Consider the following 121,860-nt stretch of genomic DNA (forward strand, 5'->3'; position numbering starts at 1 on the left):
TTATGGCATGAGGATAGATTAAACGTAGCTCTTGGCTTGGAACTGGAGCGGCAGCTGGGAATATCTGGGAGAAGAGGCCAGTCAACTGGGTGATGTTTCTTCGGATTGTTGCTGTAGGACCTGCCACTACTACTGATAGTTCCTGGAATCTTACTCCAAGACTAATACTGTTATTGGCTGGATTATGTGATACAACTGGGCTCAATAGAGAGGTCAATCAACCTTATCAAGTTGCACATTGTGAAGATAAAGCTCTCCAGTTTCTCATTTGTGAGGCGCCTCCGGATATATCTTTGGTCTTGTAGAACAGGCGTAAGGACTTGTGCATTTAGTTTCCCCCCAGTACATGGGCCAATAAGCTGCCAACTCCATCTGGAGGGACCTGGTATACAGAAAATATAAGCTTTTTATGGGCCCAATAGTTTTTTCCTTGTCTGTCCCTTTCAGATGGACCAACTTGAACCCAAGCAGACTTATCCACAGGGGTTTCATGAATTTCCCTCTATTTCAATTTTGCTTAATCACCACCTTAATGTGCGGCCCCCGAGGGAGGACTTAGTGCCATTTCTGCTGGAACATCTCAGTTCATTTCTGGGCCTGTCTCTACCAGTAAGGGGCCAGTCATTTGTTTTCAAGTGCAATTTTCTCTACATTTCATGTTTCCCTGTAATGTGCTCGACAACTGGGCACTTTTTCTCTCATTTTTCACTATTTGCAATAAAATAAAAACTCAGCCCGATGCTAAAAGCAGAACTTCTCTATCACACAAGTTGCACAGCACTTCTCATTCTACTACTGAACGGATTGTACATTATGTGTGTGTGTCAAAGAGAGACGAGTTTGTGTTATTCACTCATAAACCCCAAATGATCACGTTTGACTAGAAATTACAGTTCATTACTGGTTCATTAAGGAAACAAATGTGCCATTAATGTGTGCGCAACACCATTGTGTAGTATTGACTGAATTCAGCAAACACCTCATTTATTTTCTATGTCAAACTCTGCTGGTCCCTCTGTGCTCTTCTTATTGTGACTCGTGGTATCAACTTCCTTCCTGTTAGTTATTTATTGTATCAACTTCCTTCCTGTTAGTTATTTATTGTATCAACTTCCTTCCTGTTTGCTATTCATTGTACCAACTTCCTTCCTGTTAATTATTTATTGTATCAACTTCTTTCCTGTTTGCTATTCATTGTACCAACTTCCTTCCTGTTAGTTATTCATTGTATCAACTTCCTTCCTGTTAGACATTTATTGTATCAATTTCTTTCCTCTTAGTTATTCATTGTACCAACTTCCTTCCTGTTAGTTATTCATTGTATCAACTTCCTTCCTGTTAGGTTTTCATTGGACCAACTTCCTTCCTGTTTGTTATTCATTGTACCAACTTCCTTCCTGTTAGTTATTCATTGTATCAACTTCCTTCCTGTTAGAAATTTATTGTATCAATTTCTTTCCTGTTAGTTATTGATTATACCAATGTCCTTCCTGTTAGACATTTATTGTATCAATTTCTTTCCTGTTAGTTATTCATTGTACCAACTTCCTTCCTGTTAATTATTCATTGTATCAACTTCCTTCCTGTTAGACATTGATTGTATCAATTTCTTTCCTGTTAGTTATTCATTGTACCAACGCCCTTCCTGTTAGTTATTGATTGTATCAACTTCCTTCCTGTTTGTTATTCATTGTACCAACTTCCTTCCTGTTAGTTATTCATTGTATCAACTTCCTTCCTGTTAGAAATTTATTGTATCAATTTCTTTCCTGTTAGTTATTGATTATACCAATGTCCTTCCTGTTAGACATTTATTGTATCAATTTCTTTCCTGTTAGTTATTCATTGTACCAACTTCCTTCCTGTTAATTATTCATTGTATCAACTTCCTTCCTGTTAGACATTGATTGTATCAATTTCTTTCCTGTTAGTTATTCATTGTACCAACGCCCTTCCTGTTAGTTATTGATTGTATCAACTTCCTTCCTATTAGTCATTTATTGCATCAGATTCCTTCCTGTCATTCATAGTATCGACTTCCTTCATGTTAGTTATTAATTATATCAACTTCCTTCCTGTTAGACATTTATTGTATCAATTTCTTTCCTGTTAGTTATTCATTGTACCAACTTCCTTCCTGTTAGTTATTCATTGTATCAACTTCCTTCCTATTAGTCATTTATTGCATCAAATTCCTTCCTGTCATTCATAGTATCGACTTCCTTCATGTTAGTTATTGATTATATCAACTTCCTTCTTGTTGGTTATTCATTGTATCATCTACTTTGCTGTTTTTAATTCATGTTATCAACTGCTTTCTTGTTGTTTATTCATTGTATCAACTTCCTTCCCATTAGTCATTCATTGTACCAACTTCCTTACTTAAGCGTAGTAGTTGCCATGGTTTTGGGGGGCTGTAGGTCAGTGGATTAGCTACTAATATACTAATGGGCTTTAGCCTCAATTTAGCCACTGCTTACTTAAGTCTACCTTGTGGCATTGCACTGAAAACTTGTTAAGAATATAATAATGTAAAATAAATAGAAATAAAGGGGGCACTCCCCACATACCCTCTGAGATAAACTGGAGCAATATTTTCTGGTGACACCTTAAGATGATGGCAATGGGTTTGGAAGTATTTGCTCTTGAATCTTATTTAGCCACAAGGCATCCACTTGTTAATCCTGGTGCTCCAGACAAGCTCAGGACATAGAGATGTTCAGTTCTCCATCTATTGCTGACGACTTTATAAGTGCTAATTAATGGAACCTGAGAACCTAATGAAGCCCCAGAATTCCGATTCACGTCCCTTCCCTGGGAAATGATTTTCTGTGATTAATTACCGGCTGGTAAATAAACATTCCAATATTTTCATAAAAAGTCCAATTGTGAAAGGAAAGTCAGGAGAAGTTTTCCTTGTGACATAACAGATCGGGGAGGAAATTACATATTGACGGAATCGCTTAAAGCAACAGACATTTTTCAGTCTGAAGTGTTTTGCTGAAAGACGATATTAAATCACACGTTTGCACTTGGCGCAGGAAAATATACTTAAGCTTCAAACGCTTTGCACCCCTTCTTTTGGAATTGGAGCCACTTGCACAGACATAAAGCATGCGCCATGCCCGGCTATTCCCGCTGCCAGGAACTCGGCGCAGGAGGGATTAACGGTTTGAGCGGGCCAAGTCTCTCCCCTGCAGCTGACAGTTTGCTTGCGGGTCACCACACAGAAGTGCAGACAAAATACAAATCGGAGCCAGTAGCCGGGTGACCAGTTATGCTTGGCCCCCAGAGACTGAAGGTGACACTTATTGTGGCTGCAGATTTCAGACTTAGAACTTTGGTTACATTTTATTCTGTTGGTGCAACACTTTGTGGAGTTGCAAGAGCCACTTATGGCCTTTTATTGCCTCTCAGGTCTTCTTCTAGAAGCAGTGGGGCACCAATCAGGTGCTGAGTGAACCAACATATAGACAAGTGGAGCTACTTTAGCCATATAAAAACCACCTAGTGCAGGTCCCCCCCCCTTTTATTTGTGACGTGGAATTACTGAATCACCAAAGGTTGAATCCACCTAGATAGAAGTATGTCATATAAACAAGTTTTTAGTGGTGAAAGCGCCCCTCTATTCTATGCAGTGAATATATAAAGTTATATAAAGTTTCCCAGAGAGAATCTAACTGGTTTTGGAATTCCTTCTCCTGCACAAAGCTCCTTTATGTGTGTGAAGTCTTCCTACGGCCTGGAAGCCTGATATTCTCCTACATGGGCCTTTGTTATTTTAATGCACATTCCTGGGGTCTCTTCCTGAAGAAGGAAAGTGTCTTGACTTGGAGCCAAAGAACCATCTTACTCCCAAGCAGACCATCCTGTGGCCTGACCCAGCACTGAAAGCTCTCACGGCCCATCAAATGCTTCTTCTCCTCTCCTGGTGTTTGGATTTTCTCCTACGAGGCCTTGATTCACCGCTCACCAATGTCACTTTGTTTACACCGGAAAATATGCAAAGAGGAAAGTTTCTCCAGTAAGTTTGACATTCAGCCTGAAAAAGAGCAGCCCTGGCTTTGGGAATCGCATGTTTCCTGCTGAGCCAGTGAGTACGGCTCGAGGATAAGCCGGCGAAATAATGAAATAGGTGAGTGGCTTGTTTTCTCAAGGGGGAACATATAATCTGTCAAACTTACACCATTTTTCAGCTCTGGAAAGGAGACAAAGGGCGCCCTATGTATGAGATGGTGTTTTGTTGAATAGGAGCCAGTGTCAACAGTTTGGGAGCACCGAGGGTTAAACCAGCCTTTTTCGCTTTTGGGAAGGAATAAAAACGGTAATTCATGTTGGCTCCCCAAAGTAGAAACACAAATAAAAAGCAGAGAGTCGAAGGAAACAGGGGTTCCATTGTCTGTGGCGACGAGGAGAAGATATGCGAAATTTCAGTTTTCTAAAAAAAATTCTCCAAAGTGATGAAATGAGAAAAAAAGGGAATAAATAGATTCCTGGTACAGGATGACAATATCAGGAATCATTCATGAACCTTCCCCAACAGGAAGAGCCTGAGGAAGAACCTGAGGAAGAGCCCAGCTACCGGCCAGAAACGTTGGCACATCTCAACTGCACCACAGGGGCTGCATCTAAATATTTCAATTCTCGCAGTCGCAGACTACAGAGTGTCCCCATGGGGGGCAAACGTCAGACAAAAGTGCAAATCATTTGCCCACTCTCTAGGTCAGGGATCCCCAACCTTTCGAACCCGTGAGCAAAATTCAGAAGAAAAAGGAGTTGGGGAGCAACACAAGCATGAAAAATTTTCTTGGGGTGCCAAATAAGGACTGTGATTGGCCATTTAGCAGCCCCGATGTGAATTGTCAACCTAGAATGAGGCTCTGTTTGGCAGTACTCCTGGTTTTTATTCAACCAAAACTTGCCTCCAAGCCAGAAACTCAAAACTAAGCTCCTGCTTTGAGGCCACTGGGAGCAACATCCAAGGGGTTGGGGAGCAACATGTTACTCACGAGCTACTGGTTGGGGACCACTGCTCTAGGTTGTGCCTAGGGATGCACCGAATCCAGGATTCGGTTCAGGATTCGGCCAGGATTCGGTCTTTTTCAGCAGGATTCGGCCGAATCCTTCTGCCAGGCCGAACCAAATGCGAACCCTAATTTGCATATGCAAATTAGGGGCGGGGAGAGAAATCGCGTGACTTTTTGTCAGAAAACAAGGAAGTAAAAAATGTTTCCCCCTTCCCACCCCTAATTTGCATATGCAAATTAGGGTTCAGATTCGGTTCGGTATTCGGTCGAATCTTTCGCAAAGGATTCGGGGGTTCGGCCTAATCCAAAATAGTGGATTCGGTGCATCCCTAGTTGTGCCAAGTCCCCTCTAAATACTGACCCCGATACACAGTAACACAGTGACGCTAGCGATTGAACTGCAGTGAAACCTCTACCCTAAAGTTTTCCAAAATTTTCCATAAGTTTTTTTTTATTCTCCCAACAATTTATAATGCATTTTAATGGGTTTTATATTATGTTTCCCTGGATTTTACAGCAACAATTAAAGGGTTTCCAATAGTAGACCCATGAGCTGTACTTCATAGCAGGAGATGAATTTGGTTTCTGTGCCGCTATGGCTGTGACTCTTCATTTCCATTTCCAGGACTCATTCCCTTAAAGCTTCCTCCTTCCTCCGGGCCCCAAAGTGCTTCCCAGCCAAGAGCAATATTAGGCTTCTCGCAGAGTCCCATTACTGGGGCAGCTTATTGGCCCTTCACCGTTTCCTAGAAATAATATCATTTTAATGAATTGTGTTCTCAACAATTAAAATTAGGTTTAATGTGAAATTGCTGTTTATCTTTCAGCAACTTGTTCTGTCTTGTTTGATTAAAAACATTTCGAGGCACTTGTATCCCGTAACACCCAGTCTGAAACATACCCTGTCTTACCCCCCAAATAATTCTTCTCTTGCAGTTTTTCATTAATAACATATATACAACTGTGGCTGTGTTTTCTCTTCATTTGCTTGACTTGCTTATCTCAACCCAAACCTGCCCAACTCTACCCAACTGCCAACAACTAATAACTGCAAATGACTTCCTTTTCCCAACCAATATCTGCCAGTCTACCCAACTGCCGACACAAAATAACTGTCAATGACTTCCTTTTCCTTAGTCAAACCTGACACTCTACTCAACTGAGAACAACAAATAAATGTCAATAACTTGCTTTTCTCTGCCCAAACCTGTGATGCTACCCAACTGCCAACACCAAATAACTGCCAATGACTTGCTTTTCTCTACCCAAACTTGCACAACTCTACCCAACTGCCAACACCAAATAACTGCCAATTACTTGCTTTTCTCTACCCAAACTTGCCCAACTCTACCCAACTGCCAACACCAAATAACTGCCTATGACTTGCTTTTTACTGCCCAAACCTGTCACTCTATCCAACTGCCAACACCAAATAATTGCCAATGACTTACTTTTCTCTGTCTAAATCTGTTACTCTACCCAACTTCCAACACCAAATAACTGGCATTGATTTTATTCTCTCTAACCAAACCTGTTGCACTATCCAACTGCCAACACAAACTAACTGCCAATGACTTTCTTTTCTCCACCCAAACCTGCTACTGAAACTCTTGGGACTGCACTTTCTTCTAAAAATAAAGAGTTGGTGAAGTTATCAGATGTCAGGTCAGATCTTGTGTAGGTTTTGCTGAAGCTCAGCCAATGGTGGGAAAGAGAGGGCAGTTACCCCAGGGTCATTTTAGCAGGGTAGAGGTTTAACCCCATTTTCTTGGGCAAAATGTATATAAGTCCCACTTAGATGATAATAAAGTTCAAGAGGTATGGATGCACAATAATCTAACATCAGTAGGGAACGTCACCCTAATTGGCCTTCAGCCCAGGGCAGATACACACTATAGAGAGGATCGAATGGGAGTTCATCCTTCAGCCGAGTAAATCATCTCTGCACTCCAGGTATGGAACATTCATTGTCATGTGGGGCCAGAAGATCTCAATCCAGAGTTAAATGTTAAGGGTCTCTTTCCTCTAAAGGGGAAATTTGCAGGTGAAACAAAGCTTTGGCGCTGATAGACTGGCACTGCTACTTTTTAGCATCTCATTGGCCACCTGACATGGGCCTCCAGCTGACAAAGCGTTAAATTGTTGTCACTGCTACTGTGGATGTTAATTGATGGTCTCTTTTGTCTAATTACATTTCATGCTTCAGCCTATAATGGGAGCCTGAGGGTTGTTGTTGGTCATACTCTTCACTATTGTCCTCCTGCTGTCACATGTTTCTTCTACAGAGAGGTCCCCTAAATCTTCCACGTTCTCCACACTCTTATTTGCATGTCTCACGGCCGGCAGTTGTGTTCCATAATGATGTAACCCCGGATCACTGATGTAAGATGCTCAGACCAGTCTTGTCCGCAATATTTATTTCACCTTCACTGGACGTATGAGTGGAATCAGCAATGGTCTACCCCACATCCCTCTGAAACTTGCCCCCTCCTACAATACACAAGGCTAATTCATATGGGAAGGCTTAGGCCAACTCTAATGGGTCAGTACAACCAACAAATGAACCGGATTTACTTACAGAACCACATTTTAATGGCACCGAAGAAGTTGGAGGATCTTCAGTTCTTTAAGAAGCAGCCAACTGTGAGAGTGATCTCTCTATAGGGCCTATATATCTTATTGTCATTAGCCTTTACATTCCCTTGGGTTTTATAAATACCCGTTTTAAATGATTCTGCTCAGAGACATCACGTGGGTGGAAGCTGCCATATTATTCATCATGAAAGGATCCCATTATATTTCCTCATGGGCTCAAGCAGAAGCTTCTTGTGGCTAAATATATATAACGGGAACCTTCTCTGAAGGCCGTTGATCTCCCCCGATGGCCACCCAAGAGTTGGGGTTAGGGTTGTTATTCATTTAAATAGAAGAGCCCTGAACAAAATGTCAGAGTTGTTCTTCTTGCTATGGAATGGCTATGATGGTAATGGTGTGGCCAAGCTTGAAAATAATCATTTGGACCAAAGAGCTCATTTACAGTGAGATGGGGCAATGCGTTCATAATTGTGCCCGTTAAATCCTACCCCAATTCCAAATTCAGATAATAGAAATATATTCTAGAATCCATTAATAGTTCAATATGTACAGAGAACTGGAGAAATAAGCCAGTTCTGGTTTGGCACCATAAATTTCTGATGAAGGATCAGAGCGAGTCCACTTCCCTAAAAAGCAGAAATGGGAGCAATGAAGGAGACATCTGGCTTTGCCTGTTTGTGACTCATTATGCCCAGAGTCCTGCTGGCAGAGGAGCTGGGTGCGGCGGTGGAGGGGTTAAAGAGATTACAGTCTGATTGAGTGCAGATTTGGGGGCTTTCTGGAGGGATTAAGAGACAATTAGAGTGAGATGTTTATGGTTTGGTGATTGCTTCTCGTACAGACGGACATGACATGAGTGTTGCCTGAATGAATTTCAAACTTTGCTGCAGCTGAAATATAACAAACTGTCATTCATTTTAACTCCCCTCTTAGCTCAAAGGTAAAATATCCCTCAAATTTAAAGTAGGGCCTAATGCCCGTTTATTTTCCCTTAAAAGGCTATTTTCATTATGAAGCCATTTACTTTCTCACGCAGGTTGAATGACTCTAAAACAAAGCTCTTCATATGGAGACTCAAGGGCTAAAACTGGACCTGAAATTCATGTTTCTGGCTTCCAGTACCAGAGGTGCCCGGCAGAGTAGAGATGTGGATCCCCTCAAATCAGCACTTGTAGGAGTAGTGGAGGGATCCACGTGTGGTAAAGCACGATGGAGACAGTAGGCAGAAGTAAATGCTAAATGTCCTTGTACAGGATGGAGACAGTAGGGCAAGATGACAGTAGGATGATGGAGGATGGAGACAGTAGGACAAGATGGAAACAGTAGGACAAGATGGAGACAGTAGCGCAACATGGAGACAGTAGGACAAGATGGAGACAGTAGGACAAGATGGAGACAGTAGGACAAGATGGAGACAGTAGGACAAGATGGAGACAGTAGGACAAGATGGAGACAGTAGGACAAGATGGAGACAGTAGGACAAGATGGAGACAGTAGGACAAGATGGAGACAGTAGGACAAGATGGAGACAGTAGGACAAGATGGAGACAGTATGGCAGCCTGGACCCAAAAGGGCATTTGGGAAGAGCAGTACCAGCAGGGGTCTCCTGTTCACAAATGTGTTGGTTCATCTGTCTCATAAGGTCCTATTGCAACTGGTCCAAAGATTGTGTGACAGCTGTAAGCACTTGGGACAAGAAAACTCTTGCTCTGATTTCTTACTCGTATTTATACTTGCGCATAGAATTCCCAGAAACCCTGTATCAGTTCACTGAGTGTAACATACGGTTTAGGGACTGGACAATAATGAGTATTGAGTTCTTTCATTGTAACGTCATGAAGCTGTTGGGAAGAGTCAAACTAATAAACCTGCTGGACCCATTGAGAGGACACTGGGTCTATTTATACTCACGACTCTATAATTCGGCTAAATTTGCCCAAACACCGGCCAACAGTGATACTGAACATTGTATTAGGCTAATCAGCCTCTAACTGGCAAATGCAGCACAAATGGCCCATGATGAATTCCACAATTCCACTAATAATAACAATATATTTATTTAGTGTCGCTTGTGTTAGTCACCGCTCTACTGGGAACTCATTAACCCCTTTTATACACAACAAATAGATCCACTTGTTTCAAGCTCTGGGTTAGGAAATTTCCAGGAATGGAGCCTCCATTCTCCATCACTTCTCCAGAGATGACATTTCTATGGGGTCACCCAACACCTGAGGGCTCAGTCCCTATCCAAAGCTTTGGACTGAAATATGAGCTGCAGCATATATAGTAATATCGACTGTATGTTTGGACAACATTTGTATTGTATTTCCTGGTACTTGTGTGACTGTCTCTACTTCCTTTGCACGGGGGAGTGTATTTCCTGGCACTCGTGTGACTTTCTCTACTTCCTTTGCACGGGGGAGTGTATTTCCTGGTACTCGTGTGAGTGTCTCTACTTCCTTTGCACAGGGGAGTGTATTTCCTGGTACTCGTGTGACTGTCTCTACTTCCTTTGCACGGGGGAGTGTATTTCCTGGTACTCGTGTGACTGTCTCTACTTCCTTTGCACGGGGGAGTGTATTTCCTGGTACTCGTGTGACTGTCTCTACTTCCTTTTGCACGGGGGAGTGTATTTCCTGGTACTCGTGTGACTGTCTCTACTTCCTTTGCACAGGGGAGTGTATTCCTGGTACTCGTGTGACTGTCTCTACTTCCTTTGCACGGGGGAATGTATTTCCTGGTACTCGTGTGACTGTCTCTACTTCCTTTGCACAGGGGAGTGTATTTCCTGGTACTCGTGTGACTGTCTCTACTTCCTTTGCACGGGGGGAATGTATTTCCTGGTACTCGTGTGACTGTCTCTACTTCCTTTGCACAGGGGAGTGTATTTCCTGGTACTCGTGTGACTGTCTCTACTTCCTTTGCACGGGGGAATGTATTTCCTGGTACTCGTGTGACTGTCTCTACTTCCTTTGCACAGGGGAGTGTATTTCCTGGTACTCGTGTGACTGTCTCTACTTCCTTTGCACAGGGGAGTGTATTTCCTGGTACTTGTGAGACTGTCTCTACTTCCTTTCCACGGGGGAGCGTATTTCCTGGTACTCGTGTGACTGTCTCTATTTCCTTTGCACGGGGGAGAGTATTTCCTGGTACATGTGTGAGTGTCTCTACTTCCTTTGCACGGGGGAGTGTATTTCCTGATACTCATGTGACTGTCTCTAATTCCTTTGCACGGGGGGAGTGTATTTCCTGGTACTCATGTGACTGTCTCTACTTCCTATGCACGGGGGAGTGTATTTCCTGGTACTCGTGTGACTGTCTCTACTTCCTTTGCACAGGGGAGTGTATTTCCTGGTACTCGTGTGACTGTCTCTACTTCCTTTGCACGGGGGAGTGTATTTCCTGATACTCGTGTGACTGTCTCTACTTCCTTTGCATGGGGGAGAGTATTTCCTGATACTCGTGTGACTGTCTCTACTTCCTTTGCACGGGGGAGTGTATTTCCTGGTACTCGTGTGACTGTCTCTAATTCCTTTGCATGGGGGAGTGTATTTCCTGGTACTCGTGTGACTGTCTCTACTTCCTTTGCACGAGGAGTGTATTTCCCGGTACTCGTGTGACTGTCTCTACTTCCTTTGCACGGGGAGTGTATTTCCTGGTACTTTTCTGACTGTCTCTACTTCCTTTGCACGGGCAAGTGTATTTCCTGGTACTTGTGTGACTGTCTCTACTTCCTTTGCACGGGGGAGTGTATTTCCCGGTACTCGTGTGACTGTCTCTACTTCCTTTGCACGGGGGGAGTGTATTTCCTGGTGCTCGTGTCACTGTCTCTACTTCCTTTGCACGGGGGAGTGTATTTCCTGGTACTCGTGTGACTGTCTCTACTTCCTTTGCACGGGGGAGTGTATTTCCTGGTACTCGTGCGACTGTCTCTACTTCCTTTGCATGGGGGAGTGTATTTCCTGGTACTTGTGTGACTGTCTCTACTTCCTTTGCACGGTGGAGTGTATTTCCTTGTACTCATGTGACTGTCTCTACTTCCTTTGCACGGGGGAGTGTATTTCCTGGTACTCGTGCGACTGTCTCTACTTCCTTTGCATGGGGGAGTGTATTTCCTGGTACTTGTGTGACTGTCTCTACTTCCTTTGCACGGGGGGAGTGTATTTCCTGGTACTCGTGTGACTGTCTCTACTTCCTTCGCACGGGGGGAGTGTATTTCCTGGTACTCATGTGACTGTCTCTACTTCCTATGCACGGGGGAGTGTATTTCCTGGTACTCGTGTGACTGTCTCTACTTCCTTTGCACGGGGGAGTGTATTTCCTGGTACTCATGTGACTGTCTCTACTTCCTTTGCACGGGGGAGTGTATTTCCTGATACTCGTGTGACTGTCTCTACTTCCTTTCATTCATTGTCCTGGACCCTAAGTTCAAAAAGGGAAAGGATCAGTTGCAGAGTATTTGTATCACAATATCCAGGTATCCCCTGGATACGATTTGACTTGCCAGATGCCTCATCAACTTGCCCAAATCACTTGCTCCTTGATGTCCCCGGACTGGATAGTTCGTTCTCTATTGGGGCCCCATGCAGGGTAGCTTCCCCCCTGCACCCACAGTGTTACACACACACTGAGTAACACACACAGAGTAACACAGGCTGTCAGTGTATCGCATACAGTTACACAATGATAGTAAGACATAGCTAGTAAGACACAGTAACACAAAGTAGTAAGACACAGATAGTAAGACACAGCAACACAAAGTAGTTAGTAAGACACGACTAGTAAGACACATTAACACAAAGTAGTAAAACATGGATAGTAAGACCCAGCTACACAAAGTAGTTAGTAAGACACGGCTAGTAAGACACATTAACACAAAGTAGTAAGACACTGTAACACAAAGTAGTAAGTAAAACTTGGCTAGTAAGACACAGTAAAACAAAGTACTAAGCAACAGTAAGACAAAGTAGTAAGACACCATAACAAAAAGTATTAAGACAATAGAACACAAAGTAGTAAGTAAGACAAAGATAATAAGATACAATAAGAAAACATAGTAAGACACAGAAATAGAAAGTAGTAAGACACGGTAACATAAAGTAGTAAGACACGGCTATTAAGACAAAGTAACACAAAGTAATAAGTAAGTAAGACACAGTAGCACTAAGTAGTAAGTAATACACGGCTAGTAAAACACAAGAAGACAAAGTAGTTAAACACAGTTAGACAATATAGTAAGACACAGTAAGACAAAGTAGTAAGTAAGACAAATTAGAATGACACAGTAAGAAAAAGTAGTGAGTAAGACATGGCTAGTAAGACACAGTAAGACAAAGTAGCAAGACATAGTAAGACAAAGTAGTAATAAGACACGGGTAGTAAGACACAGTAAGTCAAAGTAGTAACACACAGTAAGACAAAGTAGTAAGTAAGACACGGCTAGTAAGACACAGTAAGACAAAGTAGTAAGACATAGTATGCCAAAGTAGTAAGACACATTAAGACATAGTAATAAGACACAGTAAGACAAAGTAGTAAGTAAGACATGGCTAGTAAGACACAGTAAGACAAATTAGTAAAACACAGTAAGACAAATTAGTAAGACACAGCAAGACAAAGTAGTAATAAGACATGGCTAGTAAGGCATAGTAAGACAAAGAAGTAAGACACAGTAAGACAAAGTAGTAAGTAAGACACAGTAAGACAAAGTAGTAAGACACAGTAAGACAAAGTAGTAATAAGACATGAATAGTAAGGCACAGTAAGACAAAGAAGTAAGACACAATAAAACAAAGTAGTAAGACACAATACGACAAAGTAGTAAGTAAGACACAGCTAGTAAGACACAGTAAGACAAAGTAGTAAGTAAGACACGGCTAGTAAGACACAGTAAGACAAAGTAGTATTAATTAACAGTAACATTAAGTAGTAAGTAAGACATGGCTGGTAAGACAAAGTAAGACAAATTAGTAAGTAAGACACGGCTAGTAAGACACAGTAAGACAAAGTAGTATTAAGTTTCAGTAACATTAAGTAGTAAGTAAGACACAGCTAGTAAGACACAGTAAGACAAAGTAGTAAGTAAGACACGGCTAATAAGACACAGTAGGACAAAGTAGTATTAAGTAACAGTAACATTAAGTAGTAAGTAAGACATAGCTAGTAAGACACAGTAAGACAAAGTAGAAATAAGTAAATGTAACATTAAGTTGTAAGTAAGACACAGCTAGTAAGACACAGTAACACAAAGTAGTAAGTAAGACACAGCTAGTAAGACACAGTAACACAAAGTAGTAAGATACAGTAACATTAAGTAGTAAGTAAGACACGGCTAGTAAGACACAGTAAGGCAAAGTAGTAAGACACAGTAACATAAAGTAGTAAGTCAGACACGGCTAGTAAGACACGGTAAAACAAAGTATTAATAAGACACGGCTAGTAAGACAAAGTAACACAAAGTAGTAAGTAAGACATTGCTAGTAAGACACGGATAGTAGGAGGACACACAGTGAGTGGGAAGAAAGAGGTTTTAAGAGACACAGAGCGAGAGAGAGAGAGAGTGTAAGAGAGAGAGGGTAGTAGAGAGAGATAGTGTAACAGAGTGTGTGAGAGAGAGAGTGTAAGAGAGAGAGAGTGTAGTAGAGAGAGAGTGTAAGAGTTAGAGTGTAAGAGACAGAGAGAGAGAGTGTAAGAGTGAGAGTGAGTAAGAGACAGAGAGAGAGAGTGTGTGTAGTAGAGAGAGAATGTAAGAGTGAGAGTTTGTAAGATAGAGAGTGTAGTAGAGAGAGTGTGTAAGAGAGAGATAGTGTAGTAGAGAGAGAATGTGTGAAAGAGTGTGTAAGAGAGAGAGAGAGAGAGAGAGTATAAGAGAGTGTGTAGTAGAGAGAGAGAGAGAGTAAGAGAGTGTGTAAGAGAGAGAGTGTGTAAGAGAGAGAGTGTAGTAGAGAGAGTGTTTAAGAGAGAGTGTAGTAGAGAGAGTGTGTAAGAGAGAGAGAGATAGTTTAGTAAAGAGTGTGTGTAAGAAAGAGAGAGAGTGTGTAAGAGTGTGTGTAAGAGTTTGTAAGAGAGAGAGTGTGTGTGTAAGAGAGAGAGTAAGAAAGTGTGTAAGAGAGAGAGAGAGAGAGAGCGCTAGTGAGACGCAGTTGGAAGGCAGGAGTGTAAGAGCGAGAGAGAGTGTGTAAGAGAGAGCAAGAGAGTGTCAGAGAGATTGTAAGAGAGAGTGAGAGAGTGTAAGAGAGTGAGAGAGAGAGTGTGTAAGAGAGAGCAAGAGAGTGTCAGAGAGATTGTAAGAGAGAGTGAGAGAGTGTAAGAGAGTGAGAGAGAGAGTGTGTAATAAGAGAGAGAGTGTAAGAGAGAGAGTGAGAGTGTAAGAGTGAGTGTATAATAGAGAGAGGGGGTAGTAGAGAGAGGGAAGTAGAGAGCGTGAAAGAGAGAGAGAGAGAGAGAGAGAGAGAGAGAGAGAGAGAGACTGTAGGAGAGAGTGTAAGAGAGAGTAAGAAAGTGTGTAAGAGAGAGAGAGTCTGTGTGTGTGTAGTAGACAGAGTGTAAGAGAGAGAGAGAGTGTAAAAGAGAGTGAGTAAGTAGAGAGAGCACTAGTGCGAGCAGTGGGAAGACAGGAGACAGTGTCGGGGTAGAAGGAGAGGAGAGACAGTGTAAGAGAGGGGAGGGGGTAGTGAAAGTATAAGAGACACAGAAAGAGAGAGAGAGGGAAGTAGAGAGAGAGTGTAAAAGTGAGAGAGGGGTGAGTAGAGAGAGCGCTAGTGAGAGACAGCTGGGAGGCAGGAGAGAGAGAGAGAGAGAGAAAGAGAGAGAGTCGGGTGAGAGAGAGCTGAGGGAGGAGGTTTGGGGAGGGAGAGAGAAGTGAGGGAGGAGGAGGGAGAGGAGGGAGCGCAGAGCGGGGAGGGGAGAGTCAGTGCGGGAGAAACATCGGCCGTTACTGGGGGGGCAGCAGAGGGGTTTGGGGGCAAATAAGGAGCCGAGGACTATACTGGGGGGCACCGGACTGTACTGGGGGGGCAACAGCACTCGGGATCTGAACTCAGTGGGGGACAAGGAGCCCAAGTGCCCCCCACTCTGCGCCTATGTCCTACCGACCCCCATCATGTCCCACCGGAGAACTTCCCTGCCCTGTATCCCCCGAGATCAGGTAATGACTAATTATTATATTAATATTCATACTAATAATAATAACTACCCCCCCCCACTGACTTACTCACCTGTCTCTTTATTTATAGTTATTTATATTTATTTATTTGTCTCTTCTCCTCTGTCTGTATTTATATTTATATGTGTGTCTGTGTTATATTATATGATATATGTCTGTGTATTATATTATATTATATGTGTGTGTCTGTGTATTATATTATATGTGTGTGGCCCTCCAGCTGGGGCCCTGTCTCACTCTCAGTGTCTGGGACTTTATCATTGGCCACTGGGCACATTCGACTCTCTATGGAATGACTTTGGCACCCGGAAACTTTTGCACCCCCCCAAACCTGTCTGACACCCCAGTAACTCAATCAAGTGTTGCTCCCTGACACCCTCCCTGGGGGCAATTGTTGGAGATCATTTGTGGGGTTCAACCTCTCAGTCTCTACATGAGAAACTTATTTCTCTTTATTCCACTGAATAGTGGGGCCCTGGGACCCCTTGTACAGCACCTACACCCCCTCCCCTAATATCATCAGCTGCCCCCATTATTATTATTATTATTATGGTTATTTATTAATTATTACTATTATTATTATTATGATTATTATTATTTATTATTATTATATTATTATTATTATTTTTTTTATTATTATTAAAGTGTGCAGGGAGACACTTTCCCAATAAATCACATTTATGGTTCTACTTAATATTCTTCTTAATTACCCCCTTAATTACCTTGTTTTATTGGCCAATTAAATTCAACTTCATTTCAGGATAAAAAAAAACCAGAGAAAATGGGGTGCACTGAACTATAACTCACCCCCACACTACATCTCCCTTTATATTCACTTCCAATATCTCAATAATAATATTCCCCTTATTTGTCGTATTCCTGATCTCATATCTGATCCTGGGGGGGGGGGAAGGGGCAATTATTGGGGAACCCACTGGATCCTGCTGAGTTTTTTATTCTGCTGGAGGTGAAACCCCAGAAATCCCAGAAAGGTTTAAAGTGTCAGACTGTTCCATGTGGGAAGAGTAAATAGGGGCAGGGAATATTGAGACTGGTCCAACTGAGGTTCTGGGGGGAGAGGAATGGCCGGAGCTTGGGAATGTTCCTAGAGAATTTTAGGGAGAAGTTACTAAATGCAGAACATTTCCCCGTGTCGAGAGTCTGTCGCTCCCCTGAGACGGCCGGGGCCGTGGGTAAATGCTGCTCTTTGGGCGGAACTTGGGACCCAGCAGATTTTCCACCAAAAATAAATACAACTCTCTGCACAAAACGCGGAGGTTCTTCTTGTCGCCATTCCTGGGCCTACAAAGTGTTTGGGGGTGTCTGAGCAGCGCAGAATAGGGGGATTATTAGTAAATGTATCTTCATCCTTATCCACAAATAACTCCTCCAATAACTGATCTGCCTGCACTGCTGGCTCTGACTCCTGCAACAATGTAGCTGAGAACTTTCATTAACACAACTATCTTCCTCATTTCATCTACATTCTGCAACTTCAGTTTAACCACTTCAGGTCCTACATTGTGATTGGCTGAAATGCACAATGACATCACATAATAAGATGGCTTGCCTCCCCTAAAATCTTGGCTCCCCTAATATCTTGCTACCCCTAAAATCTTGCCTCCCCTAAACCCTGCCTCCCCTAAAATCTTGCGTCCCCTTAAATCTTGCCTCCCCTAAAATCTTGCCACCCCTACAATCTTTATCCCCTAAAATCTTGATCCCCTAAAATCTTGCCTCCGCTAAAATATTTATCCCCTAAAATCTTTCCTCCCCTAAAATCTTGCTGCCCTAGGTCCTTTAACCCTTCACAAAGCCAATGTAGCAACCTTTCCAGTCTTTATTCCCTCTCCAGTGATTGGCTGATGGGCAGCTTGTTATCTATATTTCTCTTTCGCTTGTTTTACTTGCCCTTTTGTCTGTCAGTGGGAAACCTGGGTGGGCCGGGTGCTTGTGCTTCATGTTTGGGGCTGCTTTAGAGTGCACGTCCCCAATAGCCAAGCTGTATTATAGGCTATATATCTTCTTTTTGTATTATCGGCCTTTAACTGCAACTCCCAGCACCCTCCATTGGTGACAATAGGCTTCTTTATACAAGACACAGAGTTTATGGGTTGTTTATAGAGATAGAAGCGCAGGCTGAATTATTCCAATAACCCCAAAACAGTAAATTGCCCCCAGAGTTAATGGCAAGGCATAGAATGGGAATTAGGGTCATTTCCCCTTTAAATTAAAGCGGAAACTGAACATGTGTTCCCTGCAGATGAAATTAATGAGTGTTAGTGCTGACCACCCCAGATGCGTGCACACACACTCACACACACTCACACACATATACACACACACTCATTTTATTTCATGGTGAGGTCACAATGGATGAGGTCACAATGGAGGAGGCTGCAATTTCACTTGCACTTGGAGAATCTGCTGAATCAGGAGGTTGCGCTGTAGGGGAAAGAGAAATATTGTCCTGCCAAACCAGGGGCCCCACAGATGCCTCATGCTAATTAGACCTGTGGCCCCCGACATTCATATGGTCTGTAAGTGACCTGGGAAGGTGCAAGTGGGGGGACAGTTCTGCTTAATAAATGGGGGGCAGTACGGAATAAACAAGCAGTCGATGGGCTCTACAGGGGAATGTTATTAGGGGACTTGCACCTTCTGGGATATCTTCTTTTCTGGTATTGGTGCTGCTGTGTGGTTGCTAGGATCACTGCCCTTAGCAACCCGAAAGTGGTTCTTTTATTTTCTTTGAATGAGTTTTACAGTTGTACATGTACCTTTATAGTCACAGAGGGAAAGTGTCCCGACTCCTCCCACTCACATAGCCCAGAGGCATGGCCTTTACTGGCCCGGTGACTCGCTCCTCTCATTAACCCTTTCAGTGTCAGTTCTAGCATTAACTCTCTGCCAGCCCTGCAAACAGGGAAAGATGGACTAAGTGGTGCTGCAGGGCTCGGCCACGTGTGCTCAATGCATTGCCAGATGTGATCCCTTGGGAATTGTTACTCTGGGCCTGTCTGGACATTCCTTCCCAGTGTGTTTGGACATATGGGTGGGAGCTGCCATATTGACGTGTTGTTAAAGAGACAGTAACATAGGGAGCATTGTTGTACAACACAAATGTGCAGTAGCTGAATACAAAGTGCCCATAAAGCTTTTATAGTGTTTCATGCGACTCCTGAATAGTATTTAGTGGAAATGTCGAGCTGGAATGTCTTACAACCAGTTACAGACCTGACGCTGGGACCATTTCCAGTACAAACAGGGGCACAAATTACTGGGAGACCGGCGCATATTGTGCTGGAACCCACAGTTTTCTGGGCACATTGATTTGGATCAGAGAAGTCAGAGGAACGGCCCAACTTCTTCTCAACTCAGTACAATGTGTTCCTCATCTGCCCACAGCATGTCAGCTCCACTCACTGGCCTCTTATTGGTCATTCTGGGTCCCTTCTACTTGTGTCTCTTTAGCCTTTACACCCCAAATATGTCTGCACCTTAATATACACACACCTGGGGTATTTGTCATGTCAGCGTTCCTGCTGAATTGTGCTTAGTACAGGGGATACCTATGCTGCCATAGTTTTATGGGATCTCTCTGTACAGACTATGAGCAAACTTAGGGACTGTTCCTGCTGAATTGTGCTTAGTACAGGGAATACCTATACTGCCATAGTTTTATGGGATCTCTCTGTACAGACTATGAGCAAACTTAGGGACTGTTCCTGCTGAATTGTGCTTAGTACAGGGAATACCTATGTACCATAGTTTTATGGGATCTCTCTGTACAGACTATGAGCAAACTTAGGGGGCTGATCCTGCTGAATTGTGCTTAGTACAGGGAATACCTATGCTGCCATAGTTTTATGGGATTTCTCTGTACAGACTATGAGCAAACTTAGGGACTGTTCCTGCTGAATTGTGCTTAGTACAGGGAACACCTATGTACCATAGTTTTATGGGATCTCTCTGTACAGACTATGAGCAAACTTAGGGGGCTGATCCTGCTGAATTGTGCTTAGTACAGGGAATACCTATGCTGCCATAGTTTTATGGGATCTCTCTGTACAGACTATGAGCAAACTTAGGGACTGTTCCTGCTGAATTGTGCTTAGTACAGAGGAATACCTATGTTGCCATAGTTTTATGGGATCTCTCTCTGTACAGACTATGAGCAAACTTAGGGACTGTTCCTGCTGAATTGTGCTTAGTACAAGGAATACCTATGTGCCATAGTTTTATGGGATCTCTCTGTACAGACTATGAGCAAACTTAGGGACTGTTCCTGCTGAATTGTGCTTAGTACAGGGGAATACCTATGCTGCCATAGTTTTATGGGATCTCTCTGTACAGACTATGAGCAAACTTAGGGACTGTTCCTGCTGAATTGTGCTTAGTACAGGGAATACCTATACTGCCATAGGTTTATGGGATCTCTCTGTACAGACTATGAGCAAACTTAGGGACTGTTCCTGCTGAATTGTGCTTAGTACAGGGGAATACCTATGCTGCCATAGTTTTATGGGATCTCTCTGTACAGACTATGAGCAAACTTAGGGGACTGTTCCTGCTGAATTGTGCTTAGTACAGGGAATACCTATGTACCATAGTTTTATGGGATCTCTCTGTACAGACTATCCAGGCAGAGCTGCTCTGCTTCATTCCCCCAGTACTGAAATGGTTAATGGCGAGAGTCGGAACAGACAGTTATTATAAACAGAGAGAAGCAGTGCATGTGCAACTAGAGCCCCAGATGCATCGCTAAAGTAAACTGCTCCGCACAGAGGGACGGGAGGGAAACAGGCGCAAGAAGGAGGGCGCAGAACCTTCCAACTCACACAGATTTTAGCAATAATTATAAAGAAATGCTGCTGAGCTCTGGGGAACCTGAGTTGTACCTCTCATGAGTCTGTAGGCCCTGAATGGGCTGGTTTTATGCAGGAAAACATTCCAGAAATTAGGAAGCAGGCTCGGACATATACAGGGGAGTGCCGGCTGGTGGGTCTGACCTCATTATGTAGCTCAATAAAGTCATTATCAATTATATTGTCACATCTCATTGCGGAGTTTGTTTAGCTGCAACCTGCCTGACTGAGCTTACAATCTAAATTCCCTATCACAATCCCATCAGTCTCTGCCCCAGTGAGTTTACAATCTAAGGTCCCTATCATATTCCCATCAGTTCCTCTCCCAGTGATTTTACAATCTATGGTCCCTATCACATTCCCATCAGTCTCTGCCCCAGTGAGCTTACAATCTAAGGTCTCTATTACATTCTCATCAGTCCCTGTCCCAGTGAGCTTACAATCTATGGTCCCTATCACATTCCCATCAGTCTCTGCCCCAGTGAGCTTACAATCTAAGGTCTCTATTACATTCTCATCAGTCCCTGCCCCAGTGAGTTTACAATCTAAGGCCCTTATCACAATCCCATCACTCTCTGCCCCAGTGAGCTTACAATCTATGGTCTCTAATATATACTCATCAGTCCCTGCCCCAGTGAGCTTACAATCTAAGGTCTCTATCACATTCTCATCAGTCTCTGCCCCAGTGAGCTTACAATCTAAGGTCCCTATCACATTCCCATCAGTCCCTGCCCCAGTGAGTTTATAATCTAATGTCCCTATTACACTCCCATCAGTCCCTCTCCCAGTGATCTTACAATCTATGGTCTCTATCACATTCCCATCAGTCCCTACCCCAGTGAGCTTACAATCTAAGATCCCTATCTCATTCCTAGCAGTCTCTGCTCCAGTGGAACTTACACTCTATGGTCCCTACCACATTGAGTACAGTAAGGTAAAATAGATACAGTGGGGCGAGGTGGTGACAGCAGGGCCAATAGGGTGACATGGAGACAATAGGGTGACATGGAGACAGTAGGGTGACATAGAGACAGTAGGGTGACATAGAGACAATAGGGTGACATGGAGACAGTAGGGTGACATGGAGACAGTAGGGTGACATAGAGACAATAGGGTGACATGGAGACAGTAGGGTGACATGGAGACAGTAGGGTGACATAGAGACAGTAGGGTGACATAGAGACAGTAGGGTGACATAGAGACAATAGGGTGACATGGAGACAATATGAAGTTATATTAATGCTGTTCCACCTGCAGCAGTTCCCACCCATAGTCTTGACAGTCTCGTGGCCCTATGAGCAGTAAATGTGGCCCCTGCTGCTGCTATTTCTGGGCCAGACTTGGATCAGAACTGTAATTGGGTTTGTCTGGGCTCCTCCTGCTTTGGGTAATGACTTATTAATCCCAGAAATAAAACTGCAATTGAGTCAGAGGTCCATAAAGCTGTGACTGATGTTCTGAGAGGGGAGAGATGATTAGATTGTCAGAGCCAATGCTGCCACCCCTTTATGAGTCCCCTCCTGTCTCAGAGTTTGTGTGAATCAATGAATGGGGGTACGAGTAGGGTGCAACCAACCCAGGGGCTCCCCCCAATACCTGCCCCCCTGATCAGATTGGACCACCCTGTACATTAATGTAAGTGGGGTTATTGGAGAAAGTTGGGCACAATGTGATGGTACCTGTAGCAATTATTTAGCAGATGAATTCAGTTTTAATGGCAGATACAAAAGATAGTTTTAAGGAAGGGCCGGATGCCTTTTTGCAAGGGAGGAAATACAGGGTTACTGGGGGCAGCTACAGGTTTCTCAGGGTCAGCTGATGTGTGTGCGGTGCATTTGGGGGGCCCTCGGCTCACACGTGACAGGGTCTGGCTCTAGATCCACATGGCCAAGGTGCTGGCTGGAGTTAGCGGGTCACAGTGAGTCGGTCGGACCTGAGGTTCAGTATAAAAGAAACAAATAGAGTTGAGAATCCTGGGGCCACACGGCGTCTTCAAAGTATTTTCCTTTTCATTTTATGGTGTTTGTGCTCCACTTGTGACACATTGAACTGAGCGAGTGGGAAAATGGCACAACCACTGGGTGATCCCTGAGCCGCTGACTGGGACCTCTTCCTTCTGAGACATGAGATACCCCAAGAGCTTACACTCACTCTAATCTGTGTGCGCTGTATGATGGCTATGCTGTTGGTGTTTATGCTTAGGGTAGATCCACAGCGGGGGGGGGACTGTTAATTAGTAGAGTTCATGCAGTGTGGGGGGCAGTGGGCAACTATATTGGGACTGACCCCTCAGCACCTTCCAGCACTCAGTCCACCTTTGCCCATTTCTCACACAAGCAAATTTCCCTCTATGCGCCAACTAATGAGCTTTAATGTTCCATTCTGCCAACTATGTGCCAACTAATGAGCTTTAATGGTTCCATTCTGCCCCCCACATGCCAACTAATGGGCTTTAATGTTCCATTCTGCCAACTATGTGCCAACTAATGAGCTTTAATGTTCCATTCTGCCAACTATGTGCCAACTAATGAGCTTTAATGGTTCCATTCTGCCCCCCACATGCCAACTAATGAGCTTTAATGTTCCATTCTGCCCCCCATGTGCCAACTAATGAGCTTTAATGTTCCATTCTGACCCCCATGTGCCAACTAATGAGCTTTAATGTTCCATTCTGCCCCCCATGTGCCAACTAATGAGATGTAATGGTTCCATTCTGCCCCCTATGTGCCAACTAATGAGCTTTAATGTTCCATTCTGCCCCCCATGTGCCAACTAATGAGCTTTAATGTTCCATTCTGCCAACTATGTGCCAACTAATGAGCTTTAATGGTTCCATTCTGCCCCCCACATGCCAACTAATGAGCTTTAATGTTCCATTCTGCCCCCCATGTGCCAACTAATGAGATGTAATGGTTCCATTTTGCCCCCTATGTGCCAACTAATGAGCTTTAATGTTCCATTCTGCCCCCCATGTGCCAACTAATGAGCTTTAATGTTCCATTCTGCCAACTATGTGCCAACTAATGAGCTTTAATGGTTCCATTCTGCCCCCCACATGCCAACTAATGAGCTTTAATGTTCCATTTTGCCCCCTATGTGCCAACTAATGAGCTTTAATGTTCCATTCTGCCCCCTATGTGCCAACTAATGAGCTTTAATGTTCCATTCTGCCCCCACGTGCCAACTAATGAGCTTTAATGTTCCATTCTGCCCCCCATGTGCCAACTAATGAGCTTTAATGTTCCATTCTGCCCCCCACATGCCAACTAATGAGCTTCAATGGTTCCATTCTGCCCCCTATGTGCCAACTAATGAGCTTTAATGTTTCATTCTGCCTCCTATGTGCGAACTAATGAGCTTTAATGTTCCATTCTGCCCCCCATGTGCCAACTAATGAGCTTTAATGTTCCATTCTGCCCCCCATGTGCCAACTAATGAGCTTTAATGTTCCATTCTGCCCCCCATGTGCCAACTAATGAGCTTTAATGTTCCATTCTGCCAACTATGTGCCAACTAATGAGCTTTAATGGTTCCATTCTGCCCCCCACATGCCAACTAATGAGCTTTAATGTTCCATTCTGCCCCCCATGTGCCAACTAATGAGATGTAATGGTTCCATTTTGCCCCCTATGTGCCAACTAATGAGCTTTAATGTTCCATTCTGCCCCCCATGTGCCAACTAATGAGCTTTAATGTTCCATTCTGCCCCCTATGTGCCAACTAATGAGCTTTAATGTTCCATTCTGCCCCCCATGTGCCAACTAATGAGCTTTAATGTTCCATTTTGCCCCCTATGTGCCAACTAATGAGCTTTAATGTTCCATTCTGCCCCCACGTGCCAACTAATGAGCTTTAATGTTCCATTCTGCCCCCCATGTGCCAACTAATGAGCTTCAATGGTTCCATTCTGCCCCCTATGTGCCAACTAATGAGCTTTAATGTTCCATTCTGCCTCCTATGTGCCAACTAATGAGCTTTAATGTTCCATTCTGCCCCCCATGTGCCAACTAATGAGCTTTAATGTTCCATTCTGCCCCCCATGTGCCAACTAATGAGCTTTAATGTTCCATTCTGCCAACTATGTGCCAACTAATGATCTTCAATGGTTCCATTCTGCCCCCCACATGCCAACTAATGAGCTTTAATGTTCCATTCTGCCCACCATGTGCCAACTAATGAGATGTAATGGTTCCATTTTGCCCCCTATGTGCCAACTAATGAGCTTTAATGTTCCATTCTGCCCCCCATGTGCCAACTAATGAGCTTTAATGTTCCATTCTGCCCCCTATGTGCCAACTAATGAGCTTTAATGTTCCATTCTGCCCCCACGTGCCAACTAATGAGCTTTAAAGTTCCATTCTGCCCCCCATGTGCCAACTAATGAGCTTTAATGTTCCATTCTGCCCCCCACATGCCAACTAATGAGCTTCAATGGTTCCATTCTGCCCCCTATGTGCCAACTAATGAGCTTTAATGTTCCATTCTGCCTCCTATGTGCCAACTAATGAGCTTTAATGTTCCATTCTGCCCCCCATGTGCCAACTAATGAGCTTTAATGTTCCATTCTGTCCCCCATGTGCCAACTAATGAGCTTTAATGTTCCATTCTGCCAACTATGCGCCAACTAATGAGCTTTAATGGTTCCATTCTGCCCCCCATGTGCCAACTAATGAGATGTAATGGTTCCATTTTGCCCCCTATGTGCCAACTAATGAGCTTTAATGTTGCATTCTGCCCCCTATGTGCCAACTAATGAGCTTTAATGTTCCATTCTGCCCCCACGTGCCAACTAATGAGCTTTAATGTTCCATTCTGCCCCCCATGTGCCAACTAATGAGCTTTAATGTTCCATTCTGCCCCCCACATGCCAACTAATGAGCTTCAATGGTTCCATTCTGCCCCCTATGTGCCAACTAATGAGCTTTAATGTTCCATTCTGCCTCCTATGTGCCAACTAATGAGCTTTAATGTTCCATTTTGCCCCCTATGTGCCAACTAATGAGCTTTAATGTTCCATTCTGCCCCCACGTGCCAACTAATGAGCTTTAATGTTCCATTCTGCCCCCCATGTGCCAACTAATGAGCTTTAATGTTCCATTCTGCCAACTATGTGCCAACTAATGATCTTCAATGGTTCCATTTTGCCCTCTATGTGCCAACTAATGAGCTTTAATGTTCCATTCTGCCTCCTATGTGCCAACTAATGAGCTTTAATGTTCCATTCTGCCCCCCATGTGCCAACTAATGAGCTTTAATGTTCCATTCTGCCCCCCATGTGCCAACTAATGAGCTTTAATGTTCCATTCTGCCCCCCACGTGCCAACTAATGAGCTTTAATGTTCCATTCTGCCAACTATGTGCCAACTAATGATCTTCAATGGTTCCATTCTGCCCCCACATGCCAACTAATGAGCTTCAATGGTTCCATTCTGCCCCCTATGTGCCAACTAATGAGCTTTAATGTTCCATTCTGCCTCCTATGTGCCAACTAATGAGCTTTAATGTTCCATTTTGCCCCCTATGTGCCAACTAATGAGCTTTAATGTTCCATTCTGCCCACCATGTGCCAACTAATGAGATGTAATGGTTCCATTTTGCCCCCTATGTGCCAACTAATGAGCTTTAATGTTCCATTCTGCCCCCCATGTGCCAACTAATGAGCTTTAATGTTCCATTTTGCCCCCTATGTGCCAACTAATGAGCTTTAATGTTCCATTCTGCCCCCACGTGCCAACTAATGAGCTTTAATGTTCCATTCTGCCCCCCACATGCCAACTAATGAGCTTCAATGGTTCCATTCTGCCCCCTATGTGCCAACTAATGAGCTTTAATGTTCCATTCTGCCTCCTATGTGCCAACTAATGAGCTTTAATGTTCCATTTTGCCCCCTATGTGCCAACTAATGAGCTTTAATGTTCCATTCTGCCCCCCATGTGCCAACTAATGAGCTTTAATGTTCCATTCTGCCTCCTATGTGCCAACTAATGAGCTTTAATGTTCCATTTTGCCCCCTATGTGCCAACTAATGAGCTTTAATGTTCCATTCTGCCCCCCATGTGCCAACTAATGAGCTTTAATGTTCCATTTGTCCCCAACGTGCCAACTAATGAGCTTTAATGTTCCATTTTGCCCCCTATGTGCCAATTAATAAGCTTTAATGTTCCATTCTGCCCCTGAGCAGTTGTCTCGGACAAGGGGAAGGGGTTAAACTATGGTGTCATTACATAATGCACTTGATTGGTTGTGTTGCCTTTGGGAATAATGAGACTGGTGCTTATGAGACGATGTGCCTGGGTGTTTGGGAGTCGTTCCCAGCAGTGCAGCTACTAGGAAGGGAATGAGCCGTGGGAGTGCAGCACCTTCCTGGGATTTAATGGAGCTGCTATAGGGGAACATCTGTGCCATGTGTTTATGTTTGTGAGTGTGCGGAATTCCCAGCAATCCTGGCACCCGGCCTGTTCCACCCGCTCCCAATCCTGCACTTCTGCACCATTCACATTCCACTCAATCCAATCCAACCCGTAGGGTCATGTGACTGTCCGGACAACTGCATCAGTTTATTCTTTCCTCTCACATCTGAATATGCAAATTAGGGATTGGATTTGGTCCAGTGTTTTGTGCAGGATTGGGTAATGGGAGGAGCTTTGTTTGGTGGCACCTCATTAGTTAATTAAAGAGACAGGCACAGGTAACTGTTACATTGTCCCACATGAGTAGGAGCCAGTGATGAGGATTCTGCCCCCCACCCCTGTTAGTTAAAGGGCACATTTATTAGTAAAACATTTCCACCAGAGTGGGGGTATAACTGGAGCCTAATGAGCAGAGGCCCCAAGCCTTTTACAGTATGTAGAGCGTAAGCCCTGTGGGCTCAGAATCTCACTCCAGTGCTGAGTCACTCTCTTTTCCTGCCTGGACACGATCAGACATGCTGCCCCCTCTGATTGGGGTATAAATGCTGGAATTCCCCCTGGGGGTATGAACCACAGCAAAACTGCTTTGGGTTAAATACCGATCCCTCGCACACCACAGGGTGGCAGTTGCTGGGTGGCAGTTGCCGGGCAGCATTGGTTTCATGCGACGTGTCAGGATGGAGTTTGTGGTCCTGAGAGTGTCCAGCTGTGGGGTCCTTATTGGTTTATCTGACAGCGTCACGGTGGGTTCAAACATGACAAACTGCAGAATCGTCAATTAGTAAATCAGCCTCTCAGGTTGAGGGGGAACAGCCTGGTGCAGCCCCCCAGCTCCTTTCAAACGGCTGCAGGTGGTTTCGTGTAATTAGATTGTGAGCATCTGTTTCTTCTCTTTCTCTCTCTTCCCTAATTGCTCTGCCTGGGCCGCCGCTCGTCAGGGATTTGGCCAAATTCGGCATTTTCAGAGAACATCGAGAGGGCAAATCAGCACAATCCATCCTCTTCTATCTACCCACAATGCAGCATTCCTTCCCAGAACTCCAGTGTAACTGCACTCAACGTAATGGGAGGTGCAAACATCAATACCAGTTGATACATTGTGATCAAACACCGGCAATTTGTCCATGTACTTACCTCTACATCAGTTGCAGGTTGGTGCAGCATTGCTGCAGTCATGTAAAGTGGTTTCTTGACCATAATATAGGTATTTGTGGTTGTGCAACCCTAGATTGTAAGCTCTGCGGGCACAGTGACCTATGAATAATCATGCACATGTGTGCACTGTCTCCGTCCTGCCTGTCTCCATCTTGTCCTACTGTCTCCATCTTGTCCTACTGTCTCCATCTTGTCCTACTGTCTCCATCTTGTCCTACTGTCTCCATCTTGTCCTACTGTCTCAATCTTGTTCTACTGTCTTCATCTTGCCCTACTGTCTCTATCTTGCCATAATGTTTCCATCTTGTCCTACTGTCTCCATCTTGCCCTACTGTCTCCATCTTGCCCTACTGTCTCTATCTTGCCATAATGTTTCCATCTTGTCCTACTGTCTCTATCTTGCCATAATGTTTCCATCTTGTCCTACTGTCTCCATCTTGCCCTACTGTCTCCATCTTGTCCTACTGTCTCAATCTTGTTCTACTGTCTCCATCTTGTCCTACTGTCTCCACCTTGTCCTACTGTCTCAATCTTGTTCTACTGTCTCCATCTTGTCCTACTGTCTCTATCTTGCCATAATGTTTCCATCTTGTCCTACTGTCTCCATCTTGTCCTACTGTCTCCATCTTGTCCTACTGTCTCCATCTTGTCCTACTATCTCCATCTTGTCCTACTGTTTCCATCTTGTCCTACTTTCTCCATCCTGCCTGTCTCCATCTTGCCCTACTGTTTCCATCTTGTTCTACTGTCTCCATCTTGCCCTACTGTCTCCATCTTGCTCAACTGTCTATATTTTGTGCTACTGTCTCCATCTTTTCTTATTGTCTTCATGTTGCTCTACTATGTCCATCTTGTTGTACTGTCTCCATTTTGTCCTACTGTCTCCATCTCACCCTACTGTTTCCATCTTGTCTTATTGTCTCCATCTTGCCCTACTGTCTGCATCTTGTCCTACTGTCTCCATCTTGTTCTACTGTCTCCATCTTGTCCTACTGTCTCCATCTTGTCCTACTGTCTCAATCTTGTCCTACTGTCTCAATCTTGTTCTACTGTCTCCATCTTGTCCTACTGTCTCCACCTTGTCCTACTGTCTCAATCTTGTTCTACTGTCTCCATCTTGTCCTACTGTCTCTATCTTGCCATAATGTTTCCATCTTGTCCTACTGTCTCCATCTTGTCCTACTGTCTCCATCTTGTCCTACTGTCTCCATCTTGTCCTACTGTCTCAATCTTGTTCTACTGTCTTCATCTTGCCCTACTGTCTCTATCTTGCCATAATGTTTCCATCTTGTCCTACTGTCTCCATCTTGCCCTACTGTCTCCATCTTGCCCTACTGTCTCTATCTTGCCATAATGTTTCCATCTTGTCCTACTGTCTCTATCTTGCCATAATGTTTCCATCTTGTCCTACTGTCTCCATCTTGCCCTACTGTCTCCATCTTGTCCTACTGTCTCAATCTTGTTCTACTGTCTCCATCTTGTCCTACTGTCTCCACCTTGTCCTACTGTCTCAATCTTGTTCTACTGTCTCCATCTTGTCCTACTGTCTCTATCTTGCCATAATGTTTCCATCTTGTCCTACTGTCTCCATCTTGTCCTACTGTCTCCATCTTGTCCTACTGTCTCCATCTTGTCCTACTATCTCCATCTTGTCCTACTGTTTCCATCTTGTCCTACTTTCTCCATCCTGCCTGTCTCCATCTTGCCCTACTGTTTCCATCTTGTTCTACTGTCTCCATCTTGCCCTACTGTCTCCATCTTGCTCAACTGTCTATATTTTGTGCTACTGTCTCCATCTTTTCTTATTGTCTTCATGTTGCTCTACTATGTCCATCTTGTTGTACTGTCTCCATTTTGTCCTACTGTCTCCATCTCACCCTACTGTTTCCATCTTGTCTTATTGTCTCCATCTTGCCCTACTGTCTGCATCTTGTCCTACTGTCTCCATCTTGTTCTACTGTCTCCATCTTGTCCTACTGTCTCCATCTTGCCCTACTGTCTCCATCTTGTTCTACTGTCTCCATCTTGCCCTACTGTCTCCATCTTGTCCTACTGTCTCCATCTTGTCACACTGTCTCCATCTTGTCCTACTGTCTCCATCTTGTCCTACTGTCTCCATCTTATCCTACTGTTTCCATCTTGTCCTACTGTCTCCATCTTGTCCTACTGTCTCCATCTTGTCCTACTGTCTCCATCTTGTCACACTGTCTCCATCTTGTCCTACTGTCTCCATCTTGTCCTACTGTCTCCATCTTATCCTACTGTTTCCATCTTGTCCTACTGTCTCCATCTTGTCCTACTGTCTCCATCTTGTCCTACTGTCTCCATTTTGTCCTACTGTCTCCATCTTGTCCTACTGTCTCCATCTTGTTCTACTGTCTCCATCTTGCCCTACTTTCTCCATCTTGCTCAACTGTCTATATTTTGTGGTACTGTCTCCATCTTTTCTTATTGTCTTCATGTTGCTCTACTAAGTCCATCTTGTTGTACTGTCTCCATTTTGTCCTACTTTCTCCATCTCCCCCTACTGTCTCTATCTTGTCTTATTGTCTCCATCTTGCCCTACTGTCTGCATCTTGTCCTACTGTCTCCATCTTGTCCTACTGTCTCCATCTTGTCTTACTGTCTCTATCTTGTCCTACTGTCTCCATCTTGTACTACTGTCTCCCTCTTGCCGTACTGTCTCCATCTTGTCCTACTGTCTCCATCTTGCCCTACTGTTTCCACCTTGTCCTACTGTCTCCATCTTTCCCTACTGTCTCCATCTTGCCCTACTGTCTCCATCTTGTTCTACTGTCTCCATCTTGCTCAACTGTCTATATTTTGTGCTACTGTCTCCATCTTTGTCTCCATGTTGCTCTACTATGTCCATCTTGTTGTACTGTCTCCATCTTGTCCTACTGTCTCCATCTTGTCCTACTGTCTCCATCTTGTCCCACTGTCTCAGGATTCTGGGCAGACACCTCTGTTTGCACCCAGTACAATTAATAACCTACGAAGGTTCCCGGTGAGATTCGTCGGTAACTGGGTTAGTGGAGGCAGAATTCCCAGTGTTGCTCCCATCTCTCCATATTGATTGGGCGCCGGGGGAAGCGGTTGCTAGGGATCACACACACGGCTATTATTCAGGGTTGTGTTACAGACTCAGCTCATTTTGTTCCCAATCGCTGCCCGAGGCAAGAGCTTTGGTGGATAAATCCCAGTGAAAATATTTATCCATAAACATGACCTTTCCCTCGATCCTGCTGCCAAGGGGAAAGAGCTCCGCCATTGATTAGTGAGTCTGGGATCGGCTGCCAATGTCTGGGCGCACAGGGACCTCACTTTAACCAGTGGATCATGGGATTGACTCACAAACGCAAAAATGATGGGATTAAGGGATTGACTTTTGCATAAATGAGATTATTCAGTGAAGGGAACGCAGTTCACTAGGGGCCAGTGACTGGGAATGTGGGGAATGATCTGATTGGCTGATCAGTGCACCCTTGTGCAGCAATGTCTGAGTATTTGTTTGTATTTTAAACCACAGCTCCTACAACTCCCAGCATCCTCTGCCAGCCAGAAGGAAATGGGTTGTTTCTTATTGGCCCACAAATAATTTCACTTATTGGCTGAAATCATTTTATTTTCTACCCAGAAAATTAATAGTTAAAGACCTGATGTGGGGCTAATTGTGGGGCTAATTGGTTCCTAGAGACTGGGGGTAATTAACTGCTAGAGAGCGAAAGTCCCCCCAGTGCAGGGGGCAATTATGTGGAGGCCGGGGTAATGTATTTATAGCGGAATCTCCTTTTTATTGAAGGGAAATAATACCAATTTTCCCATATGTGCTGCCCAACCAACTGTCAGCTCCCTGGCCAAGTGTCAGTTCTGTGCCAGTCTTACCCCGGGTGGGGGTGCCAGCAGGCTGGGGGGGGGTAGAGGGAGCGGTGGGATTCCTGCAGGCGACTTGTGTCCTGGGAATCCGGGAGGAGAATGGGGTTTGTCTGCAACGCAACTGTCAGCGGAATGTTGTCAGGAGGCGGCAGTTGGGACACTGGGATTGACGTCACGACTCAGCCTGATAATTAGAAAGTGATTAATATTATTGTGGAAATGAGGGGAGGGTTCTGGCTCTCCCCCCCCCCCGTCTAATAAAAACACCGAGATATTGAGAGGATTTTGGGAAAGTTCCAAGTGCCGATGTGTCTCATTCACCCGGGATTATTGATCCGACAAACAATTCCTATAAACAGCAACTGTCATGTGCTTTTGTTTCTTCCTTATTGGCCCCTCTCTCATGCCCATAGGGCCCCTTCCTTTTTGTGTAACAAGAGGTGAATCATGTAGATCTGACACATTCAGCTTTGCTCAGGAACTCCTTTGTCCCTGGATACAGTCCAACACCCACACCGTGGATTCTTAAAGCAACGGTACGCAATAAAAGTGATGCAAAAGTGTCTGTTTGCCTTGGACCCTCTGCTTGCGGATTCTTACTTTTCCAAGACTTTAATTCTATCTTTGGGTATTCATTTGATTTAATGTAGCCAATGAGCTCTGTATAAACAAACTCCTCTCATCTCCCCTCCCCCCAGCTCATTTCACAGAGGGACTGGTTATTGTTTTACTACCCCCCCCTCCTCAAACAGCAGCAGCAATTCAGGAATCAGAAAACACAGGCCCATTCAGCGCTGCTCTTAGTAGGGGGCTCTGTATTTATTTCTCATTTGTCCCCCAGGGGATGCTGGGAAGGCTGGATATTTAAAACGTAGACACAAAAAATATCGACTTTTTAATTTAAAAAAAACTGTTTTGGTTAAAGCCTCAGGTTCCCCTTTAAAGCATCAGAATTCGGAAAAGCAAAACCAAGTTACCCCATAAAATGATTTTTGATTTGACCGGTAATTTGGGTTTTGGACTTGAGGCTGGAGGGAGGGGGGGGATGTGTCGTTTTTTTTTTTCACAGAAGTCTGTGGTTTTTTTTTTCAAACACTCGTAAAAGATATTTTAAACCTTTCGTTTTTATTTATTGGTGGATTTTATTATTAGGGGAAGTGAAATAGGGAAGGGATCCGGCTTTTCTCTGTTTCATTTGGACTCAATAATAATCCCCCCTCTGTGTTTCCTGCTGAATCAGCAACTGCCAGTCTGGGGGGGGGGCGGGGAGAACTTTGTGTCCAGCTGACAGTAACGTACCCCCCCCCCCATGTCTGAGTGAGTGCAGATACTTGTTTTAACCTTATAGAGTGCAAGCTCTGTGGGACAGGAAGTATCTTTAGCCCAGTCGATACTTGTTTTAACCTTATAGAGTGCAAGCTCTGTGGGACAGGAAGTATCTTTAGCACCAGCCGATACTTGTTTTAACCTTATAGAGTGCAAGCTCTGTGGGACAGGAAGTATCTTTAGCCGAGCCGATACTTGTTTGAACCTTATAGAGTGCAAGCTCTGTGGCACAGGAAGTATCTTTAACCCAACCGATACTTGTTTTACCCTTATAGAGTGCAAGCTCTGTGGGACAGGAAGTATCTTTAGCTGAGCCGATACTTGTTTGAACCTTATAGAGTGCAAGCTCTGTGGCACAGGAAGTATCTTTAGCCCAACCGATACTTGTTTTACCCTTATGGAGTGCAAGCTCTGTGGGACAGGAAGTATCTTTAGCCCAGCCGATACTTGTTTGAACCTTATAGAGTGCAAGCTCTGTGGGACAGGAAGTATCTTTAGCCCAGCCGATACTTGTTTTAACCTTATAGAGTGCAAGCTCTGTGGGACAGGAAGTATCTTTAGCCCAACCGATACTTGTTTGAACCTTATAGAGTGCAAGCTCTGTTGGACAGGAAGTATCTTTAGCCCAGCCGATACTTGTTTTACCCTTATAGAGTGCAAGCTCTGTGGGACAGGAAGTATCTTTAGCACCAGCCGATACTTGTTTTAACCTTATAGAGTGCAAGCTCTGTGGGACAGGAAGTATCTTTAGCCCAGCCGATACTTGTTTTAACCTTATAGAGTGCAAGCTCTGTGGGACAGGAAGTATCTTTAGCCCAGCCGATACTTGTTTTAACCTTATAGAGTGCAAGCTCTGTGGAACAGGAAGTATCTTTAGCCCAGCCAGCTGATGTTGGACTCCCAGCACCCTTTGCCAACTAGTAAATGCCAGAGGCTGCTGGGAATTGTAGTTTAGCCAATATAATAATCCTTGTTTTCTCAAGCTTTACTATAAATTTGAGGGGCCCCTCATGTGACCCTAAAACTGCCGAATGCTCAATGGCAGAGTGTGAGTGGCCGGTAAGTTTCAGGGAGTTGTAATGCGGCTGGCGGCACTCGCACTGAGTGGCAGCAACACAATGTGGCAGTTTCTCATGTATGAAAATTCCAAGTGAGAAATCAATTGATTTGCGTCTCACATGTCTCTGGCCCTTCTGTGTCTCCTCATTGAACAAACTATTAGTTGCCCTTGAAATAAGTCCAACGCAAATGTCACAAAGGATCTAATGTAGGGTCTGTCTTTTTTATTACTAGTGTAGTAATGGTCTGTCTCACTGTTCTGTTATATACACTGTATGGGACCGACAGTCTCACGGTTCTGTTATATACACTGTATGGGACCGACAGTCTCACGCTTCTGTTATATACACTGTATGGGACTGACAGTTTCACGGTTCTGTTATATACACTGTATGGGACCGACAGTCTCACGGTTCTGTTATATACACTGTATGGGACCGACGGTCTGTTCTGTTATATACACTGTATGGGACCGACAGTCTCACGGTTCTGTTATATACGCTGTATGGGACCGACAGTCTCACGGTTCTGTTATATACACTGTATGGGACCGACGGTCTGTTCTGTTATATACGCTGTATGGGCCCGACAGTCTCACGGTTCTGTTATATACACTGTATGGGACCGACAGTCTCACGGTTCTGTTATATACACTGTATGGGACCGACAGTCTCACGGCTCTGTTATATACACTGTATGGGACCGACTTCTGTTATATACACTGTATGGGACTGACAGTCTCACTGTTCTGTTATATACACTGTATGGGACCGACAGTCTCACGGTTCTGTTATATACACTGTATGGGACCGACAGTCTCACGGTTCTGTTATATTCGCTGTATGGGGCCGACAGTCTCACGGTTCTGTTATATACGCCATATTCCTTTTAACTCCCAGTATCCCTCTGACTCCCAGCAGTTCTCCTCTTTTGAAATTTGTAGGATCTTTATACGGAGACACAGCCTGAGACACGTCCATATGATATCTCTACAGATAAAGCAGTATGGCAGCTCCACCTCAGCCCTTTACAAACAACTCAGGGCTGGGGCCCCACATATCCCACATTGGCCCTCAATACAAGCAGTGAGCACAGGCCCATGGATACAGATCATTTGCGGCTGATTTATGGTGTATTTGCTTTGGAATCAGATGGATTTATTGGGGCTGTTTGGCCAAACTCTGCGCCCCAGGAGCAGTCGGCTGATGGTTGTTGTGATTTATAGTTATACTACCACTCCCCGTGTATAAAACATTCCCCATGGATTGTTTATAACCTTTCATTGGCTGAGATAAAGCAGAGGAACCACTTCCCAAGGATCAGGGGTTATTTTACTCTGAAAACTGCTCCTGCTCCCCTACTGTAAGGCTACTGTAACTCCCAGCAGGCCTTTATTGTAAGAGATCATACACAGATATAATGTGCTCCTGCTCCCCTACTGTAAGGCTACTGTAACTCCCAGCAGGCCTTTATTGTAAGAGATCATACACAGATATAATGTGCTCCTGCTCCTCTACTGTAAGGCTACTGTAACTCCCAGCAGGCCTTTATTGTAAGAGATCATACACAGATATAATGTGCTCCTGCTCCCCTACTGTAAGGCTACTGTAACTCCCAGCAGGCCTTTATTGTAAGAGATCATACACAGATATAATGTGCTCCTGCTCCCCTACTGTAAGGCTACTGTAACTCCCAGCAGGGCTTTATTGTAAGAGATCATACACAGATATAATGTGCTCCTGCTCCCCTACTGTAAGGCTACTGTAACTCCCAGCAGGGCTTTATTGTAAGAGATCATACACAGATATAATGTGCTCCTGCTCCCCTACTGTAAGGCTACTGTAACTCCCAGCAGGGCTTTATTGTAAGAGATCATACACAGATATAATGTGCTCCTGCTCCCCTACTGTAAGGCTACTGTAACTCCCAGCAGGGCTTTATTGTAAGAGATCATACACAGATATAATGTGCTCCTGCTCCCCTACTGTAAGGCTACTGTAACTCCCAGCAGGGCTTTATTGTAAGAGATCATACACAGATATAATGTGCTCCTGCTCCCCTACTGTAAGGCTACTGTAACTCCCAGCAGGGCTTTACTATAAGAGATCATACACAGATATAATGTGCTCCTGCTCCCCTACTGTAAGGCTACTGTAACTCCCAGCAGGCCTTTATTGTAAGAGATCATACACAGATATAATGTGCTCCTGCTCCCCTACTGTAAGGCTACTGTAACTCCCAGCAGGGCTTTATTGTAAGAGATCATACACAGATATAATGTGCTCCTGCTCCCCTACTGTAAGGCTACTGTAACTCCCAGCAGGGCTTTATTGTAAGAGATCATACACAGATATAATGTGCTCCTGCTCCCCTACTGTAAGGCTACTGTAACTCCCAGCAGGGCTTTATTGTAAGAGATCATACACAGATATAATGTGCTCCTGCTCCCCTACTGTAAGGCTACTGTAACTCCCAGCAGGGCTTTATTGTAAGAGATCATACACAGATATAATGTGCTCCTGCTCCCCTACTGTAAGGCTACTGTAACTCCCAGCAGGGCTTTATTGTAAGAGATCATACACAGATATAATGTGCTCCTGCTCCCCTACTGTAAGGCTACTGTAACTCCCAGCAGGGCTTTATTGTAAGAGATCATACACAGATATAATGTGCTCCTGCTCCCCTACTGTAAGGCTACTGTAACTCCCAGCAGGGCTTTATTGTAAGAGATCATACACAGATATAATGTGCTCCTGCTCCTCTACTTTAAAGCTACTGTAACTCCCAGCAGGCCTTTATTGTAAGAGATCATACACGAAGGGAAACTGCTCCTGCTCCTCTACTGTAAGGCTACTGTAACTCCCAGCAGGGCTTTACTATAAGAGATCATACACAGATATAATGTGCTCCTGCTCCCCTACTGTAAGGCTACTGTAACTCCCAGCAGGCCTTTATTGTAAGAGATCATACACAGATATAATGTGCTCCTGCTCCCCTACTGTAAGGCTACAGTAACTCCCAGCAGGGCTTTATTGTAAGAGATCATACACAGATATAATGTGCTCCTGCTCCCCTACTGTAAGGCTACTGTAACTCCCAGCAGGGCTTTATTGTAAGAGATCATACACAAAGGGAAACTGCTCCTGCTCCCCTACTGTAAGGCTACTGTAACTCCCAGCAGGGCTTTATTGTAAGAGATCATACACAGATACAATGTGCTCCTGCTTCTCTACTGTTAGGCTACTGTAACTCCCAGCAGGGCTTTATTGTAAGAGATCATACACAGATATAATGTGCTCCTGCTCCCCTACTGTAAGGCTACTGTAACTCCCAGCAGGGCTTTATTGTAAGAGATCATACACAGATACAATGTGCTCCTGCTTCTCTACTGTAAGGCTACTGTAACTCCCAGCAGGGCTTTATTGTAAGAGATCATACACAGATATAATGTGCTCCTGCTCCTCTACTGTAAGGCTACTGTAACTCCCAGCAGGCCTTTATTGTAAGAGATCATACACAGATACAATGTGCTCCTGCTTCTCTACTGTAAGGCTACTGTAACTCCCAGCAGGGCTTTACTATAAGAGATCATACACAGATATAATGTGCTCCTGCTCCCCTACTGTAAGGCTACTGTAACTCCCAGCAGGGCTTTATTGTAAGAGATCATACACAGATATAATGTGCTCCTGCTCCCCTACTGTAAGGCTACTGTAACTCCCAGCAGGGCTTTATTGTAAGAGATCATACACAGATATAATGTGCTCCTGCTCCACTACTGTAAGGCTACTGTAACTCCCAGCAGGCCTTTATTGTAAGAGATCATACACAGATATAATGTGCTCCTGCTCCCCTACTGTAAGGCTACTGTAACTCCCAGCAGGGCTTTATTGTAAGAGATCATACACAGATATAATGTGCTCCTGCTCCCCTACTGTAAGGCTACTGTAACTCCCAGCAGGGCTTTATTGTAAGAGATCATACACAGATATAATGTGCTCCTGCTCCCCTACTGTAAGGCTACTGTAACTCCCAGCAGGCCTTTATTGTAAGAGATCATACACAGATATAATGTGCTCCTGCTCCCCTATTGTAAGGCTACTGTAACTCCCAGCAGGGCTTTATTGTAAGAGATTATACACAGATATAATGTGCTCCTGCTCCTCTACTGTAAGGCTACTGTAACTCCCAGCAGGGCTTTATTGTAAGAGATCATACACAGATATAATGTGCTCCTGCTCCCCTATTGTAAGGCTACTGTAACTCCCAGCAGGGCTTTATTGTAAGAGATTATACACAGATATAATGTGCTCCTGCTCCTCTACTGTAAGGCTACTGTAACTCCCAGCAGGGCTTTATTGTAAGAGATCATACACAGATATAATGTGCTCCTGCTCCCCTACTGTAAGGCTACTGTAACTCCCAGCAAGACTGTAAGAGATGATACAACATTAAGCAGGTGAAACCAGAGGGGGATATTAACCATAGAAAGACTGACATATGATATAATGGGGAGGCTTAGCCTGTGGCCCTCCAGCTGTTCTTCTGTATTTATATTAACATTAACCCTGCGGTTATGGGCCCCTCATGTCTGACTGGGGCCCCGTGATGTGACTGTGTGACTGGCAGCAGTGCAGGGAAACCAGTAACACCACCGGCAGGGAGTTGATATCTTGTTTTTTATGTGAGTGACGAAAACGTTGCTAATCAGCTCAGAGCAGGCGACGTCTCCCCTAATCTCCCCCCAACCCACATGTTCCCCTTATAGACGGGGCGGGGGCAGAAGGGCAGAGAAACGGCCTCAGTGTTTTCTTAACCATTTCTACTGCACTGTTAAAGGGACAGTGTCCTGAGCTGGAATTTTATTGCTGCACCTGAGCCTTCCTCTAATCTACCAGAACCACTGCTTTAAATCTTAATGTGCCGTATATTGTACAACCAACTGGATCCTGTTTATTCACTAATTGTTGGTCAAAAATAAACTGCCACTCGAAAAGTTAGAGATCAAGAGAACTGACCAATGAGAAAGCTGCTGGTCAAAAACACATGCAAGACGATTGACCAATGAGCAGAACCAGGCCAAGTACTATAGGCACCCAAGAGAGTGTTGTTTAGCCCAGCCCCCTGCCTGCTCACTATTCAGCACCCCACAACCCCGGCCACATGTGACTTGCACAGTGCAGAGTATTCCTGGTACTCATGTGACTGTCTCTACTTCCTTTGCACGGGGGAGTGTATTTCCTGGTACTCATGTGACTGTCTCTACTTCCTTTGCACGGGGGAGTGTATTTCCTGGTACTCGTGTGACTGTCTCTACTTCCTTTGCACGGGGGAGTGTATTTCCTGGTACTCATGTGACTGTCTCTACTTCCTTTGCACGGGGGAGTGTATTTCCTGGTACTCGTGTGACTGTCTCTACTTCCTTTGCACGGGGGAGTGTATTTCCTGCTACTCGTGTCACTGTCTCTACTTCCTTTGCACGGGGGAGTGTATTTCCTGGTACTCGTGTGACTGTCTCTACTTCCTTTGCACGGGGGAGTGTATTTCCTGGTACTCGTGTGACTGTCTCTACTTCCTTTGCACGGGGGAGTGTATTTCCTGGTACTCGTGTGACTGTCTCTACTTCCTTTGCACGGGGGAGTGTATTTCCTGGTACTCGTGTGACTGTCTCTACTTCCTTTGCACGGGGGAGTGTATTTCCTGGTACTCGTGTCACTGTCTCTACTTCCTTTGCACGGGGGAGTGTATTTCCTGGTACTCATGTGACTGTCTCTACTTCCTTTGCACGGGGGAGTGTATTTCCTGGTACTCATGTGACTGTCTCTACTTCCTTTGCACGGGGGAGTGTATTTCCTGGTACTCGTGTGACTGTCTCTACTTCCTTTGCACGGGGGAGTGTATTTCCTGGTACTCGTGTCACTGTCTCTACTTCCTTTGCACGGGGGAGTGTATTTCCTGGTACTCGTGTGACTGTCTCTACTTCCTTTGTACGGGGGAGTGTATTTCCTGGTACTCGTGTGACTGTCTCTACTTCCTTTGCACGGGGGAGTGTATTTCCTGGTACTCGTGTCACTGTCTCTACTTCCTTTGCACGGGGGAGTGTATTTCCTGGTACTCATGTGACTGTCTCTACTTCCTTTGCATGGGGGAGTGTATTTCCTGGTACTCGTGTGACTGTCTCTACTTCCTTTGCATGGGGGAGTATATTTCTTGGTTCCCGTGTGACTGTCTCTACTTCCTTTGCACGGGGGAGTGTATTTCCTGGTACTCGTGTGACTGTCTCTACTTCCTTTGCATGGGGGAGTATATTTCTTGGTTCCCGTGTGACCGTCTCTACTTCCTTTGCACGGGGGAGTGTATTTCCTGGTACTTGTGTGACTGTCTCTACTTCCTTTGCATGGGGGAGTATATTTCTTGGTTCCCGTGTGACTGTCTCTACTTCCTTTGCACGCGGGAGTGTATTTCCTGGTACTCGTGTGACTGTCTCTACTTCCTTTGCATGGGGGAGTATATTTCTTGGTTCCCGTGTGACCGTCTCTACTTCCTTTGCACGGGGGAGTGTATTTCCTGGTACTCGTGTGACTGTCTCTACTTCCTTTGCATGGGGGAGTATAATTCTTGGTTCCCGTGTGACTGTCTCTACTTCCTTTACATGGGGGAGTGTATTTCCTGGTACTCATGTGACTGTCTCTACTTCCTTTGCACGAGGTGTGTATTTCCTGGTACTCGTGTGATTGTCTCTACTTCCTTTGCACGGGGGAGTATATTTCCTGGTACTCATGTGACTGTCTCTACTTCCTTTGCACGGGGGAGTGTATTTCCTGGTACTCATGTGACTGTCTCTACTTCCTTTGCACGGGGGAGTGTATTTCCTGGTACTTGTGTGTCTGTCTCTACTTCCTTTGCACGGGGGAGTGTATTTCCTGGTACTCGTGTGACTGTCTCTACTTCCTTTGCACGGGGGAGTATATTTCCTGGTACTCGTGTGACTGTCTCTACTTCCTTTGCACGGGGGAGTGTATTTCCTGGTACTCATGTGACTGTCTCTACTTCCTTTGCACGGTGGAGTGTATTTCCTGGTACTCATGTGACTGTCTCTACTTCCTTTGCACGGGGAGTGTATTTCCTGGTACTCGTGTGATTGTCTCTACTTCCTTTGCACGGGGGAGTATATTTCCTGGTACTCGTGTGATTGTCTCTACTTCCTTTGCACGGGGGAGTATATTTCCTGGTACTCGTGTGATTGTCTCTACTTCCTTTGCACGGGGGAGTGTATTTCCTGGTACTCGTGTGACTGTCTCTACTTCCTTTGCACGGGGGTGAAACCCACATGTCTCTATACTTTGTCAGAGCTGGATCCATGTGACACAATCTGAGTGCTAGCTCTGTGAGCAAGGACCTTTGCAGCAATACCTACAGCACTGTGCAATATGTCGGTGCTCTATAAATACATGTTAATGATAATAATAATAATAATAATAATAAAATACCCTGAGTTTGAATAAGGGAAGTGCCAGAGGCAGTTTTATGGGCGACATAATGAACTGAACGTGATTAACCTTCGCTCGTTGCATTGGCCGCTAGTCGTATTCTCGCCGCTGTCGCTTATTGCCGCCTCCCCCTCCCCCTCCCAACAGCATGAGTCACATTTTCCATGTTCTTCCTACATCAGGATATTGCTGAAGTAAAGAAGAGGAAATAATAAAGAACAATTCATTAGCACAACAATTAACCTTATTCCCCTTAACATGTTCCTTTAAGAGGCAAGTGCAATGGCCCTGGGAAAGCTGATTTGCTGCTGAGAGTTGCAGTTTAATAATACGCAGAACTGGCCTATCGAGATCAGGAAGCCAGTCAGATAACAGTGGGGGGTTCCCTCAGAGCTTAAAGGGTTATAGTTCTGTGTAACTGTCATTGTGTCTGTCCCTTTCTCTGCACTGCTGCTTCTGACTCCTGATACAACTTCCCAATATCCATTCATTCCTCATTCTCACTGGGTTTATAGTTCTGTGTAACTGTCATTGTGTCTGTCCCTTTCTCTTCTCTGCACTGCTGCCTCTGACTCCTGATACAACTTCCCAATATCCATTCATTCCTCATTCTCACTGGGTTTATAGTTCTGTGTAACTGTCATTGTGTCTGTCCCTTTCTCTGCACTGCTGCTTCTGACTCCTGATACAACTTCCCAATATCCATTCATTCCTCATTCTCACTGGGTTTATAGTTCTGTGTAACTGTCATTGTGTCTGTCCCTTTCTCTGCACTGCTGCTTCTGACTCCTGATACAACTTCCCAATATCCATTCATTCCTCATTCTCACTGGGTTTATAGTTCTGTGTAACTGTCATTGTGTCTGTCTGTCCTGTTTTCTGGGTCTGACTCTGTGAACCAGTGGTTTGTGCTATATTATGTCATGATTCAGAACCAGCAGTGCAGGAGAGAATAAATAGGCATACTACTTGTTTGCAGTTGGAGTCTGTGTGCTGCTCGGGCTGTGACTATGGTATCGGGAAACTGTTTCTGTACAATTTGCGGACACCGCAGAAATCACACCGAGGGGATTAATATCAGCTCTTCACTCTCACCGGGCAGATATTTGTTCAACAAACAGAGTGTCAGCGAGAAGGAAAATTAATCCCCAAGTGCGGGCCGGGAGTTGTTTGCACTTTGTTTCATGTCAGGATCATTTGTGGCTTCATTTAGAGAAGGGCTGGAGATGTCGTTGTTGCACTGGAGTGACAAGCTAAATATTGGTATGGCAGCTCCCACCCATGTACAGAATTACAAAGTCAGGAATGTTCTGGGCCCTCAGAAGGGGGACTAAAGCCTAATAATGAATCAGTAAATATAAAAACATGACGTGTATCATTTATGGACATTTTTGTTAAGCTTTATGACTGATCCTGGCGTGGAGCTATTTGTGTTGGGGAGTCGGAACTTTCAGTGCTCATTCCAAGTGTTTGTGCAGAGACGTTTTTCTTATTAAATGTCGCCCATTTGGTGCTGGGCACAATAATGACAGTAGGGGGGTAAATAAGGACAGGGGGTAACTGCAGAGCAAGTTGGGGTATTAGGGGGAATAAGACGGGGTAAGATGGTCGTGTTTTGGGCAAGATAATAAAATCAGGACATTGTCATTATTAGTTATTTTTCCCTCCCCAAATTCTGAGCGAAATTCCTTAGATTTAGACATTGATTAATTCAAACGATTTGAAACAATTCCCAGATGGAATCAAACTGTCCCGAAAATGTGGGTTATTGGGAGGAGAGGCAGAAAGGAGGGAAAGTTCTGTTGAAAACCCCCCTCACCCCCGGGAATATTATCTGGGGAACCAATTAGTGATGCGGCAAATGAGACTTTCCCTCTTTATTCACATTCAGCAATTATCTCTGCAGCTTGGCACAGAGAGGGCAATCTCTTAAAGAGACACTGCCACCCCATATTGTCACCATCTCATTGGCACAGCCTCCCCATATTCATATCATCTCATTGGCACTGCTGTCCCATAATGTCACCATCTCATTGGCACTGCCACCCCATAATGTCACCATCTCATTGGTACTGCCATCCCATATTGTCAATATCGCATCGGCACTGCCATTCCATAATTTCACCATCTCATTGGCACAGCCATCCCATATTCTGATCATCTCATTGGATTTGTCACCCCAAATTCATATCATCTCAGTGGTACTGCCACCCCATAATGTCACCATCTCATTGGCACTGCCACCCCATATTCATATCATCTCATTGGCACTGCCTCCCCATAATGTCACCATCTCATTGGCACTGCCACCCAATAATGTCACCATCTCATTGGATTTGCCACCCCATAATGTCACCATCTCATTGGCACTGCCACCCCATAATGTCACCATCTCATTGGCACTGCCATCCCATATTCATATCATCTCATTGGCACTGCCACCCCTTAATGTCACCATCTCATTGGCACTGCCACCCCATATTGTCACCATCTCATTGGCACTGCCACTCCATATTGTCACCATCTCATTGGCACTGCCACCCCATATTGTCACCATCTCATTGGCACTGCCACCCCATATTGTCACCATCTCATTGGCACTGCCACCCCATATTGTCACCATCTCGTTGGCACTGCCATCCCATATTCATATCATCTCATTGGCACTGCCATCCCATATTGTCACCATCTCATTGGCACTGCCACCCCATATTGTCACCATCTCGTTGGCACTGCCATCCCATATTCATATCATCTCATTGGCACTGCCATCCCATATTGTCACCATCTCATTGGCACTGCCACCCCATATTGTCACCATCTCATTGGATTTGTCACCCCAAATTCATATCATCTCATTGGTACTGCCACCCCATATTCATATCATCTCATTGGTACTGCCACCCCATATTCATATCATCTCATTGGCACTGCCACCCCATAATGTCACCATCTCATTGGCACTGCCATCCCATAATGTCACCATCTCATTGGCACTGCCACCCCATAATGTCACCATCTCATTGCCACTGCCACCCCATAATGTCACCATCTCATTGGCACTGCCTCCCCATATTGTCACCATCTCATTGCCACTGCCACCCCATATTGTCACCATCTCGTTGGCACTGCCATCCCATATTCATATCATCTCATTGGATTTGTCACCCCAAATTCATATCATCTCATTGGTACTGCCACCCCATAGTGTCACTATCTCATTGGCACAGCCTCCCCATATTCATATCATCTCATTGGCACTGCCACCCCATAATGTCACCATCTAATTGGTACTGCCACCCCATATTGTAAATATCACATCGGCAGCCACTGCCATTGCAAAATGTCACCATCTCATTGGCACTGCCATCCCATATTCATTTCATTGGTACTGCCACCAAATATTGTCAATATCTTATTGGCACTGCCATCCCATATTCTTATCATCTCATTGGCACTGCCACCCCATAATGTCTCCATCTCATTGGCAAATGTAACGTTCCTTTTCTGGTTATTGGTTTCTATACAAATGTGTGGGTGCTGGTTTTATCTAGTGATCTGCTGCTGGGTCCAGTACTGGTTCTGCTCCCTAATAATAAACATCATTGGTTGGTCCCAGCACCCAGTACTTTTCTCTGTCACCCCCAGTCTCACTTGGTCTCTCCCAATGTAACTGATCCAAAGAAAAATTAACATCAATATAGAAACTGAACTGAACTGAATGTGCCCAAATCATTCAGACCAATGGAAATAATCAAATTAAAGCAAAATAACAAATAAAGCATCAGGAAATCAAATACATTTATATACAATGAACATAAATAAAAAAAATAAAAACTCAATAAAAAAACTAAAATAATAAAAAAGATAAAAAATTATGAAAAGATATAGAGATAGAGATAGTCACATGAGTACCAGGAAATACACTCCCCCGTGCAAAGGAAGTAGAGACAGTCACACAAGTACCAGGAAATACACTCCCCCATGCAAAGGAAGTAGAGACAGTCACATGAGTACCAGGAAATACACTCCCCCGTGCAAAGGAAGTAGAGACAGTCACACGAGTACCAGGAAATACACTCCCCTGTGCAAAGGAAGTAGAGACAGTCGCATGAATACCAGGAAATACACTCCCCCATGCAAAGGAAGTAGAGACAGTCACACGAGTACCAGGAAATACACTCCCTGTGCAAAGGAAGTAGAGACAGTCACACGAGTACCAGGAAATACTCTCCCCCGTGCAAAGGAAGTAGAGACAGTCACACGAGTACCAGGAAATACACTCCCCCGTGCAAAGGAAGTAGAGACAGTCACACGAGTACCAGGAAATACACTCCCCTGTGCAAAGGAGGTAGAGACAGTCACACGAGTACCAGGAAATACACTCCCCCGTGCAAAGGAAGTAGAGACAGTCACACGAGTACCAGGAAATACACTCCCTGTGCAAAGGAAGTAGAGACAGTCACACAAGTACCAGGAAATACACTCCCCCGTGCAAAGGAAGTAGAGACAGTCACACGAGTACCAGGTAATACACTCCCTGTGCAAAGGAAGTAAGAGACAGTCACACAAGTACCAGGAAATACACTCCCCTGTGCAAAGGAAGTAGAGACAGTCACATGAGTACCAGGAAATACACTCCCCCGTGCAAAGGAAGTAGAGACAGTCACACGAGTACCAGGAAATACACTCCCCTGTGCAAAGGAAGTAGAGACAGTCACATGAATACCAGGAAATACACTCCCCCATGCAAAGGAAGTAGAGACAGTCACACGAGTACCAGGAAATACACTCCCTGTGCAAAGGAAGTAAGAGAGAGTCACACAAGTACCAGGAAATACACTCCCCTGTGCAAAGGAAGTAGAGACAGTCACACGAGTACCAGGAAATACACTCCCCTGTGCAAAGGAGGTAGAGACAGTCACACGAGTACCAGGAAATACACTCCCCCGTGCAAAGGAAGTAGAGACAGTCACACGAGTACCAGGAAATACACTCCCCCGTGCAAAGGAAGTAGAGACAGTCACACGAGTACCAGGAAATACACTCCCCCGTGCAAAGGAAGTAGAGACAGTCACACGAGTACCAGGAAATACACTCCTCTGTGCAAAGGAAGTAGAGACAGTCACATGAATACCAGGAAATACACTCCCCCATGCAAAGGAAGTAGAGACAGTCACACGAGTACCAGGAAATACACTCCCTGTGCAAAGGAAGTAGAGACAGTCACACAAGTACTAGGAAATACACTCCCCCGTGCAAAGGAAGTAGAGACAGTCACACGAGTACCAGGAAATACACTCCCCCGTGCAAAGGAAGTAGAGACAGTCACACGAGTACCAGGAAATACACTCCCCCGTGCAAAGAAAGTAGAGACAGTCACATGAGTACCAGGAAATACACTCCCCCGTGCAAAGGAAGTAGAGACAGTCACACAAGTACCAGGAAATACACTCCCCCGTGCAAAGGAAGTAGAGACAGTCACACGAGTACCAGGAAATACACTCCCCCGTGCAAAGGAAGTAAGAGACAGTCACACAAGTACCAGGAAATACACTCCCCTGTGCAAAGGAAGTAGAGACAGTCACATGAATACCAGGAAATACACTCCCCCATGCAAAGGAAGTAGAGACAGTCACACAAGTACCAGGAAATACACTCCCTGTGCAAAGGAAGTAAGAGACAGTCACACAAGTACCAGGAAATACACTCCCCCGTGCAAAGGAAGTAGAGACAGTCACACGAGTACCAGGAAATACACTCCCCTGTGCAAAGGAGGTAGAGACAGTCACACAAGTACCAGGAAATACACTCCCCCGTGCAAAGGAAGTAGAGACAGTCACACGAGTACCAGGAAATACACTCCCTGTGCAAAGGAAGTAAGAGACAGTCACACAAGTACCAGGAAATACACTCCCCTGTGCAAAGGAAGTAGAGACAGTCACACGAGTACCAGGAAATACACTCCCCTGTGCAAAGGAGGTAGAGACAGTCACACGAGTACCAGGAAATACACTCCCCCGTGCAAAGGAAGTAGAGACAGTCACACGAGTACCAGGAAATACACTCCCCCGTGCAAAGGAAGTAGAGACAGTCACACGAGTACCAGGAAATACACTTCCCCATGCAAAGGAAGTAGAGACAGTCACACGAGTACCAGGAAATACACTCCCTGTGCAAAGGAAGTAAGAGACAGTCACACAAGTACCAGGAAATACACTCCCCCGTGCAAAGGAAGTAGAGACACATGAGTGAAATTCTCAGAAATACAACTGGCGCCTGGTTTATCAAACATTTTCGACAGAATTTAGTATAATTATTTATTTGCATTAGCCGCACCTCCCAACAAATCATCACTTTCGATTAGAGTCCAGAAATGTGAATGTCCTGACAACTCCAAAATATACTGAAAGGTTATTTGTCCTTAAGGTTGGTTTTGCCTTAGACAGAAGCTACAAATTATATTTTGTGATCTGATGTTTCATTGTGTGACTATATGAAGCATGTTTGTGATTGGAAGAAGAATTTATCTGCACAGAATGGATTGTGTAAATATATGAAGCAATTTTGTGATTGGAAGAAGAATGTATCTGCACAGAATGGATTGTGTGAATATACAAAGCAGGTTTGTGATTGGAAGAAGAATGTATCTGCACAGAATGGATTGTGTGACTACTATATGAAGCATGTTTGTGATTGGAAGAACAATGTATCTACACAGAATGGATTGTGTGACTATACAAGGCAAGTTTGTGATTGGAAGAAGAATGTATCTGCACAGAATGGATTGTGTGAATATACAAAGCAATTTTGTGATGAGAAGAAGAATGTATCTGCACAGAATGGATTGTGTGACTATACGAAGCAAGTTTGTTATTGGAAGAATAATGTATCTGCACAGAATGGATTGTGTGACTATACAAGGCAAGTTTGTGATTGGAAGAAGAATGTATCTGCACAGAATGGATTGTGTGAATATACAAAGCAATTTTGTGATTAGAAGAATAATGTATCTGCACAGAATGGATTGTGTGACTATATGAAGCAAGTTTGTGATTGGAAGAAGAATGTATCTGCACAGAATGGATTGTGTGACTATATGAAGCAAGTTTGTGATTGGAAGAAGAATGTATTGGCACAGAATGAATTATGTGAATATATGAAGCAATTTTGTGATTGGAAGAAGAATGTATCTGCACAGAATGGATTGTGTGACTATATGAAGCAAGTTTGTGATTGGAAGAAGAATTTATCTGCACAGAATGGATTGTGTGGCTATACAAGGCAATTTTGTGATTGGAAGAAGAATGTATCTGCACAGAATGGATTGTGTGGATAGAAAAGGAAACCTATTTTGTGCATTATCAGGGAGGGAGGGAGGAAATAGATGAATTTGCTGGGGGAAGTGTATTTTGTGGCACAGAAGTAAAACAGGAACAGGACATAATGTAGAAAGGCGCCAGTTGTTTAGAAATGAAACAAGACTTTCCCAGTTGTCTGGCAGAAGAGCTGGAGGGGTCACACAGCCAACACCCCCCCCCCCCCGGTGGATATTTAATATATTCCTGGGTCTCCCCCATGCGCTTCCCTTTCCTCCGTGCAATTACCCCCTTGGCTCTTCGCTGACACAAGAGAACATGGAAACTCCAGGGATTTGAGCCCAGAGTCGTGCGTCACTGAGGCCTAATCTCTTCCAGCTGCTGAGACTTGGGGGGGGGGAAGGGGCCCCTCTGAACTCTCACTGCCGACACAACGGGCCCCTCTCTGCTCCTCTCACTTCCCTTTCCCAGGCTCAACCCCCCCCCCCGCCTCAATGTGCAAAGTGTCACATAAAGTGACAAACACACAAAGATCCCACACTGGCACCCCTACATCTCTCTATAGGAAACTGCTCCCCGATACTGGAACTCATCTGCTCTTAACCCTTTCCCTGCCACACCCCTGGCCTCTTGCCAAGAATCCAGGGCACAGAAACATTCGTTGGCAGCTGAGGGGTTAAATAGCATGGGTGCAGTGCCAGGGAAATACCCACAGGAACGGGGGCCCAGAGCCCAATGTAACGGGAAGTTCAGCAGCTGACGATTCATTGGTTCCACTTTATGTTCTGCAGCATTGGCTTCAATACAGTGTAACAGGAAATACACTCCCCCTCTACAAAGGAAGTACAGAGAATCAGAGCTCTGTACCTGGGTAAGTACTGGGGGAGATTCACTTACCCAGGGGGAGGTTCCTGTCTGACCATGGGAAAGAGAACAGCCCAGGAGCAGGAAGTACAGAGAATCAGAGCTCTGTACCTGGGTAAGTACTGGGGGAGATTGGATTCACTTACCCAGGGGGAGGTTCCTGTCTGACCATGGGAAAGAGAACAGCCCAGGAGCAGGAAGTACAGAGAATCAGAGCTCTGTACCTGGGTCTGTTGGTCTTTATTATTTATTTTTTTATCGTTTTTTTTTTTAATGACTTCTTCTGAATCTTTCCGGCTTTCAAATTGGGGGTCACCGACCCCATTTAAAAACAAACGCTCTGTAAGGCTACAAATGTATTGTTATTGTTACTTTTTATTCCTCATCTTTCTATTCAGGCCTCTCCTATTCATATTCCAGTCTCTTATTCAAATCAATGCATGGTTGCTGGGGGAATTTGGACCCTAGCAACCAGACGGCTGAAATGACAAACTGGAGAGCTGCTGAATAAAAAGCTAAATAAGTCAAAAACCACAAATAATAAAAAATGAAAACCAATTACAAATTGTCTCACAATATCCTTCTCTACATCATACTAACAGTTAATTTAAAGGGGAACAACCCCTTTAATAATTGGGTAGATTATCCATGTCTGTCTTATTGAATGGACAGCTACACTCATACTCATACTCACACTCACAATATAATTCCCCTTTAGTCTGGCACTGGCCCTACAGATGCGTGTGAACTCACCCCTTTGCATTATTAGATGGTACAAACGTCCCGACTGCCCCCCAGTTCTGACCACTGTTCTGTTACTTTCTTCCCTCTTGTACCTGACAGTTGCACCACCTTAATGACAGTTGCACTCACAGGATCCAGAGCTGCACTGGGAGAGGGTTAGTAAGTGGCAGTTAGAGAAACACCTGAGAGGGGACATTAATCCATCAGAAATTTCCCGTTGGGGGAATTAAAGGGGAAGTAAACAGAATGAGCAGCAGGATTTTGTATGTTCCCAATGTGGCACAGCGGTGGCTCCTCACAGTACTGACTGGGCCTTTGCCTGGGTCTCCCCATTACTATGAGCAGGAGGGCAGGAAGAATTGGGGGAAGTCATTTGGGCCCCTGTTGGAATGAGAAGTGGGAGCCGGGGGATCTGGGGCTCCTTCTACAGAATAACATTGTGTTTATTTGGTTTGGGCTTGAGCTGTCGATTGATTCTGATTGGAGGAACCCAAAAACTCTACTTGGGGCCCCACATATTATTAATAAGGGTGTCGGGAGTTGTCCCTGCCTGCAGGGCTTTCTACTTCACTAGTTCTGTCTTGCTTGTGCCCCCAATCATTACTGGGGATCCCACGGCTGAAACATGAACTGGGGCTTCCGGCTGCCCAGATGGCGCTGTTCTCCTCCCGCTGGCACTCGGGACTGAACTCTCTCTCACACCCGAGCGCCAGATGGGAAAAACAGCAGCTCAGATAAATGTGGGGTTTGTGTCATTTCCAGTAGGTGTGAGTGTCCTGTTATATGAGAGCAATGAAATGAGAGAGTGCAGGAGTCGGAGCAGCCAGTGCAGTGTCTGTTATTCCAATCAGGATGGGAACTAATTAAATGCACTTGTAATAATTCTGCACAACGACCCCATTCATTCCCACGGCTGGGGAAATACTCCAGGCAAAACAGTGAGGGGCCCCCAAATTACTCCATCAATTCACTCTGCTGCCTGCAAGACATTAACCCTGTAGCGGCACTGCTATTATTAACCCTCGAATGCACAGGCCGCATTAAGGTACAGCAGAGAGAAGGGCGTTAACCCTATCAGGACAAGGATCAAATCTGTAAAGTGCAGTAGAGAGACAGAATATTAACTGAGCAACGACAAGGAGAATTAACTCTATACACTACAACTGACAGCTAGGCATTAACCCTATTAGGCACAGCTGAAAGAATTGCAGATGATAGACATGCTTTGTCCTATAATATGTATTATAAGGGATAATGTACCCCCTACTGTAAATGATAAGGATATTAGAAGTCACTGAGGGGTTGTTCTGTGACCATATAAAGGCACAAGGCTGCAGGCTGAGTTATACAGGGAACTCTGAGTATCACTCATGTATTATAAGGGATAATGTACCCCCTACTGTAAATGATAAGGATATTAGAAGTCACTGAGGGGTTGTTCTGTGACCATATAAAGGCACAAGGCTGCAGGCTGAGTTATACAGGGAACTCTGAGTATCACTCATGTATTATAAGGGATAATGTACCCCCTACTGTAAATGATAAGGATATTAGAAGTCACTGAGGGGTTGTTCTGTGACCATATAAAGGCACAAGGCTGCAGGCTGAGTTATAAACAGTGCAATTTAGAAATGAAATGAAGATGGGGGTATATCTGTGCTGATATATTATACTGTTACATTATGTGCATATATGATATTGGGGTGACAGTAGAAAGGGATTTATTGGGGGTATCAGTGATATTTGGTGACACTTGGCCCTGAGTCGAAGGTTTGTGGGCGACTGTTTATACCGGGGAGAGATGGATGTGGCAGAGGAGAAACCATAACAAAGTCGGTGCAGTTTACTTTAGAAATCTCAGTAAATTCTCAATAATCTAAACATCGGCCGCTGCCCATAAATCACTGGGTGACGTCACATGTTCACTGCGCTGCTTCTCTATGTGCGGAACTGACTGGGCTGGACTCAGTTATGATTGGCTCAGAGATACAGGAGGAGGAGGAGTCTCGGCATACTATCCTTATTTCTGGGGAGTTATTATATTAATAAAAGTCATTATTATTAACAGGCAGATGTGTTGCAGATACATTACTGTAGGCACTGCCATGTTGTTTGGTATTTTTCACTGCAATGACTAGAGCTGGCCATTAGGTGGCGCTGCTGTTCTACACTGGTCTAACTCAATGGACAAGGGGCAGTTTTAACCCTACATGGGGCAGATCTCAGGGCAGAGGCAAGTTGGGCTAAGGAGAGTGATTTTGGGGCAAAAGCACTGGTTCTGGTGGAGTTAGGAGCTCAAGCAGAACAAATCAGTGACCACCATTTAGAATGTCCCCTAGAATGTCACGTCAACACATACTGCCACTGTCTGCCCTTAATGTATGGTATTCGACAAAAATCGAGTTTTAGGGAAGACATTTGTCTGTCCTTCTATCTCTCCCAGCTATTGGATAAATATCACACAGCTCCTCGGGGGCGGGCACAGTCATTTCCAGTTTACTTTCTACCTGAATTCCCACTGCAAACTGATATCCAAAAATTATAAATATGCCAGTGTCTCATATATAGGAAGTAGAGACAGTCACACGAGTACCAGGAAATACACTCCCCCGTGCAAAGGAAGTAGAGACAGTCACACGAGTACCAGGAAATACACTCCCCCGTGCAAAGGAAGTAGAGACAGTCACACGAGTACCAGGAAATACACTCCCCCGTGCAAAGGAAGTAGAGACAGTCACACGAGTACCAGGAAATACACTCCCCCGTGCAAAGGAAGTAGAGACAGTCACACGAGTACCAGGAAATACACTCCCCCGTGCAAAGGAAGTAGAGACAGTCACACAAGTACCAGGAAATACACTCCCCTGTGCAAAGGAAGTAGAGACAGTCACACGAGTACCAGGAAATACACTCCCCCGTGCAAAGGAAGTAGAGACAGTCACACGAGTACCAGGAAATACACTCCCCCGTGCAAAGGAAGTAGAGACAGTCAGACGAGTACCAGGAAATACACTCCCCCGTACAAAGGAAGTAGAGACAGTCACACGAGTACCAGGAAATACACTCCCGCATGCAAAGGAAGTAGAGACAGTCACACGAGTACCAGGAAATACACTCCCCCGTACAAAGGAAGTAGAGACAGTCACACGAGTACCAGGAAATACACTCCCCCGTGCAAAGGAAGTAGAGACAGTCACACGAGTACCAGGAAATACACTCCCCCGTACAAAGGAAGTAGAGACAGTCACACGAGTACCAGGAAATACACTCCCCCGTACAAAGGAAGTAGAGACAGTCACACGAGTACCAGGAAATACACTCCCCCGTACAAAGGAAGTAGAGACAGACACACGAGTACCTGGAAATACACTCCCCTGTGCAAAGGAAGTAGAGACAGTCACACGAGTACCAGGAAATACACTCCCCCGTACAAAGGAAGTAGAGACAGTCACACGAGTACCAGGAAATACACTCCCCCGTACAAAGGAAGTAGAGACAGTCACACGAGTACCAGGAAATACACTCCCGCATGCAAAGGAAGTAGAGACAGTCACACGAGTACCAGGAAATACACTCCCCCGTACAAAGGAAGTAGAGACAGTCACACGAGTACCAGGAAATACACTCCCCCGTACAAAGGAAGTAGTGACAGACACACGAGTACCTGGAAATACACTTCCCTGTGCAAAGGAAGTAGAGATAGTCACACGAGTACCAGGAAATACACTCCCCCGTACAAAGGAAGTAGAGACAGACACACGAGTACCAGGAAATACACTCCCCCGTACAAAGGAAGTAGAGACAGACACACGAGTACCCAGAAATACACTCCCCCGTGCAAAGGAAGTAGAGACAGTCACACGAGTACCAGGAAATACACTCCCCCGTGCAAAGGAAGTAGAAACAGTCACACGAGTACCAGGAAATACACTCCCCCGTACAAAGGAAGTAGAGACAGACACACGAGTACCAGGAAATACACTCCCCCGTACAAAGGAAGTAGAGACAGTCACACGAGTACCAGGAAATACACTCCCGCATGCAAAGGAAGTAGAGACAGTCACACGAGTACCAGGAAATACACTCCCCCGTACAAAGGAAGTAGAGACAGTCACACGAGTACCAGGAAATACACTCCCCCGTACAAAGGAAGTAGTGACAGACACACGAGTACCTGGAAATACACTTCCCTGTGCAAAGGAAGTAGAGATAGTCACACGAGTACCAGGAAATACACTCCCCCGTACAAAGGAAGTAGAGACAGACACACGAGTACCAGGAAATACACTCCCCCGTACAAAGGAAGTAGAGACAGACACACGAGTACCCGGAAATACACTCCCCCGTGCAAAGGAAGTAGAGACAGTCACACGAGTACCAGGAAATACACTCCCCCGTGCAAAGGAAGTAGAAACAGTCACACGAGTACCAGGAAATACACTCCCCCGTACAAAGGAAGTAGAGACAGACACACGAGTACCCGGAAATACACTCCCCCGTGCAAAGGAAGTAGAGACAGTCACACGAGTACCATGAAATACACTCCCCCGTGCAAAGGAAGTAGAGACAGTCAGACGAGTACCAGGAAATACAAAGGAAGTAGAGACAGTCAGATGAGTACCAGGAAATAGAAAGGAAGAAGAGACATGTGCTGCCAAAAGCATTCGGATATCCCCAGGTCAATGTGCTGTGAATGAGAATACAGAGCCCAAGTCAATGTCTGAAATAGGAAAGGCCGCCGTGTTGCTGGTACTGAGTATCTGTGGCCATTGTGAGTAATAGTTTCGCTGTGTCATTTACACACAATAGCAAATACTCCTAATTGTTTGGGAAGAGAACATTAATATGATTGGGGGTTGGTGAGAAAGGGAACAGGTTTATTGACTCTGGATTGGATACAATGTCGCGTTTGTCTGATTGTACCAACATGGCAATTTCTGCCCATTAACCCTGTAATATCCCCGTCATCCCACATCTCTGTGTAAATTCTGTGCAGAACTACAAGTCCCACAATTCCCTCTGCACAACAGTTTGGACCTTTCCTATGTAAGGGGAATGTTTCCCATGAAGCAACACTGGATATACTGGAGGCAAGATTACTCTCTCCTTCTACACCTGAATCTAAACCTTAGGGTTGCTATGGTCCCTAGCAACCATCTACAAGGATTGGATATCAGTAGCCTAGTTTTCAGGTGAATTTCCCCTTTAATGTATATTTTTCAATGTCGTGTCGCATTTACTGAGCCCCCCATGAAGGGAAAAAAAGGGAGTTTTTGTGTATCAGACATTAAACAAAAGTCGTATGTAAAGTTTCGTACAGCCGGGGACTGGAGGTTTTATGAATGGGCCCTTCTGGGTGGGCTGCTTGCCCCATTACCTTAGTGGCCAGGAATGTGGGGAAAGGCGGCCAATGTGTTTAACATGACTGTGGTTATTGGGAGATACTGCGCCGCTGCTGCTGCTGCTGCTCCTCACCCCAATACTTTCTATAGAATACTGGGGATCATTCACTCTTATACTATTCATTTCCTTCCACTGAAGCCCAATTATTAATTAAAGTCATTGGTGAATCACACCTGTCTCTTTAAGCAGAAATATGTGCGGATTGGCTCGGACTTTCCTTTAAAGGGGAAATGTTTTGTTGTTGGAAAGGAGCCAGTAAAGCTTCTTCTCTCTCCCAGTGGCCTCTCCAGGCAGCAGTGCTGTAAATCAAAATACACCGCTCCTATAAAGGGGAAAATGAGCCTGCCCTGTAAGGCTTTTGCTCTGTTCCACTGTTAAATCTCTGCCATAAAGCAACACCGCGTTGCAGTAAATAAGGAGAACACTGTTGGTGACCTGTGCATAAAGGTGGGGACATTCTTTGTCTTTAGTTTCTAAATCAGCAAGAAATAGTTGCACATTATTCCAAGGGGTTCAGCAAGCCAACGGGGTGCAGAGGCGAAGGAACCAAACCTGGGTACCCCAAGGTACATCAATCCCTTTGGATGCTGAGCAATTCTGTGGGACAGTCTGATTGGTCAGGTGTAGATTGGTCAGTATTCAATGGGGTAAATGCAACACAGCAGGCCCAGCGGCAGCTCTAGTGTCGCCCCTTCCCTACTCAGCTTAGGATAATAGAAATTAGGCAAGTGGTGGGCGTGTGGCCATCCAGGGTTGGGGAGATGTTGGACCAGTGTGAATCTAGTCCATATGAAGATTTTTTTCAGGGGGCCCAGTCATGTATAGTTACACTACTGATTATTTCCACGTTACCCACCCCAGTCAGTAAAAGCCTTGCCCTACTGTCTCTATCTTGCCCTACTGTCTCCATCTACTAGTACGTTCTCCATCTTGTCCTACTGTCTCCATATTGCCCTATTGTCTACACATTTTGTCCTACTGTCTCCATCGTGCCCTACTGTCTCCATCTTGCCCTACTGTCTCCATCTTGCCCTACTGTCTCCATCTACTAGTACGTTCTCCATCTTGTCCCACTGTCTCCATCTTGCCCTACTGTCTCCATCTTGTCCTACTGTCTCCATCTTGCCCTACTGTCTCCATCTTGTCCTACTGTCTCCATCTTGCCCTGCTGTCTCCCTCTTGCCCTACTGTCTCCATCTTGTCCTACTGTCTCCATCTTGCCCTACTGTCTCCATCTTGCCCTACTGTCTCTTATGTTGCCCTACTGTCTCCATCTTGCCCTACTGTCTTTATCTTGCCATATTGTCTCCATCTTGTCCTACTGTCTTCATCTTCTACTACTGTCTCCATCTTGTCCTACTGTCTCCATCTTGTCCTACTGTCTCCATCTTGTCCTACTGTCTCCATCTTGTCCTACTGTCTCCATCTTGCCCTACTGTCTCCATCTTGTCCTACTGTCTCCATCTTGTCCTACTGTCTCCATCTTGCCCTACTGTCTCCATCTTGCACTACTGTCTCCATCTTGTCCTACTGTCTCCATCTTGCCCTACTGTCTCCATCTTGTCCTACTGTCTCCATCTTGCACTACTGTCTCCATCTTGTCCTACTGTCTCCATCTTGCCCTACTGTCTCCATCTTGTCCTACTGTCTCCATCTTGTCCTACTGTCTCCATCTTGCCCTACTGTCTCCATCTTGCACTACTGTCTCCATCTTGTCCTACTGTCTCCATCTTGCCCTACTGTCTCCATCTTGTCCTACTGTCTCCATCTTGTCCTACTGTCTCCATCTTGTCCTACTGTCTCTATCTTGTCCTACTGTCTCCATCTTGTCCTATTGTCTCCATCTTGCCCTACTGTCTCCATCTTGTCCTACTGTCTCCATCTTGTCCTACTGTCTCCATCTTGTCCTACTGTCTCCATCTTGCCCTACTGTCTCCATCTTGTCCTACTGTCTCCATCTTGTCTTACTGTCTCCATCTTGTCCTACTGTCTCCATCTTGCCCTACTGTCTCCATCTCTGTACCTGCTGCAGCTATTGTGAGAAGGAGTCTCGCACTATATGTGGGGTCCTTGGCAGTTGCCCGTGATCCCCCAGAGACCACCCCACATGTCAGTGAGGATTCCTCCTGTGAATGGAAAGAATGTATCTGCTAAATATTATTCTCTGGGCCGAGTGTTTTGTTATCAGACGTGTCACAGACCCTGGCGCACTCAGGTTCCCCCCATCTCAGCCCTGGGGTGGGGGGGAGCATTTCTATAACGAGTCACCTATAAATATTTTCCACTTGAGTGATGGGTGCCGGGAGCTGCCATGTGGATGTGAAGTGTCAGTGCTGTGGGATGGCAGTTTGGTTTATATCTCACCCTCTGTGCATATACTAACTGTCAGCTGGCGTGAGACAAGCCTTGCCATCCTGCCAGAGGGAGCTGGGAGTTACATTCTGCCAGAGGGGGCTGGGAGTTATGTGGGGAGGGTGTCCAACTGCACATAATTAACCCCTCCTGAGCCAGGTGGAGATTCAATTGCTGCTAAGTACTGCCCGTTATTTTAACCTTTGTATGAATTCTTAGTAATGAATGAACTCATTTGCATAAATCCCCCAGACTGCCTTCTGTCTGTTTCCTGTGAGCCGCATTTGCCCCTTATAAAGCCAAGTGCAAGTCCCTCACTGTCCAGCAGGTGGCAGAGTTTAGGTCTCAGGGGCCACAGAATTAGAGCGTGAGTGACTGGGAGTTTTGTGCAGGGAGTTGGGGGTGTTTATCCCCTGTATTGGGCAGATAATAAGTCCAGAGCAGTTCACCTGCGGTTCATGTGGGAGCAGTTCAGTTCTCATGTCGTTTAGTCAATGATTTCCTCTGGATATTAATTAGACCTTCCTTCCTCTTTCTAGGAACTTAATTACCCAGCAATTCATTAAGGGTGCACTGAGCTGTGCGTCCCTTTAACTCATGCTGTGCATCTGTCCTCACACGTCTACAGGCAAACAACATGGCAGCTCCTTCCCTTCTGTATCAGATCCACAGAGGAGCTCCCTGTATCAATATTTCTTCTTATATTTGGGATCTGGGATTGGAATATTTTCCTATGGATCTTGTGAGTCAATTGCAGAGCTTGTTCCTGGGGGAATATTTATTGCGCTCTTTCCTGGCTGCTTGATAAACGTAGATAAAGCGACTGTCTCTTAACTCTATAAGTGCCCCCGCGGCCTCCTCTAGGCCCTTCCTCAGACTTTGGAGGTATAAACCCTAAATGACTGGAGGACATGAAGTCCTGATTATTATTAAAGGGGAAGTTTGTCCTGTATATAACATATTTATACAAGTTTTAACTACCGGTTGCTATGGTGACAGGAGGTGATTTATTGGCATTGAATACCAACCAATCATATAATTGCTTTTAGGTTCTACATACTCACTGCTCATTGGGCGTGTCACATTTGGGACTTCCCATTCTGTCCCACTTTGTTTCTGATGTGAGTGTTTGGGGGGAACCATCCGAGCCCACAATTAAATGTCTCCTTCTCTTTCTCTCTGTAGTTAATGGGCCATTCGGAATGGGAACACAAGCGCGGATCCAGAGGCTCCCAGGTTAGTCCCTTCATTCTCTTTCACTATTGGTCTTGAGTGTGGCCCCCAGGATCCTGATAACCACAGGGGCCCTAGCCACTGAAGTAAGGATGATGCCCACATTTGAGAAGAAGTCTTTGGCTATTAGTAAACTACAAATCCATCATGGATTCTTGGACTTTCATAAATGACATTTGGTAACTAAAGTTGACAGAAAGGAATGATTTCTAATCGTAATTCCCAGCATGCAGTTCAACTAGTTCTTTGCATCTCTTGACCTGGTCCCTGAACCTTCTTTTCTAACCTGGACATTATATTAATGAGACTTCTACTACTGCCCCATGCAGAAAAGTTGCAGTAGATGGAGACAGTAGGACAAAATGGAGATAGTAGGACAAGATGGAGACAGTAGGACTAGATGGAGACAGTAGGGCAAGATGGAGGCAGTAGGACAAGATGGAGACAGTAGGACAAGATGGAGACAGTAGGACAAGATGAAGACAGTAGGATAAGATGGAGACAGTAGGACAAGATGGAGACAGTAGGACCAGATGGAGACAGTAGGACAAGATGGAGACATAGGACAAGATGGAGACATAGGACAAGATGGAGACATAGGACAAGATGGAGACAGTAGGGCAAGATGGAGACAGTAGGACAAGATGGAGACAGTAGGACAAGATGTTGACAGTAGGACAAGATGGAGACAGTAGGACAAGATGGAGACAGTAGGACAAGATGGAGACAGTAGGACAAGATGGAGATAGTAGGACAAGATGGAGACAGTAGGACAAGATGGAGATAGTAGGACAAGATGGACATTGTAGATAGCAGGTATAGTAGGGAGAGATGGTGTCTACAGTAACAGTGGGATAAAGGAATAAGCAAGTAGATGGAGACAGTAGAGCAAGATGGAGACAGTAGGACAAGATGAAGACAGTAGGGCAAGATGGAGACAGTAGGGCAAGATGGAGACAGTAGGGCAAGATGGAGACAGTAGGGCAAGATGGAGACAGTAGGGCAAGATGGAGACAGTAGGACAAGATGGAGACAGTAGGACAAGATGGAGACAGTAGGACAAGATGGAGACAGTAGGGCAAGATGGAGACAGTAGGGCAAGATACATTACTAGAGCAAGATTCAGAGTGTTGAGTAATATGTGTAGAGTGACACTTGTTCAGTTGTAGGTAAATATAACTCCCTGCACCCGCTGACAGACAAAGAGTGCACATGGGCAAGCAGTGAGTTGATTGTAGCACGGATCATTAGAATGATTAATTGGAACAGGTCATGGGACTGTACCCCCTAATTAGATAAATTCAGTTATTTATCCAGCAGAAACTTGAACTGTGCCCAATTGCAGCTCAGAATAATAAATAATGTTGATAAATTCCCCTGTGCCCTGCCGAGACCTCGGCTTCCCTGGGATCCTGTTGTTTGGCACCATGAGATATTAAGTAATAGACAGCGGGCAGGGGCGCATAATGTCCTTGGCAAGGGGACAGCTTGTACCTTACTGATTTGGGTATAAGTTTAGCTTTTCTCTACTGTGTAGGGACCTCCAGCCACAGGTTCTTGGGGCCTTCAGTTGCTGGGAGTTGGGGTTAGACATACTTGGCCTATTGAGTGCAGGAGTGAGACAGTGATGTCTGAAGATGGTACTACAGGAATTTTATTGTTGTTGAATTGTGACTTCTAGTGATATTTTAGCACTTTAGCTGCTCCGTGTTTCCCATCCCCAGGCCTCTCCTGATTGGACACTGACTTTGCAATTCTTAGCCCCCTTGTTTTTGGCCCCTTTCTCAGCCCCATGTGTGTGACATTCCAGGACAGTGGGATCACGTCTGACTCATTGCACCTCATTGCTTGGTGACAGCGCTGAAAACTCACTTTCCCATGGTTTGTGCCGACCCCAAAGGAAGGGGGGGATCTAAGAGCCGGGCGTCCCGTTTATCTATCCCAAATGTCTGACTGCACAACCAGGGGCCACATGTGGCCCTCCAAGCCTGTCCTCTATGACATCATCATTTGTACATTCTTTGATACAGGAGGATGTGATGTAACCCCCAACATGGAAACCAATGGAGTGCAGGGAGTTTCTGCCCCTAAAGTCGCCTGGGAATGATATACTGTGTCTGTACATATATATATATATATCTCCCTCCTGTGATCTATCTGGGGGCATATCTGGGCCTATATATTAGTTGTGGATCAGGGAGGGATAGTGTAGGGATAAATGTAGAGAGAGGAGCACATGGCCATTGTTATGTTTCATTCATTAGAATAATTGAGGGAGTGGGGCCTCCTGTTCCCATTCAGGGCCAGAACTCTGCACTTTACCCCCTAGTTCCTAAGCAACACTTACTCCAAGATTAAACGCTTCCTGCGCTGCACCTCTCTATGCGACTCACTGACAGTCCCGGAGCTTCTGCTCTGCACTTTCATTTGCCCTTCTTGTCTCTGGGCTCCGAACAAGCTGATCTGCAGGGAATGTTCTGTGGGGATGAGACTGAATCCCTAGAAAATCCCTGGGATAGAGAGAAGGATGAAGAGAAGGAGAGAAACTTTCCCTTTTATTGATGAGGTAACATTCTATCTCTATCATTCTACCCCAATGGGAATAATGTCTGTGTGACTGTGGGATAGTAGGTATAGTAGGGAGAGATGTGTCTATAGTAACAGTGGATAATAGTCTCTGGGAAGGGAGTGTGACTGTGGGATAGCAGGTATAGTAGGGAGAGATGGTGTCTATAGTAACAGTGGATAATAGTCTCTGGGAAGGGAGTGTGACTGTGGGATAGCAGGTATAGTAGGGAGAGATGGTGTCTATAGTAACAGTGGATAATAGTCTCTGGGAAGGGAGTGTGACTGTGGGATAGCAGGTATAGTAGGGAGAGATGTGTCTATAGTAACAGTGGATAATAGTCTCTGGGAAGGGAGTGTGACTGTGGGATAGCAGGTATAGTAGGGAGAGATGTGTCTATAGTAACAGTGGATAATAGTCTCTGGGAAGGGAGTGTGACTGTAGGATAACAGGTATAGTAGGGAGAGATGGTGCCTATAGTAACAGTGGATAATAGTCTCTGGGAAGGGAGTGTGACTGTGGGATAGCAGGTATAGTAGGGAGAGATGTGTCTATAGTAACAGTGGATAATAGTCTCTGGGAAGGGAGTGTGACTGTGGGATAGCAGGTATAGTAGGGAGAGATGTGTCTATAGTAACAGTGGATAATAGTCTCTGGGAAGGGAGTGTGACTGTAGGATAACAGGTATAGTAGGGAGAGATGGTGCCTATAGTAACAGTGGATAATAGTCTCTGGGAAGGGAGTGTGACTGTGGGATAGCAGGTATAGTAGGGAGAGATGTGTCTATAGTAACAGTGGATAATAGTCTCTGGGAAGGGAGTGTGACTGTAGGATAACAGGTATAGTAGGGAGAGATGGTGCCTATAGTAACAGTGGATAATAGTCTCTGGGAAGGGAGTGTGACTGTGGGATAGCAGGTATAGTAGGGAGAGATGTGTCTATAGTAACAGTGGGATAATAGTCTCTGGGAAGGGAGTGTGACTGTGGGATAGCAGGTATAGTAGGGAGAGATGGTGCCTATAGTAACAGTGGGATAATAGTCTCTGGGAAGGGAGTGTGACTGTGGGATAGCAGGTATAGTAGGGAGAGATGTGTCTATAGTAACAGTGGATAATAGTCTCTGGGAAGGGAGTGTGACTGTAGGATAACAGGTATAGTAGGGAGAGATGGTGCCTATAGTAACAGTGGATAATAGTCTCTGGGAAGGGAGTGTGACTGTGGGATAGCAGGTATAGTAGGGAGAGATGTGTCTATAGTAACAGTGGGATAATAGTCTCTGGGAAGGGAGTGTGACTGTGGGATAGCAGGTATAGTAGGGAGAGATGGTGCCTATAGTAACAGTGGGATAATAGTCTCTGGGAAGGGAGTGTGACTGTGGGATAGCAGGTATAGTAGGGAGAGATGTGTCTATAGTAACAGTGGATAATAGTCCTCTGGGAAGGGAGTGTGACTGTGGGATAGCAGGTATAGTAGGGAGAGATGTGTCTATAGTAACAGTGGATAATAGTCTCTGGGAAGGGAGTGTGACTGTGGGATAGCAGGTATAGTAGGGAGAGATGTGTCTATAGTAACAGTGGATAATAGTCTCTGGGAAGGGAGTGTGACTGTGGATAGCAGGTATAGTAGGGAGAGATGTGTCTATAGTAACAGTGGGATAATAGTCTCTGGGAAGGGAGTGTGACTGTGGGATAGCAGGTATAGTAGGGAGAGATGTGTCTATAGTAACAGTGGGATAATAGTCTCTGGGAAGGGAGTGTGACTGTGGGATAGCAGGTATAGTAGGGAGAGATGGTGTCTATAGTAACAGTGGATAATAGTCTCTGGGAAGGGAGTGTGACTGTGGGATAGCAGGTATAGTAGGGAGAGATGTGTCTATAGTAACAGTGGGATAATAGTCTCTGGGAAGGGAGTGTGACTGTGGGATAGCAGGTATAGTAGGGAGAGATGTGTCTATAGTAACAGTGGGATAATAGTCTCTGGGAAGGGAGTGTGACTGTGGGATAGCAGGTATAGTAGGGAGAGATGTGTCCTATAGTAACAGTGGATAATAGTCTCTGGGAAGGGAGTGTGACTATGGGATAGCAGGTATAGTAGGGAGAGATGTGTCTATAGTAACAGTGGATAATAGTCTCTGGGAAGGGAGTGTGACTGTGGGATAGCAGGTATAGTAGGGAGAGATGGTGCCTATAGTAACAGTGGGATAATAGTCTCTGGGAAGGGAGTGTGGCTGTGGGATAGCAGGTATAGTAGGGAGAGATGTGTCTATAGTAACAGTGGATAATAGTCTCTGGGAAGGGAGTGTGACTGTGGGATAGCAGGTATAGTAGGGAGAGATGTGTCTATAGTAACAGTGGATAATAGTCTCTGGGAAGGGAGTGTGACTGTGGGATAGCAGGTATAGTAGGGAGAGATGTGTCTATAGTAACAGTGGATAATAGTCTCTGGGAAGGGAGTGTGACTGTGGGATAGCAGGTATAGTAGGGAGAGATGGTGTCTATAGTAACAGTGGATAATAGTCTCTGGGAAGGGAGTGTGACTGTGGGATAGCAGGTATAGTAGGGAGAGATGTGTCTATAGTAACAGTGGGATAATAGTCTCTGGGAAGGGACGTGTGACTGTGGGATAGCAGGTATAGTAGGGAGAGATGTGTCTATAGTAACAGTGGATAATAGTCTCTGGGAAGGGAGTGTGACTGTGGGATAGCAGGTATAGTAGGGAGAGATGTGTCTATAGTAACAGTGGATAATAGTCTCTGGGAAGGGAGTGTGACTGTGGATAGCAGGTATAGTAGGGAGAGATGTGTCTATAGTAACAGTGGATAATAGTCTCTGGGAAGGGAGTGTGACTGTAGGATAGCAGGTATAGTAGGGAGAGATGGTGCCTATAGTAACAGTGGATAATAGTCTCTGGGAAGGGAGTGTGACTGTGGATAGCAGGTATAGTAGGGAGAGATGTGTCTATAGATACAGTGGGATAATAGTCTCTGGGAAGGGAGTTGACTGTGGGATAGCAGGTATATAGGAGAGATGGTGCCTATAGTAACAGTGGGATAAACAGTCTCTGGAAGGGAGTGTGACTGTGGGATAGCAGGTATAGTAGGGAGAGATGTGTCTATAGTAACAGTGGATAATAGTCTCTGGGAAGGGAGTGTGACTGTGGGATAGCAGGTATAGTAGGGAGAGATGTGTCTATAGTAACAGTGGATAATAGTCTCTGGGAAGGGAGTGTGACTGTGGGATAGCAGGTATAGTAGGGAGAGATGTGTCTATAGTAACAGTGGGATAATAGTCTCTGGGAAGGGAGTGTGACTGTGGGATAGCAGGTATAGTAGGGAGAGATGTGTCTATAGTAACAGTGGGATAATAGTCTCTGGGAAGGGAGTGTGACTGTGGGATAGCAGGTATAGTAGGGAGAGATGGTGTCTATAGTAACAGTGGATAATAGTCTCTGGGAAGGGAGTGTGACTGTGGGATAGCAGGTATAGTAGGGAGAGATGTGTCTATAGTAACAGTGGGGATAATAGTCTCTGGGAAGGGAGTGTGACTGTGGGATAGCAGGTATAGTAGGGAGAGATGTGTCTATAGTAACAGTGGGATAATAGTCTCTGGGAAGGGAGTGTGACTGTGGGATAGCAGGTATAGTAGGGAGAGATGTGTCTATAGTAACAGTGGGATAATAGTCTCTGGGAAGGGAGTGTGACTGTGGGATAGCAGGTATAGTAGGGAGAGATGTGTCTATAGTAACAGTGGATAATAGTCTCTGGGAAGGGAGTGTGACTGTGGGATAGCAGGTATAGTAGGGAGAGATGTGTCTATAGTAACAGTGGATAATAGTCTCTGGGAAGGGAGTGTGACTGTGGGATAGCAGGTATAGTAGGGAGAGATGGTGCCTATAGTAACAGTGGGATAATAGTCTCTGGGAAGGGAGTGTGGCTGTGGGATAGCAGGTATAGTAGGGAGAGATGTGTCTATAGTAACAGTGGATAATAGTCTCTGGGAAGGAGTGTGACTGTGGGATAGCAGGTATAGTAGGGAGAGATGTGTCTATAGTAACAGTGGATAATAGTCTCTGGGAAGGGAGTGTGACTGTGGGATAGCAGGTATAGTAGGGGGAGATGTGTCTATAGTAACAGTGGATAATAGTCTCTGGGAAGGGAGTGTGACTGTGGGATAGCAGGTATAGTAGGGAGAGATGGTGTCTATAGTAACAGTGGATAATAGTCTCTGGGAAGGGAGTGTGACTGTGGGATAGCAGGTATAGTAGGGAGAGATGGTGCCTATAGTAACAGTGGATAATAGTCTCTGGGAAGGGAGTGTGACTGTGGGATAGCAGGTATAGTAGGGAGAGATGGTGCCTATAGTAACAGTGGATAATAGTCTCTGGGAAGGGAGTGTGACTGTGGGATAGCAGGTATAGTAGGGAGAGATGGTGTCTATAGTAACAGTGGATAATAGTCTCTGGGAAGGGAGTGTGACTGTGGGATAGCAGGTATAGTAGGGAGAGATGTGTCTATAGTAACAGTGGATAATAGTCTCTGGGAAGGGAGTGTGACTGTGGGATAGCAGGTATAGTAGGGAGAGATGTGTCTATAGTAACAGTGGATAATAGTCTCTGGGAAGGGAGTGTGACTGTGGGATAGCAGGTATAGTAGGGAGAGATGGTGCCTATAGTAACAGTGGATAATAGTCTCTGGGAAGGGAGTGTGACTGTGGGATAGCAGGTATAGTAGGGAGAGATGGTGCCTATAGTAACAGTGGATAATAGTCTCTGGGGAAGGGAGTGTGACTGTGGGATAGCAGGTATAGTAGGGAGAGATGTGTCTGTAGTAACAGTGGATAATAGTCTCTGGGAAGGGAGTGTGACTGTGGGATAGCAGGTATAGTAGGGAGAGATGGTGTCTATAGTAACAGTGGATAATAGTCTCTGGGAAGGGAGTGTGACTGTGGGATAGCAGGTATAGTAGGGAGAGATGGTGCCTATAGTAACAGTAGGATAATAGTCTCTGGGAAGGGAGTGTGACTGTGGGATAGCAGGTATAGTAGGGAGAGATGTGTCTATAGTAACAGTAGATAATAGTCTCTGGGAAGGGAGTGTGACTGTGGGATAGCAGGTATAGTAGGGAGAGATGGTGCCTATAGTAACAGTGGATAATAGTCTCTGGGAAGGGAGTGTGACTGTGGGATAGCAGGTATAGTAGGGAGAGATGGTTTCTATAGTAACAGTGGATAATAGTCTCTGGGAAGGGAGTGTGACTGTGGGATAGTAGGTATAGTAGGGGAGATGGTGCCTATAGTAACAGTGGGATAATAGTCTCTGGGAAGGGAGTGTGACTGTGGGATAGTAGGTATAGTAGGGGAGATGGTGCCTATAGTAACAGTGGGATAATAGTCTCTGGGAAGGGAGTGTGACTGTGGGATAGCAGGTATAGTAGGGAGAGATGTGTCTATAGTAACAGTGGATAATAGTCTCTGGGAAGGGAGTGTGACTGTGGGATAGCAGGTATAGTAGGGAGAGATGTGTCTATAGTAACAGTGGATAATAGTCTCTGGGAAGGGAGTGTGACTGTGGGATAGCAGGTATAGTAGGGAGAGATGTGTCTATAGTAACAGTGGATAATAGTCTCTGGGAAGGGAGTGTGACTGTGGGATAGCAGGTATAGTAGGGAGAGATGTGTCTATAGTAACAGTGGGATAATAGTCTCTGGGAAGGGAGTGTGACTGTGGGATAGCAGGTATAGTAGGGAGAGATGTGTCTATAGTAACAGTGGGATAATAGTCTCTGGGAAGGGAGTGTGACTGTGGGATAGCAGGTATAGTAGGGAGAGATGGTGTCTATAGTAACAGTGGATAATAGTCTCTGGGAAGGGAGTGTGACTGTGGGATAGCAGGTATAGTAGGGAGAGATGTGTCTATAGTAACAGTGGGATAATAGTCTCTGGGAAGGGAGTGTGACTGTGGGATAGCAGGTATAGTAGGGAGAGATGTGTCTATAGTAACAGTGGGATAATAGTCTCTGGGAAGGGAGTGTGACTGTGGGATAGCAGGTATAGTAGGGAGAGATGTGTCTATAGTAACAGTGGATAATAGTCTCTGGGAAGGGAGTGTGACTGTGGGATAGCAGGTATAGTAGGGAGAGATGTGTCTATAATAACAGTGGATAATAGTCTCTGGGAAGGGAGTGTGACTGTGGGATAGCAGGTATAGTAGGGAGAGATGGTGCCTATAGTAACAGTGGGATAATAGTCTCTGGGAAGGGAGTGTGGCTGTGGGATAGCAGGTATAGTAGGGAGAGATGTGTCTATAGTAACAGTGGATAATAGTCTCTGGGAAGGGAGTGTGACTGTGGGATAGCAGGTATAGTAGGGAGAGATGTGTCTATAGTAACAGTGGGATAATAGTCTCTGGGAAGGGAGTGTGACTGTGGGATAGCAGGTATAGTAGGGAGAGATGTGTCTATAGTAACAGTGGATAATAGTCTCTGGGAAGGGAGTGTGACTGTGGGATAGCAGGTATAGTAGGGAGAGATGTGTCTATAGTAACAGTGGATAATAGTCTCTGGGAAGGGAGTGTGACTGTGGGATAGCAGGTATAGTAGGGAGAGATGTGTCTATAGTAACAGTGGATAATAGTCTCTGGGAAGGGAGTGTGACTGTGGGATAGCAGGTATAGTAGGGAGAGATGGTGTCTATAGTAACAGTGGATAATAGTCTCTGGGAAGGGAGTGTGACTGTGGGATAGCAGGTATAGTAGGGAGAGATGTGTCTATAGTAACAGTGGGATAATAGTCTCTGGGAAGGGAGTGTGACTGTGGGATAGCAGGTATAGTAGGGAGAGATGTGTCTATAGTAACAGTGGATAATAGTCTCTGGGAAGGGAGTGTGACTGTGGGATAGCAGGTATAGTAGGGAGAGATGTGTCTATAGTAACAGTGGATAATAGTCTCTGGGAAGGGAGTGTGACTGTGGGATAGCAGGTATAGTAGGGAGAGATGTGTCTATAGTAACAGTGGATAATAGTCTCTGGGAAGGGAGTGTGACTGTAGGATAGCAGGTATAGTAGGGAGAGATGGTGCCTATAGTAACAGTGGATAATAGTCTCTGGGAAGGGAGTGTGACTGTGGGATAGCAGGTATAGTAGGGAGAGATGTGTCTATAGTAACAGTGGGATAATAGTCTCTGGGAAGGGAGTGTGACTGTGGGATAGCAGGTATAGTAGGGAGAGATGGTGCCTATAGTAACAGTGGGATAATAGTCTCTGGGAAGGGAGTGTGACTGTGGGATAGCAGGTATAGTAGGGAGAGATGTGTCTATAGTAACAGTGGATAATAGTCTCTGGGAAGGGAGTGTGACTGTGGGATAGCAGGTATAGTAGGGAGAGATGTGTCTATAGTAACAGTGGATAATAGTCTCTGGGAAGTGAGTGTGACTGTGGGATAGCAGGTATAGTAGGGAGAGATGTGTCTATAGTAACAGTGGATAATAGTCTCTGGGAAGGGAGTGTGACTGTGGGATAGCAGGTATAGTAGGGAGAGATGTGTCTATAGTAACAGTGGGATAATAGTCTCTGGGAAGGGAGTGTGACTGTGGGATAGCAGGTATAGTAGGGAGAGATGTGTCTATAGTAACAGTGGGATAATAGTCTCTGGGAAGGGAGTGTGACTGTGGGATAGCAGGTATAGTAGGGAGAGATGGTGTCTATAGTAACAGTGGATAATAGTCTCTGGGAAGGGAGTGTGACTGTGGGATAGCAGGTATAGTAGGGAGAGATGTGTCTATAGTAACAGTGGGATAATAGTCTCTGGGAAGGGAGTGTGACTGTGGGATAGCAGGTATAGTAGGGAGAGATGTGTCTATAGTAACAGTGGGATAATAGTCTCTGGGAAGGGAGTGTGACTGTGGGATAGCAGGTATAGTAGGGAGAGATGTGTCTATAGTAACAGTGGGATAATAGTCTCTTGGAAGGGAGTGTGACTGTGGGATAGCAGGTATAGTAGGGAGAGATGTGTCTATAGTAACAGTGGATAATAGTCTCTGGAAGGGAGTGTGACTGTGGGATAGCAGGTATAGTAGGGAGAGATGTGTCTATAGTAACAGTGGATAATAGTCCTCTGGGAAGGGAGTGTGACTGTGGGATAGCAGGTATAGTAGGGAGAGATGGTGCCTATAGTAACAGTGGGATAATAGTCTCTGGGAAGGGAGTGTGGCTGTGGGATAGCAGGTATAGTAGGGAGAGATGTGTCTATAGTAACAGTGGATGATAGTCTCTGGGAAGGGAGTGTGACTGTGGGATAGCAGGTATAGTAGGGAGAGATGTGTCTATAGTAACAGTGGATAATAGTCTCTGGGAAGGGAGTGTGACTGTGGATAGCAGGTATAGTAGGGAGAGATGGTGTCTATAGTAACAGTGGATAATAGTCTCTGGGAAGGGAGTGTGACTGTGGGATAGCAGGTATAGTAGGGAGAGATGTGTCTATAGTAACAGTGGATAATAGTCTCTGGGAAGGGAGTGTGACTGTGGGATAGCAGGTATAGTAGGGAGAGATGTGTCTATAGTAACAGTGGATAATAGTCTCTGGGAAGGGAGTGTGACTGTGGGATAGCAGGTATAGTAGGGAGAGATGGTGCCTATAGTAACAGTGGATAATAGTCTCTGGGAAGGGAGTGTGACTGTGGGATAGCAGGTATAGTAGGGAGAGATGGTGCCTATAGTAACAGTGGATAATAGTCTCTGGGAAGGGAGTGTGACTGTGGGATAGCAGGTATAGTAGGGAGAGATGTGTCTATAGTAACAGTGGATAATAGTCTCTGGGAAGGGAGTGTGACTGTGGGATAGCAGGTATAGTAGGGAGAGATGGTGTCTATAGTAACAGTGGATAATAGTCTCTGGGAAGGGAGTGTGACTGTGGGATAGCAGGTATAGTAGGGAGAGATGTGTCTATAGTAACAGTGGATAATAGTCTCTGGGAAGGGAGTGTGACTGTGGGATAGCAGGTATAGTAGGGAGAGATGTGTCTATAGTAACAGTGGATAATAGTCTCTGGGAAGGGAGTGTGACTGTGGGATAGCAGGTATAGTAGGGAGAGATGTGTCTATAGTAACAGTGGATAATAGTCTCTGGGAAGGGAGTGTGACTGTGGGATAGCAGGTATAGTAGGGAGAGATGGTGTCTATAGTAACAGTGGATAATAGTCTCTGGGAAGGGAGTGTGACTGTGGGATAGCAGGTATAGTAGGGAGAGATGTGTCTATAGTAACAGTGGGATAATAGTCTCTGGGAAGGGAGTGTGACTGTGGGATAGCAGGTATAGTAGGGAGAGATGTGTCTATAGTAACAGTGGATAATAGTCTCTGGGAAGGGAGTGTGACTGTGGGATAGCAGGTATAGTAGGGAGAGATGTGTCTATAGTAACAGTGGGATAATAGTCTCTGGGAAGGGAGTGTGACTGTGGGATAGCAGGTATAGTAGGGAGAGATGTGTCTATAGTAACAGTGGGATAATAGTCTCTGGGAAGGGAGTGTGGACTGTGGGATAGCAGGTATAGTAGGGAGAGATGGTGTCTATAGTAACAGTGGATAATAGTCTCTGGGAAGGGAGTGTGACTGTGGGATAGCAGGTATAGTAGGGAGAGATGTGTCTATAGTAACAGTGGGATAATAGTCTCTGGGAAGGGAGTGTGACTGTGGGATAGCAGGTATAGTAGGGAGAGATGTGTCTATAGTAACAGTGGGATAATAGTCTCTGGGAAGGGAGTGTGACTGTGGGATAGCAGGTATAGTAGGGAGAGATGTGTCTATAGTAACAGTGGGATAATAGTCTCTGGGAAGGGAGTGTGACTGTGGGATAGCAGGTATAGTAGGGAGAGATGTGTCTATAGTAACAGTGGATAATAGTCTCTGGGAAGGGAGTGAGACTGTGGGATAGCAGGTATAGTAGGGAGAGATGTGTCTATAGTAACAGTGGATAATAGTCTCTGGGAAGGGAGTGTGACTGTGGGATAGCAGGTATAGTAGGGAGAGATGGTGCCTATAGTAACAGTGGGATAATAGTCTCTGGGAAGGGAGTGTGGCTGTGGGATAGCAGGTATAGTAGGGAGAGATGTGTCTATAGTAACAGTGGATAATAGTCTCTGGGAAGGGAGTGTGACTGTGGGATAGCAGGTATAGTAGGGAGAGATGTGTCTATAGTAACAGTGGATAATAGTCTCTGGGAAGGGAGTGTGACTGTGGGATAGCAGGTATAGTAGGGAGAGATGTGTCTATAGTAACAGTGGATAATAGTCTCTGGGAAGGGAGTGTGACTGTGGGATAGCAGGTATAGTAGGGAGAGATGGTGTCTATAGTAACAGTGGATAATAGTCTCTGGGAAGGGAGTGTGACTGTGGGATAGCAGGTATAGTAGGGAGAGATGGTGCCTATAGTAACAGTGGATAATAGTCTCTGGGAAGGGAGTGTGACTGTGGGATAGCAGGTATAGTAGGGAGAGATGGTGCCTATAGTAACAGTGGATAATAGTCTCTGGGAAGGGAGTGTGACTGTGGGATAGCAGGTATAGTAGGGAGAGATGGTGTCTATAGTAACAGTGGATAATAGTCTCTGGGAAGGGAGTGTGACTGTGGGATAGCAGGTATAGTAGGGAGAGATGTGTCTATAGTAACAGTGGATAATAGTCTCTGGGAAGGGAGTGTGACTGTGGATAGCAGGTATAGTAGGGAGAGATGGTGTCTATAGTAACAGTGGATAATAGTCTCTGGGAAGGGAGTGTGACTGTGGGATAGCAGGTATAGTAGGGAGAGATGGTGTCTATAGTAACAGTGGATAATAGTCTCTGGGAAGGGAGTGTGACTGTGGGATAGCAGGTATAGTAGGGAGAGATGTGTCTATAGTAACAGTGGATAATAGTCTCTGGGAAGGGAGTGTGACTGTGGGATAGCAGGTATAGTAGGGAGAGATGTGTCTATAGTAACAGTGGATAATAGTCTCTGGGAAGGGAGTGTGACTGTGGGATAGCAGGTATAGTAGGGAGAGATGGTGCCTATAGTAACAGTGGATAATAGTCTCTGGGAAGGGAGTGTGACTGTGGATAGCAGGTATAGTAGGGAGAGATGGTGCCTATAGTAACAGTGGATAATAGTCTCTGGGAAGGGAGTGTGACTGTGGGATAGCAGGTATAGTAGGGAGAGATGTGTCTATAGTAACAGTGGATAATAGTCTCTGGGAAGGGAGTGTGACTGTGGGATAGCAGGTATAGTAGGGAGAGATGGTGTCTATAGTAACAGTGGATAATAGTCTCTGGGAAGGGAGTGTGACTGTGGGATAGCAGGTATAGTAGGGAGAGATGGTGCCTATAGTAACAGTGGATAATAGTCTCTGGGAAGGGAGTGTGACTGTGGGATAGCAGGTATAGTAGGGAGAGATGTGTCTATAGTAACAGTGGATAATAGTCTCTGGGAAGGGAGTGTGACTGTGGGATAGCAGGTATAGTAGGGAGAGATGGTGTCTATAGTAACAGTGGATAATAGTCTCTGGGAAGGGAGTGTGACTGTGGGATAGCAGGTATAGTAGGGAGAGATGGTGCCTATAGTAACAGTGGGATAATAGTCTCTGGGAAGGGAGTGTGACTGTGGGATAGCAGGTATAGTAGGGAGAGATGTGTCTATAGTAACAGTAGATAATAGTCTCTGGGAAGGGAGTGTGACTGTGGGATAGCAGGTATAGTAGGGAGAGATGGTGCCTATAGTAACAGTGGATAATAGTCTCTGGAAGGGAGTGTGACTGTGGGATAGCAGGTATAGTAGGGAGAGATGGTTTCTATAGTAACAGTGGATAATAGTCTCTGGGAAGGGAGTGTGACTGTGGGATAGTAGGTATAGTAGGGGAGATGGTGCCTATAGTAACAGTGGGATAATAGTCTCTGGGAAGGGAGTGTGACTGTGGGATAGCAGGTATAGTAGGGAGAGATGGTGCCTATAGTAACAGTGGATAATAGTCTCTGGGAAGGGAGTGTGACTGTGGGATAGCAGGTATAGTAGGGAGAGATGTGTCTATAGTAACAGTGGATAATAGTCTCTGGGAAGGGAGTGTGACTGTGGGATAGCAGGTATAGTAGGGAGAGATGTGTCTATAGTAACAGTGGATAATAGTCTCTGGGAAGGGAGTGTGACTGTAGGATAGCAGGTATAGTAGGGAGAGATGGTGCCTATAGTAACAGTGGATAATAGTCTCTGGGAAGGGAGTGTGACTGTGGGGATAGCAGGTATAGTAGGGAGAGATGTGTCTATAGTAACAGTGGATAATAGTCTCTGGGAAGGGAGTGTGACTGTGGGATAGCAGGTATAGTAGGGAGAGATGGTGCCTATAGTAACAGTGGGATAATAGTCTCTGGGAAGGGAGTGTGACTGTGGGATAGCAGGTATAGTAGGGAGAGATGTGTCTATAGTAACAGTGGATAATAGTCTCTGGGAAGGGAGTGTGACTGTGGGATAGCAGGTATAGTAGGGAGAGATGTGTCTATAGTAACAGTGGATAATAGTCTCTGGGAAGGGAGTGTGACTGTGGGATAGCAGGTATAGTAGGGAGAGATGTGTCTATAGTAACAGTGGATAATAGTCTCTGGGAAGGGAGTGTGACTGTGGGATAGCAGGTATAGTAGGGAGAGATGTGTCTATAGTAACAGTGGATAATAGTCTCTGGGAAGGGAGTGTGACTGTGGGATAGCAGGTATAGTAGGGAGAGATGTGTCTATAGTAACAGTGGGATAATAGTCTCTGGGAAGGGAGTGTGGACTGTGGGATAGCAGGTATAGTAGGGAGAGATGGTGTCTATAGTAACAGTGGATAATAGTCTCTGGGAAGGGAGTGTGACTGTGGGATAGCAGGTATAGTAGGGAGAGATGTGTCTATAGTAACAGTGGGATAATAGTCTCTGGGAAGGGAGTGTGACTGTGGGATAGCAGGTATAGTAGGGAGAGATGTGTCTATAGTAACAGTGGGATAATAGTCTCTGGGAAGGGAGTGTGACTGTGGGATAGCAGGTATAGTAGGGAGAGATGTGTCTATACTAACAGTGGGATAATAGTCTCTGGGAAGGGAGTGTGACTGTGGGATAGCAGGTATAGTAGGGAGAGATGTGTCTATAGTAACAGTGGATAATAGTCTCTGGGAAGGGAGTGTGACTGTGGGATAGCAGGTATAGTAGGGAGAGATGTGTCTATAGTAACAGTGGATAATAGTCTCTGGGAAGGGAGTGTGACTGTGGGATAGCAGGTATAGTAGGGAGAGATGGTGCCTATAGTAACAGTGGGATAATAGTCTCTGGGAAGGGAGTGTGGCTGTGGGATAGCAGGTATAGTAGGGAGAGATGTGTCTATAGTAACAGTGGATAATAGTCTCTGGGAAGGGAGTGTGACTGTGGGATAGCAGGTATAGTAGGGAGAGATGTGTCTATAGTAACAGTGGATAATAGTCTCTGGGAAGGGAGTGTGACTGTGGGATAGCAGGTATAGTAGGGAGAGATGTGTCTATAGTAACAGTGGATAATAGTCTCTGGGAAGGGGAGTGTGACTGTGGGATAGCAGGTATAGTAGGGAGAGATGGTGTCTATAGTAACAGTGGATAATAGTCTCTGGGAAGGGAGTGTGACTGTGGGATAGCAGGTATAGTAGGGAGAGATGGTGCCTATAGTAACAGTGGATAATAGTCTCTGGGAAGGGAGTGTGACTGTGGGATAGCAGGTATAGTAGGGAGAGATGGTGCCTATAGTAACAGTGGATAATAGTCTCTGGGAAGGGAGTGTGACTGTGGGATAGCAGGTATAGTAGGGAGAGATGGTGTCTATAGTAACAGTGGATAATAGTCTCTGGGAAGGGAGTGTGACTGTGGGATAGCAGGTATAGTAGGGAGAGATGTGTCTATAGTAACAGTGGATAATAGTCTCTGGGAAGGGAGTGTGACTGTGGGATAGCAGGTATAGTAGGGAGAGATGTGTCTATAGTAACAGTGGATAATAGTCTCTGGGAAGGGAGTGTGACTGTGGGATAGCAGGTATAGTAGGGAGAGATGGTGCCTATAGTAACAGTGGATAATAGTCTCAGGGAAGGGAGTGTGACTGTGGGATAGCAGGTATAGTAGGGAGAGATGGTGCCTATAGTAACAGTGGATAATAGTCTCTGGGAAGGGAGTGTGACTGTGGGATAGCAGGTATAGTAGGGAGAGATGTGTCTATAGTAACAGTGGATAATAGTCTCTGGGACGGGAGTGTGACTGTGGGATAGCAGGTATAGTAGGGAGAGATGGTGTCTATAGTAACAGTGGATAATAGTCTCTGGGAAGGGAGTGTGACTGTGGGATAGCAGGTATAGTAGGGAGAGATGGTGCCTATAGTAACAGTGGATAATAGTCTCTGGGAAGGGAGTGTGACTGTGGGATAGCAGGTATAGTAGGGAGAGATGTGTCTATAGTAACAGTGGATAATAGTCTCTGGGAAGGGAGTGTGACTGTGGGATAGCAGGTATAGTAGGGAGAGATGGTGTCTATAGTAACAGTGGATAATAGTCTCTGGGAAGGGAGTGTGACTGTGGGATAGCAGGTATAGTAGGGAGAGATGGTGTCTATAGTAACAGTGGGATAATAGTCTCTGGGAAGGGAGTGTGACTGTGGGATAGCAGGTATAGTAGGGAGAGATGGTGTCTATAGTAACAGTGGATAATAGTCTCTGGGAAGGGAGTGTGACTGTGGGATAGCAGGTATAGTAGGGAGAGATGGTGCCTATAGTAACAGTGGATAATAGTCTCTGGGAAGGGAGTGTGACTGTGGGATAGCAGGTATAGTAGGGAGAGATGTGTCTATAGTAACAGTAGATAATAGTCTCTGGGAAGGGAGTGTGACTGTGGGATAGCAGGTATAGTAGGGAGAGATGGTGCCTATAGTAACAGTGGATAATTGTCTCTGGGAAGGGAGTGTGACTGTGGGATAGCAGGTATAGTAGGGAGAGATGGTTTCTATAGTAACAGTGGATAATAGTCTCTGGGAAGGAGTGTGACTGTGGGATAGTAGGTATAGTAGGGGAGATGGTGCCTATAGTAACAGTGGGATAATAGTCTCTGGGAAGGGAGTGTGACTGTGGGATAGCAGGTATAGTAGGGAGAGATGGTGCCTATAGTAACAGTGGATAATAGTCTCTGGGAAGGGAGTGTGACTGTGGGATAGCAGGTATAGTAGGGAGAGATGTGTCTATAGTAACAGTGGATAATAGTCTCTGGGAAGGGAGTGTGACTGTGGGATAGCAGGTATAGTAGGGAGAGATGTGTCTATAGTAACAGTGGATAATAGTCTCTGGGAAGGGAGTGTGACTGTGGGATAGCAGGTATAGTAGGGAGAGATGGTGTCTATAGTAACAGTGGGATAATAGTCTCTGGGAAGGGAGTGTGACTGTGGGATAGCAGGTATAGTAGGGAGAGATGGTGTCTATAGTAACAGTGGGATAATAGTCTCTGGGAAGGGAGTGTGACTGTGGGATAGCAGGTATAGTAGGGAGAGATGGTGTCTATAGTAACAGTGGATAATAGTCTCTGGGAAGGGAGTGTGACTGTGGGATAGCAGGTATAGTAGGGAGAGATGGTGCCTATAGTAACAGTGGATAATAGTCTCTGGGAAGGGAGTGTGACTGTGGGATAGCAGGTATAGTAGGGAGAGATGTGTCTATAGTAACAGTAGATAATAGTCTCTGGGAAGGGAGTGTGACTGTGGGATAGCAGGTATAGTAGGGAGAGATGGTGCCTATAGTAACAGTGGATAATTGTCTCTGGGAAGGGAGTGTGACTGTGGGATAGCAGGTATAGTAGGGAGAGATGGTTTCTATAGTAACAGTGGATAATAGTCTCTGGGAAGGGAGTGTGACTGTGGGATAGTAGGTATAGTAGGGGAGATGGTGCCTATAGTAACAGTGGGATAATAGTCTCTGGGAAGGGAGTGTGACTGTGGGATAGCAGGTATAGTAGGGAGAGATGGTGCCTATAGTAACAGTGGATAATAGTCTCTGGGAAGGGAGTGTGACTGTGGGATAGCAGGTATAGTAGGGAGAGATGTGTCTATAGTAACAGTGGATAATAGTCTCTGGGAAGGGAGTGTGACTGTGGGATAGCAGGTATAGTAGGGAGAGATGTGCCTATAGTAACAGTGGATAATAGTCTCTGGGAAGGGAGTGTGACTGTGGGATAGCAGGTATAGTAGGGAGAGATGTGTCTATAGTAACAGTGGATAATAGTCTCTGGGAAGGGAGTGTGACTGTGGGATAGTAGGTATAGTAGGGGAGATGGTGCCTATAGTAACAGTGGGATAATAGTCTCTGGGAAGGGAGTGTGACTGTGGGATAGCAGGTATAGTAGGGAGAGATGTGTCTATAGTAACAGTGGATAATAGTCTCTGGGAAGGGAGTGTGACTGTGGGATAGCAGGTATAGCAGGGAGAGATGTGTCTATAGTAACAGTGGATAATAGTCTCTGGGAAGGGAGTGTGACTGTGGGATAGCAGGTATAGTAGGGAGAGATGGTGTCTATAGTAACAGTGGATAATAGTCTCTGGGAAGGGAGTGTGACTGTGGGATAGCAGGTATAGCAGGGAGAGATGTGTCTATAGTAACAGTGGATAATAGTCTCTGGGAAGGGAGTGTGACTGTGGGATAGCAGGTATAGTAGGGAGAGATGGGGTCTATAGTAACAGTGGATAATAGTCTCTGGGAAGGGAGTGTGACTGTGGGATAGCAGGTATAGTAGGGAGAGATGTGTCTATAGTAACAGTGGATAATAGTCTCTGGGAAGGGAGTGTGACTGTGGGATAGCAGGTATAGTAGGGAGAGATGGTGTCTATAGTAACAGTGGATAATAGTCTCTGGGAAGGGAGTGTGACTGTGGGATAGCAGGTATAGTAGGGAGAGATGGTGCCTATAGTAACAGTGGGATTAGTTGTTGTTGAACTACAAGCTCTATGTTAGTGAATATTGATATAAGGAATTTCCCATAGTGCTTTGCAGTTGCAGATGGGAATTGGCTGAATGAAGGTCTTTTTGCCCCTGACAGTTTCAGACATTTTTGCAGTTGGTCGAGGCCAATTGGGGGACAGAAGGAAAGTAAATAAAACAAATTGAGGGCTGAATAATGACAGTTGCACATTGAAAGCAGCTCAGAGTGAGGCCACAGGACTGATTTTCTGGGTTGGACTCGTGTCTGTTAAATGGAGCAGGTTCTACTGGATCCCAATGAATCCGCATGGGAACATCTGGGAGTCACTCGGAATTCTCATTCCATCCATAGAGACTTGTTGGTCAGTGGATCAGGGCTAATCCCTCATGGGCAGATCCTTACTAGAGGTTAGTGGGGCCCTTATGGTAACAAGGGGGCGTATGTGCCTAATTGATTAGAGCTTGTAATGAAGGACACGCCTCCTGCGGTGAATTCGGAGAGAATTGCCAATCCGGGTGCCATAAAATCTCTTTATAGGGGCACATAATGGGGTTAGAGTGGCCCCAAGGCATTACTGACAGTTGCACCCCTCATTTTTCTGGATGTTCATTGTCATGGTCTTCTATCATGTAGTAAGTCCTGTGGTTACTACAGGGTTAAAGGCTGTTCACTGTTCACCTGAACTCGATGGCTATGAACAGGTTAATGGTATCTATGTTAGTACATTTGATAAGAAAGCAATGAAGGAGTTAATGGAATGAAATATTATTTCTTGCCTTTACCTGTTCAATACGATCAAATGGGATCCCCTGGGTGAGTTGGGGCTTTCTAGCACCTGTGGGGGGTCCCTATAATGTACAGCACCCACATATATCAGTTTCCTGAGCAGCAACTGACGGAATGGCCCTTGAGATCAATTACTGGGGCCCTTGAGTTCCTCCTGCACATGAATTGTTTATTCACTAATGTCCTTGTGTTTCTGGGGCCCATTGTGTGTCCAACTCACTATTTCTCATTAAAGGGAAACTTCAGCCTCTGAGCTGCACCCCCTTCCCCAAATCCCCCCCCTATTACTGCTATTGAAATCCTCATCATTTGCATCTGTCGTGCGGCTGAATCATTCGTCCCCTTCATTGTATCCAGCGAGGCCCCCACTCTACCTGCACCCCAAGTGCAACTTTATTGTCCTCCTGCGCTATTTGTGCCCCAAAATTAACACAACTAAATACCCCCATTTAATTGCCCAATTTAAACCGACATAAGGCCCCCCAATCTCTCCCTAACTGACCTTCAGACTGGGCCCCCTTAGCTCATAACAAGATTACAGATATATAGAAACATTGGGGTGTCACCCTGCTATAGTTCCAGGGGTACCCAGGGTACAAATAAACACTCACCCCAAATCTCCCCCTAACTGACCTTCAGACTGGGCCCCCTTAGCTCATAACAAGGTTACAGATATAAAGAAACATTGGGGTGTCACCCTGCTATAGTTCCAGGGGTACCCAGGGTACAAATAAGCACTCACCCCAAATCTCCCCCTAACTGACCTTCAGACTGGGCCCCCTTAGCTCATAACAAGGTTACAGATATATAGAAACATTGGGGTGTCACCCTGCTATAGTTCCAGGGGTACCCAGGGTACAAATAAGCACTCACCCCAAATCTCTCCCTAACTGACCTTCAGACTGGGCCCCCTTAGCTCATAACAAGATTACAGATATATAGAAACATTGGGGTGTCACCCTGCTATAGTTCCAGGGGTACCCAGGGTACAAATAAACACTCACCCCAAATCTCCCCCTAACTGACCTTCAGACTGGGGCCCCCTTAGCTCATAACAAGGTTACAGATATATAGAAACATTGGGGTGTCACCCTGCTATAGTTCCAGGGGTACCCAGGGTACAAATAAACACTCACCCCAAATCTCCCCCTAACTGGCCTTCAGACTGGGCCCCCTTAGCTCATAACAAGGTTACAGATATATAGAAACATTGGGGTGTCACCCTGCTATAGTTCCAGGGGTACCCAGGGTACAAATAAACACTCACCCCAAATCTCCCCCTAACTGGCCTTCAGACTGGGCCCCCTTAGCTCATAACAAGGTTACAGATATATAGAAACATTGGGGTAACAGTCACCCTGCTATAGTTCCAGGGGTACCCAGGGTACAAATAAGCACTCACCCCAAATCTCCCCCTAACTGACCTTCAGACTGGGCCCCCTTAGCTCATAACAAGGTCACTGACCCCAGCAGCCAAAAAACGATTTCTCCATGAGACTACGATTTAAATGTTATTTTTCCTTATTATTTACTTATCTTTCTATGCAGCTTCTCTCTCAGATTCACAGTCTCTCGTTGAAGCCTGGTTGCTAGGGTAAATAGTACCCTAGCAACTAGCTTGCTGGAATTTCACACTGGAGAGCTGCTGAACAAAAACAAAGTAATTAAAAAAAAACATAAATAATAAACAATAATGACCAATTGCAACGTATCTCAGAATACCCCTCTCTACCTCTTACTAAAGTGGAACAAATGATTTAAAAGGACCCCCCAGAGTCGTCCGAGGGTCCCTGGGGACATTGGGAGGAGAGTCGGACTATTCTGAATTAGTGAAAAAGCAACATAAACGGGGGGTGTTGAGCCAGAGACAACAGTGCTACGCAATATGTTGGCGCTATATAAATACATGTTAATAATAATAATAATTGTGATGTTGTTGAACTATAAGTTTTCATTGATGGAGTTGTGTCAGTACAAGGGGTAAGAACGCCATCTAGTGGCAGAAGAGATAAAAGCAGGGAATTGTGGGGGTTCTTATGAGCCCCAGTAAAATCCAGACCAATATAACTTGTAGGGGCCCAATAATAGCGTTTCCGTGAGATTTAAAGGGGAAGTTGTGTATTAATTTAACATGACCTGTATGGACTTCTTCCTCTAACCACCATGAGACTGAGTCGTACTCTCTACTGGCCCAGAGATATTAGGGTTCAGTTACTATGATCCCCAGACTGTGTCCTGACAGTAATTGTGACATCACTTCTGGTTTCGTCGCTGTCTGTCGGATCAGAGAGGGTGGAAATGTTGGGGCCACCGCAGCCCCCCCAACTGAGCCCGTCCCGCTCCAGACTTGGGCACATTCAGACACATTGGCCTCGTTGCCTGGTTCTGATTATTTCTTTTCTTACCAGGGACTAACACTATTATGGATTCGGCCAAACCCTTTGCAAAAGATTTGGCTGAATCCCGAACCGAATCGGATTCCTAATTTGCATATGTAAATTAGGGGTGGGAAGGGGAAAACATTTTTTACTTCCTTGTTTTGTGCCAAAAAGTCACGCGATTTCTCTCCCGCCCCTAATTTGCATATGCAAATTAGGACTCTGTTGGATTCAGTGCATCCCTACTTCTTACAGGGAACTGTCTGACACCTTGACTTACACTGTATTCTTTACTAATTCTTCCTGGGGTTCAGAGCTCACACTCATTGGACATCATATTGTGTGTGTCCCCCAACTTCTGATCCCTATTTGCCTCAAAAAAGTGCAGCTTTGGGTTAGAGAAATCTGTCAGTTCTTAATGAAGGTTCTGTTTCTGGTTTTTGGCCGCAGTCGTTATAAAGTCCTTATGGGAGAAGCGTTGCCATAAAGCAAGGACGGGCTGCTGTAACTGATCACTGGGGCCATAAAGCAAGGATGGGCTGCTATAACTGATCACTGGGGCCAAAAAGCAAAGACGGGCTGCTGTAACTGATCACTGGGGCCATAAAGCAAGGACGGGCTGCTGTAACTGATCACTGGGACCATAAAGCAAAGACGGGCTGCTGTAACTGATCACTGGGGCCATAAAGCAAGGACGGGCTGCTGTAACTGATCACTGGGGCCATAAAGCAAGGACGGGCTGCTGTAACTGATCACTGGGGCCATAAAGCAAGGACGGGCTGCTGTAACTGATCACTGGGACCATAAAGCAAAGACGGGCTGCTGTAACTGATCACTGGGGCCATAAAGCAAGGACGGGCTGCTGTAACTGATCACTGGGGCCATAAAGCAAGGACGGGCTGCTGTAACTGATCACTGGGGCCATAAAGCAAGGACGGGCTGCTGTAACTGATCACTGGGGCCATAAAGCAAGGACGGGCTGCTGTAACTGATCACTGGGGCCATAAAGCAAGGACGGGCTGCTGTAACTGATCACTGGGGCCATAAAGCAAGGACAGGCTGCTGTAACTGATCACTGGGGCCATAAAGCAAGGACGGGCTGCTGTAACTGATCACTGGGGCCATAAAGCAAGGATGGGCTGCTGTAACTGATCACTGGGGCCATAAAGCAAGGACAGGCTGCTGTAACTGATCACTGGGACCATAAAGCAAGGACGGGATGCTGTAACTGATCACTGGGGCCATAAGGACGGGCTGCTGTAACTGATCACTGGGGCCATAAAGCAAGGACGGGCTGCTGTAACTGATCACTGGGGCCATTAAAGCAAGGACGGGCTGCTGTAACTGATCACTGGGGCCATAAAGCAAGGACGGGCTGCTGTAACTGATCACTGGGGCCATAAAGCAAGGACGGGCTGCTGTAACTGATCACTGGGGCCATAAAGCAAGGAGGGGCTGCTGTAACTGATCACTGGGGCGTGGCTACAAGTCACATGGTCAGACACAGTATGTGGAGCAGATAGGGAGGCAGCGATGTGTTCATGGGGACAGACAGGGCAGGATTTTCATGGGGCAAACGGGTACATTGTACCCACTTTCTGCTCTTTAAATCCTGCTCTACGGGGGGCAACACCCAAATCTGCAAACTGGAGCCCCCCTGGGATTTTAGGGAACTGTGTTGGGGGGGCAAAGGGAGCTGAAGGATCAGGAGGAGGGTTGTAATAGAGGGGCACAAGTTTTCCATCCACGATGCCCAAAATACTCCTGCATTGGGCCCTTCACCCCGTTATTGTGTAGCACTGGGCTGCGAGTACCCCAATACCAGGGCTGTAACTACAGAGGAAGCAGAAGGGGGGCCCCAGGTGACCCTAATTAATGCTGGAGCCGGCAGAGCCAGTGTCATTAACCCATTCAGCCCCCATACCTCCCAACATTTTGGAAACAGAAAGAGGGACAAAACACATTTCTATGGTTTTTATATGGTATTACAGTTTTGTTAATGAAGGTGAATTGCCCTTTAAGCTGTGAGTCTTCGTTCTTGTCTTATCTAAAACGGTTACAAAAGTATCTTGAGTATGTGTTCTGGGCTCTCTGCCAAGAGCCAATTAAGTTGGAAACTTTGTATCTTTTTTTGGCTGTTCAGTGCAGGAGATCAAAGGGAAACTCGGCTACAAATCCGGGACATGTGAGAATGATTAAGAGTGACGGGAGACTGGGGTACAGAACCCAAAATCAGGGAACCCCCGACTTCTACACAAGTCAGTCCCATTGCATGCTGGGTATTGTAGTCTTACATTCAACTTGGCACATTACCCAACATGCACTGGGAGACACCGGCTTGGCACTTTAGGGACAGAAAAAACTTTGGTTGGTTTCCAAATAACAAACCAGCCAAAGGCCCAAAAAGTAGCCCAAATCGGTACCTTGGCTAGTTTGTACTTGGAAAACCACCAGCCTGGGATTGAAATTAGTAGCCCAATTTGGCTGGAAAACCGCCAGCCTGGGATTGAAATTAGTAGCCCAATTTGGCTGGAAAACCGCCAGCCTGGGATTGAAATTAGTAGCCCAATTTGGCTGGAAAACCGCCAGCCTGGGATTGAAATTAGTAGCCCAATTTGGCTGGAAAACCGCCAGCCTGGGATTGAAATTAGTAGCCCAATTTGGCTGGAAAACCGCCAGCCTGGGATTGAAATTAGTAGCCCAATTTGGCTGGAAAACCGCCAGCCTGGGATTGAAATTAGTAGCCCAATTTGGCTGGAAAACCGCCAGCCTGGCAACCCTGGATCCAGAGCTGAGCAATCCGGGCAGACTCACTTTCAGCCTGTACCATTAGACATACAGAGGGGGGGAGACTCTGCTTCTTGGCCCGGGGTTTCCAGGTCTAATTTTCGGCTACAAAACCAGCCCCAAACTAGCCAAGAGGCACTTCAAAAGTAGCCCAAAAATATATGAATATATAAAAATAAATGAATATATGTGTGAAAATGCGACTTTTTTTAAGTTTTCACTGTTTCGCTAATATTTCAAGAAGTAAAATGGGAGAGATTTGCCCGTCATAAGGCCTAATTAATATTCAATTCCAATAAATATTGGTAAAAGTGCTCAATCTCTAGACATTTTGGTGGCCGGCAGATTTTTGTCCCAAAATTGTCTGAAATTGAGGAAAGTCAGTGGAAAATGTGAGACTGTTTAAGAGTCCGTCCCGGTGCATGCTGGGTATTGTAGTCTTTCATTCAACTTGGCAGTCGGCAAATTGTTAGACAAGAACTACATTACCCAACATGCACTGGGAGACACAGACTTGGCACATTATTAGGGCAAGAAAAAGATTTCGCTGATTTCCAAAGTATAAACCAGCCCAAAAAGTTGCCCAAATCCATGCGGCGTATGACTAGTTTGTACTTTCACATCCCGCCTGGGTTTTAAATTAGTAGCCCAATTTGGCTGGAAAACCTCCACCCCCCCAGGCCTCCTGGGAGTCTTTCCTTGTGTCTGTGCAGCATCTGTGCTGAGTGTACGGGGGTCACTGACCCCTCTTGTGTCAGACTGGAGTTGAGGGGGTCACAGGAAGGACACAGACCCAGGTTGGACCCCGGGATATTTATGGAGGTGACTAAAAGGGGGGAGAGGGGGATATGCACTTTTATACCCCGGGGGGGGGAGAGAAACGGACCATCTGCTGCTGAACTTGAACTCACACCCCCACAGCTCAGTCCCATCATTAGTCCCATCACTCACCAATCTCAGCTGCTGGGGGGCAGAATTCAGTGGGGCATAGGGGGAGGGGTAACATTTCCTGCTGACAATTAATTACCCCATTCATTAACCCTTTACTGACCACTGCCGACCGACACAAACCGACACTCACGGCCAATTCCCGGAGCAAACGATTATATTTGGGGACTTCACCATTATCTGGGGCAGCCCGTGGGTATGGGGCCCCCGTGTCAGCAGGGACTCTTGCCTAGTGGGGCTTATTATTATTATTAATGTAAATATTATTATTGTTATTATTATTATTAATATTATGATTGGTATTATTATTATTATTGTTGTTATTATTATTATTATTATCATTATTATTAATATTGTTATTATTATTATTAGTATTAGTATTATTATTAGTAGTATTAATAATAATAATAATGCTATTATTATTATTATTATTGTTATTATTATTGTTGTTATTATTATTGTTACTATTATTATTATTACTATTATTATTATTGTTATTGTTAAACATGGAGGGGCAATAAGCAGAGGGGCAATAGGCAAAGGAGCAATAAGCAAATAAGCAGAGGGGCAATAAGGACAAGGAAGGGTAAATAATGCAGAACAAAGACTTTGCCCTAACATTTGCAGTTGGTCTCTTTCAGTCTTCGGGGACCAGTATCACTGTAGACATCGCTGTTATGGGGGAAGCTCACGGGCTCATCACAGATCTTCTAGCCGACCCCTCGTTACCCCCCCACGTGTGCACTTCTCTACGGGCCGTCAGTAACCTGCTCAGCACCCAACTCACCTTCCAGCCCATCCACAAGCCCAGGCTCAGCCCAGTCGTCTCCTTCAATGACAACTACACGTGTTCTGACTCCGAGGAAGGTTCTGAGAAAGGAGAGAAGATGACTATACCCAAGGTAAGTGGCACAACATCACGTAATGCCAATGGGCACATGGAACCCAACAGGAGCTGCCAAAGGGTTTCCCTTACACAGAGGAGTATCTGATATAACCACTGGGACTCACATTAAGTGCCACTTGGATGCTATTCAGATACTATTCAGATACTATGCAGATACTATGCAGATACTATTCAGATACTATTCAGTGCCCGTCTCTAAGGCACCAATCTCTCTCACTGCTTCTAGCGCTTACGGAGAAGTTTTCCGACCGGCTTATTGCGGAGAGTCTCGTCTACATGGACAACGACAACGTCTGCCACCGGAATGCCCACCCTGGAACCTGCCCCGGTGAGGAGGGACCGCAGTGGCAGCATCAAACCCCTAGACCCGTCATTATCAAGGTGATTCCTGGCGCATGGATAGAGGGGTGCAGCGGGTGGGACCACTAACTGTGTGACCCAAACTCCTTCTTCCACTTGCTGTTCATGGGATACACAAAACCTAAACTTAGGGGGTTCAGTACTATGGGGTGTAAGTAGGTGGTGCAAGTGGTATAGGGTGGGGTCCCTCAGCATTATAGGGGTGGTTCTTGCGGAATTGTTGCCCCATTAATAGAGACAGTAGGTTGCTCAGTGGGATTGGGGTCACTGGGGTTGATCCTCTGCTAATAACAAATCTCCCTTCTGTTTTGTCAGCAGTAACCCCGACTCCTGGCACAACTCCCTGCTGCTGAAGAGTCGCCCCTACTCTCCGTCTCTTGTCATTTCTAACACAAACCATGTGAATCCAAAAAGGAGGCAGGGTAAGGAAAATTCTGTTTCCCCACTGGGTCCAGTTCCACTAGCTCATAACAAGGTTACAGTTATATAAAAACATTGGGGTGTCACCCTGCTATAGTTCCAGGGGTACCCAGGGTACAAATAAACACTCACCCCAAATCTCCCCCTAACTGACCTTCAGACTGGGCCCCCTTAGCTCATAACAAGGTTACAGATATATAGAAACATTGGGGTGTCATCCTGCTATAGTTCCAGGGGTACCCAGGGTACAAATAATCACTCACCCCAAATCTCCCCCTAACTGGCCTTCAGACTGGGCCCCCTTAGCTCATAACAAGGTTACAGATATAAAGAAACATTGGGGTGTCACCCTGCTATAGTTCCAGGGGTACCCAGGGCACAAATAAACACTCACCCCAAATCTCCCCCTAACTGACCTTCAGACTGGGCCCCCTTAACTCATAACAAGGTTACAGATATATAGAAACATTGGGGTGTCACCCTGCTATAGTTCCAGGGGTACCCAGGGTACAATTAAGCACTCACCCCAAATCTCCCCCTAACTGGCCTTCAGACTGGGCCCCCTTAGCTCATAACAAGGTTACAGATATATAGAAACATTGGGGTGTCACCCTGCTATAGTTCCAGGGGTACCCAGGGTACAAATAAACACTCACCCCAAATCTCCCCCTAACTGACCTTCAGACTGGGCCCCCTTAGCTCATAACAAGGTTACAGATATATAGAAACATTGGGGTGTCACCCTGCTATAGTTCCAGGGGTACCCAGGGTACAAATAAGCACTCACCCCAAATCTCCCCCTAACTGACCTTCAGACTGGGCCCCCTTAGCTCATAACAAGGTTACAGATATATAGAAACATTGGGGTGTCACCCTGCTATAGTTCCAGGGGTACCCAGGGTACAAATAAACACACCCCAAATCTCCCCCTAACTGACCTTCAGGCTGGGCCCTTGTCCTCGGAATGACAGTTGTACCATCTGCTGCTTTATTGAAGGTATCCCTCCCAACATTTCCCCCCTCACGTCTCCGTGCCAGTCTCCCATCCAGGGCACCCCGGCCGCCAGCCCAACGGTGAAAACGGGGCCAGTGCAGTTCTCCGATTGTTCTGAGCTGAGCCGACCCAATCTGCACAAGGTTCTGATTTCATCCAAGAGTGCGCCGGACATTCCAGAACCGTTGCAGGGCCCCACCCTTGTGTGCACTAGGTAAGGGTTTGATTGCACCATATTGGCTGGCAGGGGGTACAGGGAGTCTAAAAACACTCAGTTATGCCCCTATATCAGCCCATTAGAATCTTCCATTGATTTAGCCTCCCCCACCCCAAAGTGCTGGTTCCAATCTCCCTCCCAGTGCAAGAATATGTGAGATTAAATCAATGTATAATGTGTCTTCCTCTCTCTTTATTGCCCCCTACAGGTGCCCCCTGGTCTTGCAGGTTTTAGGCACCCTCTGCGCCCCAGTGCCCCCACCCCTGATGAATATAACCCTCCATGCTCCCTGAGCTGTCAATCATACTGGTTAGGGAGGGGCTTATTACGGTGGCTAATGAATATGTAAATCAGCACCAATGTATAACTTGCGTTGCAGCTGTGGGCGGTCCTACAGTCCTGTGAATCCCAGCGACGGAGCGTTGAATCCCAATGAGGTGCCACATTCCCAGAACAGAACAGGTAATTTGCTACTTCTGCCCCTGCCTTGGGGCAATTGTTTCTTTGTAGTAAGTGGGGCCCAGGGGTGGGGGGTATATATTGTGCTTATTTCCCCTGTATGCGGAATATATTGTACTGTACATGAGCCTATTCATTAACATTTGAAATTGCGACCAACTGCAAGTTGCCATAGAACCCCCCATTTCCATTAATGGAAGCTCTGCTCCGCGCTCTGTGCTCGCTGTGTCTCTCCCACTCCCTTTCACGTCAACGCAAATTCCCGTAGAGGTGAAAAACTAGTAGTTGGATTTGTGTTCTAGATGATCCAACTCACACAACTTCTGACTACGACAGCACCCACGAAACCAACAACAGCGACAGCAGCGACATCCTTCAGAACGACGACGAGGGAGATTGCGCCAAAGATCTTATGGCGTCCAGAAAGAGCTCCGATTCCACGTCGTTCCAACCGGAAGCCATCGCCATCCACCCACTGATACACTCGGAGGCAAGTAACCTCTTCTTCATCTGTTAGTTGTCATGAACCTTGTGAGACTTGGGATTTCTACATTCAACCTACACTTGCCCTTTAATTTGGAAATGCAGTAAATCATTAGATTCAGAGAATGCGCCAGCGCATTAGACTCCACATTTCTAAAAAATAAAAATTTTCCCCCTTTCAGTATCTGTCTCTCTACATTCTTTCTTCATGCAGGAGTTGGAGTCAGTTTTTGTTTAAAATGACCAGAAATCCAGTCTTTCTTCGTGCAGGAGTTGGAGTCAGTTTTTGTTTAAAATGATCAGAAATCCAGTCTTTCTTCATGCAGGAGTTGGAGTCAGTTTTTGTTTAAAATGATCAGAAATCCAGTCTTTCTTCATGCAGGAGTTGGAGTCAGATTTGTTTTAAAATTACCAGAAATCCAGTCTTTCTTCATGCAGGAGTTGGAGTCAGTTTTTTTAAAATGACCAGAAATCCAGTCCTTCTTCGTGTAGAAGTTGGAGTCAGATTTTTTAAAATGACCAAATTCAGTCTTTCTTCATGCAGGAGTTGGAGTCAGTTTTTTTAAAAATGACCAGAAATCCAGTCTTTCTTCCTGCAGAAGTTGGAGTCAGATTTTTTAAAATGACCAAAATCAGTCTTTCTTCGTGCAAGAGTTGGAGTCAGATTTTTTTTTAAATGGCCAAAAATCCAGTCTTTCTTCATGCAGGAGTTGGAGTCAGTTTTTTTAAAATGACCAGAAATCCAGTCTTTCTTCATGCAGGAGTTGGAGTCAGTTTTTTTAAAATGACCAGAAATCCAGTCTTTCTTCATGCAGGAGTTGGAGTCAGTTTTTTTAAAATTACCAAATTCAGTCTTTCTTCATGCAGGAGTTGGAGTCAGTTTTTTTAAAATTACCAAATTCAGTCTTTCTTCATGCAAGAGTTGGAGTCAGATTTTTTTTAAATGGCCAAAAATCCAGTCTTTCTTCATGCAGGAGTTGGAGTCAGATTTTGATTGACAGCCTTTGAGGGGTCATTTTGCTTAGAGGATATACTAGTACTTTTTTTTAAATAACCAGAAATGAAGTCTCTTTACGTGCAGAAATTGTGCCGGAGTAGGTTATTTTGTTCTATTTTGTTTGTGCTGGAATCCGTTATGTGAGCTCTAATACATCTGCTAGAAAATGGACCCTCCCCCGAAGATATTAGATCTGTCAATTAAAATCCGACTCCAAATCCTGCATGAAGAGAGACAGATGCTGAGAGAGAAAGAAGCTTGATTAGTTCAGAAACGGTACAACATTTTTAATTTATTATAAATTTTGAAAATTTCAGTAGAATTGAGTTATATATGAATTTTTTTGGTTCCCCCTTAACGTTTCCCATTGTTTGTTTCACAGGAAAAAGCCATTGTGGCTCCGGAACCTCTACTCATGGAAGATCTAGATCCGCTCATGGGAGAGATCAACAACTGGAACTTTCCCATCTTTGACTTAGTGGAGAAGACGGGGCAGAAATGTGGCCGAATTCTCAGTCAGGTGAGTAGGGGCCGGGGGCAATAGGGCATGTGGGGGCCTGTGTGTATCATGTGCTTATTTGGACCCTCCCGTGTCCTGTAGGTGTCGTACCGACTTTTCGAGGATATGGGTCTGTTGGAAACATATAAGATCCCGTTGAGAGAATTCATGAACTATTTCCATGCGCTGGAGAGCGGATACCGGGATATTCCATGTAAGTACCCCCCCATGTGATGTGGGCAACCCTGTGCCAACAGCTGGAAGTCCATTGCCTCGCCACTGTGCCAGTGTGGGAGTGGTCATTATGTGGCGGCCCCGCCCCTCATTGGTCTCTTCTGCTTTGTGTGTCCAGATCACAACCGGATTCACGCTACAGACGTGTTACACGCGGTGTGGTACCTCAGTACTCAGGCCATCCCGGGGCTCCACAATGCAGTCAGTGAGCAGGGTTCAGCCAGTGACTCAGGTATGTGCCCCTCAGGGATCTAATGTCCCAAAGAGCTGACATTCTAAATGATGATTCAACCCCAATTGTGTGGGTGTATTGTGATTTCCATGTATCCCCCCCCAGACTCCGACAGTGGAATCACTCACGGCCACAGGGGCTACGTCTTCTCCAAGATGTACAATCCTTCTGATGATACATACGGGTGTCTGTCCGGGAACATTCCCTCTCTGGAGCTCATGGCCCTGTATGTGGCTGCGGCGATGCACGACTACGATCATCCGGGGAGAACCAACGCATTTCTAGTTGCCACTAACGCAACCCAGGTACCGCCCCTAGTTACACACAGTGTGTTATACCTGATACTCACCTACTCACCTCTCCTGGACTACTTACTGACCAATCAGAGAAGCCCATCCAATCAGCACACACACACCAGGAAGTATTGCCCTAGGGCATCTTTTCTTTTCAGCCGCCATCTTGTTCTGATCACCTGACAGGAAATAGAGCAGGTTCCAACTGAAACAGGAAGTAGGGGGGATTCTAAATGGTAAAACGTTGGGCATACAAATATATATGTATGAGTAGGGAGAATTCTAAATGATAAAACCCAGGGTATATCAATATATGTGTGAGTAGGGGATATTCTAAATGATAAAACCTGGGGTCACAAATATATGTGTGACTAGAGGGGCTCTAAGTGATAAAACCTGGGGCATACCAATATATGTTGAGAAAGGGGAGGTTCTAAATGATATAACCTGGGGCATACCAATATATGTGTGAGCGGAGGGTGGATTCTAAATGATATACTGTAACCTGGGGCTTACTAATATATGTGTGTGAGTAGGGGGAATTCTAAATGAAAGAACCAGGGGCATACCAATATATGTGTGAGTAGGGGGGGGATTATAAACGAAATAACCTGGAGCATAGCAATTACCCATTAGTCAGTGGGTACTCTGGGGGCCACAGATCTACCGAAAGTCCCACGGCCACCTGGGCAACACATGTAATAAAAGAGATTGAGCCCTGTCCTGTTTTTGTAGGCAGTCCTGTACAATGACCGCTCTGTTTTGGAGAACCATCACGCAGCTGCTGCCTGGAATCTTTTCCTCTCGAGGCCGGAGTACAATTTCTTAGTAAATCTGGACCACATGGAATTCAAGAGATTTCGCTTTCTAGTGATTGAAGCCATCTTGGCCACAGACCTGAAAAAACACTTTGATTTCCTGGCAGAATTCAATGCAAAAGTAAGAACTCGTAGCAATGGGGGTCCAAACAGTAGCCCTTCCCTGTGGGGGATGCTGGGAATTACAGCCTGATGGCCATAGACTCACTGGTACATTCCTGAAATAGAAGAGCCTGTTTGTACTTATTGGTGGAATTGTATACACAGTCACAACTGTAGGGGACACGTTAGAAGTGAATAAACTGGAGGGCCACACAATGTTGCAGATGAACCAGGAACTTTTCAGCCACCAGTATAGCTTCTCCCATGGTTATTGCCACACAAATTCCCCATGATAAATACAAAAAGAACCAGGCTTCCCAGGCCACTTAGCCCCAGGCTGCTATTTTCTTGCCTCTTCCTTCAGGTCAAGGGTGCTCCACAGACTTTTGGTACAGGGGTCAGCCTTGAGTTCAAGGTACTAGACTCTACTTAACCTAGTTCCTTCTTACACTGGGTCCCATATATGGAGAGGTACCACCGGGACACTGGCCCCTCTCTAACTCCTCGCTGGAGCCTAAACTGCTCATTGAACTGACCTACTACTATCTCTCAACACTGACAGTGAGAGCCCCAAATCTAACCTAGCACATCTACCCCAACTATTCACTACCCTTGGCAGGCCTTGGCCTCCCTAGCATTATAAATTTCCTTCTTCTCATCAGCCAAAGTGGAAGTGGCACACTGTTCTCCCCGAATATACTGTATAGCCTCTTCTTAGGGATACCCCCTACAAATGCCACTTTGGAGAACCTGCTGTAGAACCTCTCCAGGGGGGACCTTCGACCCAACAGCACCATCTAAAGACTGGAACCAAAATAACACTATTTACCCAAATAACCTAATTTTACTCAGTACCAGCTGCAACAATGGAACCACTATTGGACCATACCATGTGCAGAAGGGATGTACTACTGGCTAAATTTACTCGAATTCCTCTCTTTCTCTTATCAGGTGAATGAGGAGGTGGGTCCAGGGATTAACTGGTCCAATGAGAATGACCGTTTGCTGGTTTGTCAGATGTGCATTAAGTTAGCTGACATCAATGGGCCGGCCAAGTGCAAAGATCTGCATCTCAAGTGGACAGAAGGAATCGTCAATGAGTTTTATGAACAGGTCAGTGCCCGAATGGAACCATAGTAATTATCCTGGGACTGTATGGGCTTATGTTGCTTTGGCATATGTCAGTTGTGTCTGGGTGCTGCATTGATGGGAGGTGGAGCTGAAGGAGGTGGAGCTAAAGGAGTTGGGCTTGGGTTTCATGCCAAGTTGACCTCTTACCTCTTAGAGACAATGAAGTCCTTGCCACCCAAGTGAATTCCCTCGTATAGATCTTGTATTTCACCCTCTGTGTAGGGCGACGAGGAATCCAGCCTTGGGCTTCCCATAAGCCCCTTCATGGACCGCTCAGCCCCCCAACTTGCCAAACTACAGGAATCTTTCATAACTCACATAGTGGGACCCCTGTGCCATTCCTATGACTCGGCCGGACTGATTCCCGGGAAATGGCTGGACGAGAGCGACGAGTCTGAGGACACGGATGAACAGGAAGATGAAGACACCACCGAGGAAGAGTCGTCTGAACCCTCAGAGTCTTTAGCAAGTATGTCATCTCAGATCTTCTGTTGTTTGAAAGATGCCTTATGGGGGAGTAATTCAGGGAAGGGTAAGGAAACAATATTACGTTACCCTCTTACTCCTTATACCTTGCTCGTTATTTTAGCCCGTGACTAATGATTTGATAACCATTAACTCTACTCTATAGGCCAACAATTACACCAGTCACTATAATGTATTTCTTTCTTACCTCCATGTTGTTAGACAATCCTATAACCTGACTGCCCTTACAGTAAAGAACCCCTTCCTATACTGATGGTGAGATCTCCTTTCCTCCCCACCAATGAATCACTCATTCCCCCTCTCTTGGTAGGGAATCCCATAACCTGACTGTCCTTACAGTAAAGAACCCCTTCCTATGCTGATGGTGAGATCTCCTTTCCTCCCCACCAATGAATCACTCATTCCCCTCTCTTGGTAGGGAATCCCATAACCTGACTGCCCTTACAGTAAAGAACCCCTTCCTATGCTGATGGTGAGATCTCCTTTCCTCCCCACCAATGAATCACTCATTCCCCTCTCTTGGTAGGGAATCCCATAACCTGACTGCCCTTACAGTAAAGAACCCCTTCCTATGCTGATGGTGAGATCTCCTTTCCTCCCCACCAATGAATCACTCATTCCCCCTCTCTTGGTAGGGAATCCCATAACCTGACTGCCCTTACAGTAAAGAACCCCTTCCTATGCTGCCAATTATCATACTGACCTTGTGTATGTTGTGCGTGTTAATGATATCCCCTTTAAGGTGCTTTTTAAATTTTTGGTGGGGTAAATGATCTTAAAGAGCCACAGACAATTTGTATGAGTCTCACAAGCTGTAGATAAATTGGCTTAATTTGTTAAATGTTTTCTTGTTAAAACTGCACATGCAGGTCCCTAATTGAACAAAAAGGGGCATTTGAGGTCCGGTTTGGATGGTAACTGTTTGGTTGCACCAATAAATAAATGAGATATGGTCCTTGCTGACCAGGCCACACAATATGCCGATGGCCTTATTCTTGATTTGGCCAGGAGAGAAGTAGAATCGTTGGCCATGTACCAAGTTCATGGGGTTTTCTGGAGCCTGTTTGTATTAATTAAGCAGGCGATTATCCAATCCATAATGAGATCCCACCCCAAACCCTAAAGAAAATTCAAATTAGTAGGAAAGTTTGGGAGGCTGGATATTTATTAATGGGACTGTATGGGGTGGAGCTTGTTCACTTTCCATGATCTAAATTCCAGTGAGAATGTAATAATTCTGTAGAACATTTCCTTGTATAAATCGAATTATACTCTAGGGGGACAGGAGTGCATTATTGGGGTGCATGAAGGAAATTCTGTGTTAAATGTGCTGTTATTCCTTATTCCCAGAAAAGAAGTGCAAGCGGAAAATTTACTGCCAACTCACTCACCATTTGATGGAAAACCATAAAATGTGGAAAAAAGTCATCGACGAAGAGCAACGGGAGGAAGGACTGAAGAACGAGCCGTCCAGTTTGCCCAAAAGTTCCGAACAAATCCAGGCCATCAGGGAGGAGGAAGAGGAGAAGGGGAAAAGGGAGAATTCGGACGATGAATGAAGAGGATCAGGACTTGGTCAGGTTGATACATAGAAGCCAGCACAATATTTAAACACAACACTGTAGAACCATTGGAGCAACTCGAGATGTTCCTCTTCCTCCATCGACTGAGACTTTCCCTGCTCAGAGACATTGATTGGCTTCATCATCATCATCATCATCATTATGGAACCACAGGAAGCCAGTATTACAGCAGCACAAAAATATATAGAGAAATTTTAAACACGGATATATATATATATGTATAATGGTCACTGTGATACGAAATTACCATGTTTAAAGGAACATGCGCCCCCTAAGCACATGGTTTGCCAGGTACCCAGTGAGACGGGGGCGCTGGGAATTCTGCGGGACACGGGTTGTAAAAGCTTTATCAGAATTTCATGTATCCTGTTTGTGTTTAATATATTACTGACGTTTTGGTACTGAGCGGACCCTGTAGCCCCGCCCACCCCTCGCAGCACGTTGCATGTGAACAAAGCGCACATGGAGGAGGAGGAGTTTCTTCTTCTTCTTCACGTTTCTGCCGTGAGCCAAACTTCTATTTAAGAGCTGACATTCACTTTCCATATTTTATTTCACCTGTTTGTCTCGCTGTAAATAATGGAGAGATTTTTATTGGTTCCTGTAGATACGGAGACTCTTTTTGTAAGAAAAACCCAACTTTTTTTTTGTATAGATATTTTTTTTGGAATCCCAGACAAAGTTTTGTATGAGCAAGAAACGAGCGATCCCATCATGCCGAGGGCTTGCTGAATCCAAGTCTCCAATGGAGAAAAGCCGCCAAACGTCCCAGGGAATTATTTCTGTTGGTGTCAAAGAACTTTCTCCGGAATTGAACCTTTATTGGGGGTTATTTACCCCAATGTCACCGGCATTGTCACATGGGTCTTCATTTTTAATGTAAAAATGCCAAGAAGGGAGCCAGTTGTATCAGGCATGACAATCACCTGTGTTATGTGAGAATTAGTTGTCGCCCACATTCATGTCTTCCTGTTGTTATGCTACACTGTAGAGCACCATTGTAACCTTAAGAGTTCCCATGCAATAGGCAATTCAGGGAACTGGCTGTTCGGAGTGAGTGTTGGGTATTCTATGGCCCCATCAGTGGAAGAGATCCAACATGATGGAGAGACTCGGGCAGGGTTCATTGGTCACATGGACAACTGGTTGTTGCAAGGGCACACCTCACCTTCAGGTTCTGCCTAATTTATATACCAATAGAGGTCTTTCTGGGCACTCTTGGGGTGGTAGAAAGATGTCATGCCCATCACTTTGCCACTGAACATAGGGACGCGGGAGTTTCTGTGGTTATTGGTTCTGCTGCTGCCAAGATCAGGGATCAGTTGGGGGTTACTTTGCTTCCCAAATAAAGTGCCACGGGTTGAGCCCCAAATAAAGCATTTAACCTCCAGCCCGAATGTGCCCTAAATATTGGCCACGCTGAGGCTCCTCATGTCTCCGTGATGCTCGGGACCCCTGAGTTTATTGCCAATGGGAACTATTTTGTCTCAAGTTTATTGTTTGTTTTATGATTTCTACCTGGAAACATATGGGTCCCCAAAGAGGTAAGTGGCCTCCTCAGTGTCTGACCCATCTCCAACATATTCTTCCCGCGCCCCACTTGTGCTTCTTACCCACCAAATCTTGCACTACTTTCCCCTTCTGCCACAGATTTGCACTTCAGGGAATGTTATTTTTCATAAAAAGAGCCCAAGTCTGGGATCCCAAGTCCCAGAGTCTCTCCCGGCTCAGTTTGTATCCAGTGGGAATGTGGAGCCCATAGGATAGTACCAGGGGGTTGCAGTTGGTCAGGATATTCAGGCAGATACCAGTCATTCCCACTCTTGACCCCTCCTCCATTCAGTGATGTTGCCCCACTTACCCCAGAAATTAGTGCCCCCAGTGCCATAATTTCCGCTATGAGCAGAGAAAACCCTCAATATAAAGAACCTGTTGGGTTTCTATTGGGCAAAACCTGTCGGGGGCAATCACCAGTAGGAAAGATTTTCTCAAACTCATCTTAAACATAAGAAATTGTTATTATAAGCGTGGGAGTATCAGTGATGACATCATAGGATGGGATCCATTAACGGAGGATGTCGTCGATATATCGCTGACTCTGGATTTGGTTTGTAGTTTCTCCTCTAAATCACTTGAACCTCCTCAGTGGCAGATTTCATGCCTCCCTGGCACTTTCCATTGGCCACTGAGACCTGGGTGGCACCGATCCTGTGTCCTGTTCTCTCTCCACTCACTATGTCTCCTGATGTAATGGAAAATAAAGAGAAGTGCAATAATTTTGACATTTCTGAATTGTTTCTGCCTTTTCCTTAATCAACACATTGTATGATGTCATCACTAGTTAATGAGATGCACATATTGTGGCTAATTATCTCCTTCCCATCAATCAGTTATTCCTGCTCAATCCTATGCACCTTGTGCAGTCATAGGTTCTCTTCCCACTAATTAAATTTATACCCAGAGCTCATCAAGCTCCACCCCCCAAATAAACTCTTGTGCAAAGTAAGTAGAAACAACAAGTAGAGTCACACAAGTACCAGGAAATATAACCCCCATGCAAAGAAAGCAAAGACAGTCATACAAGTACCAGGAAATACACTCCCCCGTGCAAAGGAAGTAGAGACAGTCACACGAGTACCAGGAAATACACTCCCCTGTGCAATGGAAGTAGAGACAGTCACACGAGTACCAGGAAATACACTCCCCCGTGCAAAGGAAGTAGAGACAGTCATACAAGTACCAGGAAATACACTCCTCCATGCAAAGGAAGTAGACAGTCACAGGAGTACCAGGAAATACACTCCCCCGTGCAAAGGAAATAGAGACAGTCACACAAGTACCAGGAAATACACTCCCCCATGCAAAGGAAGTAAAAACAGTCACCAACCCCATGCAATGTTAGAAGAAACAGTCACACGAGTACAGGAAATACTCTCCCCCTTGAAAAGGAAGTAGAGACAGTCACACGAGTACCAGGAAATACACTCCCTGTGCAAAGGAAGTAGAGACAGTCACACGAGTACCAGGAAATACACTTCCCCCATGCAAAGGGAGTAGAGACAGTCACACGAGTACCAGGAAATACACTCCCCCGTGCAAAGGAAGCAGAGACAGTCAAATGAGTACCAGGAAATACACTCCCCCGTGCAAAGTAAATAAAGACAGTCACACAAGTACCAGGAAATACACTCCCCCATGCAAAGGAAGTAAAAACAGTCACCACCCCCCCATGCAATATTAGAAGAAACAGTCACACAAGTACAGGAAATACTCTCCCCCTTGCAAAGGAAGTAGAGACAGTTACACGAGTACCAGGAAATACACTCCCCGTGCAAAGGAAGTAGAGAGAGTCACACGAGTACCAGGAAATACACTCCCCCATGCAAAGGAAGTAGAGACAGTCACACGAGTACCAGGAAATACACTCCCCCGTGCAAAGGAAGTAGAGACAGTCACACGAGTATCCGGAAATACTCTCCCTCGTGCAAAGGAAGTAGAGACAGTCACACAAGTACCAGGAAATACACTCCCCTGTGCAAAGGAAGTAGAGACAGTCACACGAGTATCCAGAAATACTCTCCCTCGTGCAAAGGAAGTAGAGACAGTCACACAAGTACCAGGAAATACACTCCCCCGTGCAAAGGAAGTAGAGACAGTCACACGAGTACCAGGAAATACACTCCCCCCGTGCAAAGGAAGTAGAGACAGTCACACGAGTACCAGGAAATACACTCCCCCGTGCAAAGGAAGTAGAGACAGTCACACGAGTATCCGGAAATACTCTCCCTCGTGCAAAGGAAGTAGAGACAGTCACACAAGTACCAGGAAATACACTCCCCCGTGCAAAGGAAGTAGAGACAGTCACACGAGTACCAGGAAATACACTCCCCGTGCAAAGGAAGTAGAGACAGTCACATGAGTACCAGGAAATACACTCCCCCGTGCAAAGGAAGTAGAGACAGTCACACGAGTACCAGGAAATACACTCCCCTGTGCAAAGGAAGTAGAGACAGTCACATGAGTACCAGGAAATACACTCCCCTGTGCAAAGGAAGTAGAGACAGTCACACGAGTACCAGGAAATACACTCCCCTGTGCAAAAGAAGTAGAGACAGTCACACGAGTACCAGGAAATACACTCCCCTGTGCAAAGGAAGTAGAGACAGTCACACGAGTAGCAGGAAATACACTCCCCCGTGCAAAGGGACAGTCAAATGAGACACACAATGTTAAAACACTCATATCAGAAAGTTCTCTCTGTGTTTCCGTCACACAGCGGGGATCCCGGTATTTGGGGGCTTTGATTGACACCGTCTGCCTCAAATGGAGCAGCAAGAACTGCAGTTGGAGAGGGGCATGTCGTTTCTACAATATGGATGCTTTCTGGTAAGTGGTAAGTAGAGATAGTCTCAAGAGTACTGGAAATACACCCCTAGGAGTCACAGGACGGCAGAGGTGAATTAGGCTATAGTCACAATTGTACAAAAGGAAATAGAATTGCAGTGGGTGAGACTGGCCCCTACATCTTGGGTGGTTCTGGTCAGGGATATACTGTATAGAGGAAAGATTCTTGTCCCATTGTGATTAGGATGTGGGCATGACCTGCTCAGCTCTTTGGGTAAGGCGCTTAAACACAAAGTAGCCCTGGGCCAGGTAATGTGAGATTTGCTTTAGACACTTTGTTCCTGGGCTCAGGTTTAGTGAGTGACTGAAGGGGGAATAGTCATTAGGAATGCAGATTTATTATACACAGTGGGATTATTCTTGTTGTGAGGGACAAAAACAATTCTGAACGGCTAAATTGGGTTTAGTAAATGAAATGAATTTCCCTTGTTCCCATTTGGCTGCAGGTATTTCTCATCTAATTTACCATTTCTATATTTAAGATGAGATGAATAAAAGGCAGAACATTCTTGTAGTTTTACTACTTCAGTCGTTCCTTTTAGTGGGTTCTAAATAAACCCAGACCTTTTCTCTGGCTATTTAATCCAATGAGAACATTCTGTCCTGTTTATAAAGAACTTTTAGCTTAAAGGGCAGGGAAAGGGGGCAAACAAATGACTCTTTCTGTGTGAGATTTGGGTCTATTTGGGCCATTCTGTGAACAACCCAACTTCAGACACCTTAAATCATTGCTGCCCGGGAAACAGGAGGTAAAAGTTTTTTGCACCAACAGGAAGTTCAATGCCATCTTAAAGCAGGTCTTGAATAAGTGTAGTTTTGGTTTGTGATCATCCAATAACATCATCCCATTGCAGATTCCCTCAACCCAACTCTTTCCCCTGGTGATTCTTTCTGGGGCTCATGGAAGTTGAGATAATGATGATTCTTTTTCATTAACATCATAAGAAGAAGACGCAATGGCCACAGTACAAGAACAAGACAGTTTCTAGTGCCCTGGTCTCTCAATCTCATGTTGCTTCCAAAAGTTCCAGACTTATAGGGTCTCCTATAAACTTCCTTTGGCCACTTTCAAACTCAAGACTCCAGAGTTCCAAACTTTCCCACCAACGCACTTGAACAGAAAAGCTTCTGAGCTCCAAATTGCTTCCGAGGCTGACACTGGCAGAAAAGATCTCAGAGCTTGGAGAAGTCAAATGAAGTGACTTTGTCAGAACTTTGAGTTACTTTGTCTTGTGTAGATCCTGTCCGATGTCCTATAGACTCCCATAGCTTACAGCTCTTTTGTAGACCCACTTTATTACCAATGAGCTCTAAGTTCTGGAAAGTTACTTTGCACCAAAGCAATAGTAGACCTCAGACTCAATTAAGTCCAAGGTCTTCAGAGCAACACTCTTACAGATCCACTTTCAACCCAAGCCTTCAGAGGTCAAGTTTGTCCTGCAGATTTTGCCATTTTGAGATCAAAGCTGATGAGCCAGAATATACTCCAAATCTTTCTCTTCTGCTACTGATTGTCCTTATCTCTTGATCATGGACCAACCATACCCTTGCTATTCTGCCAGTGGAAATCCTTAGTGATTCCATCCAGCTCAAGCCTACGGCACCAAAGTCTTTTCCAATGGAAGGACCTTCAGCCACCAGGAACCAGTTTCAGCTCTTCAGAGTTGTCCTCTCCATAATGTTACGTCTCTACAACAGGGATGAGCTGAGATTTCATCATGGCCACCTGGTGCCCAAGTCATTGGCATCATCAGCATCTGTTCCCACCTGTATTTTGTAGTTGGAACCTTGGCCCAGGGCCTGGTTGGACTAATTGGCAGTTTAATGAATTGGTTTCATTATGAAACACCAGGACATTGTTTGGTTTAACTGTTGGGAACATAGCCAATCCAGGCTGATGCCATGAGGTGAATAAAGGAGGGGTGGGGTAAAGGTCTTGTACTTTGGATCTACTGGACATTTGGACCCTTTTAGACCCCCAGTGGGGGGGGCTCATGTGCGTCACATCATTATGCCACACTTTCCCTTCGCTCATTAACAGTGGAGAACAAAGTTCTTTATCATTTTTTTTTTCATGGAGATCTGCCCTTACGGGGGAGACGGACGTCAGTGCCCCTGGGAAAGCCTGAGCCGTACCCCCCTTGTTGTTTTGGAGAGAAAAGAGAGGCATTATTGAGGGATCAGAGCTGTGTGTCCCTCTCCTGCCACAGGCATAAAAGGCATGAACTCACCAGGCGACTGCTCAGACCTCCTCCTTCCCCAGAGTCCTGCACTCTCGTAGTGAGACACGTGCTACTATCACGGCTGCAGGGGCAGTCTCAGCATCTCTGCACATTGTCTGCCCCACAAAGCATGAGCCTCGCAATCTCTCCTGGAACGCACCCTGTGATTGCTCTCCCTCTCTTCAAGGTAATTGCCCTTTATTTCTTCTGCCCTCGGGAGGGTTGTCTTGCTTGCACCCCCTTTATCTGCATTCCCCTGCACCCTCAAAGGCTCATAATATGGGGCTGGGGGGTGAATGGTTCCCCTGCAAGGGGAGGACAAGCTCTGCTGCCATGAAGGTAAATGGAGGGCTATTTATTAAATAATCTCAGTATAAAAGCCCCTGCATTGTGTTGCCTGCAGTTCCCCCAGTCGCCACTAGGAGTGCAGTTCCACAGGGATCAGCAATGTTTTAGCCCTGAAAGGTGAATATGAGGCTGCATTTTTGTCATGGGCTGGGAGGGGCCATTTGCAATGATTTGAGGACACCCCAAGTAGGAAGTTTGTGGTGCAAAGAGAAAATCCCCCCAAGTATCTTTGCACCTCTCTTATATACATTAGAGATACTAGGGGGTCTCATACAGGGGAGGGTAAGCAGCAGCCCTTATGTTGGGGGATCAGTTTTGAGAAGCAACCTGGTCTATAGAGTAAAGAAAGAGAGAGGCGGGGCTTGGATGAGAATGGGAGATTGTTACCAAGAATTCCACCCAGTTTGAAGCCCCCCTCAGTAATTGCAGATAAAGGGGCCACAACAGCAGCTTGAGTTAACTAAGCCTGTTGTGTGAGTGATGTGTGCCCCCTGTTGTGCTCCCCAGCAGCAGTGCAAGGGTTAAGTCCGTGCAAATAAAACCCGCGTAATGTGTGGAAATATGAGAAATTGATCGGATTAGAAAGGACAAAGGCTCGGAGCTTAATGAGGGTGGGACCGGCCAGAGAAGCAGAGATTCCCCCAGGGGCCCCCCAGCTCAAGTGTCCCCCCCAAGTAATAACTTGAAGGCAGTTTCATTCTCTTCATTTATTTTCCAGAACCAAAATCAGAGACAGAGATGGACCCCACCAAGGAGCAGAGACGACTCTGTTGCCCCAGTGGCCAAGAGAAATCACCCCCCAGAGGGTCTGGCCTTGTAGGAAAGGGCTGCTTTAAGGGGCTTGAGGTAATTGCTTCCCCCAGGGTCCCCCCAAGTTATAGGGGCCCTTATAAACTCTCACCATCACCCCATAACCTTACAGGGGAACTAGCCTGGGAATACAATATTCTCTCTCTCTTTATATCTCCTGCCAATGTCATTTCTCATTCTTATTGCTGCTCTTGGGCACATCATGGGTGCATAATTGGGCACATCCTTGGGCACATCAGGAGCACATCATTGGACATTTTAGGAGTATATAATTTGACACATCATTGGGCTCTCCATGGGCCCATCATTGGGCATTTTAGGAGTATATAATTGGGCACATCATTAGGCATTTTAGAATTGGGCACATCATTGGGCTCACCATGGGCACATCATTGGGCATTTTGGAAGTATATAATTGGGCACATCATTGGGCATTTTAGGGGTATATAATTGGGCACATCATTGGGCATTTTAGGAGTATATAATTGGGCACATCATTGGGCATTTTAGGGGTATATAATTGGGCACATCATTGTGCATTTTAGGAGTATATAATTGGGCACATCATTGGGTATTTTAGGGGTATATAATTGGGCACATCATTGGGCATTTTAGGGGTATATAATTGGGCACATCATTGGGCATTTTAGGGGTATATAATTGGGCACATCATTGGGCATTTTAGAAGTATATAATTGGGCTCACCATGGGCCCATCATTGGGCATTTTAGAAGTATATAATTGGGAACATCATTGGGCATTTTAGGAGTATATAATTGGGCTCATCATTGGGCATTTTAGAAGTATATAATTGGGCTCATCATTGGGCATTTTAGAAGTATATAATTGGGCACATCATTGTGCATTTTAGAAGTATATAATTGGGCACATCATTGTGCATTTTAGAAGTATATAATTAGGCACATCATTGGGCTCATCATGGGCACATCATTGGGCATTTTGGAAGTATATAATTGGGAACATCATTGGGCATTTTAGGGGTATATAATTGGGCACATCATTGGGCATTTTAGGGGTATATAATTGGGCACATCATTGGGCATTTTAGGAGTATATAATTGGGCACATCATTGGGCATTTTAGGGGTATATAATTGGGCACATCATTGGGCATTTTAGGGGTATATACTTGGGCTCATCATTGGGCATTTTAGAAGTATATAATTGGGCACATCATTGTGCATTTTAGAAGTATATAATTGGGCACATCATTGTGCATTTTAGAAGTATATAATTGGGCACATCATTGGGCTCATCATGGGCACATCATTGGGCATTTTGGAAGTATATAATTGGGAACATCATTGGGCATTTTAGGGGTATATAATTGGGCACATCATTGGGCATTTTAGGGGTATATAATTGGGCACATCATTGGGCATTTTAGGAGTATATAATTGGGCACATCATTGGGCATTTTAGGGGTATATAATTGGGCACATCATTGGGCATTTTAGGGGTATATAATTGGGCACATCATTGGGCATTTTAGGGGTATATAATTGGGCACATCATTGGGCATTTTAGGAGTATATAATTGGGCTCATCATTGGGCTCACCATGGGCACATCATTGGGCATTTTAGGAGTATATTAATCGGCTCATCAGAAGCACATCATTGGGCATAAAATTGGGCACATTAGGGCACATCATTGAGTGGAGTGTAGGACAATGACAATATAAATAAAAGGATTAACACAAAGCTGAACAATGAAATGTAACATGAGTTGTTAATGGCAAACACTGAGAAATAACACATTTAACTCTTCTGTCCAAAGAGCTTACACTCTAGTGTTCTTTAATACATGTTTGTGTGTATGGGGAACTTTCCAACCTTATATTTACTGGGCATGAATAACACATGTTACATGTATGTTCCACGTCTCTGATCATCACTTGTCACAGATTTTCTTGGCAGCGTTGTGTTTCGTTTATTTTGCCAAAGCGCTGGCCGGGAGTTACCTGAAAAGCACCATCACCCAAATAGAGCGAAGATTCGACATCCCCTCTTCCCTGGTCGGCGTCATTGATGGCAGCTTTGAAATTGGTACGTCTGGGGCAGCAACAACATTACCTAGTGACTTCTAATATCCTTATCATTTACAGTAGGGGGTACATTATCCCTTATAATACATGAGTGATACTCAGAGTTCCCTGTATAACTCAGCCTGCAGCCTTGTGCCTTTATATGGTCACAGAACAACCCCTCAGTGACTTCTAATATCCTTATCATTTACAGTAGGGGGTACATTATCCCTTATAATACATGAGTGATACTCAGAGTTCCCTGTATAACTCAGCCTGCAGCCTTGTGCCTTTATATGGTCACAGAACAACCCCTCAGTGAATTCTAATATCCTTATCATTTACAGTAGGGGGTACATTATCCCTTATAATACATGAGTGATACTCAGAGTTCCCTGTATAACTCAGCCTGCAGCCTTGTGCCTTTATATGGTCACAGAACAACCCCTCAGTGACTTCTAATATCCTTATCATTTACAGTAGGGGGTACATTATCCCTTATAATACATGAGTGATACTCAGAGTTCCCTGTATAACTCAGCCTGCAGCCTTGTGCCTTTATATGGTCACAGAACAACCCCTCAGTGAATTCTAATATCCTTATCATTTACAGTAGGGGGTACATTATCCCTTATAATACATGAGTGATACTCAGAGTTCCCTGTATAACTCAGCCTGCAGCCTTGTGCCTTTATATGGTCACAGAACAACCCCTCAGTGACGTCTAATATCCTTATCAATTACAGTAGGGGGTACATTATCCATTATAATACATGAGTGATACTCCTAACTTCTCCTGATTTCTAATATCCTTATCATATACAGTTGGGGGTAGATTATCCTGTATAAGAGAGCAGTTGGAATGACTTGTGCTTTTCCGGCAGGGAATCTCCTGGTGATCCTGTTGGTAAGCTACTTTGGCGCGAGGCTACACAGACCCAAAATAATTGGAACGGGCTGCCTGATTATGGCGGCTGGAACATTTCTAATTGCGATGCCGCATTTCTTTATGGGTCGGTAAGTCAGATGTTGGGGCGACCTAATTGCGAGGGGTCGGATTACAGGACAATGGATTGTCAATGTAACACAAAGGAGGGGATTAGAGGAACCCACCGAGGACCTTACACATGACTGGGTGGGCACAATACAAACATGGGGGCAAACGAGGGAGAATTCATGTTATAACAACATTATACAAAATCTTACTGCTTTTTCCCCGTTTCCCAGGATGCAATTCCAGCTGCACCTAAATAAGGGGGGACAGCGGGGTGACACATACAGGAAGCATAGCAGGACTCTGATTGGTGTATGGGGAGGTGTGTGAATATCTGGGCCAATAGGAGGGCAGTAAAGTTCCCTGTCACATACTGGGGGAATAATGAGAGAAAGAATGAATTGTGGGACACCCCATCTTTGTGTTTGTTTGGTCCCCAGGGGTGCTTGTTTGGGGGGCTGATATAATGTATATAATTAGTGTGTCTGTACATTCCTACACAGCTATTCTTATGAGAGACCTCTAGTTCATTCTGCTAATTCTTCTATCAACGTCTCTCCATGTGCACAAGATTCTAGGGACCCCAAATTCATTCCCTCGGAAAATCCTCATAGGAATCTCGGCACAGGTAGGTCCAGTGGTTGGTCCAATAGCAACAAGTTTCTGGGATGTGTAATTGGCTCTGGGATGTAGTATTTACTCTACGTGTATGTATGCAGAATTGCTCCTCCTGGATACATCTGAAAGCCCAGCTCCAAGGGATAGGGTATTAGGGGTAGGATGCAGGTAAGGATTAGGGTATTAGGGCGAGGATTCCTGTTATGTTAAGGATTCAGGTTAGGGTTGGTGAATTAGGGTTAGGGTAAGGGATAGGGTAGTAGGGTGAGATTCCAGTTAAATTAAGGATTTGGGTTAGGGTTGCTGTATTAGGGTTAGGGTAAGGGATAGGATTAGGATTGGTGTATTAGGGTTAGGGTTAGGGTTAGGGTTAGGGTAGTAGGGTGAGGATTTGAGTTTGGGTCAGGATTAAAGTTAGAATTAGGTTAGTAGTTAGGGATGCACCTAGGGTTACCAACTGTCCTGGACAGTCAGGCTTTTTTGAAGGGCTGTCCTGGTCAAAACTGCCTGCCCGGTTTTCCAAATTAGGAAAACTGGGCAGGATTTCCTATAAATGACATAGCGATTGGCCAATCTGCCCCTGACATCATGACCCCCTGCCGTGTCATGGACCCGCCCCTATTATGTCATGGCTCCGCCCCCTGCCCAGAGTTCCATGGGGTCAGAATTTGGAAACTCTAGATGCACCAAATCAACTATTTTCAGTCGAACCCCTCAAATCCTTCGTGAAAGATTCGACGCAATACTGAACCAAATCCGAACCGTAATTTGCATATGCAAATAAGTGAGGAGGGAAGGAAAGACTAATTTCTTACTTGTTTTGTGACAAAAGTCACATGATTGTAAGGATTCAGATTTCAGACAAATCCCAATCCTGCTGAAAAAGGCTGAATCCTGGATGAATACCAAACCCTAGTATCCCTAGTATCAGTGTGAGGATCTGGATAAGGGTAAATATTAGGCTTAGGGGAGTAGGGTGTTTTAGGGTTAGGGTTATTGGGGTTCACTTTAGCATTTAGGGTAGGGATTAGGGTTAGTATTAGGGTAAGGATAAGAGTGAGAATTATGTTACGATTAGGGTTATTGTATTAGTGTTAGGACTAGGGTTAAGGTTAGTGATAGACAGGTTAGCAATATACAGTGGGACAATATACAGTGGGGCAATATACAGTGGGACAATATACAGTGGGGCAATATACAGTGGGACAATATACAGTGGGGCAATATACAGTGGGACAATATACAGTGGGGCAATATACAGTGGGACAATATACAGTGGGGCAATATACAGTGGGGCAATATACAGTGGGGCAATATACAGTGGGACAATATACAGTGGGGCAATATACAGTGGGACAATATACAGTGGGACAATATACAGTGGGGCAATATACAGTGGGACAATATACAGTGGGGCAATATACAATGGGACAATATACAGTGGGACAATATACAGTGGGACAATATACAGTGGGACAATATACAGTGGGGCAATATACAGTGGGGCAATATACAGTGGGGCAATATACAGTGGGGCGTGGGGCAATATACAGTGGGGCAATATACAGTGGGGCGTGGGGCAATATACAGTGGGACAATATACAGTGGGACAATATACAGTGGGACAATATACAGTGGGGCAATATACAGTGGGGCAATATACAGTGGGGCAATATACAGTGGGGCGTGGGGCAATATACAGTGGGACAATATACAGTGGGACAATATACAGTGGGACAATATACAGTGGGGCAATATACAGTGGGGCAATATACAGTGGGGCAATATACAGTGGGGCAATATACAGTGGGACAATATACAGTGGGGCAATATACAGTAGGACAATATACAGTGGGGCAATATACAGTAGGACAATATACAATGGGGCAATATACAGTGGGACAATATACAATGGGGCAATATACAGTAGGACAATATACAATGGGGCAATATACAGTGGGACAATATACAGTAGGACAATATACAATGGGGCAATATACAGTAGGACAATATACAGTGGGGCAATATACAGTGGGGCAATATACAGTAGGACAATATACAATGGGGCAATAGACAGTGGGGCAATATACAGTGGGGCAATATACAGTGGGGCAATAAACAGTGGGACAATATACAGTGGGGCAATATACAATGGGGCAATAGACAGTGGGGCAATATACAGTGGGACAATATACAGTAGGACAATATACAGTGGGGCAATATACAGTAAGACAATATACAATGGGGCAATAGACAGTGGGGCAATATACAGTAGGACAATATACAGTGGGGCAATAGACAGTGGGGCAATATACAGTAAGACAATATACAGTGGGGCAATAGACAGTGGGGCAATATACAGTGGGCATCAGAATAACTTTCTGGGATGGTCGACACCAGGATATGACTGATAAGTGGAACATTTCTGTGTTGAACCTCAGGCTGTGAAAAAGACCTTGGGAACTCAATGTGGGTTTACATTCTGTTGGGAAATCTCCTGCGAGGAGTCGGAGAAGCCCCAATCCAACCGCTGGGAATTTCTTACATTGATGACTACACCAGTGAAGATAATACGGCCTTCTATATCGGTAATGAGTTGCTTTTCTCTCTCTGAGCTGAGCCAACCGGTCACTGGGATTAGTTCTTAACTGTTCTTCCTTAACTGTTTCTCTGAGATGCTGCTTTCTCCACTATTGTCCCAGTGCAGCAACTAGGGGCCCACAATAAGGTTTATTTATTAGGGGGCTTTGTAGTTACCAAAAAGTTCTGCTTGGGATATTCAAAATGACAGTTGCACCACCCCAATAACACCCAGCAACATGCTGCTGTACCACCCAGTAGGAGGAATTAACCAATGACATGATCTCTCTTCCACATAAGTAGGAGACAGTAACCAATGACATGGTCTCTTTTCCACGCCAATAGGAGGCAGTAACCAATAACATGGCCTTTCTTCCACATAAGTAGGAGACAGAAACCAACAACATAGTCTCTCTTCCACACCAGTAGGAGGCAGTAAGCAATGACATGTCCTCCACCAGGAGAAATGATGAGTGTTTCCAGGGGCAACATACAGTAAAATACCCCCTTTTGTTAAAAACCCATTAAAGTCTTCTTTCTGTTCCCTCTCAGGTTGTGTCCAGACGTCTGCCGTTATTGGGCCAATATTTGGCTTTCTCTTGGGATCTTTGTGTGCCAAGCTCTTTGTTGACATTGGATCAGTGAACTTAGGTGATTGGCTCATACAATATTTATTGTCATACTGGGACTGTACCCAGAATTCTTGTACTTTTAGGCAATTTTAGTTTGTGGTGGGCAGTTAGGAGGCACTTTCCCTCTTGCAACTACCTCTGCTATAATGTTCCCATGCAAACCTCAGTAGGGTGGGGTTATTTGCTGTCACCTAAGATATAATTGGACAGTTGGACAGGTGTCCACTCACAGGAAGCTCTGCCCATTTGGATTACATCAAGCTAATTTGAGTGTTGGTCCCCTGGGTGGGTTTTTTGGAGACCAATGAGAAGAGGACAGTTCCTACAGCCCAGTGAGTTTGTCGGCCAATGGGAGTTTCAAGCCAGTCCAATATCCAGCTGAGCTCTAACCAGATCCATACAAAATCAAGTTCTAGCATCTCTGTAAGGTGATTGGCTGCCTTTGATTTCATGTTACTTTGATTGCTTGCAGACAGCGTTACAATTACCCCGGCAGATGCCCATTGGGTGGGAGCCTGGTGGCTTGGGTACTTAATAGCCGGAGGAATCAGTATACTGGCCACAATTCCCTTCTGGTTCCTGCCTAAGGAACAGCCGCGAGCAGAAATGCACAAAAACTCAGGCACCTCCTCCGAGCAGTCGAGATTTATTCTTGAGGAGCAAAATGAGGCGAATACGGAGCAAGATCAAGTGCATTTACTGAACATGGTGAAAGGTACAGAGACTCTTCTGCCCCGTCTGTATTGGGCAAGTTTAATATTTAATTCCATGAGTGCCAATAGGCAATTGTACCACTCCAATGCTGTTGCCCCTTGCCCAGATATTAGTATGTCCCCTTGTTCTTTGCAGATTTCCTGCCGTCAGTGAAGGATCTTTTGGGAAACCCGGTGTATTTCCTATATCTGTGTGGGAGCGTCTTCCAGTACAACTCTCTCATTGGGATGGTCACCTACAAGCCCAAGTACATTGAGCAGCAGTACGGACAAACCTCTTCCAAGACAAACTTCCTAATAGGTACAGAACCCTCACCCCATGCCCTTCTGAAACATCCAAACTTCAAGGGACTCATGGGAAATCTCTCGATCTTATATTCTTCCTTTGGTTCCTAATGGACACACATAAGGATTGGGTCATTACCATTGGGCATTAGGCACATGATGATATTGCAGAAGGTTGAGTTGATGGAGCCTTGACTCATTGAAAGAATCAAAAATGTTGTTTGTGTCCCTTCCCCATACTTAAGGGCTACGGAACCCTTGCTTAAGTCTACATTGCTTGTAGGGGGGTAAGAGCATTGTAAGTTTATGGAAGAGGCAGGAGCCTAACAAGCCAATTGGCCTCTTTGTTGAGTTACTCACTGATCATCTTGTTATTAAGCCAAAAAGGCTTAATTTTTCTTATTACCTGTCTATAGGACACAGGGCCAACATGATGATTGTTGGGTTCCATCAACTGATACTCACTGATCATCTTTTTATTGAGCCAAAAAGGGCTTAATTATTTTTATTGACTATAGGGCATGGGGCCAACCTGAGGAACCAACATTTGACATATGAGGAAGTTGCCTGATGGGGCCACTAGATTTGGGCATCAGGGAGTTGGAAGAAGAAGAAGAAAATGACTCAATCCCAACTCTCTGGGACCCAAACAACATCTCCTTGTGTTCCCTCCTTGGCTGTTCAGGTTCTCCCCTTCACCCACCTGCAATGCCTCTAAACTCCTCCTGAGCCCAAAGAACCGTGTTAACATGAAGCTCATCTGCTTTTATCTCAGGTCTCATCAACATCCCGGCCGTGGCCCTGGGCATTTTTTCTGGTGGAGTCATCATGAAAAGGTTCAGAATAAATATCTTGGGAGCAGCAAAATTGTTACTGGGCCCCTCACTCCTGGGGTACCTGATGCTCTTCTCTTTATTTGCAATGGGGTGCAAAAACTCCTCCATGGCCGGACTGACTGTCTCTTACCAAGGGTAAGTTAGTGAGAAATAGGAGTAAGTCCAGGTGTGTAGGAGCCAATGAGCCCATGAGGGGGTGCAACTTGCCCATAGAATGAAATTGGGTAAAACCATCAGATTCTGGGTCAGTGGTACAAATGGCAGCAAATGGTCACAAAAGTACCAAAAACTGTCATCTAAACTGCCCATAGTAGTGAGTAGTGATGGTCGAATTTGCGTCGTTTTGCCGAAAAATTTGCGAATTTGACGCCGGCGCCCGTTTTTGTTGATGCGGCGAATTTTTCAGGCAAATTTTCGCGGGCGTTTTGCAAATTTATTCGCTGGTGGTGAATCGCACAAATCCGCCGCGAATTCGCGCCTGGTGAATAAATTCACCCATCACTAGCAGTGAGTTCTTTAAAATTACAATGAAATGATCTAAAATCATCCACTGAACTTATTGCCTCAATATTCTGCCTTTTCCAGCTCTGCCCAGATCTCCAATCAGGAAAATGGGGTGTCTGAGTGTAATGTGGGGTGCAGGTGCCCCCTGAGCCACTGGGATCCAGTGTGTGGGGAGAATGGGCTGACGTATTACTCTGCCTGTTTTGCCGGATGCAGCGTCTCCAGTGCGACGGGGAAGAGGGCGGTGAGTACATTTGGGTTCCCCCACTTTACTGTATCATTCTGGGACTGATGCCTAGTCCAAAATATTGGTTCTGATTCTTAAGCAAATGTTCCGTCTGCTTCATTTTAATGGGAAACTGCACCCAAACAGTGTTATTTCCCTAATGAGAAAATCTTATTCTAAGCACTGCTGGTTCTAACTCATGAATGTAGTAGAACAAATTGTTGTAGAAGGAGCTGATTGCTGGAGAATTGAACTGCTACATTGTTTCAGGAGTCAGTACCACAGAATACAAAAGGGACAGACAAACAATAGCAATGACAGTTACACAGAACTATAAACCCAGTGAGAATGAGGAATGAATGGATATTGGGAAGTTGTATCAGGAGTCAGAAGCAGCAGTGCAGAGAAGAGAAAGGGACAGACACAATGACAGTTACACAGAACTATAAACCCAGTGAGAATGAGGAATGAATGGATATTGGGAAGTTGTATCAGGAGTCAGAAGCAGCAGTGCAGAGAAAGGGACAGACACAATGACAGTTACACAGAACTATAAACCCAGTGAGAATGAGGAATGAATGGATATTGGGAAGTTGTATCAGGAGTCAGAAGCAGCAGTGCAGAGAAAGGGACAGACACAATGACAGTTACACAGAACTATAAACCCAGTGAGAATGAGGAATGAATGGATATTGGGAAGTTGTATCAGGAGTCAGAAGCAGCAGTGCAGAGAAGAGAAAGGGACAGACACAATGACAGTTACACAGAACTATAAACCCAGTGAGAATGAGGAATGAATGGATATTGGGAAGTTGTATCAGGAGTCAGAAGCAGCAGTGCAGAGAAGAGAAAGGGACAGACACAATGACAGTTACACAGAACTATAAACCCAGTGAGAATGAGGAATGAATGGATATTGGGAAGTTGTATCAGGAGTCAGAAGCAGCAGTGCAGAGAAAGGGACAGACACAATGACAGTTACACAGAACTATAAACCCAGTGAGAATGAGGAATGAATGGATATTGGGAAGTTGTATCAGGAGTCAGAGGCAGCAGTGCAGAGAAAGGGACAGACACAATGACAGTTACACAGAACTATAAACCCAGTGAGAATGAGGAATGAATGGATATTGGGAAGTTGTATCAGGAGTCAGAAGCAGCAGTGCAGAGAAAGGGACAGACACAATGACAGTTACACAGAACTATAAACCCAGTGAGAATGAGGAATGAATGGATATTGGGAAGTTGTATCAGGAGTCAGAAGCAGCAGTGCAGAGAAAGGGACAGACACAATGACAGTTACACAGAACTATAAACCCAGTGAGAATGAGGAATGAATGGATATTGGGAAGTTGTATCAGGAGTCAGAGGCAGCAGTGCAGAGAAGAGAAAGGGACAGACACAATGACAGTTACACAGAACTATAAACCCAGTGAGAATGAGGAATGAATGGATATTGGGAAGTTGTATCAGGAGTCAGAAGCAGCAGTGCAGAGAAGAGAAAGGGACAGACACAATGACAGTTACACAGAACTATAAACCCAGTGAGAATGAGGAATGAATGGATATTGGGAAGTTGTATCAGGAGTCAGAACCAGCAGTGCAGACTGAATGAATGGATATTGGGAAGTTGTATCAGGAGTCAGAACCAGCAGTGCAGACTGAATGAATGGATATTGGGAAGTTGAATCAGGAGTCAGAGGCAGCAGTGCAGACTGAATGAATGGATATTGGGGAGTTGAATCAGGAGTCAGAGGCAGCAGTGCAGACTGAATGAATGGATATTGGGGAGTTGAATCAGGAGTCAGAGGCAGCAGTGCAGACTGAATGAATGGATATTGGGGAGTTGAATCAGGAGTCAGAGGCAGCAGTGCAGACTGAATGAATGGATATTGGGGAGTTGCTTTGAGTCGAGGGAATAACGGGGCCCCTCTCTCTGTCTCTGCAGGAGTTCTATAACTGTAGCTGTGTCGGGGCCCCGGCGTCTCACTCTGGGGGCGGTTCCGCAGTGGCGGGTTCTTGTGCAAAAGGAAGAGATTGCTCCAAAATGTTCTTGTACTTTGTGGTGATGTCAGTGATGACCTCATTTGCTCTGTCACTAGGGGGCACCCCCGGATACATGCTGCTTCTCAGGTAATTCTCAGCTCCTCCTCCATACTAAGGGCGGAGCCTCGCAGGTGGCAAGTAATTTTCAAATAATCAGATTCATGAGTTTTACTGATTTGTGAATATCATGTGATTCCTAGAAAAGAACAATTTTAGTTGTGACTCCCCAATACCTGATACCTGGGGTACATGTCTCTCATCTTCTTCCCACAGATGCATCAAACCCGAGCTGAAATCCTTTGCACTGGGCATTTACACTTTGGTGATACGGGTGCTCGGTGAGTCCAATTCATTGTCTCCTCCCACTAGTGATACACAGGACACACCCACTTGTGTAACTCAAAGACACTACCACATGTCTCAAGTAGAGACAGTCACGCAAGTACTAGGAAATACACTCCCCCATGCAAAGGAAGTAGAGACAGTCACACGAGTACCAGGAAATACACTCCCCCGTGCAAAGGAAGTAGAGACAGTCACACGAGTACCAGGAAATACACTCCCCCGTGCAAAGGAAGTAGAGACAGTCACACGAGTACCAGGAAATACACTCCCCCGTGCAAAGGAAGTAGAGACAGTCACACGAGTACCAGGAAATACACTCCCCCGTGCAAAGGAAGTAGAGACAGTCACACGAGTACCAGGAAATACACTCCCCGTGCAAAGGAAGTGGAGACAGTCACACAAGTACCAGGAAATACACTCCCCCGTGCAAAGGAAGTAGAGACAGTCACACGAGTACCAGGAAATATACTCCCCCGTGCAAAGGAAGTAGAGACAGTCACACGAGTACCAGGAAATACACTCCCCCATGCAAAGGAAGTAGAGACAGTCACACGAGTACCAGGAAATACACTCCCCAGTGCAAAGGAAGTAGAGACAGTCACACGAGTACCAGGAAATACACTCCCCCATGCAAAGGAAGTAGAGACAGTCACACGAGTACCAGGAAATACACTCCCCCGTGCAAAGGAAGTAGAGACAGTCACACGAGTACCAGGAAATACACTCCCCCGTGCAAAGGAAGTAGAGACAGTCACACGAGTACCAGGAAATACACTCCCCCGTGCAAAGGAAGTAGAGACAGTCACACGAGTACCAGGAAATACACTCCCCCATGCAAAGGAAGTAGAGACAGTCACACGAGTACCAGGAAATAAACTCTCCCGTGCAAAGGAAGTAGAGACAGTCGCACGAGTACCAGGAAATACACTCCCCCGTGCAAAGGAAATAGAGACAGTCACACGAGTACCAGGAAATACACTCCTCCATGCAAAGGAAGTAGAGACAGTCACATGAGTACCAGGAAATACACTCCCCGGTGCAAAGGAAATAGAGACAGTCACACGAGTACCAGGAAATACACTCCTCCATGCAAAGGAAGTAGAGACAGTCACACGAGTACCAGGAAATACACTCCCCCGTGCAAAGGAAAAAGAGACAGTCACACGAGTACCAGGAGATACACTCCTCCGTGCAAAGGGACAGTCAAATGAGACACCAAATGTAAAAACACTGAGATGCTCATATCAGAAAGTTCTCCCTGTGTTTCCCTCACACAGCGGGGATCCCGGCGCCCATGTACTTGGGGGCTTTGATTGACACTGTCTGCCTCAAATGGAGCAGCAAGAACTGCAGTGGGAGAGGGGCCTGTAGGTTCTACAATATGGACGCTTTCCGGTAAGTGGAGATGAACTCACAGGAGGAAGTCCCTAGAAGAAACCACAGTTGGCCAAACAGGTCCTTCTCCCTACTTTTGCTTTATCTTCTGCCCATTGCACCCTTATGCAACTCCCTCTTTTCTCCATAAAATACATCCTCTCTTATTCTCTCTCTGTCCCCAACCTGTCCTAAGCTTTTCCTCCCATTTCCTTCTCTTTTCTCCCACACCCTTCACTCTGCCCTTCTCACTCTTTTCTCTTGAAATTTCCTTAATATCTTCATTTGAACAACTTACACCCCACCAATCATCTTCTCTACATACCCCTGCTTACATGTTCTTCTCTTCTATCTTTTCATCCTTCTTTCTTCTTCTTCCGTATCTTCCTTATTTTTTATTTAATCTCATCATTCTTCTTTCTTATATCTCTTCCTCCTTCTATTCATTCTTCTTCCTTTTCATTCTTTTTACACTCTATTCTTTCTTCTCTTCATTCTTCCTTCTTTTTTCTTCTTTTCATTTTTCTTCCTTCTTTCAGTCCTTCTTTCTTATAGTTTCTCTTCCTTCTTTTTCATTCTTCCTCCTTCTCTTCTCTTCTCTTCTTTCTTCTTTTAATTAATCTTCTTTCTCTTTGCTGATATTCCTCTGATGATCTGCTTGATTCTACCTTAGGTTCTATCTCCTTACTCTTACCTCAGATCTTTTTTCTTATGTTCACCAGTACTTGTCCCATTCAGGACTTGAGTCGTTGGTTGAAGAAGTCCCACAGAGGAGGTCCCAGTGTTCTTCTCTTCTCATGTTGACTCTTTTGCAGGTACATCTACCTTGGCATGACGTTGGCACTGGGGACAGTGTTTATCTTCATGACCGCGGCTGTTGTTCTAATGGTACAGAAACGTTTCCACCCAACGGAGAATAAGGCTGCGGATGGTCGATGTACAGGTTCAGCTTTGCCCCAAAATGGGAATCTTGTCAGTAATTTAAACTTGCTGCAAACGACGTACTGGGCCCACAAGGAGACTCGACTCTAAAGGGAAAGAGCTGAGAAATGGAAAGTCCTATTGGGTTTAGTTCAACTACTTACTCATTGAGAAACATCCTCCAATAACCAAAGGTTCCCACAATGGGAGACAGTGGATCCACTTCCGACTGATCAGAACACCCTACATCTGAATTGGTCTGTACTTGGGATTGGATCAGCACCGACCCAGGTCGTACTTTATAACCCAGCGGGTGAGCTTCAGCCTATAGAAATGATACAAATAAGTAGAGGTTCTCCTCACTTGCAATTCTTGTGGATGCATATTGACCCCAACTGGATCCTGATGCCGTTGGTCCCCCTGCATGGGGTGCAGCTTATCTCTTGGGCCAGACTTTGGACATTGACTGCTTTTCTACAAAACTCTTCCCTTATTCCCATGGGGGTGGGGCAGGGGGCGGGGTCTGTATATAGAGGTTTGTTTTATATAATGGTTTGTATCTGTTTCTCGGACCAGGAATTTGCCTTTGTTTCTACTTTGCCTTTAGGAGACTTTAAGACTTTTGGGGGGGGGAGGGGTCTCTATATGTGTAATTAGGGGAAGCGAAACTGCTGATTCTTGCACTAACTTCAGATTCACCTTCAATAGATCCTGAGATCCCCAGGGATCAGTTTCCTCATCTGAGTGGGGGAGGGGATCCCCTGTAATGTGCCTCTAGGGGGCAGTATACTAAATATAAATGCATGCGCCTATACAATGGTCTGTAATATTATATAAGTAGCTGGGGAAATACTAGCTCTTGGGGGGAGTGGATTTCCTGTTACTCATGTAACCGCACTTCCTGTCTGCCAAAGTGCAACAGCCCTGTCTTGCTTTATGGCAGGGACATATATAAAGTCGCAATCAAAGGAAAAGTCTCTTCAGTCTCCAGGATTAGTTACCCTTTATATAAAAGGCTCATTTACATTTAATGAGCTGGAGAGTCAATTAGTTAGAGGGAGAGATAAGGAAACGTAACTGGAGAAGGGCAAACAAAGCCATGAAAATACATATAAATATAAACGGAACCTCTTTCTACCAGAACCTTTTCCTTCTTTGTGCTGTAAATATCAATATGTCGCTCTATTTTTCTAGTTATTTCTATTTTTATATTTCTTTTCTAATTGATTTCCATCTCATTTGTACTGGAATCGTTTTCTGTCTTAGCTCCTCCCTTTGTATAACGAGCTCCGCCTATCTTATAATAAGGAAGTGATACAACATGTGAAATGATTGGTTGTTGTTGTTCTTTATGAGAGAAATTCTGATGACTCGGTTGCCATGCCTACATGGTTGTTAGGGCACGAGATACCATAGCAACTAGGTCATTGGTGACTCCTTCCCTTATTCACCAGTCACACACTGACCCCCATTGTTCCCAGATTAGATAACCCCCCAGAATCCTCAGGGTCAGTGCACAGAGAGTGAATGAGCTCTGTATAACCAGACCCATCCAGTCATTACATAGGGGTGTCAGTGGGCACAGGAATCTGATTAAATCCCCTCCCACGGCTGCTCAGGGGCAATTGTGATTTCTGCCCCCCATAAAGAGCTGAGAGGTAAATGGGGGTGAGATTCAGAATGATGATCCCGTTGGTTTTTGGGGTCAGAGCAGTTTGTAGTAAATGTAGTAAATGTGCAACGTGTGTCAGTGGGAAGATTGTGCAACACTCGTATTTACTCACAACCCCCCCCCCCATGGTGCAGGTTGTACATTGTCTGAACTGACTGTGTAACTGGCCTTCCCTTGTACTGATAACTCCCCAATCTCCATTCATTGGCTCTGCACTGCTGCCCCTGACTCCTGAAACAATGTAACCTCATGTGAGTCCTGCACTTACACACACTGACACCTTTACTAATGGAGTTTAATTACCTGCATACCCTCCCCCCAGGGGATAATGGGTTCCCAAAACCTCTGTGCTGGACAAACAGGGAATCCTGGTTTCTTAGTGTTTCAGGTATTTCTGGCTCCTGTGTCAGACTGAGCAGTTCCATTTCCACCTCCAGCCACTTTATTCTCCTCTGTTAATCTCCCCACAGTGTTCTACTCTCACCCCAAAATCTACAACTCCTGATATCACTTTCCTTACTCACTGTCCAATCTCCTCTCCAATCAGACCCAACTGCCCTTACAGTAAAGAACCCCTTCCTATGCTGATGGTGAGATCTCCTTTCCTCCCCACCAATGAATCACTCATTCCCCTCTCTTGGTAGGGAATCCCATAACCTGACTGTCCTTACAGTAAAGAACCCCTTCCTATGCTGATGGTGAGATCTCCTTTCCTCCCCACCAATGAATCACTCATTCCCCCTCTCTTGGTAGGGAATCCCATAACCTGACTGTGCTTACAGTAAAGAGCCCGTTCCTATGCTGATGGTGAGATCTCCTTTCCTCCCCACCAATGAATCACTCATTCCCCTCTCTTGGTAGGGAATCCTATAACCTGACTGCCCTTACAGTAAAGAACCCCTTCCTATGCTGATGGTGAGATCTCCTTTCCTCCCCACCAATGAATCACTCATTCCCCTCTCTTGGTTGGGAAGCCCATAACCTGACTGTCCTTACAGTAAAGAACCCTTCCTATGCTGATGGTGAAATCTCCTTTCCTCCCCACCAATGAATCACTCATTCCCCCTCTCTTGGTAGGGAATCCCATAACCTGACTGCCCTTACAGTAAAGAACCCCTTCCTATGCTGATGTGAGATCTCCTTTCCTCCCCACCAATGAATCACTCATTCCCCTCTCTTGGTAAGGAATCCCATAACCTGACTGTCCTTACAGTAAAGAACCCCTTCCTATGCTGATGGTGAGATCTCCTTTCCTCCCCACCAATGAATCACTCATTCCCCATCTCTTGGTAGGGAATCCCATGACCTGACTGTCCTTACAGTAAAGAACCCCTTCCTATGCTGATGGTGAAATCTCCTTTCCTCCCCACCAATGAATCACTCATTCCCCTCTCTTGGTAAGGAATCCCATAACCTGACTGTCCTTACAGTAAAGAACCCCTTCCTATGCTGATGGTGAGATCTCCTTTCCTCCCCACCAATGAATCACTCATTCCCCATCTCTTGGTAGGGAATCCCATAACCTGACTGTCCTTACAGTAAAGAACCCCTTCCTATGCTGATGGTGAAATCTCCTTTCCTCCCCACCAATGAATCACTCATTCCCCTCTCTTGGTAAGGAATCCCATAACCTGACTGCCCTTACAGTAAAGAACCCCTTCCTATGCTGATAGTGAGATCTCCTTTCCTCCCCACCAATGAATCACTCATTCCCCTCTCTTGGTAGGGAATCCCATAACCTGACTGTCCTTACAGTAAAGAACCCCTT

General features: G+C 45.3%; 2 protein-coding genes across 7 annotated transcripts; both read left to right on the forward strand.

Annotated features, from left to right (window-relative positions):
* Positions 1–15,580: 15,580 nt before the first annotated feature.
* pde3a.L (phosphodiesterase 3A L homeolog) lies at positions 15,581–98,804 on the forward strand. 6 transcript variants are annotated; one of them, XM_041585764.1, is made up of 16 exons: positions 15,581–15,769; positions 59,839–59,889; positions 86,944–87,204; positions 87,436–87,590; positions 87,885–87,991; positions 88,987–89,197; positions 89,580–89,662; positions 89,962–90,149; positions 91,522–91,659; positions 91,741–91,852; positions 91,991–92,104; positions 92,210–92,409; positions 93,133–93,336; positions 94,269–94,430; positions 94,671–94,980; positions 96,285–98,804. In XM_041585764.1, exons 1-16 carry the CDS (start codon positions 15,725–15,727, stop codon positions 96,491–96,493), a joined length of 2,550 nt encoding a protein of 849 aa, XP_041441698.1. In that variant the 5' UTR covers positions 15,581–15,724; the 3' UTR covers positions 96,494–98,804. The 6 variants fall into 6 exon arrangements, with proteins under 6 accessions (XP_041441698.1, XP_041441699.1, XP_041441696.1 ...); XM_041585762.1 differs by lacking the exon at positions 15,581–15,769 and adding an exon at positions 59,276–59,395; XM_018251813.2 differs by lacking the exon at positions 15,581–15,769 and adding an exon at positions 59,276–59,395 and having other exon boundaries at positions 94,671–94,917.
* Positions 98,805–100,834: 2,030 nt separating this feature from the next.
* On the forward strand, positions 100,835–118,740 carry LOC108710175 (solute carrier organic anion transporter family member 1C1). The gene is made up of 15 exons (XM_041585766.1): positions 100,835–103,330; positions 104,210–104,337; positions 106,227–106,368; positions 107,231–107,363; positions 107,844–107,968; positions 110,400–110,546; positions 111,091–111,189; positions 111,643–111,885; positions 112,020–112,184; positions 112,944–113,139; positions 113,590–113,752; positions 115,683–115,867; positions 116,054–116,118; positions 117,403–117,520; positions 118,315–118,740. Exons 2-15 carry the CDS (start codon positions 104,230–104,232, stop codon positions 118,529–118,531), a joined length of 2,106 nt encoding a protein of 701 aa, XP_041441700.1. The 5' UTR covers positions 100,835–103,330; positions 104,210–104,229; the 3' UTR covers positions 118,532–118,740.
* The last annotated feature ends 3,120 nt before the right edge of the window (positions 118,741–121,860 follow it).

This window comes from Xenopus laevis, chromosome 3L (assembly GCF_017654675.1).
Source record: "Xenopus laevis strain J_2021 chromosome 3L, Xenopus_laevis_v10.1, whole genome shotgun sequence".
Classification (NCBI taxonomy): Eukaryota; Metazoa; Chordata; class Amphibia; order Anura; family Pipidae; genus Xenopus; species Xenopus laevis.

Coding starts and splice junctions, on each gene's coding strand:
- pde3a.L (XM_041585762.1), top strand. CDS start 59,291: ATGGCAGCTCCTTCCCTTCTGTATCAGATCCACAGAGGAGCTCCCTGT. Junction 59,396..59,838: donor AATATTTTCCTATGGATCTT/GTGAGTCAATTG, acceptor TTCTCTCTGTAG/TTAATGGGCCATTCGGAATG. Junction 89,198..89,579: donor CCCACCCTTGTGTGCACTAG/GTAAGGGTTTGA, acceptor CTTGCGTTGCAG/CTGTGGGCGGTCCTACAGTC.
- LOC108710175 (XM_041585766.1), top strand. CDS start 104,230: ATGGACCCCACCAAGGAGCAGAGACGACTCTGTTGCCCCAGTGGCCAA. Junction 106,369..107,230: donor TGATGGCAGCTTTGAAATTG/GTACGTCTGGGG, acceptor CTTTTCCGGCAG/GGAATCTCCTGGTGATCCTG. Junction 113,140..113,589: donor CTGACTGTCTCTTACCAAGG/GTAAGTTAGTGA, acceptor TGCCTTTTCCAG/CTCTGCCCAGATCTCCAATC.